We start from the raw sequence: 121,896 nt of genomic DNA on the forward strand, positions 1-121,896 counted from the left end.
TCCTTGACTTGAAAATTCAGTTTCGCTGATTTCTCTGTCGCTTTGTGCCTCTCGCACAAAGCTGCAGTAAAAATTAGCATTAAAAAGCACTCACAAATGACATGAACAAGATTTATTTCTCCGCAGTGGCAGCGAGCACAACACGCAGGGCTGCCGATAAATGTGCCGCATTCACAGGTTAACAAGATATTTAGGGCAAATGATAGCTAACGAATAGTAACTGAGACTCGCCCCACAGAGAAGAACATCAGAGAGCTGCTCATAGGAGACCTGCTAGCTCTCAGTGATAACACAGGTACCCACACAGAAAGTTTTTCATAAGTGCTTCTCACCAGTGTCAAAGCTCTGCCGCACTCTTTGTCTTTACGGTGAAGAAAATGAGTGATATCGATGCTTCTTCTGGCTGTTTAGCAGTTGCTGTCAGCGCCATGTCACAGCCATGGTCTGACTATAGGAGCTCACTTTAGTCCCCCCCCCCCCCATTCTCCTCAATGTCTGTTGGCCCATGAGGCCACACTTTGTAGAGTTTGCCACCTCATTACCCTGCTGCATTTACTTATTGTGCTTGTAATAAATAACACAGGCTTCTAGCTGGATGTGAAGAATAAAATTACCATGACACTAAAAGAAAACAACAAAGAACACTCTCTCCGGTGTAAGATCTTTAAAGTGTTGAACTTAAAGACTTATTGTAGAAAGAGATTTTTCAAAGATTGAAAGGAAGAAGCTGTTTTTTTCCCTTGCTTGACTCTCTACAGACTCTTTATTCCAGAGTTTAGGAGTATTGATCACAAAGGCTCGATTACCAGATCTCGACCTTGGGAGCGAGGAGAAGAAACGCATCCTCAGAACTTAGGTGGTGTGGGGAAACCTTTTTTTAGCAGCTCAGTGATATGGAAAATGCAAAGGTCCTGTGTTTAGCTTTAGTTTTTACAAACACTTAAAATTCTGTTCCGTGAAATAGGATCTCGCTTCTTAGTTCAAGTTGAGATCCTGGCAGCTGAGTAGAAAAATATAATTCTACTGGTGCCAGTAAGTTTGGCAACAGTAGTCAAGATGGAGAACAAATTAATGCATAAATTACAGTCTCCAGATTTTTAGCAGAAAGCAGTGTTCTAATCTTAGAGCTGTTCCTGAGAAAATAGAAAGCCTAAGCAGCACTAGTGTAATGTAACACCAACAATCCTGCAGCCATGGGCTGAGGAACGGGACGGTGAGCCAGTTCCGCTTGAAATCTGCCAGCAGATATGACGGTATGTGCCACGATGGGAAAGTGTACACGTTATTAAGTTAGTTTTGTTATTTAATATGTGGATCCGTATCATATCAAACGAAAAGTGCCGCATCTCTGCTGCATTGCCGAATTGCCCCCCGGCGTTGAAAAGAAACGGGAACCTCGCCGTGGCCCCTTGTTAAAACTCCCCATGTGTGCACCACTCAGCAGCGAGGGAGAGGGTATCCTCCTGTCTGCGCACACACATTAAAATTACACCCCGCACACCTCACCCCTGGCCAATGCGCCTGGCACCCCCACCCACCCCCGCAAATCTGTGTCGGTTATGTAAAACGTGGGGCGAGGAGTATGGGAAAAGGTCCCCGGAGAGCGACATTGTCATCATACATTAAACAGCACCCCAGGTCTGACTAAACACCCGCTCATTAATAAACAATGAGGGAAGCGGTTAAAAATAGATCCCTCTCTCCACACCTCTTTCCCCCCCTGGTTCTCCCCTTCTGACAGCAGCCTCTCTATATGGAGAGGCCTGCCCTGCTCTGCTCTACTCTGGGCTCCTTCATGTAGGGATCAGCACCATGGAGAGCGCCACTGTCACGGCTGCCTGTGTGTGTGTGTTTGCGTGTGTGTGTGTGTGTGTTGACAGCTCACCAGGTGTCCTCTCAGTATGAGTTCCACAGTAAACATGAGCAGAGCGGTAAACACAAGCCCTGCTGACGGTAATGATGTCAAACCCACATCTAACCTTATCCCTCGTCTTCTCGCTCTCTCCGTCCATCCTCTTCCTCATCTGTCTGTGAGCTTTGTTTTTTGTTTTTTGTTTTTTTGGTTTTTAACTCGACGCCATCTAAACAAAACTCTCACTCCTCACCTCACTTTTGCTGCCCTTTTGACTCAGCCCTCTCCATCTTGCATTCCCTTTTTGTCCTCGCCGTCCGTATAATGTCTACAGGTTATTCTTCTACCACCATGAAGCATTTCAGTGCACCTCAGTGCTCCCGTCAACACTTCAGGTCGCCCTGGTCTGCGTTTTTCCTCTATGTTAAAGAACTCTATCTATTCTGCTGTCTAATTTGAGATGCAGGGCTATTTTTTACCCTTTCCCCCAAAGGGCAGATGGATTTTCTTTTTTCATGAGCCTGGAGAAGAAGAATGATGAGGAGAATTTGAAACCCCAAAGTGTGATAGTGGGGTTAACATAGAAGAAGAGGGTGACAGTGTGTAGAAATCTGCAGAAATTTTGGCAATCTTCAGTTCTTTGGGAGAAAGCAGGACAGACATGAGCGGTGCATTTAGACTTGTTTTTTCAGTTACATTTGGATGTCAGAGTAAATGAAAACAGAAGCAGGTTATGCTGATGCATGGAGACATTACTTTTGAGTATTTCCTTTTTCCCTTTGGGGTCACTTGTTGATTTTAAACCATTAGTGCTTCCTTTTGAAACAACTTGACGACACAGAGACAGAGATCAAAAAGGAGAGACGCCAGACAGAAACTCAAAGGACCTTTCCACATCTGAGGAAATGCAGTATGTAACTGTTGTGTGGCTAACTGCGGCTAATGCTGGCTTGATAATATGAAGGTGTTTAAAATAAAATGTGTAATATATAGGACTTCTCTGAATGATCAAAATACTTTTGAGTTTTTGAAACCTTCATTAATTTCTTTTCTTTATCAAATCCAAGGGAGTGGAAACAAGATGTAAACGCAAGTATGGCATTTTTAAAGTTGAGGTAAACATTATTAATAATTTAGTCGTGTTTGTGTCCACCTGATTCATGTGATTCTCTCTGTTCACCTGTTTCTAAGAAAATTATCAGGATGTTCAGCTACTAAATGCTCCAGCTGTGTTTGATATAGAGCTGGTATTGGGTTAATGTGAGTTTTTAGAGCTATTTTAGTGCACTGAGTATCAAAACATTAAAGCTAAACAATGAGCTTAAACCCAATATAAAGCTTTGTAATGTCGATTTTTAGTGATACGTGAACATTTTCTAGAGGCTCATGACACTGAGCATCACCTTTGACATAATCACAGTGTTTTATTGTTATCATATCATCCATCCATTTTCTTGCGTTTATTAAATTCAGGTTTGCGGCGTTGCCGGAGGTTGTGCCAGACGTCATAGGGCAAGAGGCAAGGTACATCCTTACACTGGCTGCTGTTCAGTTTTAGAATTGATTTTCAGATTTTGTTGTTTTTAAGGCAGAGGTTGGCCCCTCCTTGCCTCTCTGATCCTTTAAGCTTGCACACTCCCAGTAGATCACTCAGATCTGCAGAGCAAGTGCTCCTAGCAGTGCCGAGGTCCAGATTAAAACATAGAGACAATCGGGACTTTATAGCAGCTGCTCGTAAATTGTGGAACAAACTACCTCTTCAAATCAGGGCCTTTATTCCCTGACATTTAAAATACAGTGAGCTCTTTTGTTGTTTTCTCATTTTATGTCTTTTATTTTATATCTTGCTTTATTTTATTTTATTTTATTTTATTCTTTTAGCTGTCAGCAACTGTTGTTTTTGTATCTGCTATACAAATAAACTTGACTTGACTCGACCCCAGACAGGCTGCCAGTCTGTAACAGAGCATGTGACAGGCTGATATGACACAGAGACACCATTCACAAATGTCTTACACACTGTAGACTGTATATAAAATTAACATGGCTTGTTTTGTAGCCTGGAGTTTAACATTTTGGCTACGTGTGTTTCCACCTCTCATCTTCAGTAGTCATCACTGTGGTTATTTAGCAGAAAAAAACTATCTTCATCCAGCTCCAGGGCCTTCTAGCTAGCTTGCAATCCTATTTTTGTAAAGTACTGATGCTTCTGTAGAGTTTTTGGTGTTTATGTTCTTTAACTTCCGTCTTCACTTCAGAAAAATGTGGCTTATCTGTGCAGCCAGATCTCAAAAGGTGTAAATGATCATAAAATGTGATAGCTAAACAATCATAGTCAAGCGCAGAGAATAAAATGATACAGAAGTATGAAACAGTAAGCAGTGTACAGTACAAGAGGCCAACTAACTAACAGAAATAGTTAATGAAATGAAACCCTGTGATAACCCCTTTAGATGTTTCTGTTGCAAACCTGTGAACCTACCATTTAGAAATTATAAAAGAGCAGCTGAGTGTAGTTTTTTTTAATTTCTTTTGCTTGTTAAAATTTATTCTTTAAAACCCAACAGAAATATATTTTAATTTGCCCGCAGAGATAGAGCCCAGAATGATTCATTTTTTATGTTTAAAACTCTCCTGTTTATCACTGCCATCGAGACCTCTACGTGCCTGTGAACATTTCCAGGTAAGTTAATCACACGCTGCTGCGGACTCCTGGAGGCTTTGAAGGTCAAAAGCTCCACCTCTGGTTGGCAGCCAGCTGTCAGTCTGCCCAGTCAGGTGGAGGGAGGGAGAGGTTTTAGGGATGGTAGCCAAGCCTTCTTGCAATAAATAAAACCAAAAAGAAAGAAAGAAAGAAAGAAAGAAATCACAGGGTGATGAGCACATGAGATCGGGTATTAAAGTGAGTGTGAGAGGAAGGTATGAAGAAGGGAAAGGGCAAAGGAGAGGAATGAAGAGAGGGGGGAGGAGGCCAGTAGAGAAAGAGGGGTGAAGGTGGAGAAGCAAAGTTGTCAGCAGAGGAGGAAAAAGAGCGAGGGATCATGGAGGAGAGGGTGGCAGATGATGCAGGAAGATGAGCCAATCGTCCTGCTCACTTGACCCTTCCAATTACCACGGCGACGGTTAATTAGCGCCGAGGTAAGCTCCGGTAATTACCACATTGTGTCTCGGACAAGAGGCTACGCACGCAGATCACACACAACACGCACACACTCACAACACGCGCGCAAACATGTTGCTATGGATACCCGCAATCCTTTCTATCACTGTGCTGAAAAAAAAGGAGAAAAAGTAGATAGAAATAGATAAAAGAGATGAGAGGAGATAACAAGAGCAGAAACAAGAAGCAAGGAGAAAGCAAACAAAAGCTCTACAAAGGCAAAAGAAGTAGGAACAGTGCTTAGTTCAAAGGGGGGTGGTTGGTTCTGTGTGTGTCAGCCACATTGTCAGAGACACAGTTTAACAACAACTCTCACTGTCTAGGAATGACAGGTGGAAAAAAAGAAGAAGAAGGAACTATAAATCGGTCACCAGGCGCATACAATAGCTATTAAACTTTAAAGTGCAGTTTTCTTCTCAGGGACAACAGGAAACTTAAGCAGGCCAACTGTACTCCAATGCCTCTTGATAGATAAAGTTCAAAAAATATCTGCTGTTGGTGCCATCAGATTGTTAGTGGCATTTTCACCTCCTCAGTGTTACACCAGGGGTTTGTCTGGATATTTGAACCCTTTGGTAGGTTCTGACATACTGACCCCCTGCCACAAACACACAGGATACAGTGCATCTGTACACGCAGTCACACATGAACAGATGCAGGTGCATGTGTAGCACCGCACGGGAAGCCTCGCACGACCACAGATGCGACAGATAGGTCCTGACACTCTGACCCGAATCTTCACCCCTGCCAACACCTTCAGCCCTTAAACCCTGATGCTGTATGTCCTGAAACACTCCTGTGCGCATACACACACGCCGAAACGTCTCCCCTGTTTAGCTGACAAGTTACATAAGCTGTCGAAAGCTGTATTTCTCATAGGCAGAGAGTAGTAGAAACAGTAGCCTCCTTACACGTCAGTGGATATGTGCTTAAGCAACCTCTGACAGGCCAGTTTATGGGGCCATGTTTGGGTTAAAAGACATCGCCTTACTGGTTAGGAGGATGAAGCGTGTGACTTCGAGTCTGATCAAGCTTTAATGTAGTTGTCGTTAATATATTTGGAATCCAATGAATGGCTACTTAGTGAAAGTAATAAGTCAGTTCGGATCAATTTCCTCACAGTTTTCAATTAAATCAGATATCACATTAAGCCAAATGCTCACCACAGCTCAGACATGCCGCCGCACGCAGAGGAGAGCCTCTCCTTGGTTTCTTTGTTGGTAAGACAGCGCCTCCATGTGTTCAATGCTTCTATTGAATCTGTTTCTAATGGTTCCTAATGGTAACTATATTCTGATTTGCACTCAGATTGAAATGTTTACTTTAAAGCCTTTTGTTTTTATATGACACATCCTTAACAACAGATGAGGACAAAAGGATGAAAAAAAAGATGGAAAAATGAGAAAAAAGACAGAATATTTTGAAAAAAACAACAACTTAAGCAGCTGTGATTTTCAGTCACTTGCTGCATGCAAATCCTCCTGTAGTGTAGTACATAGTAGTGAGAAGGACAAGACCTGGTTTGTCTCTGATGAAGTCAGAGGTTAGAGTAAATGCCTTGAAAGGGGAGCTCTGCATCATTTATATTTTCTAGCAGTATGGTCCACTGTTTGCAAGCCCTTGGCAGTCAGATCACTGAGCCATATTGTGATAGATTGAGCCTGTAGTCTCAGTGCTCTCTATAGAACAGTGGTAGCAGTTACCTCCTCCAAAGCCTTTCAGCTTCCTTATAAATAACTGTGTTGGCTGAGCTGAAGAACCAGGAGAGGGATTCAAGTTCCTGGGTGAGTTAGACACACAAGAAAATGAAGCTGCTCCTTCTCTCAACAGCTGGACGGTGCAGTCAGAGGTCTCAGGGCTAGTTCAGAATTGTAGGACATGTTGTGTCCCCACAAATGTGAAAATAATCCATGCCTTTACACTTACAAAAGGTCAAATGTAAACCTAATTGAAAAAATATGACATGAAGTTACCTTTTTCTGAAAAAAATGCCAATGTTAGCACTTATTTGAAACCCTGCTACAATGTATACCAAACAAATATTAAAAGCATCTGTTAAAAACATATACAAACATTAATAAATAACATTTCTTGAGCGTTTTGTTACATTTATGTCACAATCTACAATCAAAAGTAATATTTCAACCCTGATAATGTTGTGCAACCCTGTTGCTTTAATAGTCACAAAGTTATTATGTAATTTTTTAATAACAAAAATAATAAATATTGCTTTTGGAGCATAAAGTTTTAATCCATTGCCTTTGTAATGGTTTGAATGATTATATGAACAGTGTGTTTGAGCAATGATCTCAAAACAAATGCTGAAATTACTAAATAGACGTGTGATTATTGAAGGGTAGAGCAAGGTAGATTTCAAAAGTTGCATAAATTAATATGCTGTTAAAGGAATATTCAGTATGGGTGTGACTTTCATTAACTTAATGGTCAAGAATTTATTAAGGAAGACCTTTACAATCTACTTTTTTGTGTTCCAGAGAATTGATTACAGGGTTGTCCCAGTCACAGTTCTTGAAACCTAAATTGTGGTCCAATTCTAGGATGACCACTTTGTTCTTTCAGAGGTCATTAATAATTTCTCTTATCTTGTGATTGTTGAAAAAACAGTTTTTGGCCTGGCTCAGCCACTTCTCTTCTCTTTTTGTTGGATCCTGTTGAGGTGAAAGTTAAACTGCACTGAATATTTCACCAAATTATACTTCAGATGACTGACTTCCCACGTTATGGAGTAGTCTCCATCAGAGGGTCAGGACAGCAAACTCTGACCTGAGTAACCTCATAGAATGTTCATTACAATGCAGCACTGGATCTTTGAAACTTATGGATCTTTACGTTTTCATCTTTCAAACACTTACTGTCTCAAGTTTTAGTTCAGAACCATGTTGATGCTGTTACACATTTGCCACATGGTGGCAGTGTAAACCAGAGGATGTTTAATAATCCAGAAACAGGAGGATGGACTTATCGCTCACTCAGGCTGAGGCACCTGGGCCTGGGTTAACCTCCAGGGGGCAGGTACTCTCAGATGTGTCACTCTCCCAGGCCTGGCCCACAGGGTGCGGCCCGAGTGGTTCTGATCCGGGTGAAGTTGCTTAAATCCTTGTTGTAGTCACAAGGGGAGTCAAAATTGTTAACTGTACTGAAACATAGAAATTAAGTTTTCAAGTTCAGGACTGTAAGGAATGAAGCTTGTATACTTTAAATAAGTAAATGAAAAATCAATTACTGGAAATAAAACTAGTTTGCAAAATTCAAGATACAAGATTAGCTATTCCATTCTAATCTAATTGCCAATATAAATCTGATCATTCCAAGAAATGGAAGACCAAACAGCAAGCCCCGAGACCATGGGCGGACCATGTTTGCGAAGGGTTGCATCAAGCTCAATATTAGTGTTAGGAGCTTGGGGGAAAAAAGCGTCTGGACTTCTTTAAGTTTCTTGAAGATGTTTCACCTCTCATCAGAGAAGCTTCTTCAATTCTAAGAACAATTGGTGGAGAGTCCCCGATTTTTGCTTCCTTCATTGGCTCCCTGTTAAATCCAGAATTGAATTCAAAATCCTGCCCCTCACATACAAGGTCTTAAATAATCAGGCCCCATCTTATCTTAATGACCTTGTAGTACCATATCACCATATTAGAGCACTTCGCTCTCGCACTGCAGGCTTACTTGTTGTTCCTAGAGAATTTAAAAGTAGAATGGGAGGAAGAGCCTTCAGTTTTCAATTCAATTCAATTCAATTCAATTTTATTTCTATAGCGCCAAATCACAACAACAGTCACCTCAAGGTGCTTTATATTATACAGTAGATCCTACAATAATAGATACAGAGAAAAACCCATCATATGACCCCCTATGAACAAGCACTTTGGCGACAGTGGGAAGGAAAAACTCCCTTTTAACAGGAGTAAACCTCCAGCAGAACCAGGCTCAGGGAGGGGCAGCCATCTGCTGCAACCGATTGGGGTGAGAGAAGGAAGACAGGATAGAAGACATGCTGTGAAAGTCTTAGAATGCTGTTTTCAGGACCCTCTTCTATGGAACCAGCTTCCAGTTTGGATTCGGTAGACAGACACTATCTCTACTTTTAAGATTAGGCTTAAAACTTTCCTTTTTGCTAAAGCATATAGTTTGGGGTGGACCAGGTGACCCTGAATCCTCCCTTAGTTATTCTGCAATAGATGTAGGCTGCCGGGGGATTCCCATGATGCATTGAGTTTTTCCTTTCCAATTACCTTTCTCACTCACTATGTGTTAATAGACCTCTCTGCATTGAATCTGTTATTAATCTCTGTCTCTCTTCCACAGCATGTCTTCTATCCTGTTTTGCTTCTCTCACCCCAACCAGTCTCAGCAGACGGCCGCCCCTCCCTGAGCCTGGTTCTGCTGGAGGTTTCTTCCTGTTAAAAGGGAGTTTTTCCTTCTCACTGTCGCCAAAGTGCTTGCATATAGGGTATCATATGATTGTTAAGGTTCTCTCCCTATTATTGATGGGTCTTTACCTTACAGTATTTACCTTGCTCATAAGAGGGCATATGATTGTTGGGTTTTTTTCTGTATGTATTATTATAGGATCTACTGTATAATATAAAGCGCCTTGAGGCGACTGTTGTTGTGATTTGGCGCTATAGAAATAAAATTGAATTGAATTGAACTGAATTGAATTGAACTTTTAAGCCCTGTTGGGAGTGTCCCTAAGAGATTCGTGGACCCCCTATGGATCCTCTCCCTAATCACATGAGCCAAGGTGTGAAAACGGGTGTGGGTCACAATCAGCCAAGTTTTCGGGTGAACCCTTTGTGAAACTTAGCCCCACCCTATCATGTGATTTCCTGAGGTCAAATGACCCAGGATATGTGTGGGTGTTAAGGCGTCTGGGAAGGGATCTCAAAACTGGATTCTAGATGGCAGACAGTTGGTGTCGTAAGTCACCAAAGATGTTCAAAGTCGATGGTCATTCTCAGATGACTTCTTTCCCTCTGTCAAACCATCTGTCTTCTCTGTCCAAAATGTGGACATTAGCATCCTCAAAAGAGTGACCACTGTCCTTTAGATGCAGATGAACCGCTGAGTCTTGATTATGACCCAAGTGTCATCGACGTATCTATACAAGGGGTTAGGTCAGGGGTGGGCAATCTCAGTCCACGAGGGCCGGTGTCCCTGCAGGTTTTAGATGTGTCCTCGAACCAACACAGCTGATTTAAATGGCTAAATTAGCTCCTCAACATGTCCTGAAGTTCTCCAGAGGCCTGGTAACAAACTAATCATGTGATTCAGGTGTGTTGACCCAAGGTAAGATCTAAAACCTGCAGGGACACCGGCCCTCGTGGACTGAGATTCCCCACCCCTGGGTTAGGTAGTCTAGCTCCTTAGAATATGATGACCTCCATGACTGAGAACCTTCACAGACAAGCTCAATATTAATTTCGTCTCACTATAAACTTCTACTAGTAAAAGTAGATGTTACAGTTGGGCAATGAAAGTGTGAAAAATGGTAGACCATTTCTATCTGTAGGTACAAACAAAGTCCCGAAATTCTTTCAGTTGCACGTATCCTGATGGACCAGCTTCATTCAGGACTCACTGCATTCCTGCAGTTTCACCTGAGGCTGGACCCATTGTTACACATACACATGGATGATTGATGGATGGATGTCTATGTGTGTGACTGACATTTCAGTTACTGACATTACAGAAACAAACACATTCCTGCTGTTCAACCTGTGACTGTACCTGATTAGCCCTTGATTTACTTTGTGGGTGTATGTGTGTGTGTGTGTGTGTGATTGACATGATGTACATTAACAGGAACAAAAGCATTCCTCTAGTCTAACCTGAGGCTGGAGTCATAGATGCCTGTTTAAGCCTACAAACAATCTGACATTGTGGTGCCATGATAACAAACTCCAGCCGAACGTCTGCAAGACCAAGGAGCTGGTGGTGGACTTCAGAAGGAGTAAGCACAGAGTCTACAAGCGTCTTGTGCTCAATGAAGCTCCAGTGGAGAGGGTGCAGTCTTTCAAGTACCTCGGTGTCTCTGGGTCATAACAACGCAAATTAATATGAATTATTAAGAATTTATGTGATACCAGTTCCATCATCATTTCTGATTGTATGTGCAAGAGCATTACTGCTAGCACTTGATGAAGATCACTTTCCCTTAATACTGCAAATGATTCTATCGGTGTGAAATATGCCTTCTTATCTTAATATGTTCAGTTCTGATGCCAAAAAAGCAAACACAGGATGAAAATCTTGAAGCCACAGTGCATAAACTAGTGAGTACGTGTCCTTTACAGCCTGCAGTCTGTGGTGTTGTGTTCTTGAGTTGTGCAGAGACATTCACAGTGTCTGTGTTAAAAGGACGAGAGGGACGCGGACATTTTTCAGCAATGGCTCTGCTTAAAAGCTGCTTTGTGGTCCCAAAACTGCAGAACAAAAAGGTTTTAAAACAGCTTTATAAATAAATCAGAGTTTTACGTCATACATGATGCTGTGTGGATTCTCTATTATTACTCATTAATTAATTTTACATATTTGTTATGCTGATCTTTTGTCTGTGTTTATATTGAACATATGCATGTTGGGATGGAGGACTAGTCTATGGCAGACCATTTTCACCATTTCTAATAAAGTCATTTGAACTTCACCCTGAATTTCTTTCTGTTGCAAACATGATGATGTACCAGCTTCATTCAGGACTTATCGGACTGGGCCTCCTGGGTTAACCTCCAGTGGGCAGGCACTCTCAGATGTGTCCCTCTCCCAGGCCTGCCCACCAAGGGTGGCGCCACATTGGTTCTGATCTGGGTGAAGTTGCTTAAATCTTGTTGTTGTCACAGGGGAATCAAAATTGTTAACTGTACTGTGTTACGAAATCAGTTTCACCCCGGTTCTTTTTATTCCTCGAGGCATCCAGAGACAACACCGGAACTCAGTAGTCATTTCACAAAACCTTTATTCATCTTTATTCATCTTCATTCATCTGCAGTTACGCATGCATTTTCTAGAAGGGGAGACATGCAAGGCCGGTGTCCCTCTGCAGATCTTCCACTCCTTTGTTTGTTACAGTCAGCTTTATAGAAGCAACCCCATCATAAAACTCTGTGTGTGTATGTGCAAGCACGTGAGTGCCTGTATGTGCGTGTACCCGTGTGTCTATGTGAGTGCACGTGAGTGACTGTGTGCGCATACCTGTGTGTATGTGTGAGTGCACGTGAGTGAGTGTGCATGTAGGTGTGGGTGCGTCGTAACAGTCAAAGCACTGTGTGTGTGTCTCTGTGTATGTGACTTCCTGCCGGTCATAAAAGTAATCTCCTCACACAATCTACACCAAATTTATTTAGACAACATACAAAACACAGTTAACATATTACAAACACTAAGACCCCCACTCTGCATCCACTGGGCCATTGGCCTCTTGTTGTCTTACATTTACAGATAAGGTGGAGAGTCTCCTGCAAACCTACTTCTAAGTTTATAACAATTATGACCGTTTATTAGATTCAGGTAAAAGCATCAGCATCCACATCCCCCACTGTAGCTTCCTGTCTCCTTTTATGACAGACAAACCCCCAGTGTCAATAAATTCCTTTCCCTCTACACAATTACACACACTCTCGGGCCTATATCTAAATCAACTGAAACACACAGACAAATCCTTCCCTATTCCTCTGATCTACTGCTGGACCCTCTTATCTAAGCAAATTTTACACATTATATTCTAATAATTATTTTCTTGTACTCAAAAATGCAATATGGAAATTAAGTTTTCAAGTTCAGGACTATTAGGAATGCAGCTTATATACTTAAGTAAGTGTAAGTAACAAGCTACTAGAGATAAAACTAGTTTGCAAAATTCAAGATGTAAGATTAGCTCAACAGCTAACTGGCAAAATACAGGGTCTGCCATTTATATGGATACACCGTAATAACATGGTTAAAGTCCTGTTTGTGGCACATTAGTTTATGTAAGGGGGCAAACACCTCAAGATGTCCGCGTCCCTCTCGTGCTTTCAACACAAACACTGTGAATGTCCCTGCACAACTCAAGAACACAGCACCACAGACTGAAGGTTGTAAAGGACATGTAGCCACTAGTTTATGCACTCTGGCTTCCAGGCTTTCATCCTGTGTTTGCTTTTTTGCATCAGAATTGAACATATTAAGATGAGAAGGCATATTGCACACACACCGATAGAATCAGGCAGGAATTATGGTCTATTTGCATTACTGAGGCAAACTGATTTTCATGAAGTACTAGCTACACTCTTGCACCTACAATCAGAAATAATAACTGATATCACATGAATTCCTAATAATTCTGATAACGCTACATCCAGGATCAACTTTTTATACCATGTTGTAGAAGATTACAACTTTTGTCATATATACAGTGCAGCATATAGTGAACAGGTTGTGCCCGAGCTGCGGACAGGATGCAGACATAGCCGCGCTACAGTCTTGGTTTTAGCATTGGGGGGGGGGGATCTAGCCAGGACCCTTAATGGATACAGTACTACTACACAGCCCTGTGAACACAAACTATGACATTTAGAATCAAATCTAAATGATTTTTTGGTGAATTACCTTGTAATAGATTACCATATAATCTGAACATGCAACTCATTCTTTGGCTGTAACTTATTTTTTTCCAAAATTTTTAAAATAACTTGTAATATTTGTTTTTTTGTTTTAAATCTTCCTTCCAGTTTTAAGGTTTTGATATTGTACATCCTGAGAGTCAGCAAGTTCGGTTTCCGCCCTGTATCCAGTAAGGGTCCTGGCTAGATCCCGCCATGCTAAAACCAAGACTGTAGCGCGGCTATGTCTGCATTCTGTCCGCAGCTCGGGCACAACCTGTTCACTATATGCTGCACTGTATATATGACAAAAGTTGTAATCTTCTACAACATGGTATAAAAAGTTGATCCTGGATGTAGCATTTTCAGAATTATTAAGAATTCATGTGATATCAGTTATTATTTCTGATTGTAGGTGCAACAGTGTAGCTAGTACTTCATGAAAATCAGTTTGCCTCAGTAATGCAAATAGACCATAATTCCTGCCTGATTCTATCGGTGTGTGTGCAATATGCCTTCTCATCTTAATATGTTCAATTCTGATGCAAAAAAGCAAACACAGGATGAAAGTGTTAAGGAATAAACATATATTCTTAGTGCTTATTTTCTGATTATATTGTTTTATGTATTTTAATAATAAAGGCTTGTAAAGCAAGGCCAGTTTTGACTTACAAACTAAGTGCTCAGTCAGACTGAAAAAACAGGAAGTTAGTGTAGAACTGTACAAGCACCAACAACTGATCTCAGCACAGCTATAGTCAGAGGTAGAATACCTGGAGGGGTTGCTGTGCTTTGGGACAAAAAAATAGACCCTGTGATAAAGCCCATTAGACTGAATGTAGACTGGTATATTGGTATACAATATACACAGAACAATAGTAGTTTTATCATTCTTAATATTTATACTCCCTATGAATCTTGTCAAAATGAGCAAGAATACCTCAGTAGGCTGGCTTTTATTAATGCATTTATTCAAGACAACGATACTTACAGTATATATGTTTTGGGTGATTTTAATGCTGATCTCACAGACAGCAGTTCCCGGTTTGCTTACCACTTAACCCACTTTTGTGAAGTTAACAATCTTATCCTATCTACCAAAGAGTTACTGCCTGCAGATAGCTATACATACATAAGTGAAGCCTGGCATGGTACATCATGGCTGGACTACTGTATTTGTACAGCTGATGGATATGCAGCTTTAGCAAACATGACTATTAGGTATGAGGTAACTGTGTCAGATCATATACCTTTCGGTTTTACTGTGAATGTGGAACAAATGCCAGTAACAACTGGAAATAATATTGCTAATATTGCTACCAGTGTAAAATTAGACTGGTCAGCATGTAGTGAAGATGATTTCTTAGCTTATCATAGTAATACCGATATACATCTGAACAACATTTCTTTGCCCAAAGAAGCTATTTTGTGCAAGAATGTCAACTGTAAGAATGCTGTGCATAAACATTTACTCTGCTCCATGTATGATGATATAGTGACTGCTCTGTATGAAAGTGGTACACTGCTTGATAAACAATATAAGCATAAGAAACCTAAGATCAGACCTGGCTGGAAAGAACATGTATCCATGTACCATGATGAAGCTCGCATAGCTTATAAATGTTGGGCCATGGCTGGAAGACCTAAACAAGGCCCAGAATTTGAACAGAAAAAATGTGCGAATGCCAGATATAAGTACGCTGTTCGCTTTATAACTAAAAATGAGCAAATGCTGAGAGCAGATTCTTTGGCCAGGAAAATGTTGTGTAATAATATGGCAGATTTTTTGGAAAGAGGTGAAAGCTCTTAATAACTGTAAACCATCTCTAACATCAACTGTTGAAGGTGTTTCTGGGGCAGATAACATTGCAGCATTATGGAGACAGCATTACAGTGCGTTAACTGTATAAAAAGTGAACCATATGAGGACAATTTTGACATGAGTAATGACACAATAAGTGTAAGGATACATGAAGTATATGAAGCCATTCATAGGTTGTCAGATAATAAATCCTCTGGTTTGGATCACATCACTGCAGAACATTTAAAACATGCTAGTTTAAGGCTAGCTCCTCTTCTAGCACTCTGTTTCACTGGGTTTATGATTCATGGCATATTACCAGACTCAATGCTGTGTATTTTATTGGTACCAGTTATGAAGGACAAAGCTGCAAAAGTGAGCTGTTTGGATAATTACAGGCCGATTGCACTAGCCAGTATTTTATCTAAGGTGTTAGAAAGAATCTTGTTTGACAGAGTTAGTGTGTTCATCTCTTCTCTGGATAATCAGTTTGGCTTCAAACCAAAGCACGGCACAGACATCTGCATATATGCACTCAAGGAAATAGTCAGGTTGTATAGGGCTAAAAATTCATCTGTCCTCATGTGTTTCATTGATGCCTCTAAGGCTTTTGATCAAGTGAACCACGGAAAACTTTTTGATAAATTGAAGAGACGGGGAGTTCCTCAATACATCGTGAGGATTCTCTCTTACTGGTACGCTTATCAGAGCATGCAGGTTAAATGGGGAAGCAGTATTTCTGCCCCCTTTGGTGTCAGCAATGGTGTCAGACAGGGTGGGATTTTGTCTCCAATTTTATTTAATCTATATGTTGATGTGTCCATACAGCTGAGAGCCTGTAACACTGGGTGTATGTTAGGTAAAACATTGATAAATCATCTTATGTATGCAGATGTTCTGGTTGTATTTAGTCCAAGCAGTGCTGGGTTACAGGAACTTCTTAATGTCTGTACTGAATATGGTGTGCAATACGACATAAAGTAAAATGCTGTTAAAAGTGCTGTTTTGATATGTAGAATCAAGCAGGATAAACAGCTAAATTTCCCTTTGTTTAAACTGGCCCAAAAAACTCTTGAAGTTCATAAAAAGGTGAAATACCTCGGTCACTTTTACTGAGCAAATGAATGATGATGATGACATATACAGACAACGATGTAAGCTCTATGTGCAGGCAAATACTATTGCACGCAAATTCAGCTTTTGTTCACTTCCAGTTAAAGTGGCTTTGTTTAAAGCGTATTGCACACCGCTATATACTGCCCCCTTGTGGTCATCCTACAAACAATGTAGCATCCTTTGCAGGATACCTAGAAGTGGTAGAGCCAGCCAGATGTTTGTAGCTGTGGGTGTTTGGACTTTTAAAGCACTTTTAAGAAAGTTAATGTTCAATTTTAGAGAACGACTGGATGGTTCGAGTAACAGTATAATTTTAGCACTTACAGATCCGACAGTGAGTGGTTCCCGTTACTCATCCAGTCTGAGAAAGCACTGGTTGAAGTGTTTGTGTATTCATTGATTTATTTTAAGTAATTGTGTTTTATGTATATTATGGTTTTATATTTTTACAAATGCTTTATATACTTATTTATATACATACTATATATATACATATTATTATATACATTATTATATACATATTTAAGGTTTATACCTTGTGTTTGGGGGGGGGGGGGGGGGGGGTTGTGTGTGTGTTTCTGTCTTGTTTTTATGGACATGAAGTCTGCCAATAAAGATTGAATTGAATTGAATTGAAGCATATTAATACATACAGGAAACCAGACACAAAAAAGAGGAACTAGTAACATATAAGGAGTTGTTTGTATCGAGGCTGAGTGTGACGTGTAAAATACCAAAATAACACCTTTATGAGACACATTTTTAGCTTCTAATATTAGAGATTCTGCAACTGACTTTGGGCTGTGCAGGGCTCTCTCTTCCGGAAGATGATTTAATAAAGAATTATAAATGTTTTGACCACTCCTGAGTCGGGTTTTCTCTGTTCTATCATGGGGATCAAAGAATTGGGTATAATAAAAGCCTTGAAGCCACAGTGCATAAAATAGTGGCTACATGTCCTTTACAGCTTGCAGTCTGTGGTGTTGTGTTCTTGAGTTGTGCAGGGACATTCACAGTGTTTGTGTTAAAAGGACGAGAGGGACGCTGACATTTTTCTGCAATGGCTCTGCTTAAAAGCCGCTTGGGTACACATTAAAGCTGGCAGAGCTCACATTATGTGGTGGTTTATCATGTTGCATTATCAAATCACTCTGACCTCACAATATTTGTGGTCATTTACTTAAATCTGAGTACTGTATTTCATTTAATTTCTTTTAAAAATGTCATCTTACCTCAATTATTACCTCAAATTTCAGATCAGGCCCCCTTTACAGAGAAAAGTGTGTGAAAAAACATCTGTGTTTATTGTGAATGAGCCAGTTGGTGTGTCGTGAGAGGAGAAGTGAGGATTTCAGTCAAATCTCACATTGCTAGAATTGTTTTCATGTGTTTCTCTATGAAAGGCTCCGAGACAAGTAACTGATTAAACCTTCACACAGAATAATTATCAGGAAGTGAAAAGTCAAGCTTACAGGAGAAATTTATATTGGAACTGGTGTCAATACAACTGTGAACAAAACAGAGAAACTATCAGTATTTTATTCTGACATTCTGGGTTTATAAAATGCACTCATAGACAAGATGTCACATTAATAAGAGTCAGACAGTAAAAAATGTTCAGCCTTACAAATATCTTGGAACAATTATTGAGTCTAAACTGAACTTTGAAACAAACTAGAGCTGTGTGCAAAAATTGACATCATCGTCTGTCATGTTGGAGGAAACTTTCTCATTTCACACTGGATTTCATTTCCAGCTGCTTTTACTGAGCTTGTTTTCTCTTTGGTGTCAGGATTTTGAAAGTTATCCTTAAAAAACAAAAACTCATTCAGTCAAATCATTAAATGCTCTTAAAGCAGATCTGTGAGCTGAATCCAGAATCCCTGTATAACAGACAGTTACAGAGGTGGGCTGTTTTGATTTTATTAGACCATTCAACCCTTTTTACCAGTGTAGGTTTTATATTTCTGGATGAAGGCTTCTTTTCACAAAACACAGCTTTGCTTCATACATGATGCTGTGTGGATTCTCCATTATTACCTAATTATTGATTCTAAATGTTTGTTATGTTGATCATTTGTCTGTGTTTATATTGAACATATGCATGTTGGGATGGAAGACTAGTATTTGGCAGACCATTTCCACCATTTCTCATAAAGTCATTTGAACCTCACCCTGAATTTCTTTCTGCTGCAAACGTGATGATGTACCGGCTTCATTCAGGACTCACAACATTCCTGCAGTTTCACCTGAGGCTGGACCCATTGCTAGACACTGAATACTATACAGTGAATGTTTAAACTTGCAAAGAGTTGAAGATGTGCTTCGTACATCTATGTGTGTGTGTTTGACATTTCGGTTATGATATTACAAAAACGAAAGCATTCCTGCTGTTCAACCTGATCCTGGACCATTGACTCTGCTTTTGTCTTGTTTGCATGTGTGTCTGACATTTGTAGAGTAACAGAAAGTAAAACTAAAAACTGGAAGGGAGAATAAAAAAATACTATAATTGTAGGTAATGTTGGAAAAATAAGTTGAGGCCAAAACATGAATTGTTTTATAATCTATCACTGTCAAAGTAATATGTCTGTAATTAATTTACAATCCACTAAATGATATACAAATTTAACATGTGACAGATTTCATTCAAGGGTGATTCTGTTTTTTAATTTTGAATGTTGTGCAACTGTAGAGCAGAGAAAAGGGACGTGTTATACCTCAGATTTACATTTTTCAGGTCACCTGAAATTAAACTTGAAATGAATGATAATGATTTTTAGTTACATTGATATCAGTTTTATCAAATAGGAATAAAATATTGATATTTTTGCTGTTTTGTTCACAGTTGTATTGACACCAGATCCGATATAAATTTTTCCTGTAAGTCTGACTTTTCACTTCCTGAACATTACTCTGTGTGCAGGTTTCATCGGTTACTTGTCTCGGAGCCTTTCATAGATATACACATGAAAACAATACTAACAATATGATATTTCACTGAAACCCTCACTGCTTCTCCTCTCATGGCACACCAACTGGCTCATTCACGATAAACATATGTTTTTTTATACACTTCTCTCAGTTTGTAAAAGAAATAAATAATTTGTATTTTTAAAATTTGTATATTCAATTTTGTAAGTCTGTAGAGAAGTCTTCAAATATTTGAATAAATGTATGAATGAGATATCAGGTATTAATAACTATATAATAAGTATTTTACTCCAAGAGCTGTAAGCACAGAAAAGTTATGAGTAAATTCACTCAGGCTGCTCGATCAGCTTCCTCTTTTCACAATATTACTTTTTCTACACATTGAACTTTTCAGATGCATGTGGAGATTTGTCTGGTGTTTTATTTACCATTACATGACCTCGTTAAGCACCACTTTGCCAGCATTTTAAACTCATCAAATGAGAAATTAGTTGTACAAAGCAATAATCAAAATAATTTAATTTTAAACTCAAAATAATCAGCAATAAATATCTCAAAATGACACAAGATAAAAAAATTGAGAGTATTCTCTTCATATTTCTATAGTCCATCCAAGCTTCCAGTGTACAGAAACACTATAAATCAGGCAAAGTGTCACCACAGAGCTGGATAGAAGGAGTAAAAGAAAATGCAGAGGTACTGAGTCACTGTTTAATGTTGAAAAGAAATAAAAATCCAAACATCACCTCTGTAGAACCAGAAAAGAACCACAAAACCAGCACTGAACAAATAATTCATCACCAGCACTGTGTGTGACATGAAAGAGTGAGACCTGAACGTGGCAGAGCCAGACTCACTCAGAGGAAACAGACCAAGGACAAGCTAATAATGAAACTTTAGAAGCAAAAAGAAAGAAAAGAATTAGTTTAACATTAAACAAAGACAGGATACACTGCTGTGAAAGAGTGAGGACACACTGGTCCTGAGTGACAGGTGTTATGAGCTTAACAGCAGTAAGGATGGATACACTCATCCACTCATTAATTAATGTAGGCCTCAGAGGTGGTTTTGCCTTTTACTCCTTAGTTTAAAACATGTCACAAAATACAAATCCACAGTTCCAGTTGTCAGTGTTTCAAGACTTGGAAGATTCCTACCACAACGGTCAGGGCAAGATTAAGTTTAAAACTGTGGCCTGCGTGGGATTTTTAGCAGTGGCCTTCTTGAGCTTTTTGACTCTCTTGGTTTGCAGAGATGATTAACTGTTGAAATGGAAAGGAGCAGGTGCAGGAGAGGTTTTACTCGTGGTGGTATGTCAAGTATCCTGCAGGATCGGCCAGAGATTGATGGACAATCAGTGAGAGTAGCTGAATGTTCAGAGTGACATCAACAGTAAACTAAACAGTTCTGCAATTTGCTGTCACAGAAACACTTAATTGACTTAATTTGTTTCAAAGGCTGAAGTTACTGTTAAAAGATTGGTGTAGCTCTGAACCAGTGCATCATCACAGTCACTGCCTCTCACACCATCCGGTGGACACAACACTGTGGTGCAACAATCTGGCATCAAATATGGAAGAGCCTGTATATTTGTAAAACAGCAGAAATTAGCTGTGTGGTGACACTTTGTCTGAGTTTATAGCTTTTCTGTACAGTGGAAGCTTGAGCAGGGCAACAGACCACATGCTTTTTGACAGAGAGTCTGTAAACCCAAAATATTAATTATGTAATAAAATAAAACTTTTATATCTTGTAGTATATATGAAAGATTACATGGACACAGAATACGAGTAAATATTTTCCATTACACCCTTCAGCCTTGACAATCAGCATTCCAGCGGTACACGTAATGAAACAGCATTGGCCAATAGGAGAGGTTCACAGAGTATATATGTAGGCAGTCTGACTAAAAGACTGAGAGAATAATATTATGCATAACAATCAACAAAACGAAAACGAACAACGCGTTGGAAAGGTCAACTGACCACCATTTCTTCACATTCTTACAATTCATTGTGTTTTACAGACTGAAAAAAAGCGCGGTTGTAGATTTTAACTTCTTTAATATTGTATATTTCTCCAGGCAGGAGCTGTAGCAGCTATTCTAGTTTTGGGAATCTGCGGCCGTTTTACAATCAAGGTGAGTGGTTGTTTCTCTATTATTTTACAAAATGCTGCATATCTAAGCAGCAGATCGAGTACCTTTGAGATCACACTGTTAGTTCATATATAATTTAGGCTTCAGTACAATTTTTAAGTATTTAAGTATTAATAAACACATTTACTCATCCCTCAGTGGTTGAACATTGACAAACCCTGGGCTAGAGACCTGAATGAGGGGCTCCTGAGTTTGAAGAATGAGTGTTTTTTATATTTATTCAAGCCATGGCTGCCCAAGCCAATTATTGTAAGTATTAAAAAAGAAAATAAATAATGTCTGTCCATTTTTGGTACTTTTGGTTTAACTTTAATTATAATAAAATTTTATTTTTAGTTCTTCTTTTTTTGTTTAGTTGCAAATTAGATTATTTACGCATACTGGAAAACAACCATTCAATCAAGAAGTTATCATGACTTGATATTTCATTTCTTATTCCCATTCAGGAAAAATTAAACAACGTCACAAATATAATTTTAGATATACCCTTTAGTAAGTATTAAGATCCAAAGAAGTCATCACACATAGCTTTGTAAGAGATGTTAATTTTATCACTAAAGATACAAGACAGAATCTAAACTAGTTTTTAGCTGACAAATCTGATTTACTTTTCAGGATACCCTGAGGAATCTGAAGGCTAGAAAACCGAACTGATGAATTCGACTCATACATAATTTGAATGTATTTAATTTGAAATGATTTTGAATTTGAATCTATATGACAAAATAAAAATCTCTTTAAAACTCAAATGTGTGCTTTTATTCTTTTCATTAACAAACTGTGTGGCTGCTGTTAAACAAGTTGAAATAAGAAACTGCAGATCTTGTAGGGAATCAGATTACATTACAGTGTAAAAAGGTCAAATTGATTCATGTTGAATTATTACATTTCCTATTGTTCCCCCAAAAACTGAATTAGCTGAATTAGCTGAGTCAGCAATTCAATTAATTAACACATAAATTCAAGATGAGCCAGGTGTTGACCAACAACCAGACATCTGCTTCAGGGTCAGACCAAATGAACTGTCAACTTTGACAAGGGCTCATTCAGCTAAGATCATTTTACTATTCCATTAAAATAAAATAGAATTTAAAAAATGCTTGCATTCACACACTATTCATAATTACAACCATACCACAACAGTAGACTCAGAGAAATGTAACCACAGTTTAAAAATAAAACAACTCCAAAACTACCTGTTAAATGTTCTCTCAAAGTGAATCATTGAACTAATTAATCCCTAATATTGTAGTGACTGCCTTACAATATCAGTGACTTGACAAGACTGTTGTTGTAAATAGAGACTACATAAATAAAATTTAAGTCTCTCAATTTTTTCATCATCAACAAACTCCAGATTATATGACTGTTTACAGAATTAAAACTGTGATACAAAGATGGATGAGTGTAAATCTGGAATTAGTATTAGATTTAAAAATCCAAACCTACTAAATAACTAAACGAAGAGACAGTGTGAGCCAGCCTGGAGGTTTAGCTACCAGAGTTTGCTGTCTTCAGGATCATATATGTAAAAAAGAAAATCAATGGAGCTTTGAGAACTGGCACAAACGAGATACAAATAAACGTGCCTGTATACAATACTGATTTTAAACTCAAAATAATCAGCAATATATATCTCAAACCGACACAAGGTAAAAATGCAGAGCGTTCTCTTCATTACACAAAACTTATTTTCAGTATGTGATGTGTTTTTATTCAGTGTAAACATTAAATTAAGGAAAAAAAAACTGAACTTTTAAACCTTAAACACCAAATGTCTATCTCTCTCTCTCTCTCTCTCTCCATATATATATAAATATATATATATATATATATATATATATATATATATATATACACATACTACCAGAAGTCTTTACTGATAAAGTCTTAGTTTCCTCTGGTCTCAGTCAGAACATGTGATTTGTCAAGATAAAGAATGAAAAATACACTCTGCTCTGTACAAACTCAGGGCCCTGTTACACAGGGCTTCCTCATCTGAATCAGAGTCTGAAGACAATAAAGAGAGGAGGAAGCTCTTTGTCCTTGCTGGCTCTTTTGTGGTGGCATCTTTACACTGCTACTAGAGCAGAGCCTCTGTAACGGTCTGTGGGTCAGACCGTGTGGGGTGTGTGTGGAGGACCCAGGTGTGGACACGGACAAGGAGGCAAAACTAAACTTAAACAAAAGGCAAGCCGTTTAATTTGGCTGATTAAACATGAATACAAAATTAAGCAAAGGCAACAGGGCATAAACTAACCTAAAAACTACACTGGGGAAAATTAAACTATGATAACCATCACTGAGCTGTGATAACTATGGTAACAGACATGAACATGATTCAACCCAGGAACATGTGAAAAACTAGGAAGAACAAGAACGTGAAACATGAACACGACCTGAGCAGAATCATGACATACATGGAACTTGAGGTAATGTGGTGGGAGGATACACAGACGATCCAACGAAAACTGAAAGAAGGCACACAGACTAAATACACACAGAGGAGATTAGAGGAAGTGGAAACACATGGGGAAACAGCTGGCGCAAACAAATTATAATGACATCACAGGGTAGAGTAAACCTAAACACATTGTACAAGAAACACAAGACCCTTCAACAACAGGAAACATAAGATGCCGACATGACCTGAACTTGACAACAAGAACACACACGGCAGACATCAAACATGACAGGTTGGATATGCTAAACAACAAGGGAGGCTTACCACAGGCATAACAAAAGTAAGACAAGAACATGTGGGAACAAATTCATAATACATAGAATAACGTAAAACCAGACAATTCAAAGCAACTTGATAATACCACAAAAACTAAACCTCCTTTCAATATACCCAAAAACACAAATATAACAAACTCAAAACACTGGGTCACAGACAGAGCCCATGACAGCCTCAAGGCTGGTCCAAACCTCTTCTCGCTCTCCCCTTGCAAGACACTTTAAATACTTAAAGTGTGGATCAAGCACAGTAGCTATCTTAAGCCACTGATGGTTGAGTGTAGCAACACATTGGGATAGGTCCTTTGTGAAGGCAGTCTTAAATTTCACCATGTAGTTTGAGTCATCATCGGAGACCTCCATGGTGTGATGCAGGTGTCAGAAAGCAGGTAAAACCACTGAACATGAGACATATATCTCACCTCCAAGAGGCTCAGTCACAAACCTGTAGTAGACAATTCAAGAATGGTAAATGGCCTGTATTTGTATAGCGCTTTACTAGTCCCTAAAGACCCCAAAGCGCTTTACACATCCAGTCATCCACCCATTCACACACACATTCACACACAAGAAAGTCATTATTAATCTACACATATTAACTGTCAACTATAAAGCTTTTTGAAGAAACAGTAACAACAAGTTAAAAAATTGTTTTATTTACCTGCATGGCTCAACGACAGTCGCCAGCTTTTGGAGTTGTACCAGCTCTGATGGAGTTAAAATGACTAGCTTGTGCTTTTGTTTGTCTAAAGCAGCAAAAACAGCCTCGTGATTCTTTAGTAGACAAGAAACCATATCCAGCATTGGATTCCACCGTGTGGAAACATCCTGTATGAGTGGCGCTTTCTGATGCCCCAGTCTTGTTTGCTCCTGGTGTAGTTCCTCCATATTAGCAGGGCTGTCTGTAATGTATCTAATTTTGCTTGTTTTTAGGTGTCATAAAGCTGTTGGATTTTACTTGAAATAGTCTTTTACTTTTACTTGAAATGGGAAGTTGGAAAGTTGGATCACCTGAAGTTAACTAGCACATTTTCTAACCCCCTATCTTCTACCACTGATAGTGGTCTACAGTCCAGAGCAATCAATTTTTCGAGAGAATTTGTAAGTTTGTCCCATGTCGACTTACTAATTTTGGTCCTGAAGCCAGTCATTTCATCAAGTTTGGGCTGCCGATACCTTTTGTTGGTACTGCTAGTGCTAACAGCTCCCACAGTTTCTGTGCTCGCTGCAACATGTTTTGCATTTAGATGGTACCGTAAGATTGAAGTGCTTTGGTGAGTGGAAAATAATAGATTGCTCAATATGCATTAAACTTAAAGAGAATATAGTTTGTTATTGCTTGTCATATTATGATGCTGTTGTTGATAGGGTGTAGAATACACATGGAGAATGTAAACAAAAGAACTGGGGTGCAGTGCAGGAGAACAGTTAACCCCCACCTCCATAAAAGGAAGCAAGAATGACTGAGGGTGAGGGGTAGACAAATAACTAACTGACATTACCAGATGAGGCTCAGGCTGTCAACAGTCCTGGTCACTTTACCTCCCACTGTGGGGAATGTCTACTCCCAGATGGGAGGAGACAATAAAATATAAATGTCACTGCTGTGCAAGAATACTTCAGATCACCCTTTAGAATAGGACTGCATAGGATGCAGTGTGCTGATCTCCAGACGCATCTGTAAGGAAAATAAGAAATAAAAGGATTGTGTGAACACTAGAACATCTCTGAGTGATCTCTGCCAAGAATGAAGAATAGTAGAAGTCGGCGAACTTCGACAGGTGGTATGCAAACTCCTTTTTGCACAGTTTGCACAACACCACGCTTTTATCAAGGCTTCCGTCATGTAGTCTTTTGAAATGAAATTTGCCTCCAATCAGTCCTAGCATCGCGCTTTCTTCTAATTCTTCCAGTTTTGTAGCTGTGTGCATAGTGTTGGGAAGGTTACTTTTAAAATGTATTCCACTACAGATTACATAATACATGCCCCAAAATGTATTTTGTAACGTATTACGTTACGTTACTCAATGAGAGTAACGTATTCTGAATACTTTGGATTACTTAATATATTATCATGCTTTTTACAACTACATGAATGTACTATTGCTGTGTGATTTATTACTATTACTGAAGGCTGCTCGCCATACCAATACCATCTAGATTTTTAAATCTTAATATAAAATGAGTAACAGTAGGGTGGACATTAGGTAAGGCTGCAATTTTTGCAGCGATCTCGTATAGAAAACTATTCCGCACGTATATAAAACAGGTCTGCGGCTCCGAACAGTAGTAAAAGGGACCTCATACGTTGGGTTCCGTGTCGGGCTCGTAGCCGAAAACAAGCTTTACTTTGTCGTCTGGGTCAACTTTACTAGCGAGAGACAGAGAGAGGCGTTGAAAGGCTGCTCCAACAGAACTTATTGTTTTGGAGGAAAACACGAACACAGTGTACAGTCAAGTATTAATAGCTTACTTACAACTGGGCTCATCAGGCACTCTTTTTGGCTGCAGTGGTTATTATTATATTTACATGCTTCCATCTCCCATTTCTGCTCGGTGACAACTCGTACTTCGACTTTCCACTCTCCTTTTTCTCCCTCCCTCGCTCACAGACACATAACGGGTATGGCAGTCCATTCTCCCTGCAGCACGGACTACACTGCCCATGAGGCTACATTCTTTAGGGCTATGGCTTTAACACTCTGCCTATTGCCTTCATATTAAATAATTTTTTGAATAATAATTTTTAAAAATATTTCTTCACACAGGAAAAGACCGCCATGTAATCCATTTAGTTCAACAAAGTAACTGTATTCTGAATATCACATTTTTAAATGGTAGCTGTAATGGAACACAGTTACTGATATTTTGTATTTTAAATACGTAACACTGGTACATGTATTCCATTACTCCCCAACAATGTGTGTGCATCAGTATAATCCATATACCAGGAAATTGTGCATTGACAAAAGGTTCCCTTTGCTTGGAATGCACAGTGCAATTAAAATGCATCAATTTTTTTTTAACGCCTCATTTTTTTTTTCAAATTATTTAATCACAATTAACACGTTAAATTCCACCCTTAATGTAAAATGATTAACAGATCCGGAACTTGGACAGGCAGACCAATAAGACAAACTGACCTCCTGAATACATCAGGGAACTTAAACACTGGTTTAGCTAAACCATATGACACACAAGAGAAAGACAAAATGGCTGCCATATAACCAGCTAACACAAAACAATGAAACAAATTCTAAAATACCCCCCAGGCAATGAAGCATGTGGTTCAGTCCAGTGAGGCTGTCACCAGCACTTAAGAATTCAGTGTTGCCAATTTAGCGACTTTGTCGCTATATTTAGCGAGTTTTCAGACCCCCTTAGCGACATTTTTTTTTTTCAAAAAGAGACTAGCGACAAATCTGGCGACTTTTTCTGGTGTTATTGGAGACTTATGATGACTTTTTCACGCGAAAGCACGTATCGCTCTTACTCTCAACAAGCAGCGGGTGCTGCCGTGGTCACCTCGCCCGTGTGAAAACACTCACAGGCAGCAGGTAGTCCTCATGCAGCAGTCGCCCCGAGCTGATGTCAGCTACACGTACATACACATTTGTAGTTCTAAATATATTCTAAATGCTTTTAGGGTGTTTTTTACTCACTTTATGTCGCTTCCACGATGTTATTTCTCTCTCCTACAGCATCTGTTACAATTACATAGGTAGGACCAATTATGCAAATTAGGCATTGACGTCATTTAGCAACTTCTAGCGACTTTTAGGACAGCCAATAGCAATTTTCCTTGCTGAGGAGTTTGCCACACTGCTTAAGATCCCTCAGCTACACTTTCGCCAACCAGGAAGAAGAAGCCAAACCCCCAGTTAACTCAAACAAAGAAAGATGATTTTAATACAACATAAAACAGAATTTTGACCTTGCAAGGTGTGATGGAAAAACAAAGTAATTTAATAAAGAAACAATATATTGGACAAGTAAAATGCATTTCAGGTAGTGACTATAAAGACACTGTAGTGAAACAAACTATCGGTGAGGTATGTAAAGAGCAAGCAGAAGCAAGAAATATGCTTAGTAAAAATGTAAGCTAAACAAACTGGACTATAAGTGGGCAAATGTGTCAGGAACACCGCACACAGAGGAATCAACGGCAGCACTCAAAGAGGTCAAGTTAAGTCAATTTATTTACAGTGAAACCAATGTTCCCTCTAATTTTTCATGTGTCTGAGCGAACACACAAACTCCCTGAGCGGACACTTGGACCACTGTGAGCAACAGCAGAGGTGTGCACTGTGGTCACGCCAGCATCGAATCCATCCAAGTTACATGGTTTATTCAAATAATCAAATTACAGCATTTATGTTAGACTACTTTTAATTAACTGCTTTAGCCCACTTACAATGAAAATTTAAAAAAATCTTGTTCATGACCCGTGTAGTATGTTAACATTATTGGAAGTAAAAAAAATATATATATATGTATGTATATATATATATATATATATATTGTAATGACCTGGCTGGGGTTGTTAGCCAGGTGCATTCTGGGTATTGTGTTGTCTGTGTTTTCTATCGTTCTGCTAGTTCCTATGTGTTTGATTCGCATGTTGTGTTAATGTAAGCCACAGTGGAGTTGATGTGTGTTCTGTGGAGCGGGTTGAATTGGCATGGTTGGCTGACACCGCGACTCTATGTGGTGGGAGCGTGATAGGGGTTCGGTGTCAGCAGCGTTACAGTTGTTGTAAAAACAAATGGTAAATAAATGACTGGTGTGAACCACTACTGCCTCCTGCTGGATCATTTGGGGATTATAGGCCTGCTGCTGAGACGCTCGGGGTCGTGCGGTGTATGGGACACGAGCGCTCTCCATTCGTTGTGAAGTTCGGCGATAGCTGCTAGCGCCCCGCTAGCCGTTTTAGCTAGTGAGCAGTTTAGCCAGTTCAGCTCTACTAACCCGCGGTCTTTACAATATATATATATATATATATATATATATATATATATATATGTATATGTATGTGTATATATATATATATATATATATATATATATATATATATATATATATATATGTGTGAGTGTCAGCACCACAGTCCAGGATGAGACAACGAACATCCAAGAATACATTGGGAAGATGGCCCCAACTGACAGCGTGCTCAGTGAATACCTCAGGCAGCAGAAACCCAAGAAAGAGGAGGGAGACGAGGAACCATCATGGAAGGACAGGCCCCTGCACGGTATGTACCACCAGCAGATAGAGGAGGTGGCTGATATCCAGAAATCCTACCAGTGGCTGGACAAAGCTGGACTGAAAGACAGCACAGAGGCACTAATCATGGCAGCACAAGAACAAGCTCTGAGTACAAGATCCATAGAGGCTGGGGTCTATCACACCAGGCAAGACCCCAGGTGCAGGCTGTGTAAAGATGCCCCTGAGACAATCCAGCACATAACAGCAGGGTGCAAGATGCTAGCAGGCAGGGCATACATGGAGCGCCATAACCAAGTGGCCGGCATAGTATACAGAAACATCTGTGCCAAGTATAACCTGGAAGTTCCGAGGTCAAAATGGGAGACGCCCCCAAGGGTGGTGGAGAATGACCGGGCTAAGATCCTGTGGGACTTCCAGATACAGACGGACAAAATAGTGGTGGCTAACCAACCGGACATAGTGGTGGTAGACGAACAGAAGAAGACGGCCGTAGTGATTGATGTAGCGGTTCCGAATGACAGCAACATCAGAAAGAAGGAACACGAGAAGCTGGAGAAATACCAAGGGCTCAGAGAAGAGCTCGAGAGGATGTGGAGGGTGAAGGTAATGGTGGTCCCCGTGGTAATCGGAGCACTAGGTGCGTTGACTCCCAAGCTAGGCGAGTGCCTCCAGCAGATCCCGGGAACAACATCGGAGATCTCTGTCCAGAAGAGCGCAGTCCTGGGAACAGCTAAGATACTGCGCAGGACCCTCAAGCTCCCAGGCCTCTAGTAGAGGACCCGAGCTTGAAGGATAAACCGCCCGCAGGGGCGAGATGGGTGTTTTTATATATATATAAAGCTCTGATTTGTATTATGAGTATGAGTCTGTGGTCTGGGAGAGAGTCCTGTAACTCTCTGTCTGCAAAATACAGTATATAATGACCAATGTTGGGAAATTAATTACATAGTTACTTCTTCAAAAAAGTAACTGAGTTATGCAAACAAAGTTTTTTGCAGCTGTTTACCTAAAAATGCAGCCAAGGCGTTTTTTTAAATAAACATTTCAAACTATTTACAGAACAATCAGGTGTCTGCATCAAATTTGATGCCACACAAGTTATTTGTGCCACTCCAAAAAATAATTTCTGTCCACTATGAGACAAAGGAGAACAACAGCCTGATACCTGCAGGCCTGAAAACAGGAGATGTATCACTCCTGTAACACCTGTAACATTCAGGCTATGTCCACACGTACACGGGTATTTTTGAAAACGCAGATTTTTCTATGCGTTTGCACTTTTCGTCCACACGTAAACGGTGTTTTCGGTCACTGAAAACGAAGATTTCTAAAAACTCCGGCCAGGGTGGATATTTTCTAAAACTCCGTTTTTGCATTTACGTGTGTACGAGAAAAACGGAGAAAACGCAGCGTCAAAGGTGTGCGCCTTTTTTGACGTCACAGTGTGCGCCACTTTGTTTTGGTGAGATGACTTTGTACAATGGCGGACTTAGGCAAAATACTTTTATTGTTAATTTTACTCTCTGCAGCTTTAACAGGCATACATATACACACACAGTTACTGTCCCTCCATTTCGAAAGACAGCGGCGCCACAGTGAACTCCGGACGTGGCTTCTTTCTGCACAAACACTCCCACAACCCCGACGCCAACGTCTTCGTCGGTTTTGGACTCGACCGGGTCGGACCACTGCTTGGTGGGACAACTTTGAAAGCGAGGCGGTTCTTCCAGAAGAATGGCGAGAGAATTTTCACATGTCGAGGACTTCACTTTTGGCTCTTTGTGAGCTACTTCGTCCGCACATCGGAGGCCAAAAAACCGAAATGAGGTTGCCCGTTAGCGTTGTGAAAAAGGTGGCATGCACACTGTATTATTTGGCTGATGAGGGGAGGTTACGAAAGACTGCAAACGCTTTCGGGCTATCAAGGCAAGTGGTGTCGAAAATAATAAGACAAGTTTGCACAGCAATTACTGTTCACTTGGGGCCTGTGTTTATACAGTTACCACTCACAGAGTCCAAAGTAGAGGAACTTGTAGCAGGTTTTTACCGAGCCTATGGAATTCCTCAGTGTATTGGTGCTGTGGATGGGACCCATGTGGAAATAAAGCAACCATCCACGAATTCTATGGACTATGTTAACAGGAAGGGGAGGTTTTCTCTGAACATACAAGCCACCTGTGACTATAGTTATTCATTTATTGATGTTGTGGTGAAATGGCCAGGCAGTGTACACGACGCCCGCATTTTTGCAAATTCCACGCTGAACACACATTTGAAGACTGGCAGGATTCCGTCTTCAAAAAAACAAATTGTGGAACATGAGGAGGCAATTCCAGTTTTTCTTATTGGGGATCCAGCATATCCATTGCTTCCTTACCTAATGAAAGAGTACGCCAACGGGGGAAGCACTGCTCAGGAACAGTATTTTGGACTATGCCTATGTCGAGCTCGAATGGTCATTGAATGTGCTTTCGGCAGACTGAAAGCACGGTTTGGAGCATTGCGAAGGCCAATGGACATTAATCTAAATGAACTTCCACTTGTCATTTATGCTTGTTTTGTGCTCCATAACTACTGTGAGGCCAACAAAGACATGATGGATGAGAATACAGTCACTGAAGTAATTCAGCAGGACAAGGACAACCAGCCAGCCACACAGACTTACCACAGAGCTGACTGCATGACATCAGAAGGGAAGAGAGTCAGGAGAGTCCTTACTGAATTCATCGATCCATAAAAAACGATTTGTTCTATTGTAGGACACCGCCATATCTACAGACATTGTAAGTCAGGGTATGTGACACTTCAATCTGTGCACTGTGATCCTGACCATGTTCAATAAGAAAGTGGCACCTTGCCTTCAGTTAAAATTTTGTTGTTGTTTTTTTTGTTTTTACAGGGAATAAGACTTTTTCTTGTTACATTGTATGCATTTTCTCACCCATGTAAAAGTTTCAGTTTATTTCTTTATTGAATAAACTCTGGCCAAGAGAGCCAGTGAGGCAGCCAGTGTGATCCTGACCATGTTCAATAAGTGGGACCTTGCTTCAGTTAAATGTTATTTACAGGGAATAAGACCCTTTTTTTAAAACATCTTGTACACGTTTTGTGACCCCTGTAATATTTTCAGTTTAGTGCTTTACTGAAATAAACTCTTGCAACAGCCATTGAGACAAAATCCATAATACTGTCTTAAGTTATTGACATTTTTAATCAAGAAGACACTTGAAAACTTATACAAAAGAAGCTGCCTTTCAAAAAACAAACCCACAAACTTCTCAGCAGTAAGATAAATGCTTTTTTGAGAACACAAGGAAGACCTCTTACATTTAACAGCTGTTTTAAACATAAAACATTGGAGCTGCAGAACAGCTAATGGAACACATAACATGTAAACAGTTGAGCATTCTTAAAATGCAAAAAAAAAACCTAAACATATTTTCAACGTTTTAACATAAAGCATAATGAAAATAAATTAAAATAATGAAATAAAATGTACAGATGCAGCCCAAACAGCATCCCACTTTACTTTTACTTTTTTACATTTACTGCCCAGCAAAAGTAATGATGCAGATTATTTCAAATATCATCCTCCATAAGTGCTCGTGTGAAGGAAAACTCCCCTGTTCCCTGCAAAGGTAAGGGTGAGCTAGTTGCGGTGCTTGGCTGCTCATTTATGGTAGTGTTGGGTGGAAATGTGCCAGATACGGTGTGTGGTGATGGTGCACATGGATAGATGTGCCCACCATGGTATGGTGGCATGTTGAAAGGTAGTGGTGGTGGTGGATGCATGGCTTGTCTTAGCAGTGAAAATCCATCTGCAATTGAACTTGTAAGTCTCTCAAGAGTGACTGATAATGTACTGTAATGTTCAGAAGCTCGCCTCTCAGATGTCTCCATCATATCCAGAATTCTTTTCTTCATCTGTATGTCCACCTCGGCAACATTCAGCAGCTGTGTCTCAGTTGAAAGTCTTCTTTTAAGTCTGTCCTGTCTGTGGCCCTTGAGTTTTGCCTTGACAAAAGGTAGAATAAAATAATGAAAAACAAATTAACCACAATAGATCAGTGGTGGAACAACAAATTAATATTTACTTAAGTGCTGTACTTAAATATTTTAAGTTAGGTGTTTTCTTTCCCTCTACTTTCAACGCCACAACATTTTTGAAGTAGGGATTCAACACCAACATGAAATTAAGCTAAGCTGCGTCTTTACTAGGTCAAGCTTGAAAGGTGCTAAAGGCATCTATAATTGGGCTACCGAAATATAGTAAGGCATTAATTTATACATGTACGGTAGGCTAACCTTATTATCATAATCAATTTCAAAAAGCGATATTTACGCCATACTTACATTAAGCAGATCTCTTCGTTCCTTTACCACAGAAGTGGGCAAATCGCTATCCCCAGACTGTGCTTGATCAGACACATCTGACAGTTCAACAGTCGAGATGTCAGGTGCAGACGAGGTAGATGCAGATTCCGAACGGTGAGAAGCTGTGTCAACATCTGCTGTTTCTATACCTGACGGAATGGCAGTAGTCGCTGGCGAGCCACCCCATATCTGTTCACACAGCTCAAAGTATAGTAGGACCACTCTACCATGACCACTTTTTTGACCGGAGTCTACCGCTTGCCTATACTTCCCCCTTATTGCCTTCATCTTGGTGGTGATGATGGCCCTGGTTATATCCTCCTTGCGATGAGGAAATTCTTGTGACTTTTCAGAGGGGTACTGCTCTAAAAAAAGAGCGTGAATGTCAGCGTATTTCCCCTGACAAGTCTCCCAGTCCACGTTTTCTTGTGTTTTTGCCGTTTTATATTCCAGTGTTAGGTTGAGGAATAATTCCACCTCATGGTCTGTCCACACGTACGATTCAGTCCTACTTCTATTCGCCATCTTGTACTCTGTAGTCTGTACACTTTCCCGCCCTGGCTTCTAGAATTCTGATTGGCCAACATTTCTACACGGTTCGGATTATATCGCCGCCTGTTGCTTTGGCATGTTCATAACAGCGTTTGCCTTCGTTTTTGGCGTTTACGTGTGGACAGAAATATTTTTTAAAACTGCACGTGTGGACAGGATTTTTTTAAAAAACGAAAACGGAAAATCTTCGTTTTCAAAAATACCCGTGTACGTGTGGACATAGCCTCAGTAGTCGCCTCATTGTTCTGATGCACACAAGAAAACTATTGACTACACTACACACTAACTACACAAGATTTGCGCTAAACGTCGCAAATCTCTCACATCTCAAAACACTGGGGTCACTCCTAAAACTTCCCCCTTCCTAAACAACTAAATGCCGTGTTGCCATATCATTTTGTGATTGGTCGACATAGTGCCTTTAGTACATTCCAATAGGAAAGGGTGGGGTTTTTTGGTTTTGTTTTTGCTCACATGCGGAGAGTGCTTTCGAGCGTTTTCCTTATAAAACGCAGTTCTTACCGTTTCTTCCCGCAGTAAATATAAACAACGATAATATTCAGGAAGAAAACCAAACATTGCATATATTTTTATCATAACTCTGGTTTTACGTGGCCTATCAACACAATTTAAAAACTGGTATAAAGTCCACACGTTTTCCGTCAATTGTTCCGTCTGTCCTGCTCACATCTCCAATGGTTGTACACGCTGTCATTAACGTGGCTTCACTCCACATCAGCCACGCCGCTTTGCTAGCTAAAACACCGGTGTCGGCACATAAGGACGCTGTCATAGCCTGTCAACGACGTTGATTAGCTGCATATATACGAATGTGAATCGCATTATTGGCTGGACTATGGGATAAGGTGGCATAGCTCTAATCCCATACGGGAGCAGCCAGTCACTTACTGACTAACACTGCAAAACAGAATTGTTAAAGTTTTAATTTTAATTTCAATTCAGGTTAGATTTTTTTTTTTTTCTGTGCGCAGAGACCGTGCCAGCAGTGCACAATTGCGCACGCGCGCAGCTTAGAGGGAACATTGAGTGAAACTGAACGGGTGATATATACAGGCTGTGATGAGGGAAACAGAGGTTTTGGGGGAAAAGAGGCGTTCAAACATTTCGTCACTCATCCAAGTGACTTCTTCAGTCTCAGCTGACTGCAGGTTTCCCCAATCTTATAAACAGTACATTTGCATAATGACTGAAACTAGCACCACTGAAGGTGAAGATCAGTGGTCTTCGATCAGTGGTTGTTGATCAATGGTCATGAGAATTTGCATAATTATGATGAAGGAACTGACCTCCCAGCCCATTGTTCAATCAGACGAAACATTTTTCCCACTGAAAACGCTACGTCCAGATGAACAGAATCAGTTTTGGGGGATTTACTTACCTGGATGATTGAGAATCTATCAAGATGCTGAATTAATTCTTTTGATACCACAGTTTTAATTAATTACGCGCACATGTGTAAAAGAAAACCATACCCCCTGTTGCATTATTATTTTTGCTGTAGATTGTGAAGACCAACATAGACTATGCAGTCCCTGAAACACTGGAATCAAAAGTGTAATTGAATTAATATTATTTAGATATATAAATAATATATAAATATGTTAATTGAATTATTATTTGCATTAGGGGTGAGCGGTATAAATGGTATACGGTAGAAACGATATAAATTTGGCCAATGGTAGAGATTTTGACTATACCGCTCTATCGCGATAGCGCATGTTGATGGCGTCATCAAGCTGCACCTGTTTTGGTCGAAAGCATTGCAGCGGCTGCAAACAACATCATCTGCAAATTATGCCAGGCAACAGTAATAGCAAAGAGTCGAAGCACGTTTGGAATATGGAGCAAGCCAAAAAACTGTGCTTCCTCCACTTCCGTACCATTGATTCATTAATGCTGAATTCTCTCGCAGCTGCTCTGTTCCCATGTTGTTGCAGTATATTAATGACTAACCTCGAATTGTGGATGGATTATCTCAGTTGTTCTCCTGACTGAAGTTTGGTCCGTTTATAGCATCCTACCATGCAATTGCATTTGTCCCTAACCACCAGAAACCCTCATGTTAACTTTTATCAAGTGGAAAAAATTTAGCGTTCATCCTTCAGCTTCACTGTGCTAATGTTATGCTAACTTAGCTGTTTTGCTAGCGATCACGTAGGACATCATTATATACCAGCTAGTCCGACTTCAGTAACCCTACAAACGTCACTGCTGTTTAGTTTTGTGTTTTCATTTATGTTGGAAGTGATAGCAGAGCTGTACGTTTGAATTTTTTCAGATATCTCTCAGTCACAACATGGTATATCATGTTAAGGTGGAAACTAGCGAGCTAACTTCCTGCTAACTTCTAACTCCGTTGAATTTAATAAATTCTGTTTTCATGGATGCCTGGATGTTAAACTTAATTGTTACACCTGGTAAAGTAGCAACACTTATCATTTTATTAAAGATGAAAGAATTTAGACAGTTTTTAACTCTAAATTAAAGTCAAACGCAGTGTTCCTTTGACTTTGGGACCTGAAGCTGACGGAGTTTTGGACCCAGATTACTCCACAAGGCTCCTGACTATGGCAGCTGTAATCAGTGTTGCCAACTCCTCAGTAAGAAAAATCGCTATTGGTTGTCCTAAAAGTCGCTAGAAGTCACTAGAAGTCGCTAAATGACGTCATCACCTAATTTGCATAATTGGTCATGCTAATATAATTGTAACCTATGTTGTTGGAGAGAGAAATAACATCGTGGAAGAGACATAAAGTGAGTAAAAAACGTCCTAAATGCATTTAGAGTTTATTTAGAACTACAAATTAAATTTCTTTTAGCAATTATTGTTTTTTTAATGTCACAATTCCAACCCTGCTCCTTTACCCGGGCTTGGACCGGCAAAAGTGACCCGAAATAGGCACTCTGGTGGAGTTACTTTGTGTGTGTGTGTTTATAAGTAGTTTTAAACCTTGTGATCCACAAAACAGCATAAGAGTAAAAGAAGAACTGACTGCGTTACAGCACCCGCTGCTTGTTGAGAGTAAAAGCGATACGCGCTTTCACGTCTTTTTTTAGCGACTGTTTTTAGAAAAAAAGTTGCTAGGGGGTCTGAAAACTCGCTAAATATAGCGACAAAGTCGCTAAGTTGGCAACACTGGCTGTAATGCTCCCACAGTCCATCAAGCGGTGCATCTTCATAGCTTACCAAAGTCGTACTAAAACATTTTATGACAGATTTCTGCACGCCGTGCACTACATAAAATCGGTTCGAGGTCAGTAAGCACAACCAGAATTCATACATAAGACACTGTCGATTTTTGAGAAAATTAAAGGATTTTAAGTGTGCCTTATAGTGTGTAAAATACGTTATACAGAAGAAAAGAATATATTGCGATATATATATCGTTACCGCACATGCTTCAAATTATACCGTGATACGGATTTTAGGCCATATCGCCCAGCCCTAATTTGCATGTAGATGAGAGAAAGCTCCATTTACTCCTATCAGCAGAGATAGAGAGCATTCTGTGTTGTACATTTATTAAAATATCAAAATAAAAACCACCTCTGCTTTCAAGAAGAAAATAAAACAGGCTGGATTTTCAGCTCTGCCTCCGTCTGGTCTCTAGTTTTTCTACTTCAACAGAAAATGTCATTTGCAACATTACCTGGTGTCGTGTTCACTATAAGCAGTTACTCACACACTGCGCCTGTCATAGACTGTGTGAAGTGGACAAGAATGAGGACCAGAAATACAGACTTTCAGAGACAGGACTAAACTCAAAATGCAGTATTATTGCTGGATTACATAAGAAAATGAAACCAAACTAGAGAAACTAAATGACCACCCAGGGCATGAGGGAGATCGCAACACTAGACAGAATTAGGGCAAAGAGGAAACACCTGGGGAAGACAGTTGGATATAATCTAACAGAGGCAGGGGAAGTAAAACTGAACATGATGCACACAGGATAAGTGACTATCAAAATAAAACAGGAAACTAAAACTAAGACTGAGACTAGAACACATGAACTTCACAGGAGAAAGAAAACACAAAGGCAAAACTGACTAAACACGAAAGATATAACAGAAACACAGACTAAGCAGGGGGAACATAAGAGGGCTGGATAAACTTAAGACTAAGAAATAAAATAATGAAGCTGTGAGCAAAAAACAAGGCTGACTGAGCCCAATAACAACTTTAAATCTGTGTGGTTATTACAGTAAACACTGCAGTCTTTTCTCTGCATGTTTTACTTTATAACTGATTTATTGTGAGCAACACAGAGCGAGAATTTTGCTGAAGCACACTGATCACTACAGTCACAGATTGCTATCTTTAACGACCACCGTGTTATTTTTCTTTCCTTGTTTGTGTGCACATTTCTCCAAAGCATGTGATGATCACAATTATGACAGTCTGATATAATAGTAGCTTTGTTTGGAATTTCACAGAAAGCATCAACAAGATGTAATGATTGTCAAATTGGCTAGCAGATGTCACTGTGGAGGTGTGTTTAAGATTGTTTTGAAGTGTTGATACAATTCCTGCACAAATGTTTCAACTGTTACAGTGTTTCACGAAGCTTCACTTTGCCCATCACTACACTACACTACATTATACTACACAGACAGAAAACAGAGCCTAACGCAGGCAGTTTAGAAGGACTGAGGAACCATGAAAAATTGTTAATAAACCTCGGAAGAATGGCAGCATGCAGCCAACAAGGCATGTAATAGTTTTATCTTTGCTTTACTCAAGTAATCATCATTTTACATGCTGACTTATTTTATATTAACAGTCTCTACTTTGTCAATATTTTGTATCTATTTTTCATGATTGGATTTGATGAGAAGTCTTCGAGCAAACCTGCTGAAAATGACTAACTTGATTTTTACTTTGTGTTGTTTTTTTTTGACACAGTGGCAAATATAAAAATTCCTGGAGTACAAGGCCAGGTTCCTTTGACACTTATTTTATCTGTGTTAGTTTTGTGTATTATAAAGTATTTAGTAGTAATTTTTACTCTATCGTGCTGCTTAAACAGAACAATTTCCCTTGTGGGATCAAGTATCTATCTGTCTTCAGCTGAACTGTTGGAAGCATTATGTCAGCTTGTTACACCTGATTTAATTACATTTAGACTTGGTAACTTAAGTTAACAAGTCAGATCAACCCAACAGATTTCAGTTACAGACAATGCACAAGAGGAAAAACTAACTTGCACGGTAACTACTGTATCAGCTTTTGCACGTGTGCTTAGTTTTGTAATAAATAAATGAACCCACGTTCATATTTACATATACATTGGCTCCAATGCCAAAAAGCTAACCACACCCATATTTATTGTGATGTCACTGGGCAGCTACATTTAAAAACGTCAATCGTATTGCAATTACAGTAATGATTACTACAGTATGAATCTGTCTCCAATCAGCAACAGATTTTCTTATATGATGTTTTCCCTATATTGCAATATACATGGCACAAGTGGATAAAAGTCTTTTTTACCCAATATACAAAACACCAACTACCAAGTTCTAATACAAAGAATAAAACTAAGAAACACAAGGCAATTATCTGTTTAGCAGTTTATTCAGTCTTGAATATTGGATAAACAGCTCAAAAACAACACTTCAACCCCATTTCATGCAAATTAACATATAAGACAGAAAACTTATTTAGGCAGGCTTTAACAGGCGAGCATAGGTTTTCAAATCAAAATTCTAAAAACAACACAGTGATCAGTTATAAATAAAAGAAGAAATCTAATCAGACATAGCAAATTCCATGCTATGGCTGCATGTGATAAGGTCATGTTACCTCTAGCGTTGGTAGCGGACTAAAATGGGAGTAAGCACCAACAGTAGTTACGTGGGGGGGCAGCTTTAATTCTGCCCCATTAGACTCTGTCACTGCCGCTTGCAGTTCCGATAACATGATGTATGCAAGGACATGTGTGGTCGTTGACCTGTCCTGCCCCAATCCTAAGATTTGCCATTAAACTGAGAATAAATTACCAAACACCATTTTATTTCCACATAAAAATTATCAAAACTGTATACAAACATACAAAAATAAATAATACATTGCAAGCCAAGTATTTATATATGAATTATTATTTTTTGTGTTAGCACTACTTTTGGAGGTTGGAGCTTTGTCTCATCAGACACCCACACAGGAAAACCAGCACCTGGACTTGTAGTTTTTAATGCCTTAGATTGACTCCGCAGCCTCCATTCTTTTAACACACAATTAAAATCACTCCACAAAAGTTGTGTAAATTTACTAAGAAGGAGGTCTGTAATTTGTATACATTTGTACTTTTACTTGTTTTATGAGTTATATTTAAGAAGAATAATGTTGTACTTGTATCGATACAGATCGATACAGTCATACTGAACTTCAATGTACAGACCAGGTGAATGAATGAATATATAAATATGTATATCTATATCTAGATAGATAGATAGATAGATAGAGAGAGAGAGAGAGAGAGAGAATATGAAACTTGTTTAGTTACACATTCAACAGAACACAATCATCCAACTTAAGCAGTTGGATGCTTAAGTTGGATGATTGTGAGTAGAGGCATTTTATGTTTTTGGTGCTATTGCAACTTGTCAGCAAAAGAGGGATCAGTAACACTACTTGCCACTGTCTTCACATCTATATAATCCAAGTTCAGTGTTGCTCAGCTGTGATGTGTGATGAGATAAGACAGAAGCAAACAGTTTTTTGACTGTGTATCAATGTGAATGAATGTGTATCATCATTAAAGATTGTATTAGATCCTTTTGAAATCATCTTTAGGAAATGGAATATGGAAGCTTGAAGTAGAGGCAAATGGTGTATGGACATCGTCGAAATTAGTGGACTAAATGATACATCGGTTTATTTCAAGGAAATGGTTAATGGACACATATTTTGCAGACATCAGAACATCTGTCATCTCATTATCCGTGGTGTATGATCTTTGATTGGTGAAGTTTGGCTTTGCAAGCACTATTTCTTTTCATTTTATGAATTCCAGTCTGATTTGAATTCACTGTTTGAGCTCAGTTTTGGTCTTCAACTCCCAAGAATACCACCTGGCTCACTAATCTTTTTGTCTGATGATTGACAGAAAGTTTACAGTGGTTTTCTTCTGAGAGCTGCTGCTAAGACTCAATATAATATAATATATACAATATAATATATATTCTCTCTCTGGAATTGCTGCACGCAGGATGTAACGTCTATAATAAGCAGTGAGGTTTGTGTCCTTGTCAGGATTAAGCCATCCTCAGCTTACAGGTTAGGAAAAGTAGAAACAGGGACACAGGGTTGACGACAGTTCAGAGTACCCGGCCTTCTTGGAGTGCCTGGGCAGGGTGCTTAAGGATGCTCCACTTGGGGACTCTGTCGTCCTACTTCAACAGTCATGTTGGCAACGGCAGTGAGACCTGGAGGGGTGTGACTGGGAGGAACAGCCTCCCAGATAAGCATGAATTACACCAGGATACTCTAGGCCGCAGGTTGATTATCGATTTTTTAATCGTATCATCAGATTTGCATCCATGTGTTCTGGACACTGTGAAACACCTAAACATATAGTGAGGGTGCACTAGAAATGCCTGGCCTGGCAGAGCTTCAACAGCATTCCAAGGGAGACTGGGGACATGTCGGAATGGACCATGTTCAGCACCTCAATTGCTGAAGCTGCTCCACTGAGCTGCGCCCATAAGGTGGATGTCATGGTGGTAACACCCGAACCTTCAGGCTGAAGAAGGACTTGTGCTTGGTTAGTCCATTGGACCAACAGGCCAAGCGGAATGCGGCTCAGGCAGTGGCTGAAGTAAATGAGTTAAGAAAAGACGTGGAATAAGACTTTCAGACTGCCTCAAAGAGACTCTGGCAAACCGTCAGACAACTCGACCTGCACTGTGTATAGAGAACTGCTGTCTGAGGACATTGTCGGGCGGTGGAAGGAATACTTTGAGGACCTCCTTAATCACACGAGGGGGATGACTTGTCTATCTCCGGGGGTAAGGTCTGCGAGGCAGTTAAGCAACTCCTTGGCAGGGCCCCTGGGGTGGACGAGGTTAGCCCTGGGTTTCTGAAGGCTCTAGATGTTTTAGGGCTGTTTTTGTTGGCACACCTATACAATATTGCGTGAAGATCAGGGGCGGCACCTCTGTATCTCTCCGGATGGATGGATCGATGGATGGGTGGATATTTTATTGCATTCATTATTTAAGCATAGAATTCTTTATTTCAATGCACATGACTCTTCTGGTCCTCCATATTTAGAGGCTCTCTCAGATTCACAAATAAAAACAGCTGTCAGTCGAAACAGTATCACATGGTTTCTCTGAAATGCTTTCTGCTGTTCTTTTCATCAACTTTGGGAGTGGCTGGATTTCTGTACTTAAGCCTTCCACACCTACCCACTGTTAGAACATTGTTATATTCTGTACTTTATGTCCTCTTATGACTCATGGTCTTTAAATACACTCCCTCTTTAGATTCAGAAAGGCATGATTAGAGAAGCTAGCGCACAGGTTCCTTTCCATTCAGAGGGGAATCTAGCGATCAGCTTATGATCCCTGCAAAGCAACCACACATCAGCCCTTCTGGTGGTACGATTAACAAACCAATCCTCTGATAAAGAGAATTGGCTCGTGTCACATCATAGGTGATGCTGCAGCAGCTTAGGTCATGCAGGTTCTGACCTTGCCCATTCTTATAAAAGCAGGTGTAATTTTCATGATAAGTTTCAGCATTTGAAGTGGGTTATGATTTTACAGCTGGCTACAAATAATGCAGAGATTCACAGGTCTCACTCAGGGGCAGTGAAGTGCTTCTAAACAACTGCAGTACACATGCTAGGCTAGCTGGACCATTATCTGTCAGTTGAAATGGTGCTGTGGCCAATGTTTACTTAGCAGGTGCACACACCACACACCTAGAAATATTAGCTTGGGAGGCGTCCAAAAATCTATGGTGGCAGAATTAAGGACTTAGAGGAAGAGATGGCTAAATTTGGACCTCAACCTTATCATCACTATTCATTTTAAAGCTCAGTTTTTTAATTCTGACACCATATATGAGGTAATAAGACAGGGTATCTTTAGCACTAACTGCTTTTTCTTGAACTGTAGCAGCAGTGTACGTGGCTACATCCATTTTCAGTAATATACACATATAGACTGTTACCTAGCTATCTCCCGTGGCCGACCCTATAGTAGCCTTACTAGGACATAATAAACAAATCTCAAAACAGTTACCATAGCATAAACACCGTGAAGCTAATGAATGCTAACTTTTTCAACTTTACACAGCCGGCAGAGTGGCCAATATGACGGCAGAGATTTTCCAGTTTTTGAGTGGCGTCAAAACTTGGAATAGAGAGTGGCGAAGTGCAGGTGAACTCCCTTCTTTACTCCATAGGGAGAGATGCTGAACCAATATATGGCTCATTTGTATTTCCTGCTGCTACGGAAGCCAGGCCAAGTCCGCAGTTTGAGTATGATCTGGTTATACGAAAGTTCGATAAGCAGTGTCCCAAAGAAAAATGTTATCCACAGCCGCACCTGTTTTCACAAGAACATGTAAATATTTCTTTCAAAATAAGACACACAACTACAACACGGGAAAAGACCCAGGGAAACCGAGTCAATGATAAAAACCCTGAAAAACCATAACATTTTACATCCAAGTCCCGACTCTCGCAGCCCGGTACCAACCAACTCACGGACTGACACCGGTCCGTGGCCCAGGGGTTGGGGACCGCTGCACTACATGGAGACTGCCAGCCTGAGACAGATAGCCAGTCAAGGCATATGTGAGCAATGTGGTGAGTAGCAAACCTATCAAGTCACAGAAGTTGGAGGAAATTTGCAGTGCCACATGGATGGACCCATAGCTTCAAAAAGCAATCACCTTCATCAGACAGGGATGGCCTCAGAGGATGGTGAAGAGCTCACCACTGCAAGGCTTCTATGCAGCCAGAATCCACCTTTCAGAATCAGATGGGTCTAGTGCTCTACCATGATTGCATTGTAATTCCCACAGCACTCAGACCCGGTGTACTTAATCAACTACATGAAGGCCACCAAGGACTAACTAAATGTAGAGAGCGCTTAAAATCAACAGTGTGGTGGCCCAACATTGGACTTCAAATAACACACAAAGTGAGGTCATGCAACTTCTGCAGAGAGCACAAACCTACACAGCGACGGGAATCCCTCGTGACAACTCCTCTGCCCAACGGCCCCTGGCAAAAGATTGCAGCCAACCTGTGCGAGTTGGAGGGTAAGAACTTTCTTGTCGTTGTTGATTATTTTTCAAGAGACATTGAGATTGCTTCCCTCACTGCCACTACCAGCAGACAGGTCATAACAAACATAAACACGTTCGTTACATGGGGCGTCTCATTAGAACTGGTCAGGGATAATGGGACGCAGTTCACATCATCAGAGTTCTGAGACTTCAAACTGAGTTATGGCTTCACCCACACTACATCAAGCCCTCATTACTCCCAGTCAAATGGAGATGCTGAAAGAGCTGTCCAAATGGCCAAGTACATTTTCAAACAGCCTGACCCCTGCTTAGCCTTAATGAGTTACTGCTCTACACCAAGTGGGGCAACCGGTGCAAGCCCAGCTCAACTTATAACAGGATGTCACCACCACCATCCCAGTACTTGAAAACACATTTTTGCCCAGTCCAATCAATAGGGACACGGTGTGCCAAAGGGATGCTCCAGCTAAGGACTCTTACAGATTCTTCTAGAACCGCAGACATTCAATTCATCCACTTCCTGAGCTTCTCCCAGGCCAGGATGTCGCAGCCAGCTTGACGGAGATAAAGGGTGGATGACTCCAGCCAAGGTCACCAGTCTAATAATGCAGAGATTCACAGGTCTCACTCAGGGGCAGTGAAGTGCTTCTAAACAACTGCAGTACACATGCTAGGCTAGCTGGACCATTATCTGTCAGTTGAAATGGTGCTGTGGCCAATGTTTACTTAGCAGGTGCACACACCACACACCTAGAAATATTAGCTTGGGAGGCGTCCAAAAATCTATGGTGGCAGAATTAAGGACTTAGAGGAAGAGATGGCTAAATTTGGACCTCAACCTTATCATCACTATTCATTTTAAAGCTCAGTTTTTTAATTCTGACACCATATATGAGGTAATAAGACAGGGTATCTTTAGCACTAACTGCTTTTTCTTGAACTGTAGCAGCAGTGTACGTGGCTACATCCATTTTCAGTAATATACACATATAGACTGTTACCTAGCTATCTCCCGTGGCCGACCCTATAGTAGCCTTACTAGGACATAATAAACAAATCTCAAAACAGTTACCATAGCATAAACACCGTGAAGCTAATGAATGCTAACTTTTTCAACTTTACACAGCCGGCAGAGTGGCCAATATGACGGCAGAGATTTTCCAGTTTTTGAGTGGCGTCAAAACTTGGAATAGAGAGTGGCGAAGTGCAGGTGAACTCCCTTCTTTACTCCATAGGGAGAGATGCTGAACCAATATATGGCTCATTTGTATTTCCTGCTGCTACGGAAGCCAGGCCAAGTCCGCAGTTTGAGTATGATCTGGTTATACGAAAGTTCGATAAGCAGTGTCCCAAAGAAAAATGTTATCCACAGCCGCACCTGTTTTCACAAGAACATGTAAATATTTCTTTCAAAATAAGACACACAACTACAACACGGGAAAAGACCCAGGGAAACCGAGTCAATGATAAAAACCCTGAAAAACCATAACATTTTACATCCAAGTCCCGACTCTCGCAGCCCGGTACCAACCAACTCACGGACTGACACCGGTCCGTGGCCCAGGGGTTGGGGACCGCTGCACTACATGGAGACTGCCAGCCTGAGACAGATAGCCAGTCAAGGCATATGTGAGCAATGTGGTGAGTAGCAAACCTATCAAGTCACAGAAGTTGGAGGAAATTTGCAGTGCCACATGGATGGACCCATAGCTTCAAAAAGCAATCACCTTCATCAGACAGGGATGGCCTCAGAGGATGGTGAAGAGCTCACCACTGCAAGGCTTCTATGCAGCCAGAATCCACCTTTCAGAATCAGATGGGTCTAGTGCTCTACCATGATTGCATTGTAATTCCCACAGCACTCAGACCCGGTGTACTTAATCAACTACATGAAGGCCACCAAGGACTAACTAAATGTAGAGAGCGCTTAAAATCAACAGTGTGGTGGCCCAACATTGGACTTCAAATAACACACAAAGTGAGGTCATGCAACTTCTGCAGAGAGCACAAACCTACACAGCGACGGGAATCCCTCGTGACAACTCCTCTGCCCAACGGCCCCTGGCAAAAGATTGCAGCCAACCTGTGCGAGTTGGAGGGTAAGAACTTTCTTGTCGTTGTTGATTATTTTTCAAGAGACATTGAGATTGCTTCCCTCACTGCCACTACCAGCAGACAGGTCATAACAAACATAAACACGTTCGTTACATGGGGCGTCTCATTAGAACTGGTCAGGGATAATGGGACGCAGTTCACATCATCAGAGTTCTGAGACTTCAAACTGAGTTATGGCTTCACCCACACTACATCAAGCCCTCATTACTCCCAGTCAAATGGAGATGCTGAAAGAGCTGTCCAAATGGCCAAGTACATTTTCAAACAGCCTGACCCCTGCTTAGCCTTAATGAGTTACTGCTCTACACCAAGTGGGGCAACCGGTGCAAGCCCAGCTCAACTTATAACAGGATGTCACCACCACCATCCCAGTACTTGAAAATACATTTTTGCCCAGTCCAATCAATAGGGACACGGTGTGCCAAAGGGATGCTCCAGCTAAGGACTCTTACAGATTCTTCTAGAACCGCAGACATTCAATTCATCCACTTCCTGAGCTTCTCCCAGGCCAGGATGTCGCAGCCAGCTTGACGGAGATAAAGGGTGGATGACTCCAGCCAAGGTCACCAGTCTAAGGAGCCAATATCCTACTTGGTGGAGATGGCCAATGGGGACATGACCCGCTGCAACAGACGACACCTTCCCAGGAATGGCTGATCCTGAGGAGCAGCAACAGAGCGTCATTCCAGCTACGCAGCAGCAGGACTGCAGTTCTCCAACTAGAGGGGCGGCTACTCCCCAAGAACCACCAGTAAGCCAGGTATCGTCAAGCCCTATCCCGGGGTGAGGCCCTGTGAGGGTGACTTCCTGGTGGATGAGAGATCAAAGTCCCTCTCAGTTTCAGAGACTGAGGACTGTCTCCTTCTATGTTCTAAGGGCAGAATAATCCCTTATCAGGACTGAGGGTAATCTACCTCTGTGATGTCCAGCGTTCTGACAACACTGTTCTTCTATGTTTAAAGTACTTTTGTTAAAGGGGGAGATGTTGTGAGATTCAGTCTATGTATGTATGTTACTGAAAATGAATGTACCATTCTGGTAAAGGTTGAGCTCAATCTTATCTGACCAAAGAATGTTTGTCCAGAACTGGAATGTCTGAACCAGCACAATTACTCCAACCTTTCTATTCTTGAGGTTTATGAGGTGTTTGCACTTTGCAGTGATCCTTCTGTATTTACTTTCATGCGGTCTTCTCTTTATATTAGGTGGAAATGCTACCATTACATTGGTCTTGATGAAAATGGTTCAAGATAGATTTTAAGGCAAACTGAACATGTGCTTAACTCCATACAGTTTGTTTGTAAACCATATAATCTTTGTCAAACTAATCGATGAACACTCAGAGTAAAAAGATTCTCATATTCAATTAATGTTTGTTGATTTGTCTTCAGCCCTCAACATACTCAATCTTGATGGCTGGATTCTTGACTTTTTAACTGACAGGACTCAAACAGTTGATATAAATGGACTTATGTCCGATCAAGATCATCAGCAGCTCCCTACAAGGATCTGTGCTCTCACACTTATTTATCCTGTGCACAAGTAAGTGTCAGAGCAGAGCAGTGGGCCATTATAAAGTATGCAGATGACTTTGTTATTGCCATTCAGCTCCAGGACAATGAGACCAACCCAGTGTTAGATGGTGTGATGAGCCCTGGTTTCCAACTAAACTTTTCTAGCACAAATGATCTGATCACTGGCTTATAAAATACACTCGTAAACAAAAGGTCACAAAAATAAGACTCAGACAGTAAAATATGTTCAGTCTTACAAATATCTTGGAACAATTATTGTGTATACTGAACTTTGAAACAAACTGAAGCTGTCCACAAAAAGACACCAGTGTCTGTCATGTCGGAGGCACACTGGATTTCATTTCCAGCTGCTTTTACTGAGCTTGTTTTGTCTTTGGTGTCAGAGTCTTGAATGTTATCTGAAAAAAACAAAAACATTCAGTTAAATTGTTAAATGGTCTTAAAGGCTGGTCAGTGAGCTACAGCTGCACCCTGTATCTCCTATGATTGTTTTGAAAATGTGCATGTGAACATTGTTATTGACGTTAGAGAAACAAAAGCATTCCTGCTGTTCCACGTGACGTTGTACCCACAGACACGTGATTAAGTCTGCAAACCTGTTACAAAGATTGACTTTGCATGTGTCTCATAAATAAGGAGGCATAGGTGAAACATAAACTAGACTAAAACTCAACTAATCCCAAACTAAAAATAACAACACAAGAACTTAACGTTTTTCCAATATAACATAAGAAATCAAAAACACAAAATAAACTCAAACATTTGGGTCACAGACCCAGCCCCCTGAGAGTACAACTCAAATGATAAGCAGCTAACCCTTTGCAGAACCAATTATGGAATTACTAAAAAACAAAAAAAAAAGACATAAAAGTTGTCCCTTTTTTTAGTGAACTATGTTTTCATTTTGTAAATATGTGGTGTTTTATAGGCTTTCTGTCACGGTTTGCGAGGCAAGCCATGTGGGAATTATTAATGGGCCCAAGATGCAGGTAATGCTGATGTGAGTGAGCTTTATTCAGCAGGATGACATACAACAAAAGGGCGACGAGAACAGAACTGACAAAACCTAAACTTGGAGAACTAAGAACAAAACAAACCTGAAACCTTGAGACACAAACAGTGCTGCAGGGAGACATAGACAGATGCAGGGGAACCACACAGACAAACTAGCAACGCACAACAGAGAACACAGGGCTTAAATACACACAGGGCAATCAGGGAATGAGAGGCAGGAGGGAGACACAGCTGGGAGGAAATCCCAGCTGACGAGACTGAGGGAAGTAAAGCAGAATACAATAACCTGAGACACTGGTCAAAAGACCCAGGACCATGACACTTTCACAGATTAAGGCTACGTCCACACGTACCCGGGTATTTTTGAAAACGGAGATTTTTCTATGCGTTTGCACCTTTCGTCCACACGTAAACGGCGTTTTCGGTCACTGAAAACGGAGATTTCTAAAAACGCCTGCCAGGGTGGATATTTTCGAAAACTCAGTTTTTGCATTTACGTGTGGACGAGGAAAACGGAGAAAACGCAGCGTCAAAGGTGTGCGCCACGTTATTGTTTCGGTGAAATGAATTTCTACAATACTGTTAATTGTACTCTCTGCAGTGTTTAAATGCTTACATATACACACGCAGTTACTGTCCCTCCACACATAGGACTCGGTTCTCTTCTTCTTCTTCTTTGTGTTTAACGGCGGTTGGCAACCAACGTAAAGGAGCATTACCGCCTCCTACTGTTCCGGAATATGGGTCAGACAGTGAGCTTACAATCTGTATTTAAAAAAAACCCAAAACCTTACACTCTTTCATAAACACCTATAACCTTCAGAAACCCCACCAGTTCCCTCACCTGTGCCCTACTACCCTCCAACACACTCTTCAGATTAAAGTCCCCAATTCCCCGCTCCTTCAATCTATTCTGCAGAACTTTCCTCTCCACATCATAACCCTTGCACCGCAGTATTACATGCTCTACCGTCTCCTCCTCCTCCTGGCACACTCCACAAAGCCCCGTCTCATGTTCTCCTATCACCTGTAGTGTTTTATTTAATGCACAATGTCCCAGTCTAAGCCTGGTAATGACCACCTCTTCTCTCCTATTACCCCTATACAACCTACGCCCTGCCACCTCCTTCTTAAAATGATACAAGTGCCTGCCCTTACTCCCAGAATCCCACCGCTTCTGCCACGTCTGAACAACCTGCCTCCAAACAATACCTTTTGCTTCAGATCCGCTGCTTTTAATTTCCATCTCAGTCCTATTTTTAGTCAATGCTCCTTTTGCCAACCTATCCACCTTTTCATTTCCACTGATTCCTACATGAGCTGGCACCCAAAGAAAGTGAATATTGCCACCACAACACCTTATTCTGCTTACCCAGATAGCAAGGAAACATTGAAACAATGTTGAGTCAATATCAGGCGACGTCATTGAAGCAACGTTGAAGTGTGACGTTGACCCAACATCACTCTTGCACCCATTTTTAACGTTGAAACAACGTCAGGTTTTGATGTTGAATCACTGTTGAAACCTGACATTGATTCGACGTTATATTTTCTAACACTGTTGACATTGAAACACTGTTGAGATATGGTATTGATTTTCCACCTCTTTCGCACAGTTGCTTTTTATTGAAAAAAACCAAAAAACCAAAAAAGGTCAATAGACATGTATCATTTGCAAAATACTTTATTAAAAGACAAAGTTTCCTATTTACATTTCTATGTTTCACGTCACTTTTTATTATTTACTCCGGGATGGGGATGGATGATGTGTGTCCTGCGTGCCACCCGTACGATCTGGAGCATATCTGAGCCATTTCTGGACTGCTTGAGCAAAGACCAACTCAGACATAGAGTTCGCCCCTACCTGCTGCGCCAGGCCATCTAGGACAAAAAATAGACACACACACAAAAAAAAGGGAATTAGAGCACATGAATAAGCTCTTGTTAATTGTCTTCAGCAGGGAGAAAGTATGTAAACTCCTAGGCTGATAAACATGAAAGTCACCAGGCAGAAATCAGCAAACTGCCGCATTTGATTCCCAAAGAGCTATAAGCTGAAAATGTGATATGTCTTAGCATGGTGTGCAGTGTATCCTTTAAAAAAAAAAAAAAGAAAACATGGGGTCCTCGGGCTGTACAAAGTGTACAACCCGAGGACAAAACAAGCCGAAGACCAAAGACTCCATCTCCAGATTAACCGGACATGAAAGTCTTGTTATTAAGAAAGACAAAGTAATATAGCAAAAAACAGACATAGGAAATGTGAAATGCACCCAGCACATCAATTGATCCCTTTATTGTTCACTTTAGGCTCATAAAACTACAATAAATGTTAAAACTTACCAAATATGCATCTGCACAGCGCTGTCTCTTTAAATGCCCTTTTTTGCTTTGTCTGGTCCTTGTTTTTTTTCCCCTGCCCAGTTGAGTACAGACGCCAGCTCCTTTGTAATGGCATAAACCATTACACGGCGGACTCGCACCTCCAGTGTGGTCCAGCAGCACCAATCAACGCAAAGCGTCTCACCTATAGACACATTTTATGAGATGGAATTAGCGTGTCTCATGTCTTAAATGTGTATGCAAGTGCTTGTGTGTTTACTTCATGTAATTGATGATAGAAACATGTCATTTAGTTTTCCCTAAAGCCTGATTTTCAAGTCATACAAAGAATAAACCAAAGTATTGGCAGTGCAATGTATTTCTATTCACTTTTGTTGGATATTCATTTGTTAGTTCTTGTAACTGCTAAAAGTGTTTACTAGTTTTTGCCTGTCACATATATTTGTTATACCATGTAAACTGTGAAATTCCAAGATTTTCAAACTTGCCTTGCAATAGTGGCTTCACAGAGTCTCTGGAATCTACAGAAAAAAAAAATCACAACAAGATGACATTCAGGAGTATAAATTAGGTTTGGTTTTTTTTAGATAAGAGTACAATGACATTGTGATGCAGCTTTAAAGCTTTTTTAAAAGCATACCATCTATAGGGAAGACATCAGACTCTGCATGCTGGCGAGATCGCAAAGCTGTGTCGGTTTGTGCCGGAGTGGCGAAAGGTGCCGGAAGCTGGGTGGGGCATTATGATGGTTGCTATCAGTGGGCTGGGGGGCAGACTGCGGAGTGATGAGGGCTGTTTAGAAAAAGATAATTTTTTAAGTATTTAAGAATACAGACAACTTGTCAAAAAAGTTTCCTTGTGTCAGACACAGATATGTACACAGACACTAGACAGTATTTTATTACCTGGTATTTTCACTCGAGGGGCCTGGGGAAACCGTTTTTTTGTAGGCTGCTCATCCTCTGAGTCCGTATATGTGTACAGGGGATTTGGTCTAAAGAAAAGAAATTAAAAACGGTCTTAAGTAATTGTAAATATGCTTTTGGCATATTGTTTCCTAAAGTTAGTTTGATTTCTAACAACACACACAGGAAACAGAGACGTGCAAGAAGGTACAGCATACAATGAATTTTTGAAGTGCACAAGTGTACACGGCTTTGCATTTTTAAAAAGTTTACAAACTTCCACTTTTTGGACTATATTATGTGGTGATATTGCAGTATGCAAGCACCACAGATATGTATAAAAGACAAGATCATAAATACTTAACAATCAAAGTTAAATGGTAGTGAATATAAAGGTTTTACTTGTGCTTTCTTTTAAGACTGGTCTGGGTTTCTTCTTCGGACTGAAGGTCAGACGTATCACAGCGTTCACGTGGATATCTCTGAAGACTGCGTTCTGCTTCGTGAAATGTGCCTGGAAATACAAACACAATGTACGGCCAGACATACATTACGTGTGGACAAAAGGTGCAAACGCATAGAAAAATCAGCGGTTTCAAAAATACGCTGGTACGTGTGGACGTAGCCTTATTCATTATTCAAGGCACAAACGGAAAGTCATGTACGCGTGCAACTTAAAGTTAGTTGAGCGTGCAACGTACAGTCACGTGGGCATGCTGCGTGAGCTTTCAAACTGAGTCTAAAGTTTTCGTGTGCGAATTGAAGCGAGTGCTCTCCAATCATCAAAAGTAACAAAGTCATTGAACACGTTTATACAGTTAACTTTACGTTTATCAATCATATATCACAGATTTAGAATTTTTTGTAGTACTAAGCAACTACAGAGCGAAAGTCTGGGTCAAGCGCCGAGGCGACGGCAAGAACAAAGGAAACCTCGAAGCGTTAAAGCTAGCTTTGTAAATGAATATAACGAAGAAATTATGAAACGAAAATGTTTTCTTTGTTGATATACTTTGTTCGCAGTGCAATTTATTTGTTGCCAGATTGTAAGAAGTAGACACAATTTAAAAAACTTGTTAATGTACAACATTAACAAGTTTTTTTTTTTACTGTTATTCAAATGCAAACATGGAAATACCGAGTAGGAAAAAAAAATCATTCATTCTTACCTTATACTAATCGTGGTGCGGGCCAGTGCAGTGCATGAACTGATGCCTTCTCCGGTCAATTCCGCTGAGAGTAAATTAAATGTCCCGCTCTACTGTACAAGACAATGAATACCGGGGGAGGGGGGGGGGGTGTACCAATGTGAGAGGGGTGCTGCGGAATAGTCCAAGTGATCGCTGCTTTAATTTCCCGGTCAACTATACATAAATTGCACGTAGACACGATTTTTTAAAGCTGGTGAACTAGACCAAGTCATTGATAACAAATGAACAATAAATCTACTTTCTCTGGTACTTTATACCCGATCAGTTGCAATGCAATTTAATGCTCAACTACAAATCGATGGTTTTTGATGGTGACCGGAGCCGAATGATCGTCAACTATAAATAGACGTTTTCTCGACGTTGTTGTTGTCACCTGGTCGACTATAAATAGATCAAATATCAATGACAAAAAAACAACGGTGAATCAACATCGTTACAACGTCTCTATAGTAAGACCGTTGGTTTACCACAGTATTTCAATGTTGTTACAACATTGGCATTTCAACCCCGACCATATACGACGGTTCGGATGAAAAATCAACATAGATTCAATGTCGTTTTGCTATCTGGGTATAGTCTCCAGAATAGTAAACAGCATACCCTGCCTTGTCTTCGAACAAAATGATTGTAGACTTGAAAGAACAGCTGCCGAGTCAGAACATACTACCACCTGCCTGATTTTTGAACACTCTACCCATTTCAATGCTACCAAAATTGCTACCATTTCAACCGTGTACACTGCCAGTCCATCCGAAGTGCGTCTGTTTATTTCAATATTTTTTGACGGAACTGCTATTCCAAACCCTGTAATTCCAGTATCTGGACTTTTAGCACCATCCGTGAACACATGAATACACTCAGGGTATTCAGTCGAGCTGTGAAAATGAAATGCCGAAACAAGATGGACTCTTCCTTTCAATTTTCTCTTCAGATCCAGCAAGTACCAGTCCACAGGAGGGGTCTCCAATAACCATGGAGGAACAACAGGGAACACTACTGCAGGACAGATTTTAAGGTCATACACATGACACTCCTTAGCCCACTGATTCCCCACCTTTCCAAAATGATCCTTCTGACTCCTTCCATACTCCCAATATTCCAAAAGTACCTCCTTTGTGGGATGTGCGTCACCATGACCACCAAGATGAACCCAGTAATTCACAGATACTTGCTTCCTCCTAAGATCTAGGGGCATTTCTCCCATCTCCACCTGTAGGGCACTGACTGGAGACGTTTAGGACTCAGTTCTGCTTCTATGCCCCATCTTTTTTTACCATTTCCCACCGAGGCTTCTAGACTTCTGATTGGCCAACATTTCTACACGGTTAGGAATATATCGCCACCTGTTGCTTTGGCATGTTCCTAGCAGCGTTTTCCTTCATTTCTGCGTTTACGTGTGGACGGGATTATTTTTTAAAACGAAAACGGAAAATCTCCGTTTTCAAAAATACCCGTGTACGTGTGGACGTAGCCTAACACATAAAAACAATTTGGCAGGTAAACAGCATCACATAATACTCAACTTCAGGAGTGACTGCATTTCTGAACTTCAGCCTGGCACACCGACCCATTGTTAGATCCCTGATGAATGCATCAAGCCTGCAAAGATATTACAAAATTGACTTTGTATGCTTTCGAAAGACCATCGATTCAAAGACCGTCTTTCGAAAGACCATCTCTGAATCGAGGAGGGGGCCTAAGGGTATATCTTTCGCCATCTTACAATGCTGTGATTGCAGCCATTCCCCAGCTCTCTGTGAATGGTGCTCATGGTCATTGATCAGTGGTCTTTGATCAGTGGGTTTTGGTCAGTGATTGTTGATCAATGGTCATGGGAATTTGCATAATTATGATTAAGGAACTGACCTCACAGCCCATTGTTCCTTCAGTGGGCTGGTTTCAGTCATTATGCAAATGTACTGTTATAAGGTTTGGGGAAACCTGCAGTTAGCTGAGACTGAAGAAGTCACTTGGATGAGTGACGAAACGTTTCTCCCACAAAACGCTACGTCCAGATGAACAGATTCAACTTTTGGAGATTCTCCAAATTGATTGGCCAAGGGAAGGGACCGATAGAGTATATAAAGCCTGGGCTAAAGAACATCTATTCGACAAATTTAAATGAAATATATTCATATTAAATTTGGTTTAGATAAAAACTATACAGTAGTAAAAGTTCTTCACAAAGTCGACGCGCGGGGGAGGGATCTATCAGCAAAATTTCAAAATTTATAATGAGTAAAAAACACAAGCTCACTTCAGAAAGTAAACCTTGCGTCCAAGAAGCTGGTGGAGGAATACCTCTGGTAAGTGCAGCAATAAATCTTCTTGCTTTTCAAAATTCATGTTATTCCACATAATTTTGATATTAGATGTTGTTTATGACTTTAACCTATGTAAATGTACATCTCTGTTGTTGTCTCTCCTTCATATGTTATTGCTTACTGAGGCAAATTTAGCAAATCTGCTTGGTTAACAATAATTCTGTGATCAAACTGGTAGATTACACAGTACAATTTGCTTTATGTCAACTTTTTTTTCCACAAAGGAGGTCCAAACAATCAAGATTTTGGAAACAAAAAATATTGAAAATATACATTCAACTAACATCTTAAATGAATTTGAACAACAAAGGTAAGCATATGAAAACAAAATGTTGTAGCTAAAACTGCTCATGTCATAAACTGGGAGAAGTACACATAAAAAGAGAAGGAATCAATTTTGTAGTGAAATTTAAATAATTTTATTATATTCTTGATTATATGATATTCATTTATTATGTTTGAATTTATCAATTTTTATCATTCATGTGTTTTATCTTGCTCCTTTAACAGTAATACTTTAACTACTTTTTCAATGTATAGTTTTGCAATGTATTTTTACTTCAATATGTTACCAATGCGTCCTTGAAAAAGTGACAATTAAATTAATCTCTAAATATCTGTATTTCACATTTTATTCCCATCAAGGCATAAGACGATAGATCCCTCCCCCTTCAAAAATTTTATTGATTCACTTCGTGTGAAGTATACAACTACTGGGTAAGTATTACAATCTGCCCACATTGTAAATGATTCATCTGTCACAGAGTAAATTAGCACTTCAGTATATTAGCAGTTTGCAGTTACACTGCTCTTTGCTCTTTGTGCTGTGTGCAGCATATGGGGATGTTTTGTACAATGATTTTTTCCCCTTATTCAGGGAAGATGACCACAAGGAGAAGGATACATCGTCTGACCTGAAGAACCGTACTAATCATACTAAAAAGAAGAAAATGAAGAAAATGAAAAAGTACCAAGATATAATGGTGAAAGAGCTAGTAACAGGAGTAGAAAATGTGTATTTTAAAACATCATGGGAATCATACATAGAAAATTCAAATGACAAATGCAGACAATCAGCATTTGCCATTATCTGCATGGAAGATAATACAGTAGAGATTTTTGAGGAGGTTCACCCATATATTCCAACAGAAAAATTTCGAAGAACAAATCACAATACAAACCCAATACATAGTGAACAAACTGTACTTAAAGAGATGGATACACTTTTAGCACAAAATAATAAAAAAATTTAATGGATTTTTTAAAATTCATATTATAGTCCATGTTTAGAAAGGGATGATCAAATTGAGGGTTGTATGTTTTTGATTTTAATCAAAGCTTATGAATGGTATGCAAAATATGATGCTATCACAGTTTTGACATACACAATACCTTGGGGACTTTGTGGACCAGGTTACTTTAATGAGCTTTCATCTAAAGACATCATGGATCCTAACAGTCCTTTCAAGTCTTGTGTTGAGGAATATGAGAACATTCCCTACAAACTGGATTATAAGAATTTAAATAAAATTTTAGAAAACCATGAAATATTGAAGCAATTGTCATGTGGTGAAGACAATGAGAGAATTAAAGTTGCTCGAGAAGCTCTAGTGAAGCTGGCAGAAGGATCAACTGAGCTGCGTAAAGATTTCTTGGAGCTTGGAGATAAGAAAATTGATTCTTTCATATTTCTATCAGAGAAAATTAAAACTATTCTGAAGAAGTTGTGGAGAGAAAATGTTAACAATAGTTTTGTGTCATTGGTTAAAGAATATATTACAACAAAATTTAACCGAAAAATAGATCATCTTTTTACACAGGACCTAGAATTGCAGTCTGGAATCAGCAGCTTCTTTCAGCTTCACCAGCTTCCTATGGGCTCAAAATGTGGTCATAAATATTTTGTACTTGTAAATCAGTTTTGTATGTGTAAAAAGAATTTGTGTGTGCGTAAAAAAGATTTGTATGTGTAAAAAAGATTTGTGTGTGCGTAAAAAAGATTTGTATGTGTAAAAAAGATTTGTATGTGTAAAAAAGATTTGTGTGTGTGTAAAAAAGATTTGTGTGTGCGTAAAAAAGATTTGTGTGTGCGTAAAAAAGATTTGTATGTGTAAAAAAGATTTGTGTGTGCGTAAAAAAGATTTGTGTGTGCGTAAAAAAGATTTGTATGTGGACTTTGCCAAAAAACCCCTGCAAGTTACAAGTACGGATTTTGACCCTATTTTTCTTCCTTTCATCTGATTGGTCAATGTCATGTCAATCACAAATGTAACAATCCAATCAGAGAACAGATGGGTTTGGCTGTCGGAGGGGCACTTTTTTGAACTGCAGGTCCTTGAAGGGTGATACAGTTTGAAGCTGGAGGATCTCTATATAAATATCCGATAGCAGCTAGGTCCCCTAACTATCAGCAGCTGTTGAAAGGATAAAGTTGTGGTATGTCAGTGGTTAGAAATACCATCATTACTTTAGGATTAGTTTAACACAAAGTCAGGGCTGACCCGGGACCATTGCTGTGAGTCACAGTGCGCAGCATAAAAGTCCTTTCACATCGGACACAGGATGTGCTGCTAATGCTAACTGCTAACTAAAAGCAAAGGATCCAGAATTTGTTGCGCTGGCTGCTGGGCTCTGTGGGTTTTTGCAGCAGCTCTACCTGTACTAGATGCACCTGCTCCTTGTCGTTTCTATCTCTGACTTTATGTCCTCTACAAGAGTTTCGGGGGGGGGGTTTGCTAGTTCTTCAAATGTTCAATAAAAACATGTATGCTAATTCATAACGAAGAAAGCTTTGTAATGAAGACTGTCATTTCCAAAACACTGCCCGCCCCCCGCGGTCCGCAGCGCTGTTGAAAAGGCTGTGGAAGTCCCTGTATTAAGCACATAGACCTGTGACACAAAAATCACCAAACTCAGACCACAGACTGTTTTCCTTCGTGGTGATAAAGGAAAACGCTGAGTTGGCATGTAAAAGGGCATTTATTCCCTTCAAAGACCTGCAGTTCAAAAAAAGTGCCCCTCCGACAGCCAAACCCATCTGTTCTCTGATTGGATTGTTACATTTGTGATTGACATGACATTGACCAATCAGATGAAAGGAAGAAAAATAGGGTCAAAATCCGTACTTGTAACTTGCAGGGGTTTTTTGGCTAAGTCCACACACAAATCTTTTTTACACATACAAATCTTTTTTACACATACAAATCTTTTTTACACATACAAATATTTTTTACGCACACACAAATCTTTTTTACACATACAAATCTTTTTTACGCACACACAAATTCTTTTTACACATACAAAACTGATTTACAAGTACAAAATATTTATGACCACATTTTGAGCCCATAAGCTTCCTCCAGTAAAATTAAAAGATAGGGATGGGTATCGTTTAGGTTTTATCCAATACCGGTGCCAAATCGGTACTTTTGAAATGGTGCCGGTGCTTAAACGGTGCTTAATCTGTGCAAAGATTTATGTTTTTAAAGTGAAACAGTGAAAAATTACAGCGCTGTCAATACATGAATATCCAGACGTTGTACAAAAATGTCCAATTCTGGCACACAATTGGACACCATGCCAGTTGATTTTTTTAGGTATTAAAGAGCAGACATTAATTAACTTTATTAACATGCCTAAAAATGCTTTTTTTAAAAATACGTTTTTGAAGAATTAACCACACATTTACATGGTAATGGGCCTTTTCTGCCATGGAGCGCTTAATTGGCCTCTGGCCCTTTAAACTCTGAGGGGCTGTAACTTTGGTTTCTTTTGGTCAATTTGCATGATTGACACCTCTTTTTAATTGTTTGAGCCAATAGAGTCACAGTAACGATGCCACGTTCACGTTACTTCAACCAATCAGAAGTTCCAAGGCCAAAACCCACGTGGGCCCAAATTTACTGCATGTGACCTCTGTCCAGTCACGTGTCTATAGGTGGGTCTAAAATGGAGGTTGTTGACGGAAAACGACTCTGATGCGGCTAGGTAGGCGTGGTAACTGCTGATAATCATATGGCTACCAGCTACCGGCGAAAATAACGGAGAAATAACGGAGGAAATCTGGAGGGTAAGCCAATTTCTGTCTTAGCGCATTTGCGCCGCTGTGTGTTTTTGTGGTCTTCTTTTGCGGCTCATTCAGTGAATTTTGGTCAGAGTGTGGTGAAACTTGGTGTTTGGAATTGGTGATAGCTCTGGAAGATAACCAGCTTTTCTTTAGCCGGTTACATGAAATCTGGAGAATTTCTGGTTGGCCTTGTTTGTTTAGCGGACTTGTGCGCATTTACATAACTGCTCGTTTAATCATGCCTTGTTTTCGTTGAGTTTGGTGGTTGTAGAAATGGTTTATATGACATTTTAGCTGAGATTCAGAGGTTTCTGTGGATACCACACATGTCTGGACTTATATTTCTCACCCCCTGTTATAACCGATTAAACGTGATCTCCTCCTTTTTGCTCGCGGTACCGGGGGCGTGGGGCTTAAAGCACTTGTTGCAGGCTGCTGAGTTTGCATCTTTTGCTGTGAAGTACAGCCAGACTTTTGACCGCTTTGCCTTGGGCATTTTTAATCTGTAGCTCTGCTCTAAAAGAACATACGTACCTGGGCCCGCCTACTATCCTTGTAAAGGTAAAATGATTGGCTAGAATCCAAAGTGTATGACATCTCAAGAAAAAAAAGCATCGAAATAAAGCACCGAAATGTGCGCTGCTTTTCGGTCTGGTTACTACCGTTTATGTCAGAACCACCGGTACCCATCCCTATTAAAAGATGAATACAGATATCTTTTAAATTCAGATTTGTATTTCGTCTATGATTAAATAAAACAGAATTGTGATAACCAACTCTGGTATTTTTTTCCTCATCAACAAATAGTACATTATCTGTCTGTTTACACAATTAAAGCAACGATACAAAGATGGATGAGAACAAAACACTTTTAGATTTTAAGATACAAAGAACAGAACCCACTAATAAATTAAACCAAGAGACAGTGTGAACCTCCAGAGTCAGCTACCAAAGTTTGCTGTCTTTGAGGGTGAAATATGTGTTTTTTGATTGTTTGTTTTGTTTTAATCTAGTTTTTAAATTCTAGTTTTTGGGCAAAGTTTTACGATTTTTTTTTTAAATCATACTGTCTTTCTTCACTGAGGCTGTTCAGAAAGATTTAACAGGCACACAGAGCTCTGTAAAGAAAGTTTGCTTTCAACCATAATGGACACAATGCAGAGAAACACAAAAATTTAGTGTTTTTTTTATTAGTATTTTAATTACCATTACAAGACTTTGTTAGGTACCATTGTGCTGTCACATGAAATTATTCTTTTGATATGGAGCTTTGAGAGTTGGCACTAACAAGACACAAATAAACATCCCTGTATACAAGACAATATGTAAAAATGACACAAGATAAAAACACAGAGTGACATCCTCTTAACACAAGATATATTTTCAGCATGAGATGTCTTTTTATTCAGTGTAAACAGAGATGGGAAGTAACAGCATGCAAATACTTCGCTACTGTACTTAAGTAGAATTTTCAGGTATCTCTACTTTACTTGAGTAGTTTTTTTTAAACTACTCAAGTAGTTTAAAACTTTCAACTTCAACGAGATCAACGCTGACAGCACTAGCGGGAACACAACGAATATGACTGCACATTTACTCCGACATCATCCTAGTGCAAAGACAAGTGGAAGCAGACAAAAACAACAAGCACGCATGCTACAAACTTTACCCGAGTCATTTAGACCGCCGTTAGCACATGATTCTCCTTATGGGGACCTGATATGTTTAATATGCTGCTGAGAATATACCCCAGAAGAAGCGTATAGTATAGCTTTTATTTTGGAAAGAGCCATTTCTCTGTAATAAACTCTCTTTTTCCAAAGATGAGTGTTTTCTCGATCAGATAGATTTATTACTTTGTTGTTTCAGCAACATTAAATTTAAAAACTGTACTTTTGAGTTAAAATATATATTTATAATTTTAATAAATGACAAATTAAAAAGGCATGAACATTTTTTTGTATCGAAAAAATATCGAACCGTGACACCAAAGTATCGAACCGAACCGTGAATTTTGTGTATCGTTGCACCCCTAAAAAAAAAATATATATATATATACACAGTCAGGTCCATAAATATTGGGACATCGACACAATTCTAACATTTTTGGCTCTATACACAAACACAACCACTTTTATTTGAGGGTATTTACATCCAAATCAGGTGAACGGTGTAGGAATTACAACAGTTTGCAAATGTGCCTCCCACTTCTCAAGGGACCAAAAGTAATGGGACAATTGGCTTCTCAGCTGTTCCATGGCCAGGTGTGTGTTATTCCCTCATTACCCCAATTACAATGAACAAATAAAAGGTCCAGAGTTCATTTCAAGTGTGCTGTTTGCTTTTTGAACCTGTTGCTGTCAACTGCCAGGATGAGATCCAAAGAGCTGTCACTACCAGTGAAGCAAGCCATCATTAGGCTGAAAAAACAAAACAAACCCATCAGAGAGATTGCAAAAACATCAGGCGTGGCCAAAACAACTGTTTAGAACATTCCCAAAAAGAAGGAACGCACCGGTGAGCTCAGCAACACCAAAAGACCCGGAAGACCACGGAAAACAACTGTGGTGGATGACCGAAGAATCCTTTCCCTGGTGAAGAAAACACCCTTCACAACAGTGGGCCAGATCAAGAACACTCTCTAGGAGGCAGGTGTATGTGCGTCAGAGTCAACAATCAAGAGAAGACTCCACCAGTGTGAATACAGAGGGTTCACCACAAGATGTAAACCTTTGGTGAGCCCCAAAAACAGGCAGGCCAGATTAGAGTTTGCCAAACGACATCTGAAAAAGCCGTCGCAGTTCTGGAACAACATCCTATGGACAGATGAGACCAACATCAACTTGTACCAGAGTGATGGGAAGAGAAGAGTATGGAGAAGGAAAGGAACTGCTCATGATCCTAAGCATACCACCTCATCAGTGAAGCATTGGGGTGGAAGTGTCATGGCGTGGGCATGTATGGCTGACAGTGGAACTGGTTCTCTTGTATTTATTGATGATGTGACTGCTGACAAAAGCAGCACAATGAATTCTGAAGTGTTTCGGGCAATATTATCTGCTCATATTCAGACAAATGCTTCAAAACTCATTGGACGGCGCTTCACAGTGCAGGTGGACAACGACCCAAAGCATACTGCAAAAGCAACCAAAGAGTTTTTGAAGGGAAAGAAGTGGACTGTTTTGCAATGGCCAAGTCAATCACCTGACCTGAATCCGATTGAGCATGTATTTCACTTGCTGAAGACAAAACTGAAGGGAAAATGCCCCAAGAACAAGCACTGAAGACTGTTGCAGTAGAGGCCTGGCAGAGCATCACCAGGGATGAAACCCGGCGTCTGGTGATGTCTATGTGTTCCAGACTTCAGGCTGTGATTGACTGTAAAGGATTTGCAACCAAGTATTAAAAAATGAATGTTTGATTTATGGTTCTTATTCTGTCCCATTACTTTTGGTCCCTTGAGAAGTGGGAGGCACATTTGCAAACTGTTGTAATTCCTATACTGTTCACCTGATTTGGATGTAAATACCCTCAAATAAAAGCTGACACTCTGCAGTTAAAGCATGTCTTGTTCGTTTCATTTGGAATCCATTGTGGTGGTGTATGGAGCCAAAAATGTTAGAATTGTGTCGATGTCCCAATATTTATGGACCTGACTGTATGTATGTATTTCTATTCAATTGCAGTGCTATATTTTTGATATTGTGTATTTTTTAAATTTTATTACAGGAAAACTGTTATAGGTGAGGCAAATATTTCACTGGATTCTTACTCTGGGTTACCCCCACTCTTCCTCTTCTGCCTAACAGCTCTTTGAACAGTACGGTTTCAGACAAAATGAAAAGTAAACTCCAAAATTACAGTACTGTACATCAAACATTCTCATCTTTGAGCAATATTACAGGGAAACTGTTAGAGGTGACGCAAATATTTCATGGGTTCTTACTCTGGATTACCCTCACCCTTCCTCTTCCTGCTTATAGCCCAACTGTATGGTTTCACAGAAAGTTATACATAGAGAGATACTGTATTTATCCTGCCACATAATGAAGAGTTATTGTACACTTTTACAGAGAGAACAATAATGATTTCCTGAACTAGTCTTTATGGCTGAAATGTTGAATCAGTTACAGGGAGAAGGAACTCTGCTGCTTCACAAGGGTGGAATGGAGCAGGTGTGATTGTCCACAATGGAGTCCATTGAATTCGCCATCTTACAATGCTGTGATTCCAGCCATTCCCCAACTCTCTATGAATGGTACTCATGGCCATTGATCAGTGGTATTTGATCAATGATCAGTGGTCTTTTATTAGTAGGCTTTGATCGGTGGTTATTGATCAATGGTCATGAAAATTTGCTTATTAATAATCAAGGAACTGACCTCGCAGCCAAGCGTTCATTCAGTGGGCTAGTTTGGGGAAACCTGCAGTCAGCTGAGACTGAAGAAGTCACTTGGATGATTGACGAAACGTTTCTCCCACTGAAAATGCAACATCCAGATGAACAGAATCAACATTTTGGAATTTTGTTCATTAATATTAGTTAATGTTGATATTAGAAGCCCGAATATGACAGCCCATTGCGTAGCTGGTTCATGATCTTTTACTTTTATTTGTTGTTACTAAGACTCGCATCTCCCTTACTTGTATTAAGTTGTTCTTTATTCAAATTCTTGTACTCCAAGTCTTTGTCATCTTATATGTAGATTTACACGTCCATAAGAGACATTATAGTCTCTTCACCAAAAAAAAAAACAAAAACAAAAAACCCAAACACCCAACCAGTAGAAGTAGATGGCTGCTCCTCCCTAAATCTCACTCTGATGGAGGTCTCTCCCTGTTAAAAGGGAGTTCTTCCTTCCTGTCATCTCTTGCTCACAGGAGATTTTCTGATTGCTGATGTTCTCCTTAACATTGCTGGGTCTGCCTTAGAATATACAGTGTCTTAAGACTGCTGTTGTGAATAGATGTTATATAAATAAACTCAGTTTGTTGATGAAACAGATAACAAAGTGTATGTCATCTCTCTGTTTACAGAATCATCATGTGGGTTAGATGATAACTATATCAAGAGACAGGGTGAGGCTCCAGAGTGAGCTACCAGATTTTGAAATGAATGAATGAGTGAATGATGAAATATTAGGGGGAAAACAAACAAGCAAAAACATACATTTCTGAAAGCACAGTTAAAATACAGTTTACATATTTTTTTACAACCCTACCCCATCAAAATCAGTTTGTCTTTCTTCAGTGAGGTCTGAGAGGCTTTGCCATTACTAGAAACAACTGTGCTACTCCCACTTAGTGGCTGCTGTGTAGATGATTTGCTTTGAGCTGCACAAAAATCAACAGAAACAGACAAATTTAATGTTCTTTATTAGTACTTTATTAACCATTACATGACCTTGTTAGGTACCACTGTGCCGGCACATGAAATTATCCTCTTTGATGTGGAGCTTTGATAACTGACACAAACAAGATACAAATGAACGTCCCTGTATATAATACTGATTTTAAACTCAAAATAATCAGCAATAAATATCTCAGAATGACACAAGATAAAAATGAAGAGCATTCTCTTCATAACACAAAATGTCTTTTCAGTATGTGATGTGTTTTTATTCAGTGTAAACATTAAATTAAGGAGAAGAAAAAAAAAAAAAGTCTTGTTTCCAACTTTTGGCCCTAAAATACCAAAAATAAAATGTAAATTTACAAGCAGATTCCCTACACTGAGATGGAGTTAAATGTCTCAAGGAGAAAAGTAAACATGTTAATTAAAAATTCAATAATCACTTCTACTACCAGAAGTCTTTACTGAAAGTCTGAGGTTCCTCTGGTCTCAGTCAGAACGTGTGATTTGTCAAGACTAAGAATGAAAAATACACAGAAATGATTAAAAACTGATTTAAGCCCAGAGAATGAATAAGGCAAGCAAGCTCATACTGTATATACAGTCAAGGTTACTATTTACATGTTGGTGTTTACATGTGGTTCAGCAACTTCAGCTAACAGTGGAGGTGGGCTTTGGCTCCCCCTACTGGTTCAAGAGTCACACTGCGGACAGCAGTAATGAGCACTGACCTCCTCTCATGCTCTCGTGTACTCAGTATACCTAATGCAGTGGCTGACAACCAGAAGTCCAGTAATTTTAGAAACACCCACAGCCTGCTCTCACTCTCCCTCCATATCTGAGACTAAAATAATCACTCACAGTAGTTTTTTGTCACTATTCAAATATTTCTATATTCCATCCAAGCTTCCAGTGTGCAGAAACGCTAATAATCAGGTCAAGTGTCACCACACAGCTGGATAGAAGGAGTAAAAGAAAATGCAGAGGTACTGAGTCACTGTGAAATGTTGAAAGGAAATGATATACAAACATCACCTTTGTAGTGAAAGTGGATAAGTTAGCTCAAAAACACCAGCATGAAAGTCATCACTCATTGGCAGCATTGCCTTCACAGATCCAGCTGAGCACAACTGATCTTATTGATCTTATTAATTACTAATATCACAGATCATAGTTATATATGACCTCAGAGTAGCGTCCAGATCGAGGATCACAAAACCAGCACTGAACAAATAATTCATCATCAGCACTGTGTGTGACGTGAAAGAGTGAGACCTGAACGTGGCAGAGCCAGACTCACTCAGAGGAAGCAGGCTGAGGACAAGCTAACAATGAAACTTTGGAAGCAAAAAGAAAAGAAAAGAATTAGTTTAACATTAAACAAAGACAGGATACACTGCTGTAAAAGAGTGAAGACAGGCTGGTCCTGAGTGACAGGTGTGATGAGCTCAACAGCAGTAAGGATGGACACACTCATCCACTCATTGATTAATGTAGGCCTCAAAGGAGATTTTGCCTTTTTCTCCTTAGTTTAAAATGATGGCAAAATACTGAGAGCCCAGAGTTCCAGTTTTCAGTGCTTCAAAAGAGAAACTTTGGAAGATTTCTACCACAATGGTCAGGTCAAGATTAGCTGAAGACTGTGGCCTGTGTGAAATTAAAAAGAAAAAAAAAAAGTCTCAGTTAAATCTCAGCTAAATTCTCCTTAAAGAGAACGAGACTTCATAAACAAGGGCCTGTAAATTTAAAAGAAGTGTATTTAAAATGAATGCATGTATGTAAAGTGTATATGTGCGCTTGTGTGGACACCAAACAGGAGAAAGGGACTGCAGGCTGTGGGTGAAGCAAGTGGAGGCCAGTGCATGTGTGGGCTGCAGGACTCATGGTGGCGTCTCTGCGTTATTAGTTGTCGTCTTCTTCTTCACCGGCTTTTTCACTGTCTTGGTTTGAGTCTGGCCGCAGAAGAAGAAAATAAAGAGAGAGATTACTAAAGCTGATCAATCAAAGACTGGTAAAATGAGAGATTTCACTAGCAAGAGTATGAGTTATTAGCTGCATTGTAACTGCTGCTCAAAGCATGTTTAATCTGTGTAAACAGTGAAAACAAAGTGTCCTTAAAGAGCAGCGTGCGATTTCTGAGTGAACGGTTGATGCTGCAAAACACCACAGGAACATCTGATGTATATACAGTTAGTGCAGGTAGTATCACTTGCCTATGTAATTACAGGTATGATTATATACACTCACAGGCCACTTAATTGCTTGTGAAAGCATACATGTAATCTGTGGGTCAGAACTAAACGTAGGTCAAGAGGTAATGTGTGCAACATGAAATCATTTATCACTGTTTTATTGGAAATGTAGTAACGAAATACATATATTACTATTACCAAATTAAAGTAGGTTAATTGTTGAGGAAGAAAAAAAAAAATATTAGGAAATACTGACAATGCTACACTTATTGGTCAGATTATTAGGTACATCTTGCTAGTACAGGGCTGGGCCCCCTTTTGCCTTCAGAATTCTTCAAGGCACAGATTCAACAAGGTGCTGGAAGATTTCTGCCCACACCCATTCCACCACATCCCAAAGATGCTCTATAGAACTAAGATCGGGTGACTGTAGAGCCCCTGGATATTTTCTCTTTTTCAGACCAGTCTCTGTAAACCTTAGAGATGAATGTGTGGGAAAACCTCAGAAGATCAGTAGTTTCCGAAATACTCTGACCGATCCATCTGGCACCAACAAACAAATCACTTTCAAAGTCACTTAAACAACCTTTCACCTCATTCTGATGTTCAGTTTGAACTTCAGCAGGTCATCTTGACCATGTCTACATGGCTAAATGCAGTTGCTGGGTAATGAGCATTTGAAGGTGTACTTAAAGTGGCTAGTGACTGAATATTGTAATATACAATTTAAGAAAATTGCCCTGTGATTGACAAATCTACAAAGCGTGTGTGCGTGTACGCAATACCTCGGTCTTAGCAGCAGCAGGCTTCTTGGTTGCCTTGACGCTGGTACTGCGTTTGTGCCCTTTATCTCCCACATCCTCATCAGAGTGTTCGGTCCTTGTGTCTGACAGGTCAGAGCTGTGTTGGGACGACGTGTCATCAATAAGGGACGCGGCTGCCACAGAGCGAGCTGCGGGACAGGACAGAGATTGATGGACAGTCAGTGAGAGTAGCTGAGTGTTCAGAGTGACATCACCACATGATCTGAGAGACACCAAACACACCTCTGCATTTTACTGCTGCCACAGAACTGCTTAATTTACAGATTTATTTGGTGTAGCCTTGAACCAGTGCATCATCACAGACAGCCTTTGACGCCACCTAGTGGAGACTTCAATTTATCAATTTTTTTAATAATATACAGCCACCAGTTTTAAAATAAAGAGAAAAAAAAAAAAAAAGGAGTCACTTCCATCTTTTTAAGTGTTTGTTTTTTGTTTTTTGTTTTCATTTACCCGTTTTCCAGAGACTCAAATTAGCTTGTGAAATCATTTTTATCCTTTGCTTTTGGGAGACATAAAATCAGAAGAACTGGTCCATTAGATTACAAAGTTTTCTTTGCAAATGTTAAATTAGAAAGGAAACTAAACTTTGTGTGACATCAAGAATAGAAAAAGTGTTTTATTGAAAAAATTAAAATTAGAAAAATCCCAAACAGCAACTTCAGGAGCTGTGCAAAGCTACAACTCGTTACTTTAGTGATGATCTGCAGATCATTTAGAATTTAAAAAAAAAAGAAAAGAAATGTAATCCAAAATAAATAATTTTGAACTTGCTAGTTTATAAAAGTTACGGTCTACTCATTTACTAACGCCCCTGCAGATTTCAGTTGAACTCTGACTTCAGTGTTTTGTTTCAGTTGTTTTCAGTCTGGTTTTAGAAGTCATGTGGAAATGAACAAAAAGAAAAAAGAAAAAAAAAATGCATTGTACATATTAAAATGCACCACTCGGCCCCGTGACTTCATTGTTTCAGTGTCTCTCTGTATTCAGCTCACAGCTTGTACCCACACAGTTAGCCAGCCGGCAGTGCAGCGAGACACAGAGACCTCCTTCCAAGCCTCCCCTCCCACTGGAATCACATGTTTTCACCCCGGCTCGATCCTCTTTGCACTGCCTCCCTCAGCCACCCTTCTTTCCCCTTCCCATCCTGCAGTGCTTTAAATCACATGACTCCACTTGGCCTAAGTAGTCCCAGTCCTGCTCTGAAGTTAAATAAAGGAAGTCTTCGTCGTCACGCTCTGGGTCAGTCAGCAAGCTGCAAACACAGCTTGTGTGCATTCATGCACTTGTGTACGACTCAGTGTTTCTCTACGTGAAGCTGCTGATGATGTCGTGTGGGAGATGCGTGTTTTGCGGCCTTACCCTGCCGTGCAGCGGTGCTCTTGGCCCGGGGCAGCGTGCTCGCGCCCGAGCTCATCTCATCCATGGGGTCCCGTCTCATGCGGGCATCCGGAGTGTGCAGAGCCAGCTCGTCGTCAGCGTTGATGAGAGTGAGGTCCTGCATGCTGAAACTCCGCAGCTTGTCTGACAACACGCCCTGCCCCTGGGCAGGAACAAAAACAGGCATATTAGATATGCAAAACTACCATTACTCAGAGCTCAGAGGAAAACCGTTTTCAAAAGTTCATTTTTTTAAAATCTGCCAATGATTATGTGGTGAAGCTGATTAATATTTGGAAGACCCCACTTTGGATTCTGGGAAAGTGAGATGACCAATTTTGGCTACAATTATTTAACTTACTAAACAGAATAATCAACAGGGTAATCAATATGAAAATAAATTCCAAGTGGAGCTCTAATAAAAAGCAGCTGCACGGATAATATTTGCCTTTACAAACAAATGTGTGTAAATACTTGAGGACATTGATAAATGCGATCTGTGATGCTGTGTTTGGGACAAATGACAAATGTTAAAGAGTGCATGTTTAACTAATATGGAATTTTGTATTAAGGAACAAACAACAAGCTTTACTATAAATACAGAACAAGTGTCTGCAGGAGCTATAAGCCTTTAGTACAGAATGATTTAGTAGCGCCAACTTCCTGTTTCGCAGCTTACAAGAACAACTGTTCAGTATCTGATAGCACGCTTCACTCTTACAGTTGCACAGCTAATCTGACGAAAGTCAGAAAAAGTTATTTAGCCCAGTCATCTGGTCTGGTTATTATGCACATCCACCATGAAAGGTCATCCTAGTTATTGGTTGAAAACCAACAGAAAAGCCTTAAACCTTAGAAACTGTGATTCTTAAAAATGTGTTGTGTATAGTCAACAAATAAAAAGATTTCAAATATCATGTCACAACCTCTGACCTCTCCTTCAAGATCTATAGATTGATCTGAAGGTCAAAGTGATAATAATGTTATGTAGAGCTATTTAAAACTATTATGTGAAAGCATACACATCTGGGGATGTAGAGATGATATATAGGGACTCTGAATAGCCTGTCATTTTATTATGTACATTACAGTAAGAGGTCCCATTAAAGTAAATACTGCCCACAGAGTGAGCTGGCTTGGTGGAGGTTTGTTAATGTTCTTCCGTGAATAGAACAAAAAACTCATTTAGAAAATAAATTCGGAGCCAACTTAATTATGTGACTAATCGTTAGAGGAAGCTCAACTACTGACAGTCATCTCAGTCCTCTTTTCTAGCTGTACAAGTGAGTTAATAACAGCATTATTTACCATTTGGCCGAGGTTTGTATTTCACATGCAAACAGAAAAGCAGAGGCATCTAGGTGGGGACGTTAACAAGTAAATAAACACATAAAATATTAACTGAACAGGTGTTAGCCATGATCTACTTTGAAGATACTTGAAGACAGAGCAAACGTTAACATTTAAAACACAGTTCACCTTGGTGGCTGCAGTGACGGCAGCGTTAGCAGCCAGGTTGAGACCCCGTTTTCCAAACTTCATCATGGTCTCATAACTTCTGTCTTTGGCCTGTGCGATGTACTCATCTATCTCCTGCAGCACAAAGCACAGTACACAGGGAGGAGTTAGAGACGACACTGAGTCATCCGGACAAAGAGTCATATCATTTCAGTGTGGACTTCACATCAGATTTTGATGGGCTTTTTCTTTTTACCTTCTCTTTATTTGACAGGGTGGGGTGGACAAACTTGCGGTACAGAACACTTGAGCCCTTGGTGTACGGAGACAGCAGCCAGATCACAAATGCAATCTTTAGCTCAAAGTAAAATGGAAACCTGGATAATTAAACACAGAGTTAATCAATCGGCAGAGACGGAAAGGAAACAACACACTGAGCAAAAGGTATGCATGAGTGGTGTATAGATTAGGATGCTAAAGTAGGAAGAGAAAACAAAAAAGATCCTTCAAGAGATTATTATATTAAAAATCATCAGCAAAACATTAAAGCATCTATTGATTTTTTTATTTTACAAGTGGAGAAAGAGGGTTACAATCACAAGCTGCTCCCGACTCACCATGATAAGAGCAGGTCTGTGACCGTTTCTGCTGTGCTGAACAATGCAAACACTATCCAGTACATCATCCATTTCACCTGGACACACACACACACACACACACACACACACACACACACACACACACACGAAAGGAGAGAAAATCATTAAAAATAGCACACGAAAACCCACAGCATCTATTTCGCATGTGCTGAGACACGTGGCACTAAACAGAGGTTACGCACACAGACATCCCTACACAGAAATCGGACACATGCTTCAGTCCATTCACATCACATCACTATGCATGGGCACATCTGAGACAAGGAGAGATGTGAGTCATCTTCTAAACTGGTCATTTACAGGCAAATTAACTTTGGAGCTAATATCAGATAAATCATCAGTTATCAAATACACTGATACATTCAATGTAAGAACAGCTCTGAGTGGTAATGGTGCGTTTAAAGGCATTAACAGGCCGCGGGCACGCAGCCGCGAAAATGCACCAAACGGCGAATCATTTGGCTCGTTAGAAATGAGCCAAACAAGAGAAGAAGGGGGATGAGAGCAGCTCTAAAAATGGCGTCTCCCTTCTCTCCCCCTCTCACACTTCCCCGCCCCATATTCGCTCCTTCTGTGGCCGTCTGCCTGAGCAGCGACTGAGAGGGTGGGTTGCCATAGTAACCAGCCAGGAGGAGACTGTTCTCCAGTGCAAATCTAGGCTGAGGGCCAGAGTGCTGCCATCTCCCCACCTCTCTCTCTCTCTCATGCAGTGATGAGGTAATCAGGAAGAGCCCCAATCAGCTGTGTTTAAAAATATCCACAGTGATCAAAAACCCTGGCACTTTCCGACTGATGAAACATTACCGTATTAAAGGGTTGGGCAGTTTCATACAATCTTCATCCTTTGGATTTTAGTCCAAACACCCAACAGACTGACTGAGCCCTTCTAAACTTCAGGGATATCAATCTGTCCATTTAGGAAGCTTAAACCATTATGAGTCAGGTGCAGGTGCTTTCAACGGGCCCACAGGAGGGGCAACAACAAGACCACCTGGATACAGACAACAGTCTAGCATCCTCTCCTGACTGATCAGTGTCCAGCTTTGCTTTTTGCTACACGCGTTGTCACCAATTATAGCATGAAAAGGTACATTCATGTTCAAAGCTCCTCCAGGAGGGAACATCATGTTCATAAGTTAAACTGCAATGCAATACAGTCTGTTATTCAGTGCTGGTTCCAGCACAGACATCCATTTAAAAATATGACAATTTTTAGAGGTCTGAATCATTTGCAATTGTGAAATAAATAAATAATGAATAATGTTTAATTATTAAAACAAAATACATTCTGGGGTCTAAAATGATCAAGAAAAAAAAGAAAAAAAAAATTAGAATGTTTGAGGATTTGAAATTTTGAGTAATTTTGAAAAGCAAAAACAGTTTCATGCTCTTAGTGTTTCTTCCTGGTTTATTGTTGTAATCTTAGTCTCCCCACCACCCCCACCCCCACTTCATTCTGAATGTTTTCAGGGCTTTCTGCATTCTTTTGCAAACCCATTCTCTGTCTCGACTAAGGTCCCCTGCGCCTTATTTTCCCTCTTCCTAGTGTGAATTTAGGACAAATTCTCTACAAATTCCCCAATAACACCTCTACTCACACACACCGTTCACTCCTCTTGTGTGTTTGCATGGAGAGTCCACTATGTCGAGTGCTGTTCGAAACTTACTAGCTTTATGTGAAAGTGGGCTGTAAAGCTCTCCAGCACTAACTCTGCACTGACGCAGATTTTCCAACCACACTCTGAAGCTGCAGCACCTGTTTTGTTTTGATTTGTATTTTCCAGCAAGTGATGAACACGATCATAATGCATCCATCTGATAGGGGTATGAAATTGCCGAAGATTGTGTTCCCGTTTCCATCGGAGAGAGGTGAGGTCAGAGCAAAGCTTGCTAATGTATTTCTATCCAACCCTTGAAGAGACCCTTCAGCATCCATGAGAGAGACTGCATGGAGATTTGAGTATTTTCCTAATCTGGATTTCCTCTCTGCATCTTTGTTAGGCTGTGATCTAGTCTTCCTCTTGTTTCTCCAGTTAACTCCTGTTTTCTGTCACTGTTGCCCTAGCTCATAGGTTACAAAAGATAAGATTTGTAGATGTAGATAAAACCGACACTGAAACATGTTTGTGGGACTATGTTTGTGGGGTGGTTTTGCCTCCACCGCATCAACTTTACCCAAGTGCACTCTGTGCTTAACATGCTAAACCCTTCAGTTGGTGCTCTTTTTTTAGAAAGACTCCTACAGCAGCTGAATAAATCACCCAACCACATCTCTTTGCAAGAACTACGACTAGACCAAGAAGAAGACTGAAGAGTGTCGACTGTCATGGACTTTCATCCACAGTCACCTGATCTCAACTTGAAAGCGCTTGAAAAATGAGGAAGCCAAACATTGCAGATAGCCAAAGAAGCTCTTTGGGACATCATCTAATCATCCTAACACGAATTATAGGATTTGCTTTAACCTTTAAAGACAACCTTTTATTGTCTTTAAGAACCAGCTACTTGTCTAGTGCTCAGTCCAATTCATCCCGATAGGCTCTCACAATACAGTGCACAATAGGACCCTGCAATTATCAGGAGCCACATGTAAATTCATATAATGTTTGCAAGGGTAGCGTTAAAATACCCTGAAGTAAGTCCCACATTTTAAGGTCCTGTCACAATAAATGTTTCAGGTTTATAAATCAGAACTCCATAAAAATCTACACAGAACGGAAAAAGAATCAGGAAGAATCCAAAGTGCAGGATTTGTTCCGTCTTTTAGTGTTTTTATGGTGCATAAACGCCCTTCTTTTATGAAGGCTGGTGTGTCCTAGTTAAACTGCAATCCCATGCCTCTGGCCTTGTCTGGAACACCCCGATCATTAAGCATGATTCCTATTTTTGTTAGTCTTCAAATGATAACGGCCAAAGAAACGGAACGGGCATTGCAGAAAACATGACAACAGAAATTACTCCAAGTAATTAATAAGCTTGCTCTGATGAAACAGAGCATTTCTCTGGCCTAAATTTGATCAGTGAGCTTCATGTTGATTCTCAACACATTAGAGGAGAAATAGCTGGCAGGCGCTCAGGGCAAAACACCCTAAAAGTCAAACAGAGCTCAAAAATGGTTTGCTGAAGTTTAGTAACCAGGGTTTATACTCACATATTCCTTCACATTCTTCGTTTTGACGGCCTTATACGAGGAGTACGCCGGGTAGAGCGTCCCAAAGGCAAGGCTGCAAAAAAAGCAGACAAGACTGGGTCAGAGGAAGGGGCTTCAGCTAGAGAACATGGCCTCTGGGTGTTGACTCTGACACCTCACAAACGCACTCCCACACAGCAGCCACATCTGCTCTGAGCTTCTGTGAAACACAAAAGGGCGACATGTACTTGAGCAAAGCGAGTGTCTGTGTGGTTTTAATCCGCATGGTGATGCCACGAAAGAAGTGCTGGGCAGTGACTTGTCAAAACAAAGTGGCCTGATAATGAGTAGAAACAATGTAATGGAGTCAGGAAGGCTGCAGTGAGCTAAAATGGAAAAACACACAGTTTCCACCAGGGGTGGGTCACCATGTGTTAGAACACGTGCACACTGGGACATTGTGCAAACACAGCCTTGTTTTTGATGTGCATTTGATCGCATCCTCTGCCACTGTGCCGATTTGTGCTGATTTGACAGGATACTGAACGCTGAGTGAGGCGACAGCAGGGAGAGCACAGATCAGAAGGGCTGTGCAAGTGTGCCTACAGTGCAAACCAATAGCTGGACTTAAACCCTTAATGTAAATAAAGGCTGAATGCCAATTACAGAGGTAGCCTAGCATCTATTTTTTCCCCCTTCCTTAAGTAGGTCTTCTGTCCCAGTGTTCGACTACGCTGCTCAGTGATGTGTGCAGCTGCGTACAGTGAGCTGACATGACTCGTAGCAGGCCCCCAAGCCAGCGGGCTCCCAGAGCAGACGCCCTGTGCCTCTTTGTGTCCTCATCGAAAGCCCACTACTGACCTTATGGTCACTCTGTCCTCTTGTTCAGTCTAGGATATATTTCAGTGTTCACTTCTTTAGGTTAGATTAATAAACTAGCTGTAAAAACAGGAGAAAAGAAACAGGCTGGCTACCCTTTAAAAACTGGGCCAGCTGCACATTTAAAGCACAAAGACAAGAAATGACTAATCTTGTGTGCTGGATAAGCAGCAGGCATTATGATGCATATTCAAGTCACATTGTTTGCCTTCAGTAGACACATGACTACCTGAGGTGTAGTGAAGTGGAAGATGCAGGCAGCTGGAAGCCAATAAAAGTAACAGTTTGCTTATGTAATCAAGGAAAAGCAGAACATTTATAGGGATAAAGCATCATTTCTACACCTGGGCCTTCCAAAGGCATCATAATGTTCGACTTTAAGGTTAGCAGTTGATGAGCACACAGTATCTGGACATTTCACTAGAGATGGGACAGCACCGGTGCAGCACTGTGAAGTGTCTGCATAATGGATCAAGATAATGACAGCTGGCTTTAGTTGAGTCATCCACACAGTGGGAATGTGGCGTGTTCAGGTGGAGGCCTAGAACTGATCTGCTGATACCGCTTGTCCATCTTATTAAGCCCCACTGCTGGTGGCATATGAATGGCTGGACACACATCCCTGGCTGGGCTGCTGGGCTTTTTTAGCCTTGCACCACATTTTACCAACTCGTGTTGGTACGGCGCCTAGTTACATTCACAGTGGGCTATTTAAAAGTAAAAAGCAGTGGCTGGCAGCTCGGAGTCTGTTTACTTGTGTGCAGCGAGGCTGGCATGTTAAACAGGCTGCACTTTCCCTGCCAACACATTATCTGTCAGGTGGTTACAGTTACTGGCTAGCCAGCCCGCGTTAGCTACGAGCGGCTAGCAAGCGCTGGATGCAGATTGTGCTGCATCATTGTGCTGATTAAAGAAACGGCAGCGGTTATTGAACACAGGAGCTTTAAACGCCCCTGTCTGAATGCCAGGATATCTAATGTATTTATTTTTCCCCTACATGTGAAGTGTATGTATAAAAAGGACAAGAAACGGACAGCCTAGCTAGTCGGCGTTCAGCGTCACACAGCTGATGAAAGGAGCCGTTATGGTGTTTAAGAATAAAAAAAATAGATGCAGCCCTGCCCATACTCACACAACTATCCTCGAGATAATCCAGGATACCATCTTGCTGGACCGCCAGCCTTCGAGGCTTTCCCCCCAGCTTCTAGGAAATCTAGTCGGCTAGTAAGCGGGCTAGGTGGCCCCCATTCCCCTCCAGGACGAGCTGTGATGTGAGCCAGGAGGCTGCTGTGCCGTCAGGTAGGCTAACAGCAGCTGGAGATGTGCTCTGCAGTGTGTAGCTCCAGACTGCTCTGCTCTCTATCACCACCACCAACACCACCGCTGATGAACAAGACTGGCTTTTAAAGGGCCAGAGTCACTCTGATAAATCTGTAGTTTTAGCTTCAAAATGTGGCCCATGGTGCTCCTCCTAATTGACCAACAGTGGCGCACAATACAACCTTGGTCATCTACATTAGGTTAGTACACTACTAAAGAACTGATTTCATCCTTTTCTTTCATAATTTTGCTGTGCAATCCCAATCTGCTCACTGACAAGGACCAAAGCCAAGCTGTCATACCAGGTTTATCCTAGTGAAAACCCACACAGTGCTGGTCTCCTTTTTATGATCATTATTTTTTATTGTCCATGAGACTGATCGCTGGATAAATGATTTAGGCTCATAAAAGAGGGATTCAACATTTCTCTGAAGACTTAAAGATGTAAACACACTAAACACAGTCCCACAAGATACTGAGTTTAAACATTTGATAACAGTTACTCAGTTAAGCAGAAAACTGAGTGAAGTGGTTAACTTATCAAAAAGTAGCCTGTAGAGTACCATTCATTACTTTATATTTTGTCTCTAAGGAACCAGACTTCCTGTGGGTCTTTCAAAGTTTATCTTTTGAAAGTGGCTGCTTCTTTAGCGATTTTCAATCCAGTCCTTGTACCCAACCATTGTCAGAGGAATGTTTGTGTTGTTTTCAATTAAGCCACTTAACACTAACATATGAAACATTTACAAGGGATCTACCAGTGTTGTATCTTCCAAGTCAAACAAGGACTGGTTTGGGACTGCACTTCAGCCAATGCAAGCATACTGCCAATGCAGTAAAGACATACAATAGAACTATCAGTCATGGATTGGCCTCCCCAGAGCCCCAAACCTCAACATTACTGAAGCAGTGTGGGATCATCATGACAGAGAACGAAACAAAAGGTATCTCTGAATGTTGTTTAAGAAGCCTGGAGAAGTATTGCTGAAGAATACTTAGTATCACTGCACCCGATTTATATTTTCCCAGCAAATTATAAAGAAATGGGTGACTCAAGACTTTTGCAGAGCACAACATAAATGCGAACTGCATCTCTTTTTTTGGGATGTTTGACTAGACAGGCAATCAGATACCAGCAAACTTGTATTTTAATACCATCTACATCTTAGCGGTGCATGGGTAGAGGCTTCATGGGTTAAAAAAAAAAAAGAGAGAGATCAGAGAAGCAGCAGTTTTTGTAAATTTTATTGTGAAAAATCAAACAGACTGCTAGATCAATATATATATTGATACAATGTTAATGGCCAGTAGTTCTGTTCAGCTGCAATTGTGATTCTTGAACCATGTTGGAAGTCTGCAGTTCATTCAGCCCACATGACAAAGACAAGTGAAAAAAAACTGCCCTCCTTTGAAGCCCCACCCCCCCAATTACTACCTTGTGGTGTATAAAAAAAAAAAAAAAAGACTTCTTACTCTAAAAGTGAAATAAGAAAACTAAAAATACAAAACTTTGGTCTGCTTCCCTTGACTGGCTGTTTTCACAAATTCATTTCAGCCACAGAGGGCAGAAACAATCAGCTGTTTAAAAACTTAAACAGAAAAAAAAATCTACAAAAAACAGGTTAACCTCGCTCCTATTGAAGAAAGATAATATCAATGTCATCAAAATAGGAAAGTTAGCCCAGTACTCACATTTTTGTCAGTTGCTTATATTGTAGCTGAACCTCTGCTTCAAAGGCACGTCAGCTTTTACCTCCCTTACTCTCACGTCTTACATGTACAATGAAAACAGAACAAACACACTGACCTTAAATACAGAGTTAACCAAAATCAGAAAAAAAAAATAAAATTGGAAAACAACTAGACAAGTTTGAGCATACTGTGTAACAGCGATAAAGGACTTCCTTCATCGAAGCGCTGATTTGTCCCTCCCCATCTAATCAAATGTACAGTCTTCCCAAACTCAAACCTTCACTGCCCCCAAAACAACCTACACTATCTCTGTACTCTGCGCTGTGCAGCTGGTACTTGTTTACGTAGGTATGAAATGTATGCGCTGTGTGCATGTAGTGGAGTGGTCTTCAGAGGCCGGCGGTTTGAGGAGACGAGTAAGGGCGCGTTAGTTTGGATTCGTGGGCCTTCAGCGTCCCAATGGCGTCCTTCACTGCGTGATAGATGATGTTCTTCACCTGAGGGTAAAAAATACAACAAAACAGCAGGTGAGACAACACCAGACACAAAACACCTCACACAGATTAGAAATGATAACTTTTCAATGCTGCTGTGAGAAAAAAAATGTTCTTTTATTATCTTTCTTTGAAGAGTATCATCGTGCTTTTCCTTTTATTTAACAAAAACATAGCAATGTTATATGTAAACACACGCTGTGCTGTGTTTGACTATAAAACAGAGACAGAACAATCAGCTTTTCCCACTGAGAACTCTATAAACGTGCTGCTCTGTTATAGTGAAGAATGGCCTCGTATTTGACGCTTCATTGTGTTTAATAGAAACTTCCACCTTTGTAACAGTGTATACACTCACTGATCACTTTGTTACACCTGTTCAGCTGCTGGTTAATGCAAATATCTAATCAGCCAATCACATGACAGTAACTCAGTGGAGCTACATGTGTAGACATGGTCAAACTGAGTATCTGAATGGGCAAGAAAGGTGATTTAGGTGACTTTAAACATTTATCTGCTGGGATTTTCCCACACAACAATCTCCTGGGCTTATAGGGAATGGGTCTGAAAAAAGTCGGAATTTCAAAGAACATGAAAAAATGGATCCATCCAACTTTAGGCCACTCAGTACTAGCTGAGCAACACCGAAGCAATCTCACAAAGCACTAATCATCTCAAAGAGGCTTTGCAAACATGACCAAGAGTTCACTGCACTCAAACTGCCTCCACAGTTAACAGATCCCAGTCCAACAGAGCACCTGATGTGCTCAGAAGATTCCCATCATGGATGTAGAAACTGTGTGATGCTGTCATGTCAATGTGAATGAAAATCTGAGGAATGTTTCCAGCACCTTGTTGAATCTATGCCATGAAAAATTAAAACTAATCTAAAGACAACCCCATTAGCAGCCAGGTGTAAATAATGAAGTGTCCGCTAAGTGTGTATATATACACAAGGGTTAAAAGAACAGACACAAGAGTGTATGAAAGGTATACAATATAATATGTACCTGTTTCTTTAAACCCTTCCATTTTTAACACTTTATAATGCTGCTCAGGCTTCAGCCCCAGTTTATAGATAACATACTGGTAACCAATCTTAATTTTATAGTTTTTAAATAACTGTCAGCAACTAATAAACTCTGTGTTCCGATAAAAAGATCATAAAACTGTGAACAGTTAAGTAGAGTAAACTATGGCCTACAGCTTCAAGCGACACAAGCAAACATCGTCCTCAAGTCTAAACCATCCAAATAAGACATATAAAATACACACAGAGGAAAAACACACCCACCTGGAGTTTATCTTCATGGTTTGTGTGAGTAGTGGACAGGTGTCTGAACTCCTGGGTCAGCCTGAAACAGTGCCTCACATGCTCGGGAGACACAAAGTCCTCCGCCACCTTGATACAGCTGTACAGGTTGTGCACCTGAGTGTGCAGAAATGACAAATGTGTTCATGGAGGTGTGAGAAAAATCACAAAACACAGGCAGGTCTGTTGAATCACAGGGTATGTGTACAGCTCTACTTTTCATATAAAAACAGTCTGACCTGGTGGGGAGCTCCAGCAGGGATAAATACAGCATCTCCTAAGAACTGTACAATGGCCCAACCCTGGACGCCATATTCTTCGTAGAGCCTGCGGCGGAGCACCTGGTCCAGGTACCAGCTCTGGTCATGAATCGGGTCGTGATCTGGCGGGTTCTCTTGACCTTGTTCTTCTCCCACCTGCGAAAGGTCAGGACAAGCCATTGCTTAGAAAGAATGAGCTTTTAACTAAAGTTCCCCGACTGGCTGATTTTTGTTTGTGAACTTAAATCATCTTCTGCAGAAATTGAGCTATCGTTCTACCCCAGTTTTATTTATCTAATGACAATCCTGTCCTCACAGTTTATGGTTACAAAGTGTTACGACTACAGCTAGCGACAGGCCAGCCTGAAACAGATCTGCTGGCTTGCTGACCTTGCGAAGCAGCTCCCTGATTTTCTCTGCGTCCTTGGCAGCGTAGATGTGCCAGAGAGCTCCAGGCTTCTCCTTTCCCTCGTGCACCCTCCTCTTCGTCATTTCGTCCACATCGCCTTCCTCAATGGTGGTCAAGACCTCTGGAGACCAAACATAAACAAACAACAGTTGTAATCAGCACTGTCTCCATAACAGCTGTAACAGAAGTTAGTTTATTTGACTTTTAGTGGCCTCTTTAAATTAGCTTTTGCACTGTGATTGCTAAATGTTTCCACAGCATTACTTGATTCCAATTCCATGAATGACTAAGCTTGAAAGTGCTGGGACAGTGATTGGAAGTGTTAAATCTACATATTTTTTTTCTTTAAATAGAACAATTTCATTCATATACATCCATCACAGACTTTTTTCTTGACAGAAACGGTGCAGGGTTGTAGTTCTCAACTGGTGACAAATGACCTTACAATACTGTAAGAGTTTTATTCTGAAGTGCACTAAAAGCTCTGAATCTGCATCTTCCATGACACAAGCATGCCAAGCAGCAGGCCTGTGTGCTCATGGGTTTTCAATGAACTGTGACCACCGTATTTCCTCAAATACTGACCATGCCTTTTATGTACCTCAACTGCTGAAGCAGGTCTGTATCAAGAGTAGGGCTGCCACGATTAGTCGACTAGTCACGATTACGTCCACTATCAAAATCGTCGATGACTAATTTAATAGTCGACGCGTCGTTTGAAGCTTTTTAAGATCTTAAGAGTGAGCACCGCATGTACAAGGATTCCAGCTGCTGTTTAACCCCGATGAAGAAGAAGCAGTGTCCGGTAGCTGTGTTCAAATTCAGGAACCGCATCCTCCTGAGGCCGATTACGTTACAGCGACACGACGAAGGCTGTCCAAATTCGAAGACTCCTCCAAACGCGTCCTTCATTTCCCCAGATTTGAAGGATGGGTCGGATGTATCCTTCGTAGCCCAACCTATCCCAGAATTCATAGCGCGGCCCTGCTCAGTTTCCAACAATGGCGGCAGCTACTTAGTTTTAATATTGCTTTTATTATTCTTTCTGGGTCAAAAAATAAACTTTTAACATATTTTCAGGCGAGAATGTAGCTGTGTAAACTTCAAATATCTGCTCGGTTTACCAAGACATCACATATTTTCAAAAGCGCTCCGATATTTTCGGAGACGTCTGTTACCCACCAGCTCGATAGCTAGCCGGGGTTCAAGGCTCACTAGAGCCGGTGAGAACACCGGACTCCCAGCAAATCGTTTTCGGTCTATCGCTACTCAGGTTAAACATGATATATAAGTCACCTAGATAACTTAAAAATGTTATTGTTTGGCTTTTTTCAGTGTTTTATTTGTTCCTGAGTAAATCAGTTTGGCTGAGATTAAAGTTGTAGTTTTTACACAGCTGAATAAACGTCAAGCAGACAGCTGATTATCAGAAGTGTGAGATGCTCGAGAATATACTCCGGTGTCCTGTTATATTTTAGACAGCAAGGAGCAGATGGCTGAGTTTATTAAACTTCACCGAAACAATCTGCAAATTTCATTAAAATTTAATAAACTATCATCTTGTCTTTATTTTTAGTTAGCACATACCTTAAACACTTCAAGCTGTAAGCTAATGATAGTTATATAAGAGCAGATATGCTGAAGCAATAAGCTGTACGTTTTACGTCCAATGGATGCATGATCTGATTAGTCGACTAATCGCAAAAATAATCGGTGACTAGTCGACTATCAAAATAATCGTTTGTGGCAGCCCTAATCAAGAGGCAGGTTTAATTTCTAACGTCTTGTTTTTTGTTTTTAAAAAAGGGTATTTTTGGTCATGCCTCAGTAGGAATCCTTTTAAAGTTAGTGCATTAACATAATTCAAATTAAAAGCCCTTTAGTGTTGCAGTGCACAGAAACGCATTGATGTTAAAGGCATACAACAATTCAAGAGAAGCCAGACAGGGTAAATTGTGCTTCATTTCTTCATGCTGATCACATCCCCCAGGCATTATTGGAGGCCCAGCTTTTAGCTGAATAAAGGTTTTCACTTGAGAAAATACGGTAATTAATATGAATGCTGTTTAAGCATTCACATTATTGAGATCCAAATCTTTGCTATTACTATTTTTCTATTTAATAAACTATATTTCTAGTGCATGAAAGCATTGTACATTTCCTAACTGCAATAATAAAACTTTTTTTTTTTTTTTAATATGTCACTACTAAAAATGTAAATCCTGTGGTCAGACCAGTTGAGAACTACTGGGGCAAAGGACAGGACAAGCTGCAGACTACACAATCACATTTATGACACGTAAACATTCACATTCACAGCCTACTGCTGACTTACACAGCAGCTAAAACTACTGCCTTAATACGAGTCCATGGGACTCTCACCATAATACTGACAGACCTTTGATTCATTAACACGAATCGAAACAAACGCGTGTAATAAAAACCGTCGCGTCAGTGGACTTTCAGCTTTCCCTCACCAAAAACCTGGCTGTGGTCAAAGTTTCTCATTGAAATCTAAACGTGTTTGCATTCAGCAGTAATAAACGTGCCCGTGTACGACTGCAGTTTTTTTCTCTTTACAGCTATAAGTTCAGGTCCCAGGCTACAACAGTCCTTGTATTGTTAATGTTGTTGGGGTCTTATGTATAAAAGAAAAGATACTAAGGATCCGTCTTAAACTGACTTACCAATAATGATGTGCTCATTAGAGTAATATTCTTTGGACTATAATCACAGTGCATCCAATAAAAGTTTTAGGTGCTTTAATGCTTCAAAATGAAAAGAAACATCTGGCTGACTCTTCCTAAACTTTTCCACTGAACATTAAAAGAAAGCTGGAAAACTAAAGTACAATAACCCATCCAGTTTTATCCTGCACAGAGTGGCTTTCTTCTCTATCCACTCTGTACCCTTTCCACTTCCTGGGTCACCACCAGGAAGTGGAAAGGGTGAAAAATATATATAACTTAAAAAGAAAGTAGTAATTTCAGCATAATTAACTTTTGAAAGATAAATCACCAGCTGGATGTGGAGGTCCTATTCCTAATGTTCTTTTTTGCTAACTTTGCTCAATAATGCATAAAAAATCTCTTCCCTCTACTACTCACTTATGTCTTTGCTATTAATTTAAAACCTCATCAACTAAATAAGAATATTAGATAAGCACACTACAGGAAAATGTAGTTTCCTACATTTCCTACTTATCCCTAATTGCGTGTGTGCAGGAGCATGAGAGTCACTCAGATGAGTGAAAAGAAGCCTGCAAAGGGGAACAGGTAATGCCAAATCTAGATGCCCTTCATTCAAACTTTTCTCCCACAGGGTAAGGACCAGAGCACAGCGCACCCACAACTACCAAATCTCCAACCAAATGTGTCACATTTATCTAACCCAACACTGAAAATACACGGAAGGAAAATAAAACAAAACACACGGATCGCCAGAGAGCAGCAATGCGGAAAATTTAAATGCCATATGTGGTTACTTAGTTTAATAAAGCGTGTATTTATATAGAAATCTGGAAAAAGGCGTACAAAAATGCAGCAGCAGAAACTAGCAGATGGTTCCCAGTGCTCTGGCCCCTACTGCACAGATAACAGAAGGATGGAGTGGAGGAGTGAAGAAGGGGAGTTAGTCAAGAAGAAGGGCATGCTACTCAAGTTATACAACTGAAAGTCTACAGACCTTTGCGTCCAGAGATTTCTGCCTCTGTGAATGAGAAATTTTGCCACAATGTAAATGCGCAAGACCCACTGAAGGGTCTTATCAGAATCCAAGCCAAGACAACTAAAACAGTGTAGCTATAATGTTTAGGATGAGGTTGTGGAAAAACTGACAAGGTTGTTCAAGAGCGATAAAGTGAGGAATGAGTGATGAAGTGTTTCAAGAAGAAAGTTGGTTAACTTGTACTCCACTTAATGCTTCACAGGATAATATGCTTTAGTGTGCAAGGTGTGTAATATTGTTACAGAAATACTCTCACATTACAAAAATGTGTGCTTTTGGAAGTCAGGATGGATTTCAAAAACATTCATATATTACAGTAACACATTTTTACTATCAGGAACAGATATACGTGTAAATCTCACTGTCACAAGTCTGGAAAATAAAACAAAACCCTGACATTTAAAGCTTATTCCCATTTACTGCTATAGCTGATTAAGTTTCTCTTTGCTTATATGGTTTTGCACGTTTACTTTTAAGCCATAAATCTGACAGAGACTCCAGATATCTGACCTGTAGTGCTAAATCTGGATGTTCGGGGTTATTTACATGATGGAGTCATACTAGCTAATGTACACTGTCCCTTCTTAAATCAAATGAGCAGCAGAGGCAACAGCGTCGGAGCACCAATGTGACTCTCTTCCATTTACGGAAAGACCACAGAGGTAAAATTTTTAGCTCCTATTTGGTTCATTTTATTGGAAATCGGTTAAATAAAACAATCCTGATCTTCAATGAGTTTGTTGAAGACAGAAAGCAAGACCGTAAAAAAAGGAGACAAAGTGTGTTTAAGTCTACCAACCTTCCTCCTGGTTGTCTTCTCCGTGAGGGATGCCAACATAGACCATGACGTTAACCGCATCAGACACATCCAGGTGGAGGTTAGTGGTTCCCACCTTCCGGTCTTCAGTCGATATTAAGCCTGCAGGTTAAAATAGAGGGAAAAGAGTGATGCGAGATGAATAAATTATATCGCACATAAGGAGAGAAAGACGAAATAATTCCATCAGACGCTGTTCTTACCATAAGCGTTGTACATCTTCGGTCCAAGGTCAGGACGCACAAAAAAGTTAGGCAGGCGCGAAGCGAGATTTAGACGACCGTCTCTTTTTGTGTACTCGGGCAAAGGGAGGTTGTCCATTAAATTGTCAAACCTGGGAAAGGTACAAGAGACATTCCCATCAATAACAGACCTTAAATACAAACAGGCAGAATTTACAGCTGCAAAGCATGAAAATACAAAGAAGAGATAAAATCAGTTAGCTCCTCTATGTGCTTATAAACCAAGCAGTACTATTTAATGTTCATGTAATTGTATGTCTCAGGCACATATCAGATGGCTATAACATGCCAATCAGAAATATATTATTTGAGCTAAGTGTAAACCATAAATAAAAAATTAGCTATAGTTCCATTTGGATGGCTGAAGCGATGCTCGTGAGAGCGAACAACTGCAGAACATCACTGAAACGCTTTCTCTGTAAATGTTTTTGTGTTCCTCACCGTGTGGGCATCATGTCCCTGAAGTCTTCACCTGGAGGCCAGTCCTTTAATTTTAACACCATGGGCCGGCCATCGGCATCTTGCAGTCGCTCTGCATTCATAAAAAACACATTTAGTGACATCTGTCCAGCATCAGAGAAAAACATGCTAGATACAATAATTGGTGATCTCATGGATCCAAGTAACAAATAAAATAATTGAGGAAAAAGAGAGTTCGGATACTCACTGGAAATAACCTCAAAGCCATCCCAGAACTCTCGCACCTTTACATCAGAGATAATAGCACAATTTCTACAATTGACCAGGTCTACGTCCTGGTCTCCAAACTCCTCGCTGAAAGCTTCAGGCCGCCACAACTCAGTCTTCAGACGTTTATGTATCCCTGACACCAACACAGGCTGGCCACAAAGCAGAGGTAATCAGACAGTAACGGGTAAGTTACATCAGTCAATGCAATAAAATTTCAACCCATCGCTCAGTAACATCCATCTCTGCATAATTTTAACACAAAAATCAAAGAATTAGATGAAAGATGAAGTTATGCTTATCATAATTCTTACCTGTCCCTGCTTCCAGCACTCTCTGAAGATCTTCCAGTTGTTGCTGTTGCTGGGATCCTGTAGGCAAAGGAGTCGGCCATCACAAAGCCAGGAGTGTGAGGTATGTGGCTCCAAAACGCTGAGGCCCATTACGCCGTCTTTGCGAGACCCTAACGCTCCGAGTTCTCCGCCTTCAGAGGCCCCGGTGCGACGGCCCTCGGCCTTCTTGGTCTCCACAACTGAGGCGATGATGTGATCCAGGAAGTTTGGAAGGCTGCTCTTCAGCTTGTCACTCTGTCAGGTCACATAAAGATTTTGGGTTACCCAGCTATGTAGTTTTATTCGTAGCTAGCCGATACTATTGTTGAAGGAGTACAGTTTCAGTAGTTTATGCACTAAAATTTACAAAGAATCAGTAGATGGTGGTAATTTTTTAATGATTTACTCCACAACTTGTGCACTTCAGAAATCTGTTGCTTGCTGAAATACAACAAATTGTATTCCTGTTTTCAGCCTCTAAATTTCCATATTTAAATGGACTTGAAGTATAATTTCAAGTTCAGAAACGTAGCTGAAGTATTTGTGTTGATACATACGTTTGAAAAAAAGTGATCAACACTATATCATCACATGGAAAAATGAAAACATTTTACTTACGCCTGCTGAGGTAAAAACAGAGGGGAATGGTACCCCACTCTCTCCAGGGCCTTGGGGCAGTTTTCCTGGTCCGGAGTTGAGCAGGTCCCGGAGACTGGATCCCTCAGGTTTAGACTGGGCCATGCTGGAGCCCAGTAAAAGGCTGTTAAATAGCTTAGGGCTAGAAGCAGAAGGCTTTGACAGAGCACTGAGGGAGTCCAGGCCGAAGGGAGGTCGACTGTCTCGACTCATTATAGAGCGAAGCGAACCGGATTCTGGAGAAAGATGGGAGGAAGGAGCGGCGTTATTCAGATCCTAGGTTGATGTAATCTTTTTCATGCACTAAGATTTTACGCACTCAACACTTGTAACCCACTTCTTACTTACCCTTGGTGTCATCCTTGGCTTTCTGTGTGGCCAAGTCTGCCAGCCAGTGCAGAGCAGAGCTGTTGCCTTCTCCTGATGAGCGCGACTCCTTGGCAGAGGACTGTGTGAGGTTACAGGGGGAGGACGTACCACTGGTGGAGGTACTGGTACTGCCCACACTTTCTCCACCCCCACTGTCTGACGATACTGGTGTCTGTGTGGTTTCTGTTTTGATTGCTGATGTTTCTCCCTCTGATTTTGGAGCGATGCCAGTACCAGAGGTTGCACCTGCGAGGCCACCACCACTGCCCGGTGTGGACTGCTGAGACACACATAACAAGATAGCAGAGTCGTCAGTTTAGGAGCTTTCAAAGTGTAGACATGAGAAAAGAAAGCTCGTAAAGTTGTAAAACTGTACCTGTGAAATCCCATTTGGGGCAGTAGGGCGCACTAGAGGCTTAGTGTGTCGATTGGCACAGGGACAGTTGGCTTTAATACCCCACTTGCCTCTTGCTGAGTGCACCATGTCTCCTATATTGTAAAGAGCTGGAAGAGAAGGACAGTATGATCATCACACCTTTTACTGAACCAATATTTGATCACGGGTAACATTTAATGTTCCTGCGATGGGGGAGTTGATCATAATGTACATGTTACCTGTTCCAGGTATAATTTGTGTAGGCATGAGGTTTTGTGGCTCGTGAGGTTGGCCTTTGGCACACTTCAACCAAGAGAAAACTTCATCCTCCGGAGTTTCGTCTACATCTGAAGGAAAGAATAAAGTCAACACAATTTCCAACACAATAAGCTAAATAAGGAATAAAATAAGACACACTAAACAGCCCTAAAGTTACTCTAATATCACTGCAGTGACTCACCCTCCCTTGGCCTGTTCCTGCGAAGCCGGTAGCAGTCCAGACACACTCCAAACCCACATTTACGACAGACCCAGTGGATATTGAACAGGGTGGTCTCACACACATCGCACATTTCTCTGACGCCTCGCACGGCACGTTTCCAGGCCACTTTCTCTGCAGGACAATCAAAAAATAAGAGGATTAGACTCGTGGCAGACACTTGGAGGCGTTAAACAAAACTCTTATGAGAAAACATGAGCTTGGAGAGATGTCTTTATACTTACGGTGAGGCTCCACCATCATCATGGCCTCCTTCTCAGACATCACCAACTGACAAAACTGATCTCCCACATTGGCCAGGATGTACTTGGATGTGTCGAGGTCGAGGCCCTCATGAACAGCGGGCACAGGTAGCCACAGTCCCATGGCCATAGAATCACTCTGCTGGGGACTTAAGAAACCTTCCACACGCAGCACACCTTTACGAGTGAAAGCCAGCCTAGTCACGAGGAAAAAGAATAAAACATTAAGATCAAAACACAGTTGTTTTTTTCAAAAATAAAGAAATACATAAATAAAATTATAAAGAAAGACAAAGCTGCGTGATCCATACCTTCTGAAGTGGAAAAAACGACAGGCTACATTCGGATCATCATCGTCGTCGCTCTCTTCGCCCGTATTCCGATATTTCCGATAACGCTCCAGGCGGCATTCGCGGCACTTGTGCAAGTGAGGGGCCACATTGATGCAGGAGCCATCTTGAAGAAAGGACTCACCAGACTGCTTTAGACGACGCACCTTGCTCTGATCTTTAAGTACAGACTGACCCACTGGAAAAGAGAGTTTAGTGTTACCTCTCTTGGTAAGCTTGTTTATCACCATTTTAAAAAGTGAGAAGTGGACGAGTCTTACCTTTGAAAGGCTTGTTACGTGGACGGCTCTTAGCGGCCCCCTGGACCTTATTTTTCTGCATGATGGCTCCATCCTTGGCAGAAACAGAAGGTCCTCCTGGGATTTGACCTTTCTCCAGGCCCTCCTCATTGTCACTCAGATCTGAGAGGTCACTGTTGCTGCTGGACTCAGAGTCATGTTTAGATGACTGGCCTCTGTCTTCCAAGCTAAACTTCTGAGACTGGCTCTGGTCGAAGGGCACGGGCACCTCCTCCATTCCGCCAGGGCCAGCATTTCCAAACATCGGGCAGTCTGAGGTGGATGATGGAATCTCGCTAACGTCTTGCTCCTCCTTTGTCTCAGTCCCTTCACTTTGTAACGTCTGAGATGAGGCTGGTGCCGGAGAGGGGGAAGTGCTGGTTGAAGCAGCTGCTGACGATGCTGGGAAAGGAGAAGACAGAATCCCCTTAGGTGGCTCTGCCATAGTGAACAGGTTCGGCTTGCTGTCCAGCGCAGGACCCATGGACTGTGGCTCGGACCCAGTTAGGCCAACGAAAGCTGTGAGGGAGGATTTTTCCCCGTATGCCAAAAATGGATTAGCAGACTCCTTGGAGTTCTGTAGAAAAAGGTTCTGGTGACTCTCTGCAGAATTAAAACCAGACTGCAGCCCTAAGCCAACTACTGAACTTCCATTATTACTGTTCTTTTTAGAAGCACTTTGGGCTCCAGAGGACACTGCTGGACCACCCACATTTAAGCCAGAGCTCCGTCCTCCTGGAGAGCCCCCCATGCCCTGGAAGGGTGATGATGATTTGTTGAACACACCATTTCCCGTTTGCTGGACCTCAGGCACTTTAGGCTGCTCAGGCTTTTTCAGCCCTTCAGTGGGGGCTGCTGGCTTGAAAAGGCTTGGAGGCTCTTTACTCAGGCTCTCAGACACTGCAGTAAAGTAATTGGTGTCCTTGGATTGGGTCTGATCAGCAGTTAGATTTAGGCTGGTGACAGACTTCTGCGACATGCACTGGAAAAACAGGTTCTGGTCTGGCTTAGGCTGAGCCTCAGTCTTTGCTCCACCAAAACTGAAGCCAAAAGGCTTGGGAGCATCCTGAGAGGCTGTGGTAGTGGTAGGAGCTCCGTTGGTCTGTGAGGTAACATCTCCAAATACAGGAGCAGTAGGTCCAGCTTGGGACAAACGAAAGCCTGATGCCGTTTTAGATCCCTGAGGAACAGAAACACAACACGGTTAAGTAAAATAATAGAGATAATAATAATACAGATTGCAAAGAGCAATTTGTTGGAAATGTGTATACAGTATTAATGGTACTTGTTACATCATTGGTTTTACCTCCGTCTGGCTTCCCCAGTTAGAAGTTTTAGAGCTAAAACCCACAGAAGTTGAAAGCGAAACACTGGGAACGCTGTCTTGTGACCAAGAAATGGTGACAGGTCCTGGGGAAACAAGAGCAGCTGTTTTGGAATAAGCTGCGTGGTTGCCCTCCTCTCGTTCGAGCTGGGGGGATGAGGAGGCCTTGGGGGCTGGTGCTCCAGGAACCAAGACTGGCATCTGGCCTAGTGAGGGAAAAGACGCAGTGGAAAAGGGGGAAGGGGCTGGTTTGAGGGGAGGAGGAGTGGGTGTAATGGTGGTGGTCGAGTCTGCTGCTCCCTGCGTGGCGACTGCGCGACCATTTTCTTTGACTTGGCCGGGATATCGAGGAGAGCTAGCGTTTGACTGGTCCATCTGGAGCGAGGAATTAATTGTTGGGGGCGACCCTCGGCCCTGAGGAAAGGTTCCATCTGAAGAGCTTCCATTTTTGGTTGTGCTGCTGACTCTTTCACCAGAGTCTCCAGCCCAAATCCCCATCGCGTCCACTGCAGTTTTGCTGGTGTCGCCGCAGTTTTGTGCGTCTGCTCCGGTATCTGCCGCTCCTTTAAACCGTTTCAAGTTCAAGTCATCCTCACCTTCTGAGGCAGTCCTGCGTCTGCGTCCGCTGTCCCCTTTCATTGTTTCGCTGTCCTTCCTTCGCCGCCCATTCTTGCCAAGCTAAAGGCAGAAAATATTCAGAAATAATTACAAATCTAAATCTCAAATGACTTATTAACTAAACATACAGCACACAGCATCAGGAGAGTTTGATGGATATCGACTACTGAAACAACCCTACCTCCTCCTCTGTCAGCATGACGTGTATCACACGAGGATCAACCATCTGATTTTCTTCTCCCTGCAGCGCAAAAAAAAAAAAAAAAGTGTAGTCATTAAGTAACATTTATTTACGCCATGAACAGTAGAATTTATTTAGGCAAAACATAAACATTACCTTATCCAAGGTAATCTCCATAATGTGAGAGATAGGGTCGTGCTGTGAGACCAGTCCAGTGGCCCAGCACTCTTCAAACTCCGGCTGGTACACACGAACTTTGCGTCCTTGAATGGTGTATGAACCTGAGGACAGGTACAATGGGAAAACAGGACTTGAGACAATTAAATCTACATCCCTCGCGTGTCATTTAAATCTGCCAGAAACAGACATGTTGCTTTTAAATAAAACACAGATGGTTTTTATTCTGAACTCAAATTCCTTCATTCCTCTAACAATAAGGGTGACAGTCTCCAACCTGAGGGCCAGATCCGCTCTGTGAAAGAGACCAGCCCAATAGAGGACTTTGTAAAATGTGAAAAATACAGAGGAGGGCAGCATAATATTTAGGCCTTCCACTATAATTTGCACTAAACAAATTGCAGCAAAGGTATCGCTTCATGGGAATAGTTGTCTGCACTGTTATAGCCCATTTCCACTAGTACCTACTCAGGTCAGATTGGCTTGACTTCACTTTAAGGATTTTCCAGTAGGTGGTGGTACCTAGTACCTACTCAGCCGGGGTTCAAACTGATCTGAGGTCATCTGAAAACACACTGCATGCCACCGATTAGCTAGTCAGTGGAAAGCTAATTAACCCAAGCAGCTGTGTGCTAATGTGCTTGTCTGAGTTGCTGTTGTACCAAATGTGTAAATCACTAAACTACAAAGCCACCCAAACGCCACGTTTAAGAACATCAAATAAATCATAACCAGCAATTTACTAGGCTTAACTAAAATAAGTGCCACTGATTAGAATTCCTTTCAATTTTAATTATGTGACAAACACCCTTAAGACACAACTTCCCAGATGTCAAATCGAGATAAAGGAAATACAAACTGGTGAAGGTTGAATCTTACCCTTCCTGAATATCTCCTGCAGTTCAAAGTCAGTACGCCAGCTGGAGATGGCAGCCTGCAGAGCTGGCTGCTCCAACAGCAAAGGGTGTCTTGCATCTTTATCAACCTGCAAAAGGACAGAAACCAAACTGATCTGAAGCAGTGCTCGCAGTAGAGCTGAAATGTAGAACAAAACATGTATGCAGCTTCACCCTAGATTATTAAGTAAGAAGCACTTAATGAAAACAGACAAATAATTCAATCGGTTTACATTTAAACATGTCAGTGACATTAACATGTATCCTGAGAGATAAATAGTCAATCTGTTTAACGATTGCATGAAATAGAAAACACCAGACGCTAAATCACAAAATGTTGTTGGTACTGTTTGATATACAAGTTCACAAACTTCTTTAACAAACGCTAGAATTTTTGTATACCTCAAACCTTTGGACAGCTTTGTTGTCGGGCAGGAACTCAAAATTCTTGTTTCCAAAATACTCTACAGGAACCAAGGATCCTAAACCCACTCTGTCCACCAGGGAGCGGAAAGTCTGTGGAAAAGGCGAGAGCATGTAATGAGATAAATACAGGGAGAGAACTTACATTAGGTTTATTCAGCTCAACAACCAAAAGGAGTAACAAAAGTATGCATTTATGAATTTTTTTGTATGTTATACAATTTTGTAGATCAGTCTAATAGTTCACCACCAGTTACTTGCCACTATATTTGGTATAATCAGCAACTCGCTACATTTAGGTGTGCAGACATGGTTAATACAACCTCCTTAAGTTCATACTGAGCATCAGAATGGAGGAAAAATGGTCATTCAACTGACTGAATATGGCATGGTTATTGGTTGTTGGTGTCAGACAGGCTGGACTGGGTATTTCAGACACTGCTGATCTACTGGGATTTACCCACAGGACCATCTCTAGCACTTACGGAGAATGGTTTGAAAAAGAAAGTTGCCAGTAAGCAGCAGTTCTTTAGGTAAAAATGCCATGCTGTTGTAGACTGCTTGATAGGATGGCAACGGTAACTTGAACACCCACTTGATGAACCAACATATGCAGAAGAGCATCTCTGAATGCAGAACACATTGAACCTTGACGCAGATGGGCAACATCAGAAGGCTGTTGGGTCTTATTTCTGTCAGCTAAGAACAGGAAACAGAGTCTATGATTCACATAGGCTCACCAAAATTGAACAACAGAGGACTGGAAATATGTTGCCTGGTCTGATGAGTCTCAATTTCTGCTCGAAAATCAATCGGCAGGGTCAGAACTTGGCATAAACAGCATGAAAACATTGATCATTCCTGCCTTGCAGGCTATTGGTGGTTTAATGGTGTGGGGATATTTTCTAGGCATACTCTAATCATCTTATAGCAACAGAGTATCGTTTAAATGCCACAGCCTGCCTGAGTACTGTTGCTGACCAGCTGTATCCTTTTATGCCCACAGTGTGACCATCTTCTGATGGCTGCTTCAAGCAGGATAACACACCATGTCAAAAAATCTCAAGTCATGTCTAACTGGTTTCTTGAACATGACAATGAGTTCACTGTATTGAAATGGCCTCGTCAGACACCAAATCTCAATCCGATAAAGCACCTTTGGGATGTGGTGAAACAGGAGATTTACATCACGGATGTATTAGATGTATGCATTAGTTCTGCAGCTATCAATTATTTTAGTTATCGAGTGTTCGATCAATTATCTGATTAACTGAATATTACTTTGTCATATTAATGAGCAACGATAAATATTCAAAAGAGAGGAAACTGATCTTTCAAACTGCACTACTAATTGCAATTTCTAAAATGGAAACCAATGTTTTAATAGTTTAACTGAATGCGTCTGCCAAAACAATTCAAACCTCTCGTTGTATTTAAATATCATATTAAAATCATATTTTAAAGAAAACAATTTCTTAAATCCAAAGTAACAGTAATTTTTTTAAAAAAAAAAAGAAAGAAAGAAAGAAAAAGGTATATACACAACCTAAGCTGAGGAATAGAATAAAACTGAAGTTTTCCCTGGGCTTTTAAATGCAATATTTTCTACTGCAGAAAACAGACGTTCTAATGGTGTAGATGTAATAATTAATGGTAACAGTTGATGTCAATAATTCAGTGTCCATGTCAGCAGCCTAGAGTTTTACAGGCCCATGTATATTTTTACTGGCCTGCAGTAAAAATATTTTAAATATTTTAAATCACAAATGTGAGTGACACATTCACATTTACATGGTGACAACTGAGCGCTACCAAGTTGTGGATTAACCCGAAGCATTGAACCAAAAACATGCATCAACCATTTTTTAAGATTATTGAAGGTATTCAATGATTTAATGCAGCTCTAATGTGTAACCAACAAATCTTTAGCAACTACCAATAGGAACCAGAATCTTTCAGGAATAGGAAAAGTGAGTGTATAAACTGGCCAATTCAAAACCGAAACGTCTATGAAAGGGTAAAACGGACTGCACATTGACCTGGCCTCGGTTGACTTCTGTTTACTATCTGGAAGATAAGTAACATAAGCAGTTAATGATGTGCTGACTTTCCTGTCTGCCCTCAAGGTGATCATTAAGCCAGTTGTATATGTATGTACTAAGAGTCCATGCGTGAACATATGCAAGCGTTTTGTTTTTTGTTTTTAAATGTGCATGGAGACAATGTTTTGCAATTGCACTGAAACCGTGCAGATCATTCTTTGTTAATTCTTTGTCATACATTGGTCCCAAAATGTTGATGTTGTATACAAGCCTTTTGTTTCTGCCCATAAAACCTCATTTGCAAACAGTTCATAATTGAAAGAGGAGTCATTTTCATATAAATAAGAAAACAGCACTCTCACGCTGATTACAGAAAAAAATACAGAAAAAAAATAATACAATTATAACATTCTTTATGCACTTACATTAAACATGGATGCTCTGATCTTATGCAAGTAAAACATCAAGCACTGAATCAAACTCCATAGCAACTGATTCATTTTGTTGTTGAAATTAAGTTATCATTGCCAATATCCAGCTGCAAGTGTTAGCTGTTTTTCTCCCCAATTCATGTTTGATTGCTCAAAACACGTACAGGGAGATGTAACCTTCAGATTGGACATTATTTTACTTATAGGCAAATGTGCACTGCAGAGCGTACAACGATGACTAAAATAACTCCCAGTGTGGATGTGGAAGGTGAACAACATGTAAATGGCGCTTTAATTTTTTTTTGCCTCCTCTCGATGAGTCGGGAGACACCAGTGTGGGATCAGGTGCACACTTTATTTTCAAATGAATTTCAATGACCCAGAAATTAAAAGAAGAGTTATCCAACTTCTATTCACTTTACATTCCAAGCATAAATCTGATCTAAGTACAGCTCACTCTATTCCCCATTCACAGATGGAGCCCAGACTATTTGGGTGGTTAATGGTTTTGCTTGTTTCCAGCTGAGCACTCACCAGAGCAGGCCAGGCTGGTGCCGGGGCTCCGCTTGTGTCGGTAACGTCGCTACGACAGGCCCAAACAATGGAGTCTTCTACCAGCACAGCTTTCACCCCCTCGTCATACACCTGCACCCAAGAACAGCGCTGCGAAGCATTCTCAAACTCCACAAATACCTGCAGAATCAACCAGAACATACACACAAGGACTGTGAAGTGATGAAGCAAGTGAAATTACTCCAGACTCTAACACTTTCAGGAAATCGCAAGTCTAAACAAACAAAGCAAATCTGATTCCTTAAAAAGGTATTAAAATATCAAATTCGATACAAAGTTACTTAATATATTACCATCACAGGATGTTAAACTGTATTTTGGTTTTGTGAATTAAGTGAACTGCATGCTCCAACAGGTTTATATAACCTATATGTATAATATGTGTAAAATATGTATAATCCACATTTAATTTAACTTAAACTTCAAGGAGGCCAAGTACTGCTAGAGGAAAACTTGAGATATCTTTTGTTATGTTTTCAGGTTAGCCCTCAAAACCCCGGGCTGCTGTTTGGCTTTTTAAGTGAAAAAACATCTGCACATTTACTCAGTAACTGCTCCTTTATGCATCATCTGTGGAAAAGAAAAACTAATTTTTGAAAACTAAGTCCCCTTAACCATGCTGTCCAGCCCAATGAGAAATCTGGAAAAAGATGTGTGATTTGGAGAGTAAATAACAGCCATACAACTATAAGTCATTCAACACTCGCTACAGAAGTGAAGAACACCAAATGGTAAATCCATTTTAGTTCTTGCAGTTCTGGGTGCTACTCTTCTATGAATGTGCCCTGCTTGAAAAATAGTACTGGCTGTGGATACCAAGAACAAGATTAATAAAACCGTCATATTCTGTCCAAATTGTATTAATTTCATTTGTCTTTTTCCCCAGTAACCATAACTGTATTTGCTAGTTCTGAAAAACGAAGCTTTTTAAGATCCCAAAAGACGCAGAAATAAGTAGTAGGATTTAAGAGTGTAATAACGGACTGAAACAGAAGATGGCAGCACTGCACGTACAAGGATTCCAGCTGCCGTTTAACCCCGATGAAGAAGAAGCAGTGTCCAGTATCGTAGCTGTGTTCAAATTCAGGAACCGCATCCTCCTGAGCCCGCATATGTAGGCCAATTACATTACAGCGACACGACGAAGGCTGTCCAAATTCGAAGACTCCTCCAAATGCGTCCTTCATTTCCCCAGATTTGAAGGATGGGTCGGATGTATCCGTCGTGGCCCAACCTATCCCAGAATTCATAGCGCGGCCCTGCTCAGTTTCCAACAATGGCGGCAGCTACTTAGTTTTAATATTACTTTTATTATTCTTTCTGGGTCAAAAAATAAACTTTTAACATCTTTTCAGGCAAGAATGTAGCTGTGTAAACTTCAAATATCTGCTTGGTTTACCAAGACATCACATATTTTCAAAAGCGCTCCGACGTTTTCGGAGACGTCTGTTACCCACTAGCTCGATAGCTAGCCGGGGTTCAAGGCTCACTAGAGCCGGTGAGAACACCGGACTCCCGGCAAATCGTTTTCAAACCCACCGCGGTCTATCGCTACTCAGGTTAAACATGATATATAAGTCACTTAGATAACTTAAAAATGTTATTGTTTGGCTTTTTTCAGTGTTTTATTTGTTCCTGAGTAAATCGGTTTGGCTGAGATTAAAGTTGTAGTTTTTACACAGCTGAATAAACGTCAAGCAGACAACTGATTATCAGAAGTGTGAGATGCTCGAGAATATACTCCGGTGTCCTGATATATTTTAGATAGCAAGGAGCAGACGGCTGAGTTTATTAAACTCCACCGAAACAATCTGCAAATTTCATTAAAATTTAATAAACTATCATCTTGTCTTTATTTTTAGTTAGCACATACCTAAACACTTCAAGCTGTAAGCTAATGATAGTTACATAAGAGCAGATATGCTGAAGCAATAAGCTGTACATTTTACGTCCAGTGGATGCATGATCTGATTAGTCGACTAATCGCAAAAAAAAAATCGGTGACTAGTCGACTATCAAAATAATCGTTTATGGCAGCCCTAGTAGTCATACTATTTTTCTTTGGAGAAAGAGAATTGCAGATGCTCACAAAACACGAGTTGGATATACAAAGTTATTACAGCTGCTCCAAGTGTCAAGAACTGGAGTGAGAAGTGTCATCAAGAAATTGAAAGATTGCCACACAGTACAGAACAAGGACAACCTGGTGAAACATTATGCACACTGGAAGCGTGACCTTTGGCCACATGAGATGAAACTGGAGCTTTTTGGTCACAGACACTCAGCTTATGTTTGGAGAAAGAACATCAAGCCCACGGTGAAACATGGTGGTGGGAGTATTATGCTGAGATGACGCTTCAGTGCTTCTGGAACTAGGAATCTTGTCCCATGGAATAGTGAAGAAAGAAGGATATGTAAAGATTTTGAATGAAAACCTTTTTTACAAATGTAAAAAGAACATTTTCATAGAGACATAATTATTCCGTCATCTGTTACTTTATGCAAATATGCACAATGACTGATTGTTGCCAAAGTTCACATTCAAATGATCGGCTACACAAAGTGACAAAGTAAACATAAGAACACCAGAGCTCCCACTTCTCACAAAGGACTACAGCTGTTTAATGGAGATGCCAGTCTTCCAGACTCCCACCGCCCCTTCTTCTGGTCACATTTGTTTACACTTGGGGTGGGAATATTAGAGCATGTTATTGATTAACACTATCTATGAAACTGATCAGCAATGACCCAGTTTTAATAGGAAAGGTTTCCCCCCAACCTTTTAAACAGTGCATTTGCATAATGACTGAAACTAGCACCAGTGATAAAAAATGGGCTGTGAGGTCAGTTTCTTGATCATTAATTTGCAAGAGAGAGTGAGAGACAGCCCGAATGGCAGCACCAGGTACTTGTAAACTGCCCCCTCGAATACAAACCTCAAAAACTGCCTGTTGTTCAGTTGTATAGCCACATGAAAATAAGCATCTGTTAGACTGCTGGCTGTAAACCAATCTCGCAGGCCAACTTCATTCAAAAGCTGTCTGAGTGTCAGCATCTTGAACTTGCACGTTCGTAGCTATTTGTTTAAGACTCGCAGGTCGAGTATGGGACAAAGCTCTCCCCCTTTTTTTCTAACAACAAAATAACAACTGTACCAACCTTTTTCTTACTCCGAAGGGGAGACCATCGGTATTGCTTTGTTCTGTAATTGCACACTTGTTTCCTCCATTAGTATCACTGCTGCTTCCTTGCAAACACAGGTTTTTACAATTCTGCGGAAACAAGGCGGCTTGGCCCGGAATTCCAAACGGTAACTCGTAGCAATGAGTCCCTAAGCATCCTTAATTGATTGTAACACTGGAACATGCAAGTTCATACAGTTTGTTGCAGGCACCTTTATTGGGGCACACCAATGAAATACAGTGGGGACACTTGATGTGACATCGGCACTTGATGATTTAACACACCCAAACTGGGAGTTACAACCTGAGACATTTTGTGTGCAGGGGCTTTGTGCTTGGGAGACGGTGCTGGGAAAGTACAACGCCTTCTAGGACTGATGCTAGGACTGTGCCTCTTATTGTATCCTTGCCACTGGAGCCCCTCTCCGCTCAATCCCACACCTAGGAAGACTAAGGCTTTTTCATCCTTGGCGTTGGGTCCCACCAGGAGCTTGAATGTGGACCTTTGCTCCAAGCCGAGTGGCATGGAACTCGAGCCGGAGGCTGCGCTCTCACTGAAGGTTCACCCACAGCAGCAGTGGGTGCTGCTCTTGCCCGGCAGCAAAGGAGCAGTAGGACTGTGAGAGCTAGTTAGTTTGGGCTTGGTATGACGTCTGGGGATGATGTCAAGCAGTGCCTCTGTTTGCTTCTTCCACAGATCAAAGCTTTAATGGCTTTGATTGATTGCCCAAATAACTCGGCAACAAATACACAGCCCTGTCATCATGCACATATCATCACAAGTCAAGATGTAAACAGAGGTTTCCTCTTCTAAGATACGCGGAGGGATGAAATCCCATACTGTATGTGTTGTACCGAGTTAATCAACTGAAAGGGAACTATAATTTTATAGGTGAAATGTAGCCGTACTTATTTGGATGCCTGGACATATACTCTGAAGGCAGCAAACTTGCAGAGACAATACCAAGCAAACTGCTTAACCTTCACATAGTGATGTTTTGCCACTGTGCAAGACAATTCATTCTCAAACAACAGGGAAAAACGTTCCAAAACTTGGTACACCCTACGCAAAAGGCAACAGATTTTCTAACTTTGTCCATGTGGCATCAAGCTTTACGGTAATTGTTCAGATTTTAAGGTTTTGCTGCACTCGTCTCATGTATCTGCAGCCTTCCAAATACAGTACTCTATGAAATCCACAGATCTCAGTGTGAAAAGCTTTCACTAGTCCAAATAAATCACAGGTAATAACCGCTTGTCTGCAGCAGATATGGAGAGTATTTGCGGCGAGTAAGTGATCCATGATTTCCATGGTTCTTCAGTTTTACTTTTCCAAAGGTAACAAGAAATAAAAATCACCAACATGTCAAGGATCAATGACATAAAAATAAAAATAAAAATCAACCAAAACCAGTCTCTTCTCAACTTCATCAGATATCTTCACAATCCGGTGTTTCTCTGTATAGACAGGTGCATATGCATTAATGACTAAATACCTATACTCCACCTCCACAGTGTTAGACTGCAGCTCCAAACTACTGTGGCTCTGGAGCTTGTAGTGCATCCACCACAGCTGAAGGTCTAGCATCACCACCTGCTGTCCAAGACAGTGATGTTGGAATACATGTGACAAAAGAAGCATCCTCTCTGGAGAATTATCTGAATGATAGAGGGCCCCTGCAACAGCAACCTGGCAAGCGATCCGGTGCGTAGGGAAAACAGAAGACAGGACAGCCAGGACTAGCAGGTTCGCAGCCACTGGAGTTTCATGGTAACTGTGAGGAGTCTGTCCACTTGTAAACTGACTGCAAAGAGACTCAGTCTCTCAGACAGACTTTGAAAAACTGCCAGATACAACAAAAAGGCCATCTGTTTTCATTTATACAATAAGCGCCATATGTTAAAATCATGAACTGCCAAAGGTCTAAAATGCAGGAATGCAGAAACTTTACTAAAATTAGTTTATTGCTTGATTTTAGTCACTTTTGCCACTATTCTGACAATCTGTTTTTGTCAGAACACCAGCTGCAACAACGTGGTTAGTACTGTTTTAGCTTTTTAAGTCTGCACATATGCTCCTAGGGGATCTAATGTCCTAGGGCAGCGGTCCCCAACCTTTTTTGCGCCACGGACCGGTTTATGGCCGACAATATTTTCACGGACCGGCCTTTAAGGTGTCGCGGATAAATACAACAAAATAAAACTAGTACCGGTACCGGAAAAAAGAAGAATTATTCATAACACACGTGAAAAGACCCAGGAAAACCGAGTTAACGATAAAAACGATAACAAAATAACGCTGAAAACCGATAAAAACCCTGAAAACCATACATTTCACACCTGAGCCTCAACTCTCGCGGCCCGGTACCAAACGACTCATGGACTGGTACCGGTCCGAGGCCCGGGGGTTGGGGACCGCTGTCCTAGGGGATCTAATGTCATTTAATGAAGCAGGAACGACCACAAAGTCAGCTTTGAGTACCCTACCAAATGCCGCTCGTTGCAAAACCTTCTTAATCTAAATTTGGTGTTGCTTTTTATGAATACAGAGCATACGTTCTTCTTTCTTTGTTGTTAGGATCTGGTCCTGACAGCCTGCACTGACATCTATGAGACAAGATAATCAGAAAGCACTTGTGATAAAACATATCAGACAGTTAAAGACGATAAGAAGCAAAAATTCATAAATTTCTGTATGGCATCTACGACTATCAGTCATCTTAGTGGCTGGATCATTATTGTAATTTCATTTGCCTGCCTATTTTATAAATCTTGTGTACCTTCAAGTCCAGATCAAGCTGAGACAACAGGAAGAGAACCTATGATCAACAAGGAGAAGCCATACTAAGGTTTCTGCAGGTTCACCTAGGGAAGGATCATTAACGATTGCCTCCGGCTGTCTTTGTCTCCATGTTACCAGGGTGCCTGGTCCAGTCTGCCATCAGCAGCACACACTAAAGGTGTTGGATGGCTTTGGCCTAACCCCCTGTCTGCAAATGAGGAAGGCTTGACTCTACTCTACTTTACTAGTGACTTCCTTGCAGGTCTTCCAGCTGTGTGGTGCAACTAGGGCCTCTCGTCAGCTGTCTACACCCAGAGAACACCTGCAGTGGAGGCAATGGTTTTTGAGTTGTTAGTTGAAATATGACCCCAACTAACCCATACTGAAGTCACTGGACCATTACCTGTATTCGCAAATGGGCTCAATCGGACTTAGGTCAGACCTTGTAACAGGAAGAGAGCGTTTATGTCATGAACGAACATGTTCTCATATCCACATCTTGTGGGAAACATGTAGAAAGGTTCAGGGTTACAGGGCATATATGATCTAGTGTGGATCTAACTGATAAAATGTGTCCCTTCACAACACGTTTTAATTTATTTATTTGGGTTTCAGTTCAAATACACTCAAAGTTCAGATAAATTCAATGTTTAAAAGACACTGTGATCTTTGGAAAGTTAACTGAATATTGACCAAAAATCATTGTAGTGGGATTTTTTTTTTCTGATCATGGATGAGTGCTGCCCTACAAAGAAGAAAAAACATTACAACTACAAATCTATCCTCCATCTTCTTCACTAGACCACCAACTCACACCTGCCAGCTACACCTCTTTAAAAAGGTTAGCACATAAACAAGCTTTTCACATGTTTTTGGACTGATCAGTTAGCCCACCTATTTTTTCAAAGCTCAGATTTCTTGACATGTCCTTACATGTTCACTGGGTGGTGGGGCTCTGAGAAGTAAACACCGGTGGCATAAACCCTCCCAGCTGGACAGACCCCTGACACATACAGCAAGGTTTAAAAGCATAAAAGGGTGTCCAGTACCACATGTCCAAGTCCTTTTGTTTTGTTTATCATTGACGGAGCAGGTTATCAGAGCAGGAGACGAACATGGAGAGAAGATGTTTTTCATTATGTTTTTATAATTATGCAGACCATCTCATCGACATGCAAGATAAGGGCAGAGCACAGGAACAAGTTCTCACACAAGAAGTAAATTCCTCAGTTTAAGATTTATTTCCCAAGAAAAAACAACAACACACAATTAGGAAATGCACACCTAAGGTCAATAAGTAGTAATGCTACTCTATAGATAAAAGCAACCAAAAAAGAGGACTAAGGAAGGGCTACATTTTTTGTTGTAGCTTGCTTTTTCTAATAAACAAAAAGATAAAACATCGGAAGCGATTACATTTTTTTCTTAAAACTACATTTTTACTTGATAAACAACATTAAAGTAGACAGATTAATCACAAATGCAATTCTCATGCTAATTGTTTAATTAAAAAACGATGTGTTATCTGTTAATGTCAATTTAAATGCATGCTACTGTGATAACCCGCATTTGGACTACAAAGTGCAGCTGTCATGTAGGTCAACCACCGCCACCCAGTTTTCAAAAACTCTCCCAATTGTTGGGCTCGGCAACACTACATTTTCATTCATTCATTCTAATTACCACCCCGAGCAACAGTGTGAATACTTAATAATCTGGACCCAGAGTACGCTCGCAGGGATTCCTGGTTCGCCCCTTTATGAACTTGTAAGGCCTTTAACTAGACAAACCTCAGCCAACGGTGGGAGCTCATCAACCTTTACCGTTGCTCTGTGACTGCCAGCGATTTGTTTCAGTGCAATGAACGCTTAGTTAGCTCTAACCTATCGATGCTTTCCAAATTCGTGCTAAATAGTTAATGAATAACATTGGAGCTGGGTGTCAGAGAGCTGAAAAGCGAACAAAGCAAAGGCCAAAAAAAATCCCCGGCCTCGAGTTTAGCTGCGCCCCAGTGGCTGCGACTTGGAGCTAGCCAGTGTGTCCAAAAGCTAACGTAAAATACTAGCAAATGTAGCATCGGTGCTAGGTAAAAATGTGTTCGCTAATGTAGAGCACATAATAAACAGCTGGTACACTGTGCATGTATGTTAACTGCTGTGTATTTAGCTATGCAGGACGGCATCAGCTGAATGTAAACACTGACCGTTAGCCCCGCTGCAGTGGTTGTTGTTGTCGCCTCCCCGACGCTAACCTCCGGGGCGGCCAGGCCGATGACACTCACTGCCCGCACAGTTCCCCGAAGCCAGTCCCGGGCCCAGGCAGCCTGCTCCGGCTCGGATCCATTCGGGGACCTGCCGTCGTCGAGGAGCAAAAGCAAACGCTTCCCTATCAATTCAAGAGAGTCCTCCATGGTTTGCTCACAGGCTAGCTGCCTCTAGTAAGCCACCATAAACAGTGTTAACTTCTCCGCTTGGGATGGGAACTCGAGAAAGCTAAGGTTAGGGTACGATCGGAAAACAGCTTTAAGCTCGGTGCACAATACGGCTCGATTCGATGGTTGCGCTGCACCCCGGGGACACGCGGCTGAGGACCGGGTCACGCCAGGAATTCACCCAGTCGAAACGTTTTTGTCCTCGGTGTTAACGCGACTATCCAGCTCTGTCCGCCATTTAGCCCTGCAACAATCAAACGCACTCCTCGTATTCAGGCAGCACTGCGGAGACACGGAGAAAGTGTGCGCAAACAGCGACCTCTAGCGACAGGACCGCAGAGCACCTCAACGATAGCTGCTTTATTTTTCAGGATTTTCCGCAGTGTTAACCAGAGATAGCTGGACCAGCCCAACTACACTGCAAATGGTTAAAATACTTTTATCAAAACGATTATTTACATTATTTATATTTAATTTGATTCAGCAACCTATTGATTTATTTTACTGGGATATTCACTGGTTACAAAGATCACAAAAAAATAACATATGTAAATTTGTTGTTAAAATTTAAGTCTTCAATTGTACAAAAATACTGCCAATAAACAGGGAAATAAGCTTGGAGTAAGCGCACAATGTGTCATCTAATGAATACATGTATTTCTGTGATTGAAATTATTTTTTCATGAGGATCACTGTGGTTATTGTTGTTGATTGTGACCACTAGGAGGTGCTACATCGCCACAAAGCCATCATTAAAGGGCAATGACGAGACTTCCAAGTGAGGCTTTAAAACAGTTTAAAAGAAATTTAATAAATTTGCCTTTCTATCTATAAACAAATATAACTGTGAGCTATATTTTTGGGATATTTACGGCTGTGTATCTTTGCAGCAATCTTCTTCTTTTGGCTGCTTCCTTTAGGGGTCACCACAGGAGATCATCTCACCCTGTCTCCCAGCATCCTTCTCTATTACGCTGGTGTAATAGAGAAGTTACTCCTTCACTACATCCATATGAACCTCCTCTGAGGTCTTCATCTTTTTTTCCTCATCTTAAACATAATTTTGTATAATATACCTCACCTCTGCATGTGTCCAAACTATCTCAGCTTTGCCTCTCTGACTTTGTCTCCAAACTGCTCAATTTGTGCTGTCCCTAATGTCCCCCAATGAAAATCTGACTATCTTCCGACAAATGTCTGGTCCTGACCCCATGCATTTATTAAACATTTATTAAAAATATATCATTTTCACACATCAATACCATCCAGCTGGAAAACCACACTGAAGAACAACACAAAAATTAATTTGAAAAACACACTTCCATGTTTATTCATGAGTTATACAAGATACGATACATTAAAGTATGTACAAAAGTCTCAACAATGAAATATCAAAAGAGAAAATAATACAAATATTTTAATCTTTCTTTCAATAAAAACCTGCATCGTGTCTTATTGCAAGCCAGCTTCTTCAGACTGGCATTACGCTTCAAGTCAGCCACTGGGTGTCTCTTATGAAAGGTCATATTTATAAAATGGGCTGTGAGGTTATTTTGAAATCCGGCAAGCATGTATAGGTTATCTAAGAGAAGTAATGCCAGCATGCCTGTAGAGGTATGCAGTATGTGCAAGGACATTTGTGAGCACTCTGTGCCAGTGTGCAGCTATCGACATACAGTTTGAATGCATACGTTGCTGACAATGAACAAACCATAATCAGTTTTTCTCTTCTGCATCTACAACAGTTCCAAAAAAACAAAATTAACACTTTGCACTCAAAACATTTAAACCGCTGTCTCAAGCTTTAATACCCGTCCAGCATGCAGTTACAATCAGACTCAAAAACTTCAGTTCCAGAGGAGCGTTCGCCCTAAATCTGTTATCACGCCACATCTTAAACTTACACAACTGAGCTGTAACAAAGACAATTGAACCCCTCGCTTCATAAACGCAACGATCAAGATGCAGAAACCTTTTAAAGTCCGGCAGTAATAACACAAAAGTCCCAGTGTGTTGCATACCGGCAGCATGCGTGCTCATGCACTTTGCAGCTACTGGAGTTGCAAGCAGCTGTGCGGTACGCATTCAGCCTGTTCCTCCAGCTCAGGGCAGGGGGTTCCAGCGTTGGCTGGTCGTAAGAGGATGTAACGTGTGCGGTGGCGGACACTGCCCCTGGAGCAGGGACCCAGACACAAACCCCAAGACGACCAGAGCGACACTTCACAGTCCAATGGCGTTGCTGAGAAAGAGATGAGGAAAATATAAGAGACAGCAAAAAGGTGTAGAAGTACTGCGATTTACCACAGAAGCAAGGGTTGTGTATGCTGTGAGTTTCCTGTAGCATTTATAGGTACTGAGTGCATTCCCATTTTATACTATGATTTAACCAACCAAATACTCATTAAATCACATTTCTATTTATTCAGTAGACACACAGACTGCTAACCTACTTAAATCGTCATTAGATGTGACTGAATGAACCATAATGTAACTTCAATGTAATGAAAAACACAATAAAACCACATTATGTGTCTCTTTGATTACCTGTGGTCTCCTATCCAATCATTTGCATCAATATTTGGCCTTTCAGCATTAAATGTGTCCTGTGGTCATACCTGAGAAGCGGTGGGGACTGATAGAGTTGGGCAGAATGTGGTTGGACATCGCGGTTTGATGGTCACGTGATCTGCTCTGTCGCATGATCCTTATGCTGGCAATCGGTGGAAGATCCTTCAAGCGTGGATAGTAGAAGGAGTTGGCCGGGTGGTTTGGAAACTGAGAGGTGATCTGGACAAGTCAACAAAGAGTGGTGAGGCATATCTCATCAGGAGAGCCAGCAGATTCTCAACACAACTTTGAATGGACAATAGCTCACTTTCAGACACATGCTGGGAAAAGATAGATGGTCCGTTACGCAAGAGAGCCTTCTTAACTGAAAAAACAACTTCATGTCAGACATGAGGCCTGCCAAGCAATAACTTAAGTGAAGGAATGATACCCCATAAGCATGCTGCAAAGTTATAAAAATAAAAATAAGACAATACAAAAATGTACCTAGAACGTGGTGAAGTGTCAGGTTATGAGCACATGATGTACTAGACAACACTGGAAGCATTCCTACCTTTGTGATGTTTTCTGGAGGGCTGGTGGGGAAGTTGGGAGAGGAGAAAGTGAATCCACTGTCTGTGCCGGCATCATAAGGGTGGAGGTCAACCGTCACTTCCTGTTTCCACTGGTTGCCCTCGCAAAGATTTAGGCTGTCCACACCAACAAACCAGTCAGGGCTGGGGATCATCTTCACCATCAGGGACAGCTGTTGATACAAGAGACACTCTCAAGTGAATATTTAAGCTTATAGGCAAGAACTAGTCTTGATCGGTCAAGTCATCGGCTCATAAGCAGATATAAACTGAGTGGCAAAGCTGTAAAGTGCTTTAATATTGACAGCATGGATGTCTTTGTGTCGGTCTCAGGGTGTAAAAGCTATCCAAACCTACAGGGCCCTGTGGGAAAAAATAAATGCCACCTAAACCTAAAAAGTGGTTGTGGCACCATTGGTAGCAAGAACTGCAATCAAGCATGTGTAATAATTGGCAATAAGTCTTTCGGATCACTGGGACCCACCATCTTTGCAGAATTGTTTTAATACAACCCCAGTAAACGGTCTGTTTATGGTCATCCCAAAGCATCTCCATCAGATTTAACTAGGCCACTCCAAAACCTTTCTGTTAATTTTTCAGTCATTCAGAGGTCGGTTTGGATAGCATTTTTCACTTTGTTCATAAACAACATCATTATTTAAAAACTCATGTTGCACTTACTCGGGTTATCTTTGACTAATGAAATGTGCATGATGATCTCAAACATGTAAGTGCAACAAATACACAAAAAAAGAGAAAGAAATCAGGAAGGGGCCAGGTACGTTTGAAAGAATTGTTCATTATTTTGATTTATTTTCACCCTGCAAAGCATCAGCAGCACTTTGTGTTCAGTCACTATTCTCAGATGTCAGACTATGATGGTGAACATTATCCTTTTAACAGCAGCGATGATGAAAATGCAGTCACATTAATCATTAATTAGTAGTCTAACTCACTAGAGCACAAATGTTACACTCAATCCTCTGTTATTATTTCTGTGGTTACAATCAAAAGTCTAACTGTGGAATTCTGGATGAGAAAAGGCTGACCGAAGGCTCTTTGGGGAAGAAAAGACAAACAATCCATAAAAAACAATAAATCTGATCCCATCAGCACAGCAATATTTTGTTATAATGATTCTTGTCTTTTGGTACAGTCTAGACCGTAATTACATGGACAGCCAGGTTCTTTTTGTTCATCAGGCTCTGTGCTTTAGAGCATCCACTTTGTTCTAAAATAATGCTAAAAACATCCCAGCTTTAATATGTAATAGACGTGTTATCCTTATATTGTCTAAATTACAGGGCTCAGATTTTAGGGGTTCAAGAGCAATTGGACATTTGGTTACCAAGTGTGTTACATTTAAACGTTAGCATATGTACCAAAGAGTTTAGATTGACAAAGAGTGCCTGTCAGTATAAGTACACAACATGGTCTTCCAGAGTTATCAGAGATAGTTGGCTTGACCAGATCAACAGACAGGCATGCACGCAGTAACACTCTCAGAAATAAGCTTACAGTATAAGTCCATTTTTGTCCTGACAGGTACAATCTACATCAAGTTATCGCCTAAGCAACATTACTGGACCTTAAGGTAGTTTTTCAAGGGCCAAAAAGAGTACATATTTTCATTAGGGTTTGTGAGGCAGATTATGTTCAGTTTCTTTAGTATCCAAGTCCTTTAATGTAATCAATTAGATTTTGTTCACCTGTGACTCATTTTCTTTCCAGGCATTTCCTCTCTGCTTCAATCTTCCGTCTGTGTATTTATAGTGCTGCCTTCCCTCTACTGCAGGGGTGTCAAACTCCAGGCCTCGAGGGCCGGTGTCCTGCAGGTTTTAGATATCACCTTGGGTCAACACACCTGAATCAAATGATTAGTTCATTAACAGGCCTCTGGAGAACTTCAAGACATGTTGAGGAGGTCATTTAGCCATTTGAATCAGTTGTGTTGGATCAAGGAAACATCTAAAACCTGCAGGACACCGGCCCTCGAGGCCTGGAGTTCGACACCCCTGCTCTACTGTCAATGTCACTGTTAACTTTACACAATACAAGTTGCTGTTCTCCGGTGTTTAGTGTCTTCTAGCCCCAGGAAGTTTTTACTATTCATTGACTTTGTTTCTCTTTTGTGGTTTGCCTCGCAAACATCATCAGCTTAACAAAGGGCTCGCCTTTTGCTCCTGGCCCCCCCCCCGTGTCTGCATGTTGGGTCCTTCTTCACCACACTCTAACACTAACACCCACAAAAACATGAAGCAATAACTCTGAGTAAAATTTAACTGAGATATATAAAATTAAAGGTTTATTTATTCAAATAATTGTATATATTGTATATAGGCACCAAAGTGATGCATACGTTACTGTGTAATCTGCTCACTGCAGACCAGATTAAAGCTAAAGGTAACTCACAACAGGCCAGGACAGAAGGTTTCTGCAGAAAAGGTCCAGGGGAGCATGTAGACATCTGTGTGTAAGGACTTCAGAAAACCACTCGCTGCGGATTTCCAACAAGATTTTGTCTGACTTTGTGCATATCTGTAAAATTACTTGTAAAACCTAAACTTGGGCTCTCTGTGTTAAAGTGGATACATATGCCACAGAGTTCCTCCGAAACACAGAGAATAAAAATACATGTGACTGTCCAAATTCTTACTGTGTGAACTATATTACAGAAATCATTCTGCAGAACTATAAATGCATTAAGAATGACATCACGCACAAAAACACAGCTGATCTCGGGATTTATAGCTCTAAAACTTAGAAATGCATGTGAGCTCATGAGCTCACTCAGTTTCCTGTGCAGGGTTAGATTGTGTGTTCTCTGTGATGGATGTTTCCTGAGTGCCAGTGACCTCATACAGGAAGTGGCCTGGAGGTCAGCACACACCGAGGTCACAGATGACCAGAAAAAAGCACATCTGAAAACGCCTCCTCACTCAAGGGCCGATATTTGAGGACCTTGGCTAAACTGCTCAGTCTCAGGGAGGGATTGGTGGGCTTGGCTGGCTTTTGATGGATAGGAAAGGGTGGCCTGGAGGATGTGGGGGGGGGGGGGGGGGGGGGAGCTGGAACAGAAATCTAGTCAAAAGAGACTCAGACAAGAGGGTAGGTAGAGTCAGCATGACACACGAGGTCTGTTTCTTGGCAGTAATGTATGCCAGAGAACAGAGAAACCAAATCAGAGGTCGCACTCTTGCTTTTATGAATCTACTCATCCACTCTTTCCTTTCTTCCTCCCTCTTTTCTGCAAACACCGCTCCTTCATCTTCCTCCTTTTTCAGCCTCCTCTGAAACAGCGGCTTTTCCAAGAAATCATTCTGCTATATCCATCGGGCCACTCAGCAAGGATGTCTTCTCAGGGGTATTCCTCGTCAGCAGCTTGATCAGTCCGCGGATGTTTTGCAATGCACGGGCCAGGAAATGTCTCCAAAGCGAAGACGGTTTCAAATCTCCCATGACCCCTCTCACTTTTTTCCTCAACCCATCAAAACAAACAGCATAGTCATCCCTGAAAGCATGCAACTCTGTCACCTGAATGCTTGCTCTCAAAAAGCCCTGAATTTCACAACGGGGCTTATTCGTTGTAATCTGTCTGTTTTAAATTACACACCAAGAGCAGAAGAGTCATGAACAGTGGAGATCAAAATCATATGTGTTTGGGATTTTTTTGCTTTTTAGGTCACTGAGTATGAATGTTTTGGTTGTTTGGAAGAGAAGGGATGGTATTTATAAATGAGCGTGCGGGAGAAACAGACAGAGAAGCACAATAGCAGACTGAGCAGACAACAGCTTCACATCATTCACGTGTGCTCAGCACAAACCCGCCGCTGTCACGCTTTCCTTTGCCGTTCTGCTCGCAGGTCTAAAAACAGACCATTTAAAAGCAGCCACAGGCATCATATACCTAGATGACAAGCTGCTAAGCTGCTGTCCATGACTCTTACTTACCAACGATGCCCTTCAACCAGGTTGTTTATGATTTTTTTAAGGTCCTCGGGTTCAAGCAGTGCGACAGGCAATAATCAAATGTAGGTCACTAGACTTTCAGGCAGACACACACCTATTCCTAAAAGCCCCAGTAAAATGTCCAGCCTCTCCTCTACACCTTTTTCCTTCGTGTTCATCAGCTGCGTATGCCTGACTCATAAAGGGGTTATTTTATTTCGAGTTGTAACTTTTCCACATGGCCATGCCTCAAATCCTTTCCCTTTGTTTAAGGCCCTGCTCCTAAATTTAACCCAAGCCCCAACAAAGAGTCCAACCCTGACCGTTGCTCCCACACTCGGTCACCATTCAAGATACGCAGCGCTATCCAGCAATGAGTAAAGCCACAACCTTAAATATGGCTCATGTGGGACCCCAGCGGTTATCCTCCACAGCTGGTTCTTTAGTGCAACAGTTTCACATTGTGTTTCCTTAGAAATGGATTTTCCCTGCTAAGCTGCAGTTCAGGAAATGTGACACAGAAGAAAAGAAAAGTTTGCAAAAAAAATAAAAAATCTTGGTAAACATTTACTTAATTTGGTTCACTCGGGTGGCTGAAGTTACATGAAGATGTTCTGATCACCTGGGATCACTTTAAGGTTGATGTGGTCGGGTAAAATGATTACAGCAACCATTAAATGTTGGTGTAGAAGAGGCATGGGAGCATATGTTATTATTCTTGTCTGCTTCCAAAATATGGAGCCAGTTGAAGGCTTAAAGCAGGTAAATTGTTAGCCAAAGTTAGCTCCAAAAGCAGCTGACATTTTCTTGTCTTTATTGGACCATGGGCGAAGTGTAAAAACAGTGTGCTGCTCTTTATATAGTGGGTGTCATCTAGTATATTTAATTTCGTCATCACATGAAGACAGATTCCAGATTCCACTCGCTATATCGTAACGTTTGCTGTACCAATTTATCAAACTTCTTATCTAATGTTAAGAAAACAGGCAAATGTGTTTCCAGAAACAGCTCCCTGTGCTGCGCGTCATCATGGGTCCACTCTCCTGAGCTCTCACAGTTCAGTGGGGCAGGCAGCAGACAGAGCACAGACCGCGCAGGATGGATGTGGGCGTTTGTGGCTGCAGAGCTGAAGCACTTCAGCTAAACATAGGCTGATTGGATAGTGGAAAGAAGTGGTGAAGTGTTTAATCAGAGCAGATGAACGTGGATGTTATGGGGAGGCTGGGTCACCAGATGACTGAATAGGTTTAGCCCAGCAGATGGTTTGTGTGACTTACTGCGTCTGAGTATTTATGAAGGTAAATTTGTGCCTACCAGTGAACTCCGGGGATGAATAAGCATCTCTGTGGAGCTGTGCCCGATGCCGTTGGGGATGCCAGCCGTTCGGTACATGGCGCCGACCACGCGCTTCTTCCTGGCCTCCTTGGCTGTCTTCATCAGCTCCACCGTCACTCCGAGTTCAGCGAAGCTCTGAACCCCTGCGCTGGCTGGAGCGCCCTCCTCCCATAGCCGAAAATGACGATTATGGCTGACCGCTAAAGAGAGAAAAGAAATTGAAGAAAGAGGAGATGACAGGAGTAAGATGCTTATTCACTGGAATGCATATCAATGTCAGCGAAGCACCACAGAGCCTCAGCCAGACGATGAGATCATTTCCACCAGTGGAGCCTGCATGTATTTCTATGGCTCTCTCCTCCTTCCTGCACTTAAGCATTTAATTCTAAAGGAATTGCCCACATGCATGTCTTTGGCAATATTGCAAGGTTACAGTTACGTCTTTTCTCCATCTATCACTGAAGAAACCACAACACTGCTGCCAGGAGGTAGGTCAGGAACTCAGATTGGCAGCCAGATGGTGGATAAAATGATAAATTCATAACTTTTACTCTTGCTTTTTCTGATACGTCGGGTCCGTGAGCATTTGCCTCACATTCCTATGTTTTGTTGTGGCTATCTATGAAATCGCTTCGAATGGAGACACTGATTTAGGCTGAACTGTTTGTACCACAGCTTCTGGAGCTACGTTGTTGAATCCCACAGAGCTACTGGCCTGGGCCGGTGGTTTTAAGGGCAAAGTAAGGTTAGCCAGAAACACGTTGACAAATGCTCTGATGGTTCTGCCTTACCTCACTTTTCAGACCCGCGTATAGGCGCACGCACGCCAACGCATTTAAGTTAAAACGCCGAGCCACACACACATGATCTGCCCAGCACACTTCACACACTATCTTGTTTCTTTCCAAACTGCGATTACTTCACGCTTAATTACATTACCATCCTAACAAACTTCCCACAAGCATCATTGAAACTTGATAACCCATCACGTTTGAGCCCTATCAAGACATTAAATCCCATTTCCCTCTAATTCTCTTGAGTATTTTTTTTTTTTGGCTATGACAAACTCCATTCCTCCTTTATTCTGTTGGCTGTCAGACCTTCTTCAGGTTATGTTTTTTTGTGCGGTGACAGATTTCATCCCCAGTCTTCTTTGTGTCCCCCTGCTGCAGACTCTGAGGCTACTGAGGTCTTTGTCTTTCTTTTCTTGTGACAAAGTCCAATAACCGGTGCCCAGCACCCTGGAACATTAAAAGCCTTTATGGGTGTGTCAGAATCTCTGATGCCTGTGTCTATATGGAGTAAGTAGGACATCATCCTCTGGCAATGCAGTCGAGCACCAATGGGAGACCTGGAAACCAGACAAAGCCGCAGCCGTCACACAGCAGTCCAAGACGCTGCACACACAGATGTGCAGACATCTGCCATCCATCCATCCACAATGTTTGTTTTTGCTTTTTTTAAAAGAGGGAGAATATAAGGTTGTATTTGGTTCTGCTTCTCCTCCTCCTGGCTCCGAGGTGAGTGGTCTGACCCCACCACACCCCAACTATCATCACCCACCTTCAGCAGCCCCAAACTCACCACTCCAGTCTTTACCGCCAACACTGTGGTAAACCAGCGGAAATGTGGGAAGGAGAGTAGGACTGACTTGAAGAAATAGAGAAATATTAAAGATATGGCTGAAGAGAAGTTAGAGAAACAAAGAGAAACGCTACCATCTGGGAGCGTTTAGGTTGTTTTTCTTGTTGCTCTCAACTTTTTGCTATTTTGCTCATTAACATCTCTAACCTCTTTTTGTATGCAGTTGTGCATGAAGCTCCTTGATGAGGAACAAAAAATAAATAAATAAACTGCCCTTGGGCAAAGCAGAAGTTGCTTCAGTGTGACTGCTCATCCAAAATGTCCTTTAATCTCACTGTGAATGTGATTTGTGCATTTTGATTGGCTCACCTGTTACACAAAAGCTTTACATCGGTAAACTCTTAACTGCTGAAAATTAATGAAAAAAAAAATACTGTGACTCTTTGCTGCTGTTGCGAATCTGAAGTAATAGTCCACATGCAATGGACTATCAGGTGTCACAGTAAAAATTTCCATTTAACATGGATGATTTTCCAGTAACCCGTGTTTCTGCCCCCATGGGTCTTTCTCACCTATGAGTTTGGACCACTGTGCAGGGGGTCGGAACAGTGGATACTGCTTTGGGAAAGCCTGAGGGCTCCAGTGACCAGTAAAGACCAGGATGTAGGAAGCAGGACTCTTGGCTGTGCATTCTGTCCCAATGAGCGGTCGCAAAGGCCCAGCAAATGTGAAGCAAAGCTTCACAAGTACGAGGAGGAGCTGCTGCAGCCAGCCACAGGTCAGGTGCTCTGATGACATCATCTGCAAGAAATGGAGAAATGAAAAAAAAACCAAAAACGTTAAAGTCTTTCTCCCTGCTCTGTGCACAATCATTGTAAAAAGAAATAAATAAATCACTGTGGCAAATCGCATGAACAAAAAGCTGCTGAATTAGTCTACCATAAACTCTGTGACACATAATCTTTGTACGTGGGCAAGTAAATGAAAAGATCGCAAGACGAACATTTAGGAAACCAAACCCAGACAATCCCGGAAAATCAGTATGAGTGGGGAAATTCCATATCCCAGCCCTCATATCAAAACACAGCCTTTTTATCAAAGACCAAAGCCCGATGAACTCCCTGACCCTTAGGCTTCCTATTAAAGAAACTCTTCCATTTCTTTGGTCCGGCCAAGAGACTTCTGACAAAAAGCCAGTTTCTGGCTACAGGGGAAACATCACGTTGTAATGTCTGCTGTAGACGCCGCCTTTAAATAAAACAACATCTCTGAGGATGGATACAAATTTCTGTCTGCTCTACTGATCTCACCGACTGACCATCCGCTGACCACCAGCTGCTGACTCAGACTCACACTCTATTAAGAGGCAGAGGGGCGACAGGGGCACTGGACGACAATTGCTCAAAATGCATTTCAGCTCCATAGGTCACAGTGTAGAAAACCCCATTTGTTTTGAACTCTTTGTGATTTTTACATTCATGACAGCAATATTAATGGGAAATCCACAGAAATTCTGGTGAAAATGCTTTTAGTTGAATTTATTTTTAAATTTATTGTGTTTTGTTTTTCTTTTTTTTAATGAGTCTACCGTTGTGGAGAGATAATCTGTTATCGTAACAAAGTAGCCAACAAAGTAGTCACTACATCCGTCCTCTCAATTTTCTGTTTTATAGCTGGTAGCAATAACATTATTCACTTTGTTGGAGTGTTGGCCTGTTATTTACTGTCATTGGACGAGCAGAAGAAAATGGATGGCTGTGAATTATTAACTCTCTCCAACACAACTACTTCTATGTTGCATACTGAGGGTAAACAAATACTGTTGTCTTTACTTTGTTTTTTAAGATTATTACAAAAAATCTCAGCTCAACTTGCAACTTTGCAATCAAACCAACTATAAAAACCAGATAAACTGCTGGAACAGCTGTTCATTAGCAGAAGTACAGAATCGGCCAATCACAGGGCAAGAATTCTGTGCATTTAGACATAAAATAGAAAGGCAAAATTAAAATTGACTTTAATAACTACTTGTTACAACCAAGGTATGCAGAAGAGCAACTCTGAACCTTGAAGCTGAAAGGCTACAGCAGCAGAAAACCAAATTGGGTGCCGATTCTGTCAACTAAGAACAGGAGGTTGAGGATAAAATTCATAGAGCTCACCAATACTGAACAACAGCAAACTGGAAAAATGTTGCCTGGTCTAACAAGTCCCAATTTCTGCTGCAGCTTTCAAAAGGTAGAGTCAGAATTTGGTGTAAATAACATGAAAGCATGGAACCATCCTGCTCTGTATCAACAGTTGGCTGGCACCCTTTGGGCTCCTTCATACCAACTGAGCATTGCTGTTGATCATGTCCATCTGGCTGCTTCCAGCCATGTCACAAAGCTCAAATCATCTCCAAATGGTTTCTTGAACATGACAATGAGTTCACTGTATTCAAATGGCCTCCACAGTCACCAGTTCTCAATTCAATAGAAAAACTGTGGGATGTGGTGCAACAGGAGATGTGCAGCCAACAAATCTGCAGCAACTCTGTGATGCTGTTGTGTCAACATGGATCAAAATCTCTGAGGAACGTTACCAGCACCTTGTTGTATCTATGCCATGAAGAATTAAGGTACTTCTGGGGGCAAAACAGGGTCCAACCAGGTACTAGCAAGTAATGAAGTGGCCAGTACACAAAAAGGAAAAACACACAGGGGCAGTGCATTAAAAACTTGAGCAATTGCAAAGGTGGGAAACACACAAGGGCAGGAAGTGGAGGATTAGGAAGCGGATTCTCACAGTGAAGAGGACAGCATTTGTGTTTGCTGCCAGCTTTCAAGGGTAGCTGTAATGACAGAATTTTGAGCAACTGGCATAGCCTTACTGTTGAACTCTTAATGGCAAAGAAAGAGTCCCACTGTCAGAAGAGTTAAAGAAGACAAGCAAGAAGAGTGGCAGAAAATCAATAGTTGGATTCAGAAGGAAATTCACAGCCTCGGGACCCAAGAGGATTCAAAAGCAATTTTTAGCTGGCATTATTTCTCCTAAATGAAAGAACAACCCTGCAGTACTGTTTGTCATAGTGTGCACGTACCAATTTACATCTAAATTTGCTCCAGATCTGACTTTTTGATGCCGCTTTCAAAATGTGATCTTACAATTATTCCCAAATACCGTCTTAATCCAAACTGGCACCTAGATTAGATGGCCCAAAGTCATCAACATGCTTCACCGAGTCAAGCATTTCGAGGGAAAATACACAAAATGACATCACCTCACTTATTGTGTTTTATTTGCAGATCGTTTAGCTCCGACTCCAGTGTGTAACTTCGAGGCTTTTTTTTTTTTCTGTTTGTGTGTTACAGAAAGGGAGAGTGGCATTTGTATGAGTTACTATAGTATAACTAAAACTCCAAGCAGCTGCAGAATGCAGACAGTTAAATTTGGGCAAGTCAAAAACGCACACATGTGCATGTAACCCCCCCCCCCACACACACACACACACACCACTCATGTCCTGCTGCACATTGTCAGTGAAGTCTATTTTCAGGGGTCAGATAGTATTACTCTGCCAATATAGCTGCAAAACTCCAACTCTGACACTTTTCTGACCACATCCTCGCAGCGTGTTTTATCCATTCCCCGTCTCCATTAAATGTATATAATCCGCTGCACTGTTTAACTGCCAGCTGTAAAAAATACCCCACATATGGTGACACACAGAGGTCCCGCTTTGATCGTGCAGCTCAGTCATCAGATCACCTCACTGACTGCTGCAGCTTGGCTGGAGGCAGATGAAGCTTCAGGATGAGAAGGATGGGTCTCCTTCCAGAAAGTAACTTCAGCTTTTTATCTTATCTTTGTGACTGAAGCTTGTGTGTGGAAATTCATGACCTGGACCCTGCAGGCTTTAACATCAGCATGTTAACTTGGTAACTGTGACTGTCCTGTCTGCTCTCTCCACTATGTTTATTAGAGAAAAGGAGGTCAACGCTGTGACAGGGTGATGCAAACACTTACTTAAACACTCTGGACGCAAAAGTTTTTGGTTTTCTTTGTCTGAATATGATCTTTTATTCTGAAATTATTTGTTTCTGATCAACTCTGACCTGCTCTACAGTGAGACTGGTTTATTTGACCCTCTTACGCTCCTTTTGAATTCATCCCATTGACCCCGTAACACACTAAAGAGACATTTCTTGAATTCCCACATGGACACGATGAGCTTTATCGGTCAGCACGCAGACACACTACCAGCTGATGTGTGCTGCTGCAACACATGCAGAGATAATAGCTTCTTTTTTTAAAAAAAAAAATACACATAAAAGACACAAAAACTGTCAAACACGCAGTTACATGCACACACACAATTTAGATGTGCACTCACTGGTCGGCACAGACAGACAAACACAGCAGTTTTTCTGTCAGGCACGAGACACAATAAAACAAGGGGATGTGGCGCAGAGCCAAACTTAAGCGGCTGCCGCCCTCCGGGCACCTTTACTGTGCAATTAAAGTGGCTTCACGCAGAGATAATACACACATTCACCTCAGCTCATACGCAAAGGCATTCGGTTATGAACACAAAAGCACAGATTTGTTCACGCAGCCGGAGGTAAGTTTGTTTTTAACAAGAAAATGGAAAGGGGATAATTTGCTTTTGTGGCCAAGATTTTTCATGAAAATCTTTTACGGGGCAACGGCGGGTTTAGGAGTTTGTGTCGAGAAGGGAGACACATCAGTCTGTCTTGAATTAGCCTACTTCTACGCAACCATTTCATTCATTCGTGCATACAAAGAGAAAACGCAGCGAGATGTGCATCACATCGACGGGAGATCTCGAAACTTTCACTGCTTCTCGTGTAGCTGGAGGGGAAATTATGACAGCTGGTACAAAAGAAAAGTGAGGAGGCACTGCCCGAGTTTGGCTTTCCTGACAATATGGATTTATAATATAAAAAAGAAGAACTAAAAATCAGCTGTGAAACAGAAAAATAAGCTTCTAGTCGAATCATTCCTGCAAGGGAAGAGTTCAGTGATGGGAAATCGATTCATCTCTTTATTTATTTGAATATTTCAATCACTGCCACTTAACACAAATCTGCTACATTTCAGAGAGAATAGTGTAATTATTAGATACTTTTCTAGCTAGTAGCAAGATCACAAATCAGTCTGGGCTTTTTAAATGCATGCAGTATAACGTAACGCTGAATTCCGCAGAATTAGATACTTTCAATTGAAATTTGATGCGTCATATGGTTACATTACATTATATTTCAGAGGCAATAATAACAAGGTTAAAATTATACATTTACTTAAGCAAGATTTTCCATTAAAGTGGGTATTTGGGTTAAACTCACCCAGGCTTTGTGTGCAGTGAATGAATGAAGTTGCTCAGTGTGTGTTCCCTACCTGTGCTGGGTTATCAGTGACAGAGAGAAGCTGCAGCAGACTCACAGAGAGGGTACAGCTCCACTTGCTCCCTATTGTAACCGGTTTTCTGGTGCAGCCTTATCAACCTCAATCCCTCGGCTGCCCGTCTTTATCTCTTTCCAAATTTCTCTCCTCCTCCCTTCTCCGTATCTCCTCACGTTACCCTCCTCTTTCTCTCTTCCTTTCTCCTGCTTTCTCCTCCCCCTCCTCGTTTTTTTCCCTTTTCCTCCCCCTACCTCTCCTTGTATGGAAAGGCAGTTAACAGCCTCACTCCTCTCCCCTCTTTTCTCCCTCTTAGCCTCTCTCTCTATTCTTTCAGTGGCTGTGTAAATTCAACAGGCACATTGCTGACAAGGTAATCAACACCACCTTGGCCTTTCTCTCTCTCATCATACCCCATTCAGCTCTATGTATTATCTTGCCCCCGTTTTTCAGCTCAAGCTGTCAGACTTGAGAGGTGTAGAGTTGCTGAATAATGGCAGTAAATTAGAAAGAGAAAGAAGCGGGGCTTCGTGCACAGACATGCAACCTGGATAACAGATGAGCTCAGTCTGGACAGAAGCATGGGCTTTTATTTCTGCAGTGAATGCACTGATTGGACACCGCAGATAACCAAAGAGTTTAAAGTGGTTCCTGTCTTCTTTTTTTCCCACCCCTTTCAAATAGTTCTCCTGTCCTGTGGCCTATCCAGCTGTGATCTCAGTCGAGGAACCCCATTTCCTCAGGTCAGAGTGTCTAAGTATGTGTGTGTATATGAGAGAGTGAAAGAGACGTGTGGCCACCAGGTCCCACAGCTGGTAGACACATGGACGACCAGGGAGGTTTCTGTTGCCGGCCGCCACAAACTTATCAACGTGTCAGAGGCTGAAACTAAATAAGACTGTTTGTACGCGGTGCAACAAAGCAGCCTACGTTTCATCAAAACACACACCCTGCTTGGGCTCAGTGTGGACCGAGCCCTGCCACTCTCAAGACATGTGCTATCAGCTTGACCTGGCAAACATCAGCCAGAGCAAAAAGAAAACAGAGGCAGCCACGTCACTATATAGCCCTAAACCTTCCTGGAATAAGAAAGGATGAAGAGGCGAGGCAGAGGAAGAGGAAGAGTGGGGTTAGATGTGGATCGGGTAACAATTTGGACTTTGTGTCCTGCAGTTATAAACAATCACGCAAACACCC

At 40.9% G+C, this 121,896-nt stretch overlaps 3 protein-coding genes and 1 long non-coding RNA gene across 7 annotated transcripts; all 4 read right to left on the reverse strand.

Annotated features, from left to right (window-relative positions):
• Window positions 1–52,491: 52,491 nt before the first annotated feature.
• Window positions 52,492–53,975, reverse strand: LOC135932142 (uncharacterized). Its single transcript, XR_010573290.1, has 4 exons — window positions 53,882–53,975; window positions 53,115–53,226; window positions 52,713–52,801; window positions 52,492–52,599 (listed from the first exon to the last, which is right to left on the reverse strand). It is a non-coding gene; the product is annotated as an uncharacterized LOC135932142 (long non-coding RNA).
• Window positions 53,976–65,687: 11,712 nt separating this feature from the next.
• Window positions 65,688–77,578, reverse strand: reep2 (receptor accessory protein 2). The gene is made up of 8 exons (XM_063492178.1): window positions 77,321–77,578; window positions 75,331–75,403; window positions 72,138–72,214; window positions 71,777–71,897; window positions 71,542–71,655; window positions 70,045–70,225; window positions 68,644–68,810; window positions 65,688–67,618 (listed from the first exon to the last, which is right to left on the reverse strand). Exons 1-8 carry the CDS (start codon window positions 77,350–77,352, stop codon window positions 67,547–67,549), a joined length of 837 nt encoding a protein of 278 aa, XP_063348248.1. The 5' UTR covers window positions 77,353–77,578; the 3' UTR covers window positions 65,688–67,546.
• Window positions 77,579–78,737: 1,159 nt separating this feature from the next.
• Window positions 78,738–105,571, reverse strand: kdm3b (lysine (K)-specific demethylase 3B). Of its 3 annotated transcripts, none has more exons than XM_063492198.1 (25): window positions 105,062–105,571; window positions 96,856–97,014; window positions 93,828–93,941; window positions 93,409–93,514; window positions 92,509–92,633; window positions 92,353–92,412; window positions 91,536–92,231; window positions 90,212–91,409; window positions 89,913–90,129; window positions 89,584–89,798; window positions 89,321–89,473; window positions 89,100–89,207; window positions 88,861–88,988; window positions 88,464–88,761; window positions 88,098–88,351; window positions 87,462–87,734; window positions 87,128–87,299; window positions 86,902–86,992; window positions 86,422–86,552; window positions 86,201–86,320; window positions 85,360–85,383; window positions 81,657–81,796; window positions 81,246–81,422; window positions 80,989–81,123; window positions 78,738–79,697 (listed from the first exon to the last, which is right to left on the reverse strand). In XM_063492198.1, exons 1-25 carry the CDS (start codon window positions 105,266–105,268, stop codon window positions 79,590–79,592), a joined length of 5,409 nt encoding a protein of 1,802 aa, XP_063348268.1. In that variant the 5' UTR covers window positions 105,269–105,571; the 3' UTR covers window positions 78,738–79,589. The 3 variants fall into 3 exon arrangements, with proteins under 3 accessions (XP_063348268.1, XP_063348261.1, XP_063348275.1); XM_063492191.1 differs by having other exon boundaries at window positions 88,464–88,764; XM_063492205.1 differs by lacking the exon at window positions 85,360–85,383 and having other exon boundaries at window positions 88,464–88,764.
• A 1,075-nt stretch (window positions 105,572–106,646) lies between these two features.
• On the reverse strand, window positions 106,647–120,804 carry spon2a (spondin 2a, extracellular matrix protein). 2 transcript variants are annotated; one of them, XM_063484654.1, is made up of 6 exons: window positions 120,742–120,804; window positions 115,869–116,097; window positions 113,692–113,912; window positions 108,411–108,602; window positions 107,905–108,076; window positions 106,647–107,528 (listed from the first exon to the last, which is right to left on the reverse strand). In XM_063484654.1, the coding sequence occupies exons 2-6, from the start codon at window positions 116,095–116,097 to the stop codon at window positions 107,341–107,343; spliced, it is 1,002 nt and encodes a 333-aa protein (XP_063340724.1). In that variant the 5' UTR covers window positions 120,742–120,804; the 3' UTR covers window positions 106,647–107,340. The 2 variants fall into 2 exon arrangements, with proteins under 2 accessions (XP_063340724.1, XP_063340715.1); XM_063484645.1 differs by having other exon boundaries at window positions 120,697–120,787.
• Window positions 120,805–121,896: the final 1,092 nt, after the last annotated feature.

This window comes from Pelmatolapia mariae, linkage group LG2, assembly GCF_036321145.2.
Source record: "Pelmatolapia mariae isolate MD_Pm_ZW linkage group LG2, Pm_UMD_F_2, whole genome shotgun sequence".
Taxonomy (NCBI): domain Eukaryota; kingdom Metazoa; phylum Chordata; class Actinopteri; order Cichliformes; family Cichlidae; genus Pelmatolapia; species Pelmatolapia mariae.

Coding starts and splice junctions, on each gene's coding strand:
- reep2 (XM_063492178.1), bottom strand. CDS start 77,352: ATGGTATCCTGGATTATCTCGAGGATAGTTGT. Junction 71,898..72,137: donor ACAGACCTGCTCTTATCATG/GTGAGTCGGGAG, acceptor TTAATTATCCAG/GTTTCCATTTTACTTTGAGC. Junction 71,656..71,776: donor CCCTGTCAAATAAAGAGAAG/GTAAAAAGAAAA, acceptor TTTGTGCTGCAG/GAGATAGATGAGTACATCGC.
- spon2a (XM_063484654.1), bottom strand. CDS start 116,097: ATGATGTCATCAGAGCACCTGACCTGTGGCTGGCTGCAGCAGCTCCTC. Junction 113,913..115,868: donor ACAGTGGTCCAAACTCATAG/GTGAGAAAGACC, acceptor TTCTCTCTTTAG/CGGTCAGCCATAATCGTCAT. Junction 108,077..108,410: donor CTCCAGAAAACATCACAAAG/GTAGGAATGCTT, acceptor TGACTTGTCCAG/ATCACCTCTCAGTTTCCAAA.
- kdm3b (XM_063492191.1), bottom strand. CDS start 105,268: ATGGAGGACTCTCTTGAATTGATAGGGAAGCGTTTGCTTTTGCTCCTC. Junction 92,413..92,508: donor TGGAGATTACCTTGGATAAG/GTAATGTTTATG, acceptor TTTGCGCTGCAG/GGAGAAGAAAATCAGATGGT. Junction 90,130..90,211: donor ACGTAACAAGCCTTTCAAAG/GTAAGACTCGTC, acceptor TCTCTTTTCCAG/TGGGTCAGTCTGTACTTAAA.